Here is a 144,179-nt window from a genome sequence, read left to right on the forward strand (position 1 = left end):
TGGAGTGAGTGAGTTGTATTGATAATAATTTGGAGCAGTCATCATAATAATAGCAACAAATCTGAGGAGTTTATATTCTGAGAACACCTCTTATCTGCAAAGCGCTTTACCCATTATGGCACAGGGTCAACCATTGGGTAAAAAGAGGGGATGTGTCACCTTCCCCAATATTTGGCTATTCTGTTTGAACTCAAGCATTCTTAATCCTGTGCTTGCCCCCCCCCACACATTTAACATTTTTAATGTCACTGCATTATTGCATCTGGGAAACATTCTAGCCTGTCTTACACAGATGTTTAAAGAAGGTGTAGACATCGGTTGCCTCAGCACAGTAGCCACGGTAGTACAGAACTCATGCTTCCTTGATTGCTAGATGCAGGGGGTGTCATCAGCTGGCTGGGGGCATGGGGGCATTCCTCAAGTGTGCATGGAACAGAAGGTAACAGGTAACAGAGAGGAGTGCATTCTGGTCCCACTAGGAGCATCAGTAAGAAGCCCTGAAGATGATAGTAACCATAGTATCATGAGTATTGCCTTGCACAAACACCGAGGCCTTCATTTTTGCTGTTATTGCCATGCTCTTCATACTCCACTGAGTACATCCCAAACTTATAAGACTGACATCACTATATCTATATCACTTTACCAACCACTGAAGTGCAGCTGCCTCTGGGGTGGAACTGCTTAACAACTCACAGCAACACAACACATGAGTTTGGAGCACTGTGCATAATTTAAACTGAAAGGGGACTTGGGTTAGGCAGAAAGCCGGAGGTACTTACCTGAGTTGGAAATTGACCCGGTTAACATCATAATTCTTGCAGAAGTTGCCAGGGAGTCTTTAAAAACTACAGACCCTCAGTGCTGTAGTTTCCCTTCTCAATTGACAGCACCTCTGGAAGCACAGAGCCCTCGAGCACCATGCTGGGGAATTGTTTCAGAAATGACTTAGAAAGAATTTTACCTGGTGAATCTCCAACACCGCTGCCGTCAACACCTGAATTTTTCCAAGAGGTTTCACATCCAAGGACTGATCCTGCCCTATGCCTTCTGCCAAAGCAATCACAAACCCAAGGTGATGCAGCTATAGGAGACATACTGAGACTCTACCAGCTAGTTCATGCATGTGAACATTAAGATCTTTGTATGCAAAAAGTTCTATTCTCAGTCCACTAAAGAAGCAGCTTTCTTACTGGGTTATGGCTAGGACAAGAAAATGGTGTTCACGCTTAGATTAGGGTTTGCGTTGAGGGCAGAACCAGGTTTGGATTCAAAGGCACTGAACTGTGAGCTGTCATGGTGAGCATTCAGCCCAATTACTGTGTGATCCACGGACATTACGCATTTCTGGAAGGCCCCCTCTGGAAGAGCTAGGCTCCAACTGTTTGGATTCAGACAGACTGTGGATACAGGACATTCCCCAGGGTTTGAGGGTATTTCTGGTCTGGGCTTTGGTTCAGACTGTTCTCTCCTGGTTTAGTTTGACAACTGCCACCATCAGTAGTGCAAGTAGGGTGGTACTCTCCAGTATGCAGTACTGACAAGAGATTTTTAGGGAATACAGGGTACCGAAAAGACTTGGGGCTAGCTAGGGGGTGGGGGCTGCACTCTGCTCTTTAAAGGAGCGGAACACAGCTAGGGAGGGCATTCATTCTTTAGATGGCTTTAACAGCACAATGCATACACTAACAAACTTAAACGAAGGCTTTCAAATTTTTCATCAAAATTGTTTTTCAGTGGAAAACTAGGTTTTGACTCAAACATTTTCCGCTGAACACATTTTGGTTTTAATTTTTGTGATAAAATAAAGCACTTTCCAGCCAGCTCCACTTTTTTGTGAAATTGTCGGTAGCTCTTCCTTCTACTTGGGCAAAAAATCTACTAAAACCAGCTTTTCTCACCGTATTTCAGTTCTTCGCTACTCAGCTCCAGGAAGTGAAGAGAGACAAGAAAATGAAAAGTAAAGGCGTGGGGAGAAAGTTAGTCAAATACTTTTGTTTTTGAAACGAGTTTCAGTTCAAGCGTTGATCAAAGTTCCCGACGAGTTGTTGTTGGTTTTAACTCCTGCCTGAATAACAACAAGCTGGTAAGAAGGGAGGCCTCTTTGGTAATGGGAGCTACAAATGAGATGGTGAAAGGCACAACCTGTACTGAAACTATCTATATCTTTCCACTCTCAGTCTGCCGGTCTGTGACACTCTCTCTTTCCTCTTTGGTGAATATGATTTACAGTAAAAGCACAGGAAGCTGAATGATTTCCTCTGAGGAAAGCACCTGACAAAGAGGTAATATTGCAAGTAGTGAAGTAGTCTCTGTGAGTAAAGTCGTCAAATGGTTTGGCTTCATCACCACCTGCTACATCCTCCGAGGTTTCAGTAAAAGACCTGATCCCAGAATGAGAGGGCTTTGATGTGGTCATGAAAGTGCATGACATTCAGAAGGTATGAGAGTCCTGAGCTGCTCCTAGTGACAGCCCAAGTACAAGCAGCTTTGAGTTTTCCATTGTTTTTGTGACAAAGCATTTAATCAATACGTCACATGCTATACCACACCAGAATCTGCCACGATCACCCACCTTGAGTAGTACCTTACTGTGCAAATAGTGCATTGATGTCAGTGGGACTACTCATGGACCAAGACACTACTCACCGTGAGCAAGGGTAGCAGCGCCTCTCTCTTGGGAACTGTGGTGGGCCTGTCAGACAGATGGCTGGGTAATCTGCAGTGTCCTGTGGGTGTAACACTGCACAGCTGCCATTTTACATCCTCCCTCCTACCCCCACACCCCACCCCTGCCTCCTGTGAAGCGCGAATCCTCACACCAGCTTTGGCTGCGGGACCATCACTGCACGGGCGCCATTTTGGATCTCCCATCCTGTGAGGAGACAGTTCCTTTCAGAAGTTTAAAAATCTTTTTTTCAGATACCTAAAAACCGACAGCTGAAGTTTTCAGAGAGATTTGGCCACCTGGCTCACATAAAAATGTATGAGAGGTAGGCATCCAAATCCCTTAGTCAGCTTTGAAAAATCTCAACCAAAAACTTTGTGAAATTTCGAAAGCTGTCCTGACTCAAGAGCCAAGTTCCCCATCCAAGCAACTCCTCAACAGCAGCTGCAGAAGGTACGAGGTGTGGATCTCAGTGGGAGCAGGAGTCCTCTACACGGCAAAAGTGACGGCCTGGTAAGTGGGTTTATGTGTATGTTTGTGTGCAGGTATAGGTGTGTGTATCGTGGCATGAGGGATGGCAGATTAGGAAAAATGGGGATTTTATATTTTGTTAGGGATGAGCAGTTTGTCCATAAATGGAATAGAATGTTTTAACTTTTCTTTCTTTCATACCCAACCCCCTCTTCTTCGAAGAACACTCTATAAAATACACAGGCGTCATGATGGCAAAAGAGGATTAACTTTGGCTGTTCCTTTCTCCCCTGTGAATGCCATAAAGTTTCTAAAGCCAAATGAAATCATTGTGGAGTAAATGAGGCAGTCAAATGTGATGTGAGTGAAGTGTTACTTTGCAGGAGGAAAGTGACGGGGTGTAAACTGGATGGTGAACCATTCCAAACCCAATGAAAAATTCCTTAGCTGTGGAAGTGCCGGATGCCTTTCAGTTGAAATCAATGGGGTTGAGGTTCCCAAGCTGCTTTTGAGCTCCCAAAAAGCCAGGAGTGGTTTGTGAGAGAGGAGGATGGCCTAGAAAAGCAAAGCTATTCTCTCTTTTTCCATTTTTTTCCAGAGAGGCTCCCCCCACCTCTCATCTAACCCTTCCTTTTCTTCACCACAGGAGAGATTGCCCTGTTATCTTGATGAGATTCTACTTTAGCAGTCATTTGTTCATGGTGGGGCTGCCCGCTTTTCCAGGAATTAAGATAATTTGTATTGTTGTGTGGACGACGTCTACTTGCACTTCCTCTGCAACAATCAGACCTTGTTTATTAGGACTCATATGTGTCTTACCCACACACAGCTTCTCTGGCACTGTAGGCTGAGATTTCTTTACCTGTGGAGGCAGGCGGGGAAGTACCCTAGGGGAGGCTATACACACACAGACAGGCGTTATGAGAGTTCCTGATCAGACATTTTCAAAGAAATGTATTCCATGAGACATGGGTTGCACGGAGCGCTGATGGGGCTATCCCCACCAGCCACTGGAGCTGCTGAAGAGACTGGGATCAGCACAAATGAATAATTTTTTTTGTCTTTCCCCCAGTTTCTCTTTTACACACACAAAATTCTCCAAACCATAAAATGCTTGTGTACACCTCTCTACATTAGTTTAGCAGTAAAAGTTATAGTCTGGGGGAGATCTGTGAGTTTGAGATGGTGGTGTGAGAGGAAAGAGCTGAGCTTTATTTGTTTTGCTTTATTTTTAATCATCACCTGCATTCTCCATTTATCTTCCCACCAACCTTCTTTACAGAATCATTAGCAACCCTGCTAAATTTAATCTCAGGGGGTTACACAATCAACTACTATGGCAGGGAGCATGAACAGAGGAAGTATGGATGCATGGCTAAGGCAGTTGACTGGGACTCATTATCTGGGTTCATTTCCTGGCTCTGCAACAGATTCTTTGTGTGTCCTCAGGCATATCACTTCCTCTCTCTGTGTCTGACTCTCAGTTACGCAGACAAGCACAAAGCTTCTTTTCATTCAGGCACTCCCATGTCTCCCACTACACCCATCTCCCTGCTCAAATCTTCTTAAAGAAAGATACCCTGAGTTGAAAGTTGACGTTGTTTATCAGACAGTAATAATCCACTTCCCACCTCTGAGTGACTGAAGGACATATGGAAAAAACCCGCCCTGCTCAGGATATAGAAAGGTCCTGCAGCTGTAGACATCAATAACCGGCTGGACTATGCTTTCTATCCAGGAGAGAGTCCAAGAAGTAGGACTACCTTGTCTCAAGGCATGCTGGGAAGTAAACACTGCATGCAATCCCATGAATTTTCTCTGAAAAGCTCTTGCGTGGGGCGACTCTGAGGGGAGAAGCCTTTTGTGAGAAGACATATACTATATCGAGTTCAGTTTCTTATGTTTAAACATTTGGTCTGGCTCTTTGTTTTACTATTTAACTAGGCAACAACACAGGCAAAAATAAATTCTGTGAAAATTGATGAAGCGATAACAAAATAATCTTCCATTCTAACATAGAAGTGCAATCTTGTAATTATATAAGCCCTGTCCACACCCATCACCAATCTCTGAGCTATAGCTTGCAAGGGCTTTTCAGTAATGTTCACATCATGAAATCTACCACCACCACCAGTAAAGCCAGTTCCCAAACCCCTTCTGACTGTGCAGTTTCCACTGGAGGAGTTTCTCTGTGTTTCTTGAAAGAGGAAGCAGCTCCCATAAGTAAAATTACTCACGTGTTTATTTTCTGGATTGGACCAATCATACTGGTCCCCAGGGTCTGAGCAGTTCCTGCCATAGATATACTGCAAGCATTTCTTGGGCACTGTGGTAATGCAAATGTTCAAGCCAGATTCTCTTTCAAATTTCCTTCGAAACATCCTAAGGTCTTAATCAATTCAATCCAATTAATCAATTAAACATCTTAATCAAGACTTTCTTTTAAAAAGGGTTAAAAATTTAAAAACGAATAAAAAGAGGATAAAAATTTTAAAAGTGCTTAAATGTCCTAGTACAGGGATCGGCAACCTTTGGCCTGTGGCCCTTCAGGGAAAGCCCCTGGTGGGCTGGGCCAGTTTGTTTACCTGCAGCATCCGCAGGTTCGGCCGATCGCAGCTCCCACTGGCCGCGGTTTGCTGCTCCAGGCCAATGGGGGCTGCCGGAAGCGGTGACCAGCACATCCCTCAGCCCGCGCCGCTTCCCGCAGCCCCCCATTGGCCTGGAACTACGAACCGCGGCCAGTGGGAGCTGCGATCAGCCGAACCTGTGGATGCTGCAGGTAAACAAACCGTTCCGGCCCGCCATGGGCTTTCCCTGACTGGCCATGTGCCAAAGGTTGCCGATCCCTGCCCTAGTACCGTCAGGGAGTGTCCACACTTACTGTGTGTGGAGTACACACACTGCATGTCCAGCTAGAACAGGTATAAGTAGCAGTGTGGCTGGGGAGGCATGGTTGAGGCAGGTAGGATGCCTTACATGCCTGAACCCCCAGGATATATATATGGGCTCTCTACACTTCCCCCACCTCTCCGCCATAGCCTTTCCCCGTTGCTGGAGCCTTTCACACAGCCTTTAGCTACACGTGTTGTGCTTATCCTCTACACGCTGCCATAAGGGCAGAGCCGAAGTTCCATTTTCAAAAGGGACTTAGGCCCAGATGTTCCAGTGTATTTAGGGCCCAAATCTTCCAACTGATTTCAATAGGAATTAGGCACCTACATCGTTTTGGTGATCTGGGCCTCGGTGATTAAGCTGAGAAAGGCAGCTAGTGGGAGTCTCAAAAACACTTAAGCAGGTTAGGCGCTTATCTCCCAATGGGAGATGAACGTCAATAGGCATTAGGGTTGGATTTTTAGGCACCTCAAGATACAGATAGATGCTTAGTAGAATTTTCAAGTGCCTAAGCACCAAATTTCCGTCACTACCAATGGAAGTTAAGCACCTAGGTGTTTTTAAAAATCCCATTAGGCATCTAGCTGCATAGCTCAGCATTTAAATTCATTTAAATATATGGCTCATCTGCTCCTAAGTCACTTAGGAACTTTTAAGAATTTTATCCACAATGACTTAATTTGAAAGTGGCTTCTAATTTCTTATTTGGGGAAAAAAAATAACCTAGATGAGTCTCTAGATCAATCTTGGCAGGTTTTACATTAACTTAAAGCTGAAAGTGTTCTCATAATTTTTACAAAATGACTCTGTCAAATTAGAAGTAGGGATGGAGGAGGGACAGCAAGAAAGAGCATTCTATATCCTACAAAAGATGCTGCAGTGTGTTTTTTTATCCGGAATCAAAATTGCATTAGGTCAGTGGTTTTCTTTTGACATTCATTACTTTGAGGTTTTGCCAATTTCTTGCTAGTCAGTGGCCCTGAAAAAATATCCGGTAAGGTATCTGTCAGTGAATAATTACTGGAAATATCATCTCTTTCCCATTCAGCTTATTTGCATGACTTCTGTGACTAGGTGGAAACCTAAGCTGGTCTATACCAGCTGTGTTTGGATCTCCCCGATGAAATCTAAGCCGTTAGCATAACACCACAATGATTAGATAGAGGTTGTTTTGGGATGCTTCTAGTAATGAGGAAATCACTTCTATGCATTTCACCCAATTCTTTGCTGGCTGAATGTCTGCAAGCAAATTGTGAGTTTCTTAAATTTGCTTGTTATTCAAAATTATTCAGTGACATTTCACATTAATGCGAAGAACGGTCTGTGTAGTATTCAGCCATCTTTGTGTGACTTGAGAGGAGATGTGATCCAACAATGAATGCTTTGCTGTTCTTTTCTGGTACCTATCATTTGAAGGGCTCACTCTGTGCTTTGACAAATATCAATGAGAAGTGTAATCCAGCACCTTCCACCAATATCCCTGGAGGGATAACTCAGTGGTTTGAGATTGGCCTGCTAAACCCAGGGTTGTAAGTTCAATCCTTGAGGAGGCCATTTAGGGATCTGGGGCAAAAATTGGGGATTGGTCCTGCTTTGAGCTGGGGGTTGGACTAGATGACCTTCTGAGGACTCTTCCAACTCTGATATTCTATGACCTATGATTAAGTTTTATTTCAGTACTCTAGAACTGGCAAGATACCTAGATTGATTAGCCAAGTGGATCTCTGATTTAGAGATGTAAAGAGAGGCTAAACAGCTTTGAATTTTGGGCCAGGAGTACCTTCTTGTAACATGGGCATGGTGGGGATGATGCTAACAGATGAAGAATTTACAAGTGCAGTCAAACACAAGGCCTGGAACATTAATTGTGACTAGAGAGCGCTCAGCTATAATGCAAGATAGAACTAGCGTGCCATCTGCTGGTAAAAAGAGATAGAAATAATTCTAGCTGAAGCCTGAACAAATTAGCGTGGGAGAGAGAGTGTGACTCCCCATCAAATGTTGGGATGGGGGAAGATGTGAACAAAAAGATCCCTCAAAAAATCATTCGCTAGTATCAGCCAATACACTTAGCCACTTCCCCACAAAGGGGTTTGCTGTTATCAACCTTTAACTCATTTAACAGGCTCCCTGCATTTCACTCTCTGACCTTCCATGTGTAACATTTGTTTTGTGGTGAGTAACTTGTGAAACAGTCATGTGGAAGACTCATAAAAGTGTGTTGTATTGTCTTGGTTCTTGCAACACATCCTATTGTAGGCTGCTTCTGAAACGTGGGCACTGAAACCTGATAGCAAGGCAGATTATAGTGAGAGTTATTGCTCATGTCTGCTTTGCTTAGGTAGCCACATAGCAGTGGCTGACTACTCTCCACATTTATTCATTCGCAGCATAAAACCTTGGATGGATTCGCTAGTAGGCAGTCTCTTCTTTGGTTGCTCCAAAGTCCTGACCAGAAATCTGCAGGGGAATGCCCCCAGGACTTTACAGCTGTCAAGCAGCCAAAGCGCAAATGTAAGAAACCAATTGAAGGATGCAATTTAATGAAACAGCAAAGATGCAAGTGATGATGAAGGGGGACAAGAAGGGAGATGGGAGTTTTTCGAGTATCTTTGTTCACTTTTTTATACCGTTTCAATTCAGCAATTTCTGACCCAATCAAATGACTGCAGTAACCCTGGATTAACTGTACCTCTGTACGGGACAGAAGAAAACATGGGTCTAAAACAAGGCGTTGCTCATAGGTCTTTTCCTTCTTTATCAGACATGGTATGAAGATGTAGGCTGGGTTTGTTGTGTCCCAAGTGAATGGCAACCTTTCATTCACATGCTAAGAGTTAGGGTTAAAGGCAAAGGACTAACATCTTTCTCTCTAAGGCACTTATATGACTCCCCCCACCCATTACCATAGCATCAGACCACCTCCCAATCTTTCATGTATTTATCTTCTCAACACCCCCCTGTGAGGTAGGGCAGTGCCATTAGCCTCATTGTACAGATGGCAAACTGAGGCACAGAAACACTAAATCCCAGAACCTCTAAGGTAGTTAGGCACCAAACTCCTATTTCATATACTTTATCAAATACCTTTGAGGATCTAGGCCTTAGTGACTTGCCCAGGGTCACAAGGAAGTTTGTAGGGGAGCGGGAATTGAGCCCAGGTCTCCTAGTTACATGGTAGCACCATAACCACTGGGCTATCCTTCCACTTCATCTTTAGTGAATGCATCCAGCTGTTGGATGGATGTCAGCACAGCTCCGCCAAAGTGGGATATTTCTTAAATTTTCCAGGGCATTTAGGAGCATAAGTCCCATCAAAAGCCAATCCTTTAGGTGCTTTTGAAATTCCCCTAGAAAGTGAGCTGTCCAACCATGCATGAGGCTTTTATAAAGTCTGGTATGCTTTCTTCAGTGGGCTGTCTTTACCTTGATTCTTCCAAAATCTCAGTCCAGAACATCTGGGCTTTGAATCACACCCACAGAAGTGATTGTTTCATAGACATTATGAGTTGCCTCATGAGAAGTTTTCTGTTGAAGAGGACACTCTCCTGTTCCTTTTCAATCTCTAGTCTCTCCTGTAAAAGGTTAGGACTGAGGAGGCAGGGGAAAGTGCCTTCAATGATGCTAGCACTGCTGTGAGTGGCGAGAGCTTGCTGGCAAGGAGACTGCCGTACGTCTTCCACTGGTCTAGCAGAATCTCCACATCAGCTTAACATGCAGCTCCCCAACTGGATGAGCTGGCTGTACTCATCTGTGCTCGTACACTCAGCCACTGGCTCTGGGCCAGAGAAGGATCAACAACATTAGGGGAACGCTGTAATGGAAACAGGGTTTGATCTGTTTCAAAGGATTACACTATGGAAACACTCTTGAGGCTGGGAGAGGGGAGAATCTTGTAGTTGGGGGCCTTGAAAAGAACAGGGCTTGGTAAAAATGTTTGCAAGAGATGTTGTGGCATCGTTGAGGCCTTTAGGAAGAAATGTGGTGGAAGACAGATATATTTTATGTCATTAGCTAATCACACATGTATTTTTAACCTAACCATATTTTAGCTCCAATGTGATATCGAAACTTCAGGTATTCGGGGAGAAGAAAAAAGGCCCTCTTGGACAGAGTTTTGCAGGACGTTGTTGCAACAAGGCACACCCACCTTGGCCAGCAGCATGAAGTCCTTGTTAGAACAGATCTGCTCACATCTGTGCTCACAGAGCAAGCATTTTCTTTCCAAGCCACAATCCAGAGATGGCAGAGGAAGAGTCAGAAGCCCACAACCGAGGAGCACGGAGAGAGCAAGGTAAGGAAGAGAGACCAGGGCTTAAAACAAAAGGTTTTTTATTGTCTTTAATCAAAGAGTATGGTACAGAGGAACTACACAGAGGCTTCGTTCATTTTTTTTTTAAAAGGAGCCCTTTATTTACACAGGTGTCCCCCATCACCAACTGGTAGCTAATCCCACCTTTGCATTTTGCTGGTTTGGTTTTGTTAGTGATTCCCACCTAGTTGAACGTAAGAGTCAGTCAGTTCGATGGCACGGCGAATGTGCTTCTGGATAGGAAAAAAGGAACACCCTTTAAAAACCTCCCTGAGCATTCCACTGCAAGGAGTCCACCAGAATACTTACACCCAAACACTGACAAAAGGGAGCGTGCTTTCTGAATAAATTTAACATCCTGATCATTCTCAGCCTTCTTTACTCCCCTACTTAAGGAAATATACCCTGGACGTGCACAAAGTTGATGCATGAAGAAAATGTAGAGGTTTATTTAAAATTGTGCTTTATTTAAAAAAAAAATACAATCAGACACTGTCCTGCTGTGTTTCGGAAAGCATGACAAAAATGTAGCTTATTATTATCATTATTATTATTATTATTATTTTGTCATTATATTAATAAAATTAAGATTTTGCTTATGTTTTAAATTGCTTCCCCTCCCACATCTTTCTCTGCGATACATGATATATATATATATATTTAAAAAAAGCTTTCCAATGACCAACAGAAGTTTGACAAATAATAATAATAATGATAATCATACAAATTTGTGTGTGTAAAATATGGCTGGTTCTCAAACTATCAATGTACAGCCTTTCCCCCCGCCCTTCCCTTGAGCTGCCCAAGAGACCATGGAAGAATCTTGTCACGGAACCTCTCTGAGAAAAACCCCCCTCCCAAAATCTAAAATCAATATAGGACTCTTGAGATTGTTGTCTTTGGTGTGAAGGGCATTAACCATGGGCAGCGAAAGCTGGTCTGCAGAAGATGCTGTGGTTGCATAAGGCTGGTCACTCAGACTGTAGAAGGAGCCCCAGTTAGGCCAAGCGTCATCGATGCTTTGGTAAGATTACCAGCTGCCTTATCTCCCCCTCCCCCCTGTTATTCCAGAAAACCCTCCCACTACCCCCACTTGGCTTCCCAAACTTTCCTCCATCTCTGGGTTTTATGCTCTCTTTCGTCTCCCTTCTAGATTCCGGAAGCTGATGGGTCTCAACTTCATTTCTGCAAACTGGATGGAGTATTCATGGCCCTTCCAATGGAACCAGTTAACACCCTGCAAAAACACACAGGCAACATGACCTCATATTAGTACAATCTGCATCCCTGGCTCTTATACAGAGCTTTTCTGCCATAGATCACAAGAGCGGTGAAATGACTTTTTCAAGGTCAGCTCAAGTAGGCTAGCAACAGAGCCAAGAACGGAAGCCAGGTCTCCTGACTGCCAGTCTGGATCTCTATCAACTAGGCAATGCTGCCTGTACATGTATTATTCTATTCTAGAACCTCATAACAGAGAGGTTGCAGTATATATTATTCTCCAGGATTTCTGCATTATGAACTCAGACTGTAAAGCAGGAATGGACCATTATAATCATCTCATCTGACCCATGCAACCCAGACTAGAATTTCATGCAGTGATTCCTGCATCAATCCCAATAAACTGTGGTTGAATTAGAACATCTCCAAGAGATCTCCAACCTCAATTTAAAGGCTGGTGAAGAATTTACCATGTCCCCTGTTCCAACTCCAGCTACAACAATCTGTGACTAGAACAGCAGTGGGTTCCCCACAACTTTTGTCCCTGAGACCAACTCCTGGTGTGGGATTAAGGAGGCGGTAGTCGCTTTGAGATCCATCAAAGCCAGTGTTCCTATGCCATTCCTTTTACTGACCCCTGCTGGAGGAAGCAGCGGCTTGGGCTAGAGTAACAGTGAGCTCTCCCAAAACTGTCACTCCTTCACTGTTCTCTCCTAGGTTTACTTCATTTTCAACAGAATGTCTTTTCTTAAAACATGAGAACTTGTATTTGAAGTGATAAAAGCTCCAGCCCCAAACATTCCCGTGAACTTTCATGGGAGAACGAACAAAGAAGGTTGAGAACATATTTTGACCGAACCGCAATTCTCATTTGGTGAATGTGATTTAATATAACTCCCCACCCCACGATTCATTCAGTTTTAATGGTGGGGTTTCTCCTGTCTCTCTGAAGCACTATATATTGGCCACAACAAGGGACTGACTAACAGAATGAATGAACCAGTGACTTGATTTGGTATGGCCACTCCTACATTCCCATGCCTTGAAGATCGTTACGTAATGTTGCTTTCAAATGGCAAACTCACCTGACTGTGGCTGTTGTCCCCATATCTGCCCATCAGATTGACTCGGTGACAATTCTTGTACCAGAAAGCACCTTTGTAGGACAACGCACAGTTTGTGATGGCAGCGTCATTGTCCTTATCAAAGGTGGAGAAGGACCGTCCATTGTGATAGGTCATGGAGTCACCTATACAGGAGAAACCAAGAGAATGGTGTCAGAGTTTTCACCTGACTTCTATTCTGCATGTGCAAATGATTCAATGGGTAGGAGCAACTCTGAGTTTTTGGGCATAAAATATCTTGGTTGCTCCTGTAGAAAAACCTGGCGGTGCATATCACAAGTTTTGCAGAGACCACTTTGAAACCGTGGTCCTGACTTTCACTTGAAATGCTATTTGCCAATAAATAAAGGAGAGATGCGCCCACACTGTGAATTTTGCCTCTGTATCCAGATTCTGAACCCACCACAAGCTTCTTGGGCTTCAGATCTGGGGGTTTGGTTCAGGCCCATCTTGGCTAAAAATAAATACCAAAAGTAAATGAAGGCCAGTTAACGGAGCTATGCTGATCTATATCAGCTGAACACCTGACCTAAACATAATTGGTGTGTAGGCTTAAAAAAATGACAGATGTATACATTTTAAAACTCAGTAGTTTAAATGGATTTCCTGTTCACTCACTGCACTTGCTGAATCCAAGATTCAAACCCTCAAGGTGCAGCGTTTCTCTTGTTCGAATCAATGTTATATTGTTTAACAGCTGCAGCAGAGCAGGGCACTACATTCCTTATGCTACTTTAGATGTCAATAACGTTATCAGGAGAAACAAAGAACCCCTGAGACCTTTAACTTCAGCCTTGGCAGATGCTCAATTGCCTTTCCGCTTACCTCTCAAAAATGCACTCATCAAATTTAATTCTATGCAATGTGTCCTTTGGATCTGACAACTCCACAACTGGCTGAAGTGAATTTGATCTCCACGGTCACTTCTACGGCTCTGCGTAAAATTGCTTTGGGGCCAACTGTCTGCAGTTCGTGCACTCGGGGCTCAATTCCCTGGTCCCCTGTCCAAAGCCAGAGTGAACAGACAGTGCAGGGGGCTCTTTGTGTAGGACACTGATGGAACTGAGTCTCCCCTTCAGCTGATGGCATAGCAGTAATGCTGCTACTGTAACCCATGAGCTGAAGCAGCAGCCTCTACCTCAGTCTGTTTGCCCTATACTGGGGGAGTTTGACTGTTGGGGCTGCACAATTGCTAAGCCATTGGCCACACTCCTGTCCCTGCTACTCAACTATCCAGAGAGCCACCATGGACAGCTTCAAGGTGCATAGTCCCCAGAGAGTTCTTTCTGTGGCCATGCACAGCAGAATCACAGTATTTCTCTTTTGTTTAAGCCCTTACGCTCCCATGCCACAGAATTTAGCCCTTGGTCCTTACTCTGTCAACAATGAAGCCAGAGAGGGGGCTGGACATGATCTGCAGGCCTGGGCTTAATGGGATTGAAGGAGGCAAAGGCATTCTTCAGGAACATCATCAAGCACGTTATAACAAGGCATCAGCGGCACATTCTTCACAAACGGCACTGCAGCCAGCTATCCTAAGCCCTATTAATGACAGGTAGGCAGTGCTCGCATGAGACATGTGTCTGTTTAATATGTTTGTTTACATTTGGTCGTAAGCATGTTATGAAAAGTGGCACCTGAAGGAGCAGAGCATTGAGAATGGAATCAGAGAGGAAAGTGATCCTTTCATATTTTCAAATCTCCCCCCGCCCAAGAAAAGACTTACTTTCTGTGACAGCAATCCCCATAGTTTGCACACAGAAGTTGTTGCTCTGAACCAAGTGGAAGGAAATTGTAGCTCCAGCCAAATATGGAGAAATGCATAGCTCCTCCCTCCCCCACCCCTTTCTTGGCCTATTTCTGGCCTGAAAAAATATGAGTTTTAACCAACCTGCGGTTCCACTGTATCCATCCACTTTTAGCCGATAACGGGTCTTGGAGTCTCCCACGCTAAACCGGTCATAGAGAGCATAAGCTGTCTCGCCCTTGTCTCGCAGATCCACACGCAGCTCATACTGGCCCTGGGAAGTGATTTTGTGGAGGGTCTCCAGACCTGTTGTAATGAATGGATAAATGAGTAAAGAACCACTGTGTTGTCTCCCTCTCTCTTGATTTTCTGTCTTAATGTCTTATTACCACATATTACATCTTCCTGCCATGAGCCTCTTTAGAAAAGCCAATATTGTGGTCAGCAACATGGCTGTCATGCCTACAAGTGACTCGTTCTCTTTTGTTTCAGAAAGCTCTTGCCAATCACTTACCTATCCAGAATTCATCCTTGGGATCCCCAAACCCAGCAGCGTAAGTCCTCCAGTTCCTGTAGAAATCCTCCTTTCCATTGTGACGCCTCAGAAACACCTAAAACCCCAACATGCCAGTAGCTTTATATTTGCAACAGTTAGGACTTTTACACACTAAGGACTTCCATACACCAACCATCCCAAAGTAACATGGGCACTGACATATTTCAGCCCAAGCTAGTACAGATTTTAGCAGGCCCACTGAACATTTTTTTAAAGCAAGGCCCATGTTTCTTCTTGGGCGCCAAGCCACCTCTATAGTTTGCAGCCTGGTAGTCCCTGCCCTCTGCTTTCTTAGCACTCCCTCAAAGCTCAATATCACTCAGCCTTATTGCCAGGTCCTTCTGTATCCTTCAACCTGTTGTCCACGAAGCCTCAGTATTTCTCAAGCTCCTTGCCTTCACTCTGACACTTCTCAGACTCTCAGCCCCAACTGGCTTCTTTGAATTCCACAGATTCTCAGCACCATACTTTGCTGTTCCTCTTGCCTCTGTTTTTACTGCCCTGCTTACCCACCCTTCAGTGTGACGGTAGACCTAATGCATCCTTCTCAGGCCTCGTATCTCCTGCAAAGCTTTGGAACTGGCTGCACCTCTGCTTCAGTCTCCCACCCCGACTGCAGTCAGATTTAGAACGAAAAGTTAAATGTCCCATGTGTTTTGGCACGTTAATGCAACATCATTAATAATGAAGTAATTGATTGAGGCTGGGCCCTGTCTCATGTTCTTGACTCAGGCATAAGGGAAGAGTGACATAGAGGTTCTGGATACTCACAATCCATCCACCTCCATCAGAGGTCATGTCACAATACACCTCCACAGACTGGGACTTGTTTCCATTCATATATACGGTGTAAAGTCCAGAGGTACTTTCTCCATTCAGCAGAACTTGGGAGCAGTCTTTAGGGTAAGGATAGAGAAGTCCAGCTATACACAAAAGAAAAAAAGCAGAGAACAGTGCTTGTGAAATCGTTTATGAAAAGGGGATGCAGCTTCCTGTCATTTAGGTAATTAATTTGTGAGCTCTTTCTGGTGACAAGGCAAATGAATCTATTTCATTTAGAAGAGATACTGCTAAGAATGGCGTAATGTACTAGTGGTGCACAGACTTGAAAATTTGCAAGAGAAAAATCAACTTGACTGTCCACAAATCTGGATGAAAAAATACTGATATTTTGCAGTTATATAGTACGTTCCTTCTTCAACTTGCTCATTAACTAATTAATTCTTACAGCACACTAGGTGCATTAAACAGCAGTGTCCTTAGTATACAGTTGTAGAAATTAAATCAGAGAACTTAGGTGACATGGCCAAGAAGGTTTCTCATCTGGTCAATGGCCCAGCCAGGAATAGAGCCTAGGAGACCTGACTGTAAATTCTAGAAAATCCTTGATCCTGTATTCACACCCTAGACATTATTGTAATAATCTTTGTGCAAAATATGCCTTGTGAGAAGTCATTTAAAAACTAACACCACACTGATCATTAATAATCTTATGTAACATATGTACATAATGCCTATTAAGCATTATGAACACAAGCTGAAATTATGACTGCCATTTGTTTACAAGACAAGTTTGGGGAGTAGGTAAACTGGTTACTCAAAGACAAAGGACGAACTTATACCTCTAGCCAGTTGTCATCAAAGTTGATTGGTAGCCACCTGTCAAGTGGCCAGTCTTTGGCAATGAAGGGGGGTGGGGCAGGAACAGATCAATCTGCATTTTAGAAAACAACATTTTTCACCCCAAGCCTCCATGTCTCCTTCCTCACAGATGGAATAAACTTTATGTAGGGGTAACTCTCAAGAAAATGCATTTCAAAGGGTGACTGGACAATAAAAATGAGGGGCAAAATATCCCAGTTGATCTCTTGTTCACCTAAGAAGACAAAGGAACCAGCCATTTGACTCTGAGGGGAGATCCTGACCTGAGAATTTGGTCAACCATGTTGCTGGAAACGTGGTAAGGATTTTACCTTGAACCAAGTCTAGCTTGTTAAGTTTTAGCTACTAGAAAGTGTGTTCATCTTTATGTGTCTTGTAATCATTTCTGACTTTCATACCTGATACTTGAATTCACTTAAAATCGCATCTTCTTTTGTTAATAAACTTGTTTTGTTTTTTAAGCTAAACCAATCCAGTGTTTAATTTAAACAGCACTGTTTGGCAACTCCAGTTAAAGTAGAAAACTGTAGAATACTGACCCTTTACAGAGGCAATGGACCTGTAAAATCTGAACAGTCCAGGGAAGGGCTGGACAGTGCAGAACACACATTTCTGGGAAAATTCAGGACTGGGAATTTGTTGGGATCACTCTGGAAGTAGTAACCAAGACTGCTGGAAGCCAGAGTGTGACTGGAGTGCTGCTGACAGGCTGCTGGGGCCAGAGCTGCTGGACCAGGGCTGGAGCTATACACAGACACAGAGTGTGTGACTTGCATGCTGTAAGACTGTTAGTGAGCATCCCAGGTTGGGAGTTACAACAGCAAAGCATTGTGAAGCACCCAAGGTTGTGGACCAGGACTATATAGAGAGAGAAGTTCTGGGTTGCAATCCAGACCAGTGTGGGGTTGTGTATATATATATTAATTTTAAAAAATCAGATAATATGTGATAAAAGGAAATATTTAGGGACAGATTTCTAAAGCTAAGCCTCCTGTGTATGTCTGCAATTTTGAAGGCTCAATTAACTGTATTTATATGCCTACCTACCTACAATGTCGGCACAATCATGTAGTTAAATGTTTAAGTGACATCAGTTCTGTCTGCAACTACCTGCAGGACAAAACTGCACCTTTAATGATTTGCATGTATGGCACGTGAGACTATAACAGTGGAAGCATGGGTAAAGCCAAGACGAAAATTGGGACTTCTTCAACAACCAGTGTAATGCAAAGTATGTTATAAAACAAGGCGTGTGAAAAAGAAAAAAAAAACAATGGTGCATTTTTTTCTCATTACAACTTAATAGAGGTATAGGTGCAGTCAATACAATTTCGAACACAAAAAATCCCCAAAACTATTAAAATGTGAATGTTTTTGGCATTTTCTTGACATCTTTGAAATGACTGAAAATACTATTGATTTTAGCATATTCAGTGGAAATAACTGCAACAGGTGTAATTAAGGGATGTTCTGGAAATGTATATTAGGTGAATTTCTATTATTAACACTTTTATAGTCTCAAAGCCAGCTGTGTAAATGTAACTCAGGGTCCATTGTGTATTATGTGATGCACTCTGTGCCAGAGGATTTGAGTCTGTTACAGCTCTCTATGATAGGACTTAGGCCTCCAATTCAGGAAAACATCCCTACTCAGGGCAATTACTCAGTGGGGAAGTAAGCACACTTTCTCATGTGCTTGCCTCCCCACTGAGGTCAACAGGACTCAAGCATGTACTTAAAATTAAACATGGACTTAATTGTTTGCCTGAATAAGGTACTAGCTCTTTAGCTGAAGCTGTAGAGATTCATGCTTTAGCTTTGGAGGTCTCCAGTTACTGGTCATGAAGGTAGATGTCACTTAAACACATCAGGATCTGATTCTGCTCCCACTCGCTGGTGTAGATCCATTAACTTCAATGAGGTTACTCCTGATTTACATCAGAGTTGACTGGAAACAGATTCAGAGCCCTGTGACTTTACCTAGCATTTTATAAGCACTTGACCTGATGTCAGCATAGATGGCAGAAGTCAGAGGCAAACATTTGAAGACGCTGTTCAGTTTGGAAGGTTGAGAATTGTGAGAAGTGAGGAGAACGGCAGGTGGAATTTTGTAGCCATTTAATCCTTAAAAACGACATTGTATTTTCCCTGCCATCAAAAATGTGGCAACAGGAGAACTGACTGTCAGCTGTGATGAGGCTTTCAGAATACTTGATTGCATTCAGTTTACTGGAGAGCCTTCCCAGGTAGGATCAGAACAAACACTCTGGGGTAGCAGCATGAAAACTGAGTGAGCTCAGTGGGAAAGAGAGAAGGGAGAGGAGAAGCTAGTCCAGGGATTAAAGCTGTAAGGGCCAACCTGAGTGCAAGCCACTCCACCCACAGGCTGAATCAGGCTCTGTGTGGGTGGAGTGTGGAATGGTTGAACAGCTGAAATCCAACCTTCCAGTCTGAGGGCAGTGAATGGGGCTGCTGCCTCATACAGAGTTTAAGTGGTGCAGGGAGCCTCACGCTGGCTTTCTACACAGAGGCTAGCCACTCGAATAGATGCTCAGGTTCCTGGGTGGGGTTGTACGGTCCATGCTGCAGGGGCTTCACTGTTAGTGTTTTTCAAGCTAGCTAGATCAAAGCTAGCTCAGGCTGCATAAGCTATAGTCACACCTCTGACTGCAGTGTAGACATACTCACTGCCCTAAGCACACTGCAGGTATCCACTGCCCTTTGACTTCAATGGGAGCTGCATCTGCCTATTCCAGAGCTCATTCCTAAGAATGGACCAACCCCTCATACAAAGCAAAGGCCTTACTTGTGGTGAAAATAGTCTGGATTATCTTGCTCTTCAGGGCTCTGTTCAGTGCCTGCAGCTTCACTGTGTACTGGGTGGATGGGCTTAGCTCAGACAGGCTGTAGGAAGTTGCCTCAGGTCCCAGGATGACTTCCTGTTGGAAGAATAAATCCTACAGAAACTCTGAAATGAACAAACCCATGGACTGGAACTGTTGCATATTTTAGATTTTCAGATGCCTTTTTATGTAAATTATTGATGGTATTTTTAACCGTTTCAAAGATTTATTATGAAACTTTATTCCTACAAGATTTTTACCAGACTAACGTCCATTAGTAATATAAGAAAGGTTGCTTGGAAATGAATGTTTAATATTATAATGTTTAAGTAGTGTAGTTTAAAAGCAAGCATGGTAGAAGTTAACATGGCATATATATACACATCATATTCTGCCGCAGGGGCGAAATTCATCAAAAATTAAGCAGGATTGTCCTTTGTGGTATGTCCGTAGATGCCATGGAACTGAATTTCCAAACGTGACAATTTTGGACAACCATCTTGAAATATCTAGACAAGGCCTGATGTTCAGAAAGTGCTAAACATCCGCCCTCTGAAAATCGAGTCTTTAAAAGTGGCTCAAGTTGAGCACCCAAAATCACTAGTCACTTTTAGACACATATGCCTATTGCCTTTATGCCATAGACTTTGGATGGGAGAAGGCAGCTGCTTGCTGTCTTATTTTTTTCCCTATTGCGGAGAGAAGATAGACTATATGTTGTCTCAGCTGCAGCTAAGTTTTCATTATTGGCTCCGATTCAGGAAAGCACTTAGACATGTGCTTAATGTTAGACATGTGCTTCAGTCCCATTGACTGGCATTTTCTGAGCATCTCTACCAGCATGTCTCCCAACTCAGAATTTCTGGGTTAGATCCAAGTGCAGTACCTTGACTTTGCCATCGATAGACTCGTAGATAAGGAGATAGCCGGTGACAGAAGCCCGTGGAGGCCTCCATGACAATACTGCTGCTTCTGACTGGACCTCAATGGCATTCAAAGATCTTGGTGCATCCATGCCTAAAGGAGACAAGATACAGTGAGTGCAGTGCTGGCTTGATGGCAGCAGACAATGGAACCTTTGGCTGCAATGCTGGGGAAAGGCTTGACACTGCACCTGTAGTGAATTTGGTGAAGACCGTCTCACTCTTCTGAGGTCCCTTTACTGCATAGATCCTTAGCATATATTCAGTTGCAGGACGAAGGCCATTAAGGTCATATTCCACAGTGTTCCCAGACACCGTCTGAGTAACTTCTGGATCTACACAGCGAACACACAAAAGATGGGAACAGAGAACTTTAGTTTGGGGGCCACTAGAAGTCAGGGGGTCGGTTGTAAGTGGCGAGCACTCCTCAGAGGGAGGCTTAACACCAGCGCTCCGTTCAAATGTTCACATCCTGAGCTAAGGGCTGATAGTTCATTGGAAGGAAACCCATTTTTCGGAGGTGTTTCGGGACGAGGATGAAGTAAGGAGAAGCAGTGGCTCAGTGGAGTCATTGCCTCAACCCACACCAAAGCTGAATGCAAACTGTTAACTCTACAGTCAATTCCATACCCAAGTACTAGCGCCCCCTGCTGTATGTGTTGAAAATAACAGTGTGTTTTCTTTTCGCCTCAAGGATAACACAGATACAGCTCTGCTGCTGCTCACCACCGGGATTAGGGACTGACAATTTACTTAAATGAGGATGCTGTAACATGCTCCTAACCAGCCTTCACCTCTCAGAGTCAACCTTCCTCTCCCCCTTCCCAGTTGCTGAATTCAGTCCTGAGCACCACTCTCACCGACTGTGGTCGAGCTCAAAGACGCCCCCCACTGACCCTTCTTACCATCCTCAGCAATGTAGGAGATGACATAATTGTCCACTGTGGCAATCGCTGGCTGCCAGACTGCCAAGGCCTCAGAGTCTGTGATATTCACTGCTACCAGTCCTGATGGGCTGTCCAGAGCTGAAAGGACAGATAATACCATAATGAGGGAATTATACATATTAAGGGCTTCCCTGCTGCATATAATATGCTGTGCCAGGCACATAGTGAAAACTGAGCAGACACTGCTGCCCTTGCGTGGTCCTCTTTGGAATGGGAGGGTGAGGGAGGGGGGGTTACTGGAGAGATGTGCTTCACAGAACAGCACTGCTGCAGAGGGAGGTCATCATGGGAGAGGATTAAACTCATACCAAGAGGCTGGCAGTGAGAACTAATTATTTTCAAAGTCTCAGTTCCACAGGCTCTAAGATAATACTCTTGACATCATCCATCTTGGGGCCTCTTTCAGCCCTGATACCTTTCTCTCCTCAATGCTCTCAGTTCCAGACAGGTTCTTGGGGAAAACTCACACTACCGAGGGTGGGGAAAGGACTGAACGGATGGCAACTCATGGCCATTACAACCTTCTACAGACCTCTAGCCACAATTGTTTTGAATCACATAATCTGCTTTTCTACATTCTTTCTTGTGGGGATTGCATCTTCCCTCCTTTTCATGCCTTCCACCAGAGACCTTGCACTGGGACCATTAGCTGCTCCCAAGGGTGAGGGATATGAAGTATGACCTGGCCTCCAGTGCTGAGTGCATTGCCCCTTCCTCCCAGTGCTCTGTACCCCTATGAGCCCAGGAGCATTATGAATCAATTAGACTGCAGGTGGTTTCCAAAGGGATGTGGGGGAAACCCTGGTTTATTTAAAACTATGCTAGACAAAAGAGAGATGAGAGAGAGGATGGTTTTCTGGGACTCAGGAGACCCGAGTACAATTCCTTGTGCCACCCCAGACTCCCCGTCTGAGTGCGGCCAAGTGACTTAATCAATCTGTACCTCAGCTCCCCATCTATAAAAGTGGGCTAATAATGCTTTCTTTCTGTTTTGCCTGTTTAGACTAGAAGATATCTGAGGCAGGGGTCTGTCTCTCACTACAAGTTGGTATGTGCTTAGCAGAATGGGGTAGTTAAAACATCTAGACTCATCTGCAATACAAATACAAAGAATAAATAACCAGTAGGCAAAATACAAAAGAAAGAAATCCTCTCGTCAGTATCAGGGGATAGCTAAAATGTGACTTGGTTAGTGTTTTTCAATTCTGATTTTATGAGTCTTCTGTATGACACATGAACTTGAACAAACTTACTAGGACTTTATTTCTTTTGGGCATTACCTGTAGTCAGAATTCCAGAGATAGGCTCGCTTTCTTCAAATCCTTTGATGGAGATTATACTGACAGTGTAGTCTACACCTGGGATCAGTTTCACCAGCTTGGTCCTAGTCTTGGTTCCATCCACTGTCACAACATTGGGAGTACCTAGGAGCAAACCATATGTCAAGGCAATGATGAAATGATGTTCCAACTCGTGTTTAGGCTGTGGTGCTGTGCTCTAAACAAAGGACTTCATTTCCAGTACGGAAATAAGTTTCATGGAATCATAGAAATGTAACACTGGAAGGGATCTCAAGTCCAGCCCCCTGCACTGAGGCAGGACCAAGTAAACCTAGACCATCTCTGACAGGTGTTTGTCCAACCTGTTCTTAAAGACCTCTAGAGATGAGGATTCCTCAGCTTCCCTAGGAAACCTGTTACAGGGCATAACTATCCATATAGTTGGAAAGATTTTCCTAATAACTAACCAAAATCTCCTTTGCTGCAGAGTAAGCTCCTCATTTCTTGTCCTACTTTCTGTGGCACAGAGAACAATTGATCCCCATTCTCTTTATAATAGCCCTTAACATAACTGGAGACTATTATCAGGTGCCCCTTCAGTCTTCATTTTTTATGACTAAACATGCCCAGGTTTTTTTATTACTCTTTTCTCATAGGTCAGGTTTGTCATTTTTGGTGCTCTCCCCTAGAGACTGTTCAATTTGTTCAGAACTTTCTTAAAGTGTAGTGCCCAGAACTGGACACAATACTCCAGCTGAGGCCTCACCAGAGAACAAAATAGTTACCTCTCCTGTCTTACATACAACACTCCTTGTTAATATGCCCCACAATGATATTAGCCTTTTTTTATAACTGTATATTGTTGTTGACTTATATTCAATTTGTGCTCCAATATAACCCACGGTTTCTTTTCAGCAATACCGCTCCCTAGCCAGTTATTCCCCATTTTGTAATTGTGCATTTGATTTTTTTCCTTCCTAAATGAAATACTTTGCACTTGTCTTTATTGGATTTCATTTGGTTGATTTCAGACCAATTCTCCAATTTGTCAAGGATGTTTTGAATTCTAATTCTGTCCTTCAAAGTGCTTGCAACCCCTCCCCACATGGTGTCATCAGCAAGTTGAATGAGCATATTCTCCATTTTCCAAGTCATTAATGAAAATATTGAATAGTACCGGCCCCAGGACCCATCTCTGTGGGACTCCAGTGAATCGTTGATAACTACTCTTTGACTACTGTCTTTCAACCAGTTTTACACCTACTTTATAATAATTTAATCTAGGTCACATTTCCTTAGTTTGCTTATGCAAATGTCATGTGAGGCTGTGTCAAAAGCCTTACAAAAATAAAGATAAATCATGTTTACTGCTTCCCCCCCATCCACTAGGCTGGTAACCCTGTCAAAAAAAGGAAATTAGGTTGTTTTTTGCATTCTTGACAAATCTTTGTGGGCTGTTCCTTATCACCCTATAATCCTCTAGGTGCTTACAAATTGACTGGTTAACAATTTGTTCCAGTATTTCCCAGGTATTGAAGTTAGGCTGACCTATCATTCCCCAGGTCCTCTTTGTTTCCTTTTTAAGGATAGGTACTATGTTCATCCTTCTGGGACCTCTGCTATCCTCCATGAGTTCTCAAAGATAATTGATAACGGTTCCGAGATTGCTTCAGCTAGTTCTTTGAGTAACGTAGGATGAATTTTGTTAGGCTCTGCTGACTTGAATACATCTAACTAAGCTATATATTCATTAACCTCTTCTTTCCCTATTTTGACTTGTGTTCTTTCCCCCTTGTTGTTAATATTAATTGTGTAGAGTATCTAATCACCACTAACCTTTTTATTGAAGACTGGAGGAAGATAGGAATTAATCACTTCAAACTTCTTGATGTCATAAATTATTAGCTTTCCTTCTCCACTAAGTAAAGAACCTATACTTTCCTTCATCTTTCTCTTGCTCCACTGAATTTAAATAACCGTGTGTTATTACCTTCAATATCCCTTGCTAGGTGTAATTCATTTTGTGCCCTATCCTGAGTTTGTCCCTCCATGCTCGTGCTATGTACATCAGGGCCAAATTTCCCGCTTGGTTAAACCCACTGACGTCAATAAGATTGAATGGGTGAAAACAAGGGAAAATTTTGACAGTTGAGGATCAGTAAAAATAGTCTCCCTAAAACATAAATCAAAGGGGCTGGTTTATTCGTGTTTTTTCCCCCTAGTGGTCCGAGTGCCAACATTTGAATATGTGTAAGGAAAAACTAAAATCTTGTGCACGGGCACGGCCACATTTTCATGTGCAAAATGGATAACTGTCACGTGCAAATGTAGGTATTTGCACATGCAATTAAATACAAAGAAATCAAAGAGTCTTGTTGTATATTTGGACCGCTTTGGTTTGGTTTCTGATGGGAGGTGAAGAAAGGCCAGATATCTATTCAGAGTCTCTCTTTGGCCCACTTAATCTCAGACTAAGACACAGTGCATATTAGCCTGAGAGGTCCTACCTGCATAGACAGGGACTCAGGATATTTATTTATTCCAAATTCTGGTCCTACTCCAACAAAGCATTTAAGCACATGGTTAACTGTATGCTTTTGAGAAAGCCCAATGAGTTCAATGTGACAACTCATGTGCTTAAAAATTACATATGTGCTTTGCTGGATCAAGGCCTAAATCTTAGTGGAAAAACCAACTCCAGTTATCTGATGGTGGTGGTTTCCCATTTTGTAGTTTCCTATCTCCTTCCTGTTCTGTTCTGTAGCACTTCCAGGGTGTTTCTTTTAGTCCCTGGTAGGTGCTCTTCACATGCTGTTAGGTAATCTTTCCACCCAGGGGTCCTATGAGTTGTGCTAAAGTCTATTACTCATCACGGAAGTCTCATGAAAAAGACAAGCTTCCCATTTGCCAGTGAAGCACTAAAACAGAGAGATATGGTGGATGGAATGAAACATCCTTAAGGGATATTCAAAAAAGCGTTGACTTAGAAAGCACAGTTAAAGCCACAGATGACATTTTAAAAAACAAACTATTTTCAATCTTCAAGGGCCAGCTTTTCAAAGGTGCTCAGCATGATGCATGCAGGCTGAAGTGCCTAGGAGCCAAAATGGGAGCTGAACTCTTTGGAAAATCTGGCTCCAATTATGGGTGCTCCTGAGCACTCAGAAATCTGGCTTTTTTGCAAATCTGGTCCATGGCATACTAGATATGCCATTCATACAGTACGTCCACCCACTGGAACTGGTTAAGTGCACAGTAATTGTGCCTGCCAGCTGCCGGCTAGCCAGAGAATTGAACCTCTGTGTCCTTCTGATATGGAGGCTAGACTGCTATGTACCGAGTGACTGACACCAGCATCACCGTAGTCCCTTCCACTTGCTCTCTACTCTCTTTTACCAGTGCACCCTTATTCCTTTCACTACCCCACCACTTCCTCACCTCCTGTTATGGGGATGTATGAAATCCGGAAGCTCTCTACTCGGGTCCTTGGAGGTGACCAGCTGACTGTGGCTGAGTTTTCAGTAATGTCAGAGAACGTGAGTGCCTTGGGTGATCCCACAGCTGCCGGTGGAGTCAGAGGGAGAGGGAAAAACACACCACACAGACACAGAGAAAGAGTTAAAGCATGTGCTTATCAATCATTTTTTGCTGGAATAACAATTGACCTCAGCCTCCTGTCCCAGGATCTGAAGCTATAACTATCTAGTTCAACGTAACGCGAGAGAAAGTTCCATACTGCTAAGGGTTTTATTACCCGCTCAGAACAATCAGTCCTGATTTTGTTTTCCAATAAAGTTACAGCCATGTCCAGCCTCATAAAAAAGCTATTAAATGTATTCATATTATCTATTACTTTATTAATAGTATATTGCAGGGAATAATGGCAATTGCAGGGGTTATGGAACAGATCCATTTTTTGGTTTGCACTCTATATTGTACAGAATTTGTTCTAGCCATTATTTTCTCTACCCAATTGCGCTTGGTCTATTTTTAGTTTTTTATTGAACATCAGAGGCAGCCCATCCTTACACCCTGAAAGCATTTGTGCACAGCAGTCTTCAGAAATGGAGAAAGCCCTCTTTCATGGTGCCAAGTCCCAAGCAGGCAAGAAGCCCACAAAAGGTCTTGAATCTACAGTCTAGGTGCATCAAGGGCTCCATCCTGCGAGAGGTTGAGTGCCCTCAACTCCTGTTGATACCAAAGGGAGTGGAGGACGCTGAGAAACTTGCAGGATCAAGCCCCAGATAAGATCACAAACTCCAAGTGACTCCTAGCCCAAGTCAAAATCACTGAAGGTTCAGAATGCAGAGAGAACACAGTACCCCCCTCCCCAGCACCAGGGGGAGTCCCAGCTGTGCAGTGTGTAGAAGAAACCATTCACTCCCTGTGGTGCAGCACCGTTTTGGACTTTATTTCTCTCTCTGTAATGGCATGCAGAAGGGAATCAGGGAGAGTCAGTGGGACCACAACTACATGGATCCACTAGGACAGGAGGCAGTATCCCCTGTGGTGTGGCTGTGCAGCCAGCCTGCACCCTGCTTATGAAAAGGGGAGGATTCCATCACCTCGACCCCAGAGTAGAGCCCTCGGCTGAAAGCCACTTTAACTTGAGCTTTGCATATGAAAGCAGCATTTTACCCAGGGAGCAGGAGGGGAAAAACACATTCCCTGGCTGGGAAGTGACTGGATATTTAGAGCCAGAGAACAAATCATTTTGAGGGAGGAGGACAGGGAAGGAATTCTTTTGGCTTTCATTCCTATGGATAAAACCACTGCTTCTTCTTCTCTCTCTCTCTCTTTCCAAAGCAGGGGCCATCACTAAGCAGAATTTAAAGGGGCCTAGGCGAGGTATGTACTTGTTGAGAGCAATGCAGCCGATGTTTCAACTGCAAACTCATTTGGGTCGGAAGCCGTCTTGTTCTGTACAGCAGTGAACGCATTGTAGGCACTTAACAATAAGTAAGAATAAGAATATTCACTGGTTGGTGTGTACACAGCCGTAAATGCAACCAGTTGACCTGGGTTTATGGCTGATTTGCATTGCCAGAACAACACAAAGCAGCCAGAGCATAACAGTGAATATGGCCCCATATATATTTTTGCATAAGTGAAACCACTGGGGGTAGATAGGTCTTATGAGAAATGGGGAAACAGTGAACCTTTGAGGCTTTGGTTTCTCTCTCTCTCTCTCACACACACAATCATGTACACACAGAGGCTCTTTTGTTAAAAGCCTGCTGCCCTTCCAACCCTGTCTCCTAATACCTTTGTATACGCATTGGCTGGAATCAGACATGTAAATCGGACTGCATGCACCACTTGGATAAGTAGAAAAACATGTGTCAAAGAGATTCAGTCTGAAGATGTGTTCTAAATTTTTGCCAGTCTGCGCAGTGTTTTAACCAATTAGATCTTAAGTGTGATCTGATTGCGATGAGGGCTCCCAGCACTGTGGGGTGATAACACCTGGCTCTTGAAAGTTCACGTTCAGCGTTTCAGTCCTAATCTGCCCTTTTGTCTAATAAAAACAACCCTGATCATTGTTAACAAAAATAAATAGCCCACACAAGAGAAGTCCATTAGCAGAAGAGTGACAAATACCAAACACGAGCTATATGAAGAGGATTAGTGGAGACAAGCCAGGGTATATGGTGAGAGGGAAAAAGAAAGAGCCTGTGGGTGAAATGGCTTGCAAAGAAAGAGTTTGCAGGAAAAGGAGTCATAGGGGGTTGTGACTTCCAGGTGCTCCTGGGAGCTCCAGCAGCAGGGCACTAAATCAACAGAAGGGAAAGGAAAAGAAAACAACCTGCACTCCACTGAGAACTGTAAATTATCTCCACAGCTTGCTGTCCACCTTGGGCTGCTGGGTTTGTTCAAAAACAAGAGCGGGGCGGGGGGCTTAAAGACAAAGCAAATTGGGTTTGGTAAACCAGCACTGCACCAAAAGCTGCTGCTGATTTAGCCATCAATCCACAATCTGAGGGAAACAGTGAAGAAGAAAAAACATGGATGAGACAGAGCTGGAAATAATATCGATTTAGTTTTGCAATTCCAGTGAATTTAGTAGCTGCTGAAAGCTGATGGATTGATAGCCCTGGAGACTGAGAGCCTCTAGTGGGACCAGATCCTGACATTCTTACGCATGGGTGAAATTCATCCCCGCAAGGAGTGCCTGAGTACCACTCCAGCCCCATCTATGCCCTATTCTGAGCAGTTATGTGATGTTTGGCCTGGATGGTGCCTCTCTGCATGGGGTGAATTGCACCCTCTTTGAATAATCCCACTGTCGTCAATACCGGACTAGACCCTTGAACCACAGCATAGGTACAGCATGGGCAGGGACAGTGCAAAGCATTTCAGGTTCACTTCTACTGCCAGTGAGACTCTGTGCCATGCTAGAGGGGCCACCTCTTGGTGTGAAGGAGGAGTTCACTTTCCAAACGGACACTTTATTTTTGGCCTTTCCAGCTTTTGTTTCAAAACAAAATGTAAAGATCTTTTTTATACCTCAAATTATTTCTTTTTGATCATTTTCCATCAAATCTTTTTGAAATGTTTCATTTCATGACATTTTTTGATATTTTGACTTTTGCTTCCTATTTGGAAGGGAAAATAATGGTGAAATGTCAAAATTCCTCCAAATATTTCTTTACCATCATCGCAGAAATGCTATGAAAGTCTAACAGACAGAAGCTACTAACTCAAAAAGCTAATTAGTTTTCTTGATGGCATTGGCTACTGTTGCTGGAAGTGGCATAAGTGGCAGCCTAAATCATCTAACTGGGATTCTGTGGGCCAGGCTCTATTATCAATTATCCATGGGCTATTTATGGGGGTCTGTCTTCTGGACTATTAGCTTCAATAGCTGACATGCTCCTAAATCTTTCTGCCAGGACCGAATCAGAATGTAGGCATGAGGAAATTTATAACTGCCTGTGTTTTACCATAAATATTCTGTGAGTCAGTGAAAATAGGGACATGCTGCTAAAACCTACAGTTGACTTTAAACAGCACCCTTTCTCAAGAGTCAAACCCGTGGGTTGACAAAAGGCTGTCTGTGATGGATTGATGTTCTGCGTATTGCAAATGTCTTGGACTGTAAGTACATTTGCTTGCTGTTTGTTTAAGGAACATGGTTGTGATCAGTTAGAAGCTGGTCACAAGTGTGCATTGCCCCTCAACCATGGGGGACCAGTTAGATGAATCATGGTGCATGTGGTCTCAGTAGATGCTTTCCAACACTGATCTACCATTGGCTCTTTTCTTCTCCAAACACTGGCTAAAGGTTATCAAGCCAGATTTAGGGTCTGATTCACATTTTCATCAAGACCCCTTTATACCACTCTGGCAGTTTAAAATGGCCTGGAAGTGAGAGTTTATTCCAGGGGAGATTTGAAAGGCACCCACGGGAGTTAGGCACCCAGGAATCAAGCTTCAGGATCATGGCATTGGCATTACTCCATTTCTGCGCCAGGTTAATGGAATTCTGCCTGGGTAAAGTTGGCATGATACAGTGTAGAATCCAGCCCTGTTTTTTTTAAGCAAAATGGCACTAATAAACTCTTGTGTCTGCCTCTTTCCTTGGGGATCCCATTAACTGTAAGACTCAGCTAAATAAGCACTGACACATGGATACTGTACTCACAGTCAAGCAGATCTACAGCGTCCTCTATTTGAGGACTTCAGCGCACTCCCCAGACACTGAAGGGCTTGATCCTGCAAAATGCTGAAGACTCCTGTGAACTGCTGAGCATCTTTAGCGCCCATTAAAACCAGTGTGAGTTGAGGGTGCTCAGCACCTGGCAACCTTGCAAATCAAGCCCTAATTGAGTAGCCTCTCAATAACCCCGTGAGTTAGGTAAGTTTTATCATCCATCCTTCAGAGGTGGGAAACTGAGGGAAAGTGAAGACAACTGACTGTCGAAAATTACGGACAGTGCCTGCAATAGAAGGCAAATCTCCTGTCTCCCAAACCCCGTGCTCTAACCACTAGACCATGCTGCTTGTCTTCAGATAACAAGTATGAAATAACCCTCCTTTTGTTTTATTAAATATGGTGAACAAGACCAAGCAGAAGAGTATGCTCCATCAGATGGAGCAGATTGCAAAGAAAAGAAATCTTGGTGAGAGTTGTTGGGGCAAACGGCTTTTAAAAACTTTGTGAGAAGTCAAACTGGATGTGAGAGGGACAGAAATGAAAGAGACAGACATGCACGTCATGCTTTTCTCCCTCCATTGCAGAGGCAATACCTGTGGTAGCTACTACATTTATGGGCTGGGAACGTCGTCCACTGATAAGTCCATAGAGTTCAATGTCATACTTAGTACCCTCTTTCAGCCCTGTTATATCTTGGGTGCGTTCATGGCCTGGCACTATTAGTTCCCGTGGGTCAGACTGCCTGTCGGTATCCCTGATTTTAAGAACAAAGCTGTCGAAGACCCCATCATCTGCGGTCCAAGACAGACGGAAGCCAGCTGGGGTAGCATCTGAAACCAGAAGGTTGTCGACCTCGGGTTCTGCTTCTAAAAAAAGGGAGAAAATAGCAGTAGGAAGAAGAAATTAGATTCCCCCCCCCCACACACACACACCAGTTCATAGTGACCAGCTCTAGGTCGGGTCAGAGCACGCTGCAAAAATCCAGCCACAGTTTAAAGAAATTGGAACAATCTGCTAGCTATAAAAAAGAAAAAAGAAACCTTTGGATATTCAAGAGTTATACAGGTACTGTACATGATATATGTGTGTGTGCGTATAGGCGTGCCCAACTTTTACAATACCCCAAAGCAGAACAAATATCTGGATACAGGCCATTTGCCCCGGTCATGCAATATTGAAGATGCTAACAGTAAAAGTGATGTTTATTTGTTCTCTGGCTTCCACTAGAGTTACCCATCCTTTGCGAGCCCTTTATGACAAATAAAAACAAGCCATTGTTAATAATCTGCAGCTGTGCTTATATCGTTGCTTGCTTCTCCCGCTTTGATAGGAGCACTGTAGAGGAGTCACTGAAAAGTTCCTTCATTCCTAACAATTATTGCATGTGGTTCTGGGCTTCTTGATGCTTCTGATCTAGCCTACAGTGTCCACTTTTCCTTTGGAATCAATGCTGAAGCAGCAAGGGGAAATCAAGAAAATCTATATCCACAATGCTGCACGCTTAAGTCCAAAGAGGTTTATCTAACACCCCTAGTAGAGGAATCCACCTAAGAGGATTCCAGCAGTTACCTAAGATGGTTTCTCACTATTATTATGGTTATCTGCCTCATAGGGTACTCTAGGCATCACTAACTGTAGCAATGTTACCAGAATAATAACTGTTTAACAGTATCTCCAATGCGTTGTATTTTTCACAATAAAAGGTCCATATTTATTTTCTCACCAACGTTCAGCCATATAAACTCTGGCTTTGCTGGTGCATGGAATGAGCAAATCCTGTGGCTGAGACTTGGTGAAAAGAAGCAATAATTGTTCAATAAGGCCAAAATGCAGCTGGAAAAACTCAGCTACGATGAGAATGAGAACACGGGCAATGCTTTGTTAAGAGATGCCCAACGCTATTGGTTGTAATGATCCTCTTGTTTATTTGGCATGGAGAATGAAGGGGAGGAGTCCATGGGCGGGAAGCCCAGCATGACTCTCCTGAATGGTCTTGTTGCATAGACAATTGAAGAATATCGAGGTACCTGGTGGCTTATAACATGGTGAATTCGTCTGGTCTCCTTTCTCCAGCTAAGGGTTCTTTCAGGGAGCAATTTACCCCTCCACCCTGTTCCACTCTTCTCCACTGGACCCCACAGAGACAGAACATAAAGAGAATACCAAGAAACGTAAAAATGGGATCACATTAGTGAACCTCTCAATCATGATGAGGTATGTGTAGCCATGATGAAAAAGGATATGCAAAAGCCATGGTTTGTTTTGCAAATGGATTGCACACAACATCTTCCAGGTGAGAAGAGAAGCATGAAAGAGAGGACGGAAAAGAACAATTTGCCCACGATAATATACCTGTAACAGCCACAGTGCTTAGGGGCTTTGTTTGGTGCCCCTGGGCAAAACCATAAAGCATAACCTCATAGCCAATGCCAGTAATAAGGCCTTTAAGTTCCAGTTGCCGCTGGGCTCCTGTAAGGAGGAACTCCTGTGGGTCCAGCAGCTTGCCAGAATCCACCACGATTACTAGAAAGTTGTCAAAGGCATTCTCCGATGCCATCCAGGACACCGTGAACCCATAAGGATTAATGTCAGAGACAGTTAGGTTTTCCAGTGGGGGCATGGACTCTAAAAGAAGGGAAGGTGCAAAAAAACAAAAAAGAAAAGAAGCATAAAAACATTGCAAGTTAGATAGTGTCACAGCTTCCAGCAAACATCAATCACAAGTTTTCCCCAAAAACCATAAGATTTAATGGAAATGCATGGCCACTACAGCAAGGCTGAGATATTCAAAGGAGCCTAAAGAAATTAGGTGTTCAATTCTCACTGCATGCCAATGGGATTTGGGTGCCTACTTCCTGTAGGTCCCTTTGAAAATCCCCAACCCTGATACTTAAACAAGTTTCTTCAATTTCACATGCACACAGAATCAGTTGTGAATAATAGAGGTTTACGCTGCTTTGAATAACACATCTATTTCCATCCTCCCCTCTCCATCACCATTGCTTTAGGGACAAGCCTCAATTTTCACATATCTCACAACTTCACACCAGTATCGCCTGCTTTTCTTTCCAATGGTTGACCCAGTGGAACCAGGGCTTAAACCAACATGGGTCACTGCAAACGTAAGATCTAAACAACTGAAGGATTTTTTACTTGGAGAGATTGTGCTAACAACAGCTAATGACTGCAGGTAGTGGCTGAAGATCAGACTGGCTAAAAATCTTAATAGCCAACAGTTCCTCCCCTCTCTCCCCTTTAACTGATATGTTGACAACTTAAAGAGATTCCAATACAGAATGCTTATTCCGGTAGTTTTCAGACCAAAAGGGCACTAGTTTAAGTTCAGAGGCATAGGGCCATGGGTTCAAAAAAGGTCAGTTTCCATTTCGGCACTAAAATTAAGTGGCCAGGCTATTAAAAGAGCCCAATCTGTTGAGCTCATCTGAATATCTGGTCCTAGGTGTCACAGGTCTAGCCCGGATTGTGGGTGCCCAGCCCTTGGCAATCCAATCCTAAGCTTTTTAAAAATCTGGCTTTGCTCTCCCATATGGCCCACTCATGGAATCTTGCAATCCTTCCTCAACATGATCACTTACTACAGTGGAAGTTTATCCCTAGTAAGAGTTGAGTGGATTTGGTCCTTGACTTCCTTCTTTCCTTCCTTCCTTCCCACCCCCCACAAAATAACCCCGCCTGCATTTCAGTATGTGTGACTACAGAAAGAGCATTGAACAGTAGAGATGGACCCAAACCAGAAGCATGGATCTGAAACACGCAACTCAGGCATCTGAGAAAGTTTTTGAGCTGAATTCTACAGCGTAGGCCATGTCTACGCTTGGAGGTCGGAGTGCGATTCCCAGCTCGCACAGACATACTTGTGCGATTTTGCACCGAGCAAGCACGCTAAAAATAGTACCGTGGCTGTGGTAACGCGGGCGTGGTAATGCGAGTAGCAGCAAATGGTGGTGCAGGCTTTCCTCCGAGTACAAACCTACCTGTAGCCCACAGGCAGGAACTAGAGGTGGCCAGGCCATACTGCTGCTCGCTGCTACCCATGCTATCATGGCTACACTACTATTTCTAGCGTGCTGACTTGATGAGAGTGAGAGCAAGTATGTCTGTATTAACTGGGAACCACATCCCTAGCTCCAACTGTAGACATAGCCTTAGTCTGATCCAGGAGCTCAGATACGGACCCCCAACTTCCAAACTTTGGGAAAATTCGGGGTTTTGATCAGAATCAGAACTTCTAGGCTTGAGCCAATCTCTACACAAAAGCCACATGGCTCTTCAAAAACTAGGCATGAACAGTGAAGTATTTCTTACTATTATTAAGGGAAGGACCCGAGAACCAACTTTGGGGCGCCCCGTGGCCTTCTTGTAGGAACTGAGACATTGTTTCCCTCATTCTCCCATCCATAGTATTAAGCCATTTAAAATAATGTATAAGTCCTCGAGCTTTGATGGCTGCATAGCAATGTACCAAAGGCTTTGTTAGAATTTGATGCATGTGGAGTGCATGACGTGGGCAGATCAGGTGCCAGCTCTTAGCAAGGCTTTAGGCTTCAGCCGAGCACTGACAAATTCAATGCTGGAAACTAGTCTGTTTTACCTGTGCGTTAATATGGTTTAGATGGGTACTGGAATGATAACAATGTGTTTAGACTTTATGAAATGCTTGTAAGTTGCTGCATGCACTAATCTCACTTAGAATTTCTTTATCACATGATATAAGTTAATATTTAAGTTTTTGCTGTGTAACTGTAAAAAATGTTTGCTCTGAAACTGTGAACCCAACCAGGAGGGTTCATTTCCTGTCCATCAAAAAGGCCTAAATGGGATGATTTAGTTGGGGATTGGTCCTGCTTTGAGCAGGGGGTTGGACTAGATGACATTCCTGAGGTCCCTTCCAACCCTGATATTCTATGATTCTATCAAAACTAAATGGGCCATCGTAGGACATCACAATACAAAGACTTTGCTAATTACTCCCCTACACCCATAAAGAGGCTACCTGCAAAAGGGCTAGTTCCATTCTGGAAGAAGGAACTAAAAATAGCTGACAAGAAAAAATTTCATCTCTTTTGTTGTTTGGACTCTCACAGGACACAAAAGAGAAGCAGAGGTCCCCAGGGTCAAACTGGGTTAGTCCTAAAAGATATTCAGAGCTGACAGATTACTACAACTGTGTCACCTTCTGAAACCATAGACTGTAACTCATTTGTGTGCACGTTTGCCTGCTTTAACCTTGCATAATGACAGGTTTCAGAGTAGCAGCCGTGTTAGTCTGTATCTGCAAAAAGAAAAGGAGGACTTGTGGCACCTTAGAGACTAAAATTTATTTGAGCATAAGCTTTCGTGAGCCACAGCTCACTTCATGTATCCGATGAAGTGAGCTGTAGCTCACGAAAGCTTATGCTCAAATAAATTTTAGTCTCTAAGGTGCCACAAGTCCTCCTTTTCTTTTTGCTTTAACCTTGTAATAACTCTTTCATTTCTTTTCTTAGTTAATAAATCCTTAGATAGCTGACTATAGGATTGGCTACAAGTGTTGTCTTTGGTGTTAGATCTAAGGTACAAATTGACCTTGGATAAGTGACTGGTCCTTTGGGAATGGGAGTAACGTGAATATTTTGTGATCTAAGGTGTATAGCAACCAACTATCACCCAGTCCAGCTTGCCTGTGTGGCAAAATAGACTGGAATGCCCAAGGGGACTGTCTGTGACTCCATGGTAAGACTGTTACTGTAGTTAGGAGTTCAGTGAAATCTAAGCGTAGAACATACAAGCAGTTCGGGGTCTCTGCCCTGCTTCTTGACACTCTGGCACTCATGGTCATGATGCAGACAGCATGACAGAGTGGTTTAAGGGAATTACACTAATCTCCTACTGAGCATCCCCAAGATATACTGGATCCAACCCCTCATGGGTTTGCTTTGCTGGAGCCTTGATAAATAAATAAAGGACCTGAAACATTGAAATTATTTTCTAGAAACAGGTTTACATGAACTACAGGCAGACAAGAATTTGTTTGCTTGCAGGAAGCATAGCATGCTTACCGAGATCTGAGAAACTTGCCTTCAAATATAGCAATGCCACATTTGCTATAGGGAAGCATCTGTACTTTGGAGAAGCAAAGAACAGGACTGGAGAAGGCAAACGCTGGTTCATTTGTAACGCGCTACCATCAGGGAGGGAGGTCAGTCAGCATCCTTGGGACTTCAGTGAAGCGCTTGCGCAGACTGCCTTATGTAAGGGAGGCTACCCTGGCATAGTGCCTTTGCAGATGGTGTTACCTCTGTGTATTACTTGAGTGAGGAGGAAAAGGAAAGCTAATGAGACATGAGCTTCTGGATGCAAGCGCATGCAGGACGGCTGTTTGGTCGAGGCAAAGTATACAAAGAACGGAGAGAAGCTGTAGTGACAGCCTCTGTTACTGTGATATGATGTGCAAGGAATGCTTAGTCTTCAAGGAGTATAAATGGACTGCAGGCAGCATGATCATTCATGCATGAGTGTCAGATTATTATATTAGATCTGATCTGAGTAAAGAGTGAAACAGCAACAGAAATGGGCTGAATCTTGACGTCCTCTCTTACTGCCACATGTAGAGGTTCAAATAGGCACAAGGGTGTCTGAAGTCCTGGCCCTTTCAATTGCCACGTGTCGTGCAGAAAGGAGATGCCCATCTCACAGATGATTGGAGTTAATCAGTGGAACTGACCCAGAAGGACAGGTGGAATTTTAAAGGCCAGGGCTGCTCTAAATATCCAAGAGCTGAAATGAGGCCTAGAAGGCATTCAGGTTAGATAAATGAGCCCATGAAGTTAACCTTATTTTTTCAAAGCCTGGTGAGGGAGGTTAATTGCAGCTGAAGTTAGGAGTAAAGATTTGGATGGGTTCTTAATTCACCTGAAACTGTTCTCCCCTCCCTCGCCCTAAAAATGGATGATCTCTTTAAGTGTCAACATTACTCAGTTTCACAGAGAAACAACCGCCACACTTCTCTCCTTTCCTGCACATTAATCAATGTTATTTTTTTTTTTAACAAAAAACAAACACACAAAGCAGCAGCCTTTAAACGGGTACCTGTCATGACAAAAGCAGTGAGGGGCTCTGTGTGGACCCCTGCATTGGTGGTGCCCTGAATGTTAATATCATAGCCAGTGTAATCTGCCAGGCCTGAGATGCGAGCGCTGCGGGCCCCTCCTGACACCGTAAGCTCCTGCGGCGCGTGGGCTGCATAGGAATCTCTAACATTTATAACAAACTTTGCAAAAGGCCCATCTCTCGCGGTCCATGAGAGGTTGAAGCTGTCGGGGGTAACGTTTGTGAGTGTGAGCGTGCCCAGCTGTGGCTTGGCCTCTGAAGGAAAAGGAACACAGGTGAAGAGAAAGCATTACTTAGAGCAGGGCAGTGCTTAGAAGCAGGAAAGAGTTATGGCTATTTAAGGGTATAGAGCAACAGAGCCAGCCTTTACCATCTGCTGAGCAATGGCTGAAGAAATAAGGAGCTGGGCATTACAAATAGCCATTGACAAGGGCTTTCAATTTAACCTCTTGCAGGTGTTTATTAGTTTTAATTTTTTCTTGCTCTTTTTTGTTTACTGGTAAATAGATTCAATTGTCTCGCCTAACCGTGGGCCTGATTTGCAGGGGTGCTAAGCACACACAACGCCTCATGAAGTTCAAGGGAACTGCAGATGCTAAGCACCTCTGAAAATTAGGCTCTCAACGACTGCACAGATCTGAACCAAGACTTTACTTTTGCAGAAGGCCACAGAAGGTATGGCACACTTCAGGTTAAAGTGCTTTACCAACAAGATCAGGATCATTATCTTCGCTGTCCAGATGGGGAAACTGAGGCACAAATGAGTGAAGTGATTTGCCCAAGCTCATACAGCAGGCCAGTGGCAGCACCCTATCCACTAGGTCACACTGTGGACCACTGAATGGAGGACACAAGATCACTGCAACCCCCTTTTTCAGGACTTTAGGGGAGTCTTAGGGAAAAATTCTTCTTAGGGAAAAATATTCCCTTTGGGGATAAATTTCATTCTCATCCTCAAAGGAATAACTTTGGAAATTGGAGCCAAATCCATCCAGCTTTCACATAATTCAACAATGAGGAGTCTATTTAAACCCCATGTGTTAAAATGTTTTGGGGACATGAAAGTGTTGGTTAAATGGAGTCAGTGATATTCAGGGGGAGTTTATTGGTTAAGTGACTCACTCTGGGGGACGTAATCATAACAACAGAACAATTAAAGAACAGAGAGAGACCTATAATTAATTGACATATGAACTGACGCAAGTTACCGCAATTTACCCACCCAAGACTTAGATTAAATGGGCCAGAAGAGTTTGTTCCCAATCCACGCTGCCGCCTTGGTCTAGTCCAGGAGCAGGGACATCTCAGTGACCCCAATTAAGGATGCATGCTGGGACTGTCATCATGCTGCCATCTAGTGACCAGCAGAGCCAGCATGGTCAGTAATGAGGTTGTCATGGCGTGAGCTCGGTGCCTGGGGAGATGGCGGAGGAGATCAAAAAGTATTCAAGATGCAAACATACGTAAGGGAGAATGTGGTGAAACCAGGCACGGTGCTGTCAGTCCTGCATGCAGGTTGTAGAGAACAGTCCTTTCCACCCTGAACCCGAAACGGGCACATTCCTTCACATGCCATTCCCACCGAGCTCAGGCAGGCCCACGACATGGCATCCAGATTTCAAAGGTTACGACATGCAACACAAGTTGAAAATCTCTCTCCAGGCCAGGCTTAGTGAGTTCCCAACGTCCTGTAGTCTCCACCAGTGCTGGAAAGGCTCTGGCATCCACCGGAAGGCACTGTGGTGCCCATTCCCCTACAAGACTCACTGGCAACAGTGCAAGTGAGAGGGTACAGGGCCGAACATCAAGAAGGGATGGACTTCCTTTTCAATCCCAGCTCACTGCTGAGGGGATGTGGAAAGATGCCAGGCAGAAAAAACTCTTGGTACCAGCACTGAATAACTGGACCACATCATGCAGTTCCTGTTGGTCATTGAACATGCTACCCAAAGCACCAGTAAAAGATACAAATGCCATGAGAGACATTTGACTTTTACAAACAAAGAACCAAAATGGCATGCAGTTGCCTTTCTGGTATGACACAGACACAGTGCCCGTTCCCGTGATAAGAAAGATCACAGGCAAATGAAGAGAGAGGGTGTGGAATGAACACAAAGAGTGTTCAAAGTCAAATGCAAAGATGTTCCAGAGAATCATCTGGAGCAATTTAGTTATATATACAGAGAGTTTGCAGATAAGTGTATATATAAATAAACCAAAGGTTTAGCATTGTGCTTCCTTAATTCTGGGGACACTTTTCAGCCATTTCCAGGGTCCCAGATCCGCTTCTTTCAAAGCAGTCTCGGATTCAGCTTATTCCAACCTGTCCCCATAGTGACCCTTCCTGTAATTTACTAACAAGGGCCATCTAGATGAGGAAAAGTGAGGTCTCTTTGGAGCCACGTTCTAAAGCAGTTTGGTGGATAAGAAAAGAAAGAATAGAAAAAGTAAATCTGGAAGGTGAAATACCTGTGGTAACCAGTGCTGTCAAAGTCTGAGCACCTTGGCCATCAACTAGACCATGCAGTTGGACAGTGTAATTAGTGGTGGCTCTTAGGTTGGTGATTACAAAACTCCGTGAGGCCCCTGGCACTGTGTACACCAGGGAATCCAAAGGCAAGTCAGAGTTTATAACTTCTAAAACAAAGCGATCAAAGGCAGCATCCTGAGCTTCCCATGTGAGGGACACACTGTCTGAGGTAGCGTTTGAGACAGTTAGTTTGCTAAGGAGAGGTTCGTCTACTAGAGGAAGAAAAACAAATGGAAATGTGTCGGAATTATTAGAACCAAAAATAAAATCAAATAAAATCAATGTCAGAAATGGAAAAGACCTATTTAATCACATTTTCTGCACCATGACCCCTCTCATCTTAGCCAAAAGCTCACCAGGATCCCCCTCCCATTTAGCAGAATGAGATGGGCAGCATGATTTTGACTCACTGACACCTGTTTGCAATCCTGCTGGGGGTCTTGATCCCCAGGCTGAGAAACCCTAATTCATCCCTCTGCCAGGATACCACTCCCCACCTACAAATGTATCTGCTATTGACTTGATCACAGATACTTCATATTACGCTGAACTGCGACTGGCATCCTAAAGTTCCATAGAACTCTCTGTCAATCATGTCAGCAGCAGCATCCCCTTGTTACAATTCCTCCTACTTATACGGATTTTAAGATAAAGCACGGTCTAGTCCTTGCAATCTGTGAGGAGATATAACCTGCATTACTTGTATAATCTCTCACCAAATTAATGTAGGCACCTTGTTTTGAGATAACTTTGTGACCAGTGGTCCCGATTTTACAGGGACAGTCACGATTTTGGGGGCTTTTTCTTATATAGGTGTCTATTGCCCCCCACCCCCATCCTGCTTTTTCACACTTGCGCTCTGGTCACCCTAGCAGAGAACCATTTGCATATGAGGTCATATGAATGGAGTCACTATGGGTAATAAAAGATTACTGCATGTGATACAGAACCCTCCCTTGAGTAATCCATCTACTTTTGTAATTTGCTGGTTTTCTACTTCTAATTCAATTTTGCGTACATACAACAATAGGATTCCTTCTTTCCTTGGAATGGCTGTGCTACAGAGATCCAGATGTGAAACTTCAGGCTGTTCTAGGTGCTTAGAGTAAAATCCATACCAGTGCAGCCAGCCAGCCCAGGGCCGTGAACCACTTCAGTCCCATGTAAAACCTAATCTGAGGTCTTAAATGGGATTAAATCTTAAATGGGATTAAAATAGGGCATCGGCCTTATATAATTCCTCTGCTGTGGAGTCAGTTTCACCCACACCCCATTCAAAAAGAAGAAAAAGCTTTGCCTATACATCTGCCTATTCAAGAGAAATAACCCCCCTAAATGCAACGTAACAGGTACGAACACATGTTGCCACACTGAGGTGTGCCTAGAGAAGTGTTGGCTCCATGCTCAGCCCCTAAGCAAACTTGTTGGGGTTCTCTACCAGAAGCTGCCCCTGCTTGGATGGAGCCGAGAGGAAAGAAAGCTGATTATTTCTGTTGTGAATAAGAACATCCCTCATCGCCGTGATGTCCTTTCCCTGCACTGGACAGGCGGGTTAAACATAATTGTACAGGTTAAAATAACGCCTGCAGCTCTTCATCAGAAGGCGTTGTAGGGGGAGGTAAAGGATTTGGTACCGGGGGGGTTGGCTGGGGAAGGTAAGGGTGAGGGAAAGGTAAGGTCCTGTAAAGAAGAGTTCGGAGAAAGCGGAGTGAGTATGCGAGGTAGGTTTATATACCTGTAGTAGCTGCAACACTTATTGCCTTTGTGCGGAAACCACGCGTGCTCCCAGAGAGGTAGACAATAAAATCAGTTTTGGGGGAAAGCCCTGAGATATGAGCAGTCCTTAAGTTGCCTGAAATGTTGTACTCCATGGGCTCCTGTAACCTGCTAGAATCAATAATTTCAATGGTAAAGGTCTTGAAGGCCTCATCCGTGGCTGTCCAGGAAAGGTTGAAGCTTTCGGGGGTAATGCTGGAAACCGTTAGTTCACCAACTTCAGGTTCTGCTGCTGAAGAGGAAAACAAAAGGAGTGAGAATTAGATGCCCCCTCTGAAGCCATATGTTCAGAAATGCTGTGCTTGCATCTACAGCTACCACTGTTCTACGTTGAAAAGAGGAATGGAGGGTTCGAATAACAGGTTGCTGCAAGCGGACATGAGCTAAGGGAAAGAATGTCAAAAAGAGAAAGCGTCTAACAGTGCTGCATAAATGAAAGCTGTAAGACTGCAATGGTTGTCCATGCTTCTGAGCGCAGCCAAGCATCCTTGCGTATGTCTTCACTGCAGCTGGGACCATGCTCCCCAGCGCAGGTAGACAGACACACACTACCTCTACTCAATCTAGTGTGCTAAAAATAGCAGTGTAGCCGGGGTAGCATCGGCAGCTGTCCAGGCTAGCCACCTGAATACCAATCCACCTGGACCCTCTGGGTACCTACTTGGATGGCTAGCCCAAGCCTTCACCTATGCTACCCCCTGCCACTCTGCTATTTTTAGTGTGCTACCTCACACCAAGCTAGTACATGTCTGTTTACCAATACTGGGAATCACATTCCCAGCTGCAGTGTCGATGTACCCGTTGAGGTCTGAGCATGAAAGCAGATGTGTAAGAACACACCAAGGGCCTTAAAGACCTGGAGAATACACTTCACTGATTCAAATTCGCTGAAACTAGATCCATGGCTTAGTCAAGGAAAAAGGGACGAGTTTCATTTGAGCTGTTCCTCTCTCCCTTCCCGATTAAAACACACAAAAGTTGGCATCTAGTCCTAGAGCTTGACCCAAAGTACAAAGCTGTGGTAGCTCCCTGGGGCTTCCTTCCCTTCTGCAGACATCCCTGACAGGCCTCCAAAAGGCATGAAACATTCTGACAATGGAAAATCCCCTGGAAAGAAAAGTCTTGAAAAGCCAAGTGGTGAGTGTGACTGAAATAGAAGGGAAAACCCCAGTAGGGTGTCATCTGCTGTTTCCAATAAACTAACAGAGACTGAGCAATGGCTAAGCCACACTTCGGCAGGACACTGTTGGTATGTCTACATGGCAAGCAGAAATCCGTGGCAGCGAGTCTCAGAGCCCAAGTCTACAGATTTGGGTTTGCTCTACAGTGCTAAAAATAGCAGTGTAGCTGTCCAGGCTTGAGTTGGGGTCTGTTTTCTTTTTAACCCCCTAAAGATTACTTTCTCCACCTCAAGGAGATTTATGTCCACTGTGACTAGACTATAATCCGATATCAACCCATACTCAGAACTCCTAATGGAAGCTTTTAGTGAAAAGTCAATGGCAGTATATAGTGCAAAGCAAGCAATTCATGTCATAAAAACCACTCTAGCCAAGCCAAGCCACGTAACGCACCACAGCAAAAAGCAAACAGTACATCCTCATTTCTGTAATTCAGTTATAAATTTTCCTAGTTCCTTCTAGCTGCTGGATAAAATGTGCTCTGAGAGAGCAAACAAGAGTAAGTCTGAGCCATCCTCCAAGCTAGAGAGAAGTTGCAGCAGGTTACAAAGGACTTTAAGGAAGGGTCCTGTGAATACTGCCTGAAACAGATTGTTAGTGCATCTGAAGGAAGAGCCACTGTGTCCCAGCCATTGTCACTGAGTAAATGAGATATAGAAAGCCCCATTAATTATAGTCTTTCTGAGTATCTAAAAGTGGCAGTGGCATGGAACAATCCAAGGAAGGATATGTTTGACTTGTTACAGTAGAAGTGCACTGGGTTGCAGGAGATATACTCCTAAGGCATAGACAAATGAGAGTGGCTGCAATCCATTGCAAGTACAGAACAGGTAGTGCAAATAAAAAAAAATCTGCAAGGTGAAGATGAGGGACAAAATCCAAATTGGAAGGGAAAGAAAATCAAATATCTGACTGGGCAGATGGAACACATGGTCTAGGTTCTCTATATCTGAGGGTTAATTATTTAGAGTTTTGTAGATCATTAAAACAGTGTTATTTTTTATTTATGAGAGATAGGCCTGAACCAAAACCATGGAACATCTTTGAGGGATGCAAGATCTGGTTATGAATGTGGAGACTAGTGCCCATCTCTACTTTTCATCAACCCAGATACCATATTTACATCAGTGAAAGGTGAATGCATATCAATGAAAGGTGTAGAGATGAGTCATACAAATTACTTTCATTATTATTGATAATTTTACGCAATTTTTGGTTGTGTAGGACCTGAGTCTTCTCTCAGCTACACCAGCTTTACACCGGTGTAATTCTGTTGACTTTAGTGGAGTTACTCCTGATTTACACATTGTGAGAGCAGTAACAGATTCATACTGATTAACAGCCCAATAGATGAGATCACCTATTAGCAGTAATTCCATATTGTTTTTTGTGCTTTGTTTTGAACATAACTTTTGGAATCCAAGAAACACAAGTGCTCATGGCCTTGAATATCTGGGCTATAAAGTCAGGTTTTCACAGGTTTCACAGGACAACGTCTGCTCTTTCTGATCATGTGCAATGGACATTTGGGTCTTGCAATTAGTTCCAACCAGAGAAGTGAGTAAAATAAGCAAAAATAAGTTGTTCTAAGGACAAATGGGAGCTCCTGAAAGCAAATGACAGCATGGTGGCCCTGAGACTCTCATTAGAAAATCTGATCATCACGAGACATTTCCAGGCATGATATGTTCAGCCAAGCTTTGATAAGCCTTGAGGATTAAGGGTGGTCATGCAAAAGAGTGCAGACATCCAAGCTCTCACTGGACACTGCAATAGCGCTGGCCTATATGCCTCTCTGCAAAGAAAGAAGTAGCATGGAAACCGATGAATAAATTAGAAAGGGTACCTGTTGTGGTGTTAACAGAAAGGGGTTTGGTCCTGTAGCCCTGAATCACACCATAAAGTGTGACAGTGTAGGGCATGTTAGCCTTGAGGCCAGTAACATTCACAAAGCGTAGGCTGCCTGGGACTGTGAGATTCTGAGCTTCTTCTGGATTGTTAGGCTCCTGCACCTGAATGACAAAAGTCTCATAGGCCCCTTCTGCGGCTGTCCAGTTGAGTTGGAAACCATCCCAGCTAACCTTCGATACTGTAAACTTTCCGAGCTCAGGTTCCTCCTCTGAATATGGACAGAGAGTCAATTAGTTACTCAAATTACAGATTAAAGTAACAAATAATTGGGGTGCTGCCTGATGACTTTCCACGCTAATGAATTTCAGTTATAATTAGTGTTCCTATAGATGCACTATATCACACACTTCTAGATTGATGACAGGTTTCAGAGTAGCAGCCGTATTAGTCTGTATCCCATGAAGTGAGCAGTAGCTCACGAAAGCTCATGCTCAAATAAATTTCTTAGTCTCTAAGGTGCCACAAGTCCTCCTTTTCTTTTTTCTAGATTTATCTCTGCCCTTGATAACTCAGTGGAAAGCTTCCTTGAGACTTGGCAATGCAGAGCTGTACAATAAGCAGAGAGCAACAATAATAAATAATCATTTTAATACTATAATATTTCATGTAGGAAGCAGCTTTGGAGCTTAGAGCATTTTACAAACATTAATTAAACCTCCTTGTGAGGCAAGTCAGTATTTCTAGAACCATCTTACAGCTGCCATTAACAATTCAATGTTTGCTACTCTAAAGTGATTGTGATACTGCTGTATTTCCTGTTCCAAGGTTAGACAGATACAGAAGTTCCTGTAAGTACCAGGGCTGTGAAGTTTATGTTTTTAATGGGGTCCACTTGAAGCAAGGTTGGTTTCGTTTGTTTTCAAATAATCAATTCCTAATTCAAAATGACAAAGAATGAATAGTGGTTTCTTTGCCCGTACATGCCCATCTTTAGAGATTTGCCCTAATTGTGGTTAACACAAGTTTAATGAGGGCAGATAACAATAACTTCTTTAAAAAGACAAGCTTATTATTTCAAAAGAAGAATCTCAGTGACATGCTATAGAAAGCCCTCCTGTGGTGAGGGAAGACAAGTGACAGACATTACGTTTTTCAAAGTCACGCTGGAAAATAGCATCTTCTTATCTGTTGGTTATGCATGGGGAATCTCCTCTTTTAATCTGTGGCTAACTTTCGGACTGGGCTCATTCCATAGCTCTCTTCTCTCTTATTTGCAATGGCTGAAATCAAGGTAGAGCAGCCCTAATAATGATGACAGGGCCTGATTGTGCAACCCTTACACACGTTGCTGAGCACTTACTCGTGAGAGATGTTCCACTAGGACCTGATTTTCAGTTATACTCAAGGTTCCTTTAAGCCACATTGATGTAAGGTGCTTTAAAGGTGTGCACCCATTTTAAGGCAGGTTGGTGTAAAGGGGCCTTAGTGTAAATGAGAACCAGGCCCAATGAGATTACTTGTGTAGTTGCTTATCATGTAAAGTAAGGGTTGCACATAGTGTATGTGTGCTTGCATGTATTGCATGCCCTAATGCATACAGTATGGGCCTAATTTTCAGAAATGCTGAGCCATCAATGGGAGCTCCCATTGACTTAACTGGATTTCTGAATACTCAGGCCCTATATCTCTGTATAGGAAAGTGGTATCACTCAGGTCCACTGAAGCACCAACTAGCTGCCTCCCATCTCCCTTTGACCCTCAAGAGATGACACTGTACAGAGTAACTTTTCAAATCAGTGCTGCTCAAGAACTTTGCATGAGCTGTTTTAACAAAAATAGGGATCAGACACTCGTTATGATATAATGCAAAAGGGAGAATGCAGGCTGGAAAAGAAATCAGTGATCATTTGATGGCAGTAGAGATAAAATAAGACATTAATTTAAAATCAAAATACACCCCCCTCCCCCCAAAAAAAGAAGTCAAGTCACAGCGAAGTCTTTCAAGGAAAAACATTATCTATTTTGCAAATGCCATAACAACTTAAAAGCCATTCAGATTTCCCTGGACATAAAATTCAATTTCCATTCTCTTCCAAGACGCAGGCTCACAAAAACACTTTTCCTTTCAGTTTCCTGTTCAGGGACATGCATGTCTGATCTGGAAATGCATCCAACTCCCATCATGCTTTCCTGTTCTCATACACAAATCATGCAATGCACCAATTCCAATTGCTGGGGAGCTCGGCCAGCCTCACCAGTAAAGCCTTGACCATACATGACAACAGAGATGACAACAACATGGGGAGTGAGATGAAGAGATGATGTTTCTTAGGTTAAAAAAAAAAAAGATATAGCACGTCGTAGAAAAAGATGAGACTGTTCTAGCCATTTCCATACCAGTGATTTTGTTACTGGCACGTGGACAGGGAGTATTACTAGTCTATTGTCTGTTTCTCCAACTCTACATTTGCATCTCGGTACCTAATCATTAGTGAATTGCACTCAGAGTTTATACGGTTGTTTCCTTTTACTGTTGTATTGCTCAAGGAGAAATGAATATGCAAAAGGAAAATAAGAGGCTGTTTAAAAACTCTGAAAATCCCCACTCACAATGTGTTACAATCTTTTTTTTTCCCCCTTTCAGACATCACCACTTCCATGGAAACACTGCCAGATACTACCTCCTTGCAATCTTCCTTTTGTTTGGATCACAATCCAAACAAAACCCAGTCACATATCCTGCTATTTCCATGTGTCTTATAAATAGCTGATGCATCGAATCCCGTCTTTGCATGCAATCTGTAAAGGGAGAATCAATGCTATGCCCCTTCAAAAGCTGGATGGGGAACTGTCCATGCTACATAACTCATTCCAAAGCAACAGGAGTTTTGTCCCATGCAGAAAATAATTTCAGAAGGAAGCCATCTCTCATGAAGCCTGGCATTTCTGCAATGGAACTGCAGTACAAGATGAAACCCAGAATGTCAAAGCAGAAATGAGAACATATGGATAACAAAATCCATAGAAAATACCTGTGGCAGCTAGAGCATCCAGTGACTGAGAGAGCTGACCTTGAGTGCTTCCACGGAGATTAATCAGGTATTGTGTGCCAGCTGTGAGATTGATAAATTCTGTTTCTCGTAGGTTTCCGGGCACAGAGATTTCCTGGGTCCTGTTTAAACTGGGCAGGCTTTTCAGGGTGATAAAGAACTGATCAAATAACGCATCTTGTGCTGCCCAGGATACTGTGAAACTATTGAAAGTCCTGCCCGTTATTTTAAGGTCATGAAGTTGGGCAGTGAATTCCAGGGTGGAAAAATCAGTGGGTACTGAAAGCAGAGTGTGAGAATCAGTGCTTGGGTTTGTTAAGTAACTTAGCTCAGTAGGTGCTGGGCTGGTAGGATTAAGTGTTGTTTCGCTGTCTGATTCTCCAGGTGCTGTGACTAGATGTGCTAAACAGAGGTAAATCACAAGTTAAGTTTTCCTTATTAAAAAAAAATAAAATAAAAGGCAAAGAAACCAAATGATGCCTAACATCTGAGAATGGTTAGTTTCTGCAGTTTGCATTAAAGATCACTAGACACAGAGAAAGCAGATGGGGTAGCTGATTGTTTGGAGACTGAATCCAGGTCATAAGCAGAGGAAGCATTACAAAGCATAATGTCAGTCTCATACCAGCCACACTCAATGGTAGCTCTCGAGCATCAATCACAATAGCTAGCAATTTAAGGACACTAGTTTTCAGTAGAGATACAGTGTAAATCAGCCTAGCTTCATTGACTTCCACGGAGCTATGCTGATTTACACTGGCTAAGAATTTGGCCCTCAATCTCTTAAACATGCCTTCTATCCACACAATATGACGGGTAAAACTGCTGATGGAAACGGGAAATGGAATGCATGCTAGGACTGCAAACATATCTGAGACAGACTGAGAATTCAGCTATAGCAGTAGCATTGCTAACTTTCTTCCTACCCGAAGAAAAACAAACGTGGAGCTGTTTCTGTCTGTACACATGCCTCATTCTTAAAAAAAATAAAATGTGAGCCTTCTTTCTTTAAGAGCTCCACAAGACAAAGAGATGAGCCAGCACTTGCTCTGTGCATGGGTTTCCATGCTACCCAAGAGTAACATGCCTTAGACCACAATCAGCCTTTGGGATTCTGAGCATTGCACCGATAAGAGAGAACGCCCATCGCAGTTGGAGAGCAACAGGCAGAGAACTTTTCTGAGACTTCAATTAGCCATGCAGCATTATCTCTTCATTCGTGGACTAGCCACATCATTCCACACTGAAAGGGCTCCCCTGCTTTCTTGTCTCAGTAGCATTCATTTAAAAGACAGTGAGCAGCCTTCCACCACCAGGCAGATCAGCATGGGTACATAGCCTCGATTCAATATCTGTCTCCAAACTGACAAAATACTAGCATAGCACAAAAATGTTTGCAGAGAGAAAGAACAATTAAAACATCTTGAAACAAAAGCAAAAAAAGAAAAGAAAAGAAAAGAAAAGAAAAGAAAAGAAAAAGCGATATCTAGAAAATACATTTCCAGCACTCATGTAAAGTACTTTTCTGCTGATCTTCAAGAAATCTGAAAGCCTATGGAAACCATTCACTCATACTGGTCATGGATCTGTGTAACTCTATTATTGACTTAGATAGAGTTCCACCTGATTTACTCCAGTCTGAGACCAGAATCTATATACTGTATAAATGAAAGACAGTATCTTTATTACCATGATAGTGCATTACCTACCATGAGCATTACTATACTAATTCCCATTTTGCCAGTGAGGATACTGAGTTAGCCTATAGTTGTTAACTGGCTTTTATCAGAGTCATTATGTTCATGTGATAGCCATAGGGGAGAAAAATTGAGGAAAGCATGCAACATCTAAGTATTAACCTCCTACAAGTCTGTGAACTGCTGTTACACTGGCTGCATTTTGCCAAGACTTGCCACCCGTTCTTTTCTAAGTATTTGTGGCAACAGCAGAATCTGAGGTGTGTGTTAGTTGAAGGCAAATGCTGCCTAAATGTTGACTACTCTACATGCATTCTACTAGCTAACATATATTGTAGAGTACATCCAACTATATAGACATGCACTGGATACATACACAGAACATGAGAATTAGGGGGAACAGCAAAATTATCATAGAGATATGGGGTCCGTTATACAAATTGAAATGGAGATCGTGGAGACGTGCAGAAAAGAACGCACAGCATGGAAAGATGTGAGCGGAAAAGGCAGACTGATTTTATACATCCTTTTGCACTTGCTGCAGAGATAAACGCATAACTAAGGGGACAGGGTGAACATTAGAGCTAGTTAACCATTTCTGAATTTCAGAAATGTGACAAAATTTCACAATTTCAGAAAAGAAGGGGAAAGATTTCAGTGATATTTCCACAAAATTCTAGCCCTCCCCCTATTGGTTTTGAGAAGCTTCAAAGTTGATCAAAGGTTTTCAATTGCCCAAATATAATTTTTTTGTAATTCCAAAATAAAAAGGGGAATTTTTGGAAAAAAGTCACAATTTTCTTCCTTTTTTTCTGTCCAGCCCTACAGAAAATGACTCCATTTTAATTATTTATTCTATTATTTGCAGGCAAGGACTTAATTTGTCATGCAGTCTGCTAATAGCAAAAAAGGATGGTGGAGTATATGATAACTCCAGTGAGTAACTCACATGAAGGGGACACCCTTGCAACTAGTATTGAATTCTGGATCTAACTATTACCAGTAGGTTAAACGTACTGGGCCAAATGCTGCCCTTAGTTTTGCCCATGGGATTCCACTGACTTCAGTTGGAGTTGCAGGGCATAAATTGGCCCATGACATGCAGGTAAAGTTACACTGTCATATTATTTACAATCATTTTGTTGCAAAACTAGCTAGGGATACTGTTTGAGGGTTTAATAACAAGACCCACAAAGGGGAAATGAATGGATGATAAGTAGAGAGAAAACCAGATTAGCTCAAAACTAACCCATAATAGAAAAATGAATGGCTTAGTGTACAGACATAGAACGGAGACATAGAAAATAGCTGGATACATGGAAAACATCCAGGTAATGTAGCTAGTGATAGCTATCAATGTGTAAGAGATTGTTAACTAGATGAATGGACAACAGAAAATGTAACAGTTTGATTGTTGAATAACAAAGTGGGTGTGTGGCAGAGACACGTGAAGATAACAACAGTTAGATAACTGGACAAAAGAGAGACAAACTAGAAACTCTGGATGGATGGGTGAGAGCCAGACAGAATGTCACCTAGTAGAACGATGAGTGAATAGCAAACGCACAGGAATTAAACACATGAAAGGGCATTTGGATGGACAACAGATAAATTGCTATGAGAATTCCTTGTCAAAGTGAAATACCTATATTTATTATCCTGAGGGTAAAAAATTCAAACGGAGGTGTCCCTTTTATACATATAGCCTATTCTTTCCTATATGGATGTTCTTGGACTTTCTAAAGGAATTCCATTTTAATTCCTCACTAGTACTTTCACTATGAAGAACGTTAATGTTCTGCCTGGAAGTCAGATTTCTCTGGGTGCTTGGTACAGAGCTGGGAGTGTTACTTTCTACTATTTCTTGTTTCTGTCTTTTGCTTTATTTATTGGAAAGAGGTGGCCACAATCAATTCAGTGCCAGGTCTTCCATCAACCCAAGTTCTATGCCTCAGGGCTCTCACCCTCCCCAGATAGGATTTTGGCATCAGGGTCAACCATGAAACCTCCATCGTATTTTGGGCCCTCCATTTAAATATCCCTCTCTTCTGTCTCAGCTAGATGGTTACGCTAGCTTTGTACCATTGGAGAACAACAAAGGGGAAGTAATTGGTGGCCAGGATCTGATTTAAGGTCTTACTTGTGGTGGATTAATATACCACAATGGCTACCATTAAAAATTCTGTATTGCCAGTAGTCACTAGATACTGATATCTGCAATACCCATTTATGCCTCTGTTTTAAACAGGAATCCGATGTGGTAACTGTGTAGCATCTGTTGGCAAATTACTTTTCAGTGATAACCACTGCAGGTTCCTGTCAGGCTGACTCACCTATTCATTGTTGATAATATTACTTTGAGCTTGGGAAAACAGGGACAAAACTTCAGACAAGCAGAAGCCATAAGAGAAAGAAGGACTGACACAGAATATTGTCAAGGGTCCTCAGCAGATAGAAAGAATCTTCTTTAGTCATTCAACAGAGTAGGAAGCTGCCTTCTCCAAGCCATGCTCCCATTCAGCTCTTGACCTGTAACTCACTTCCATAGACAAGAAAGCATCTCATCCAAGACATGCCAGTAGTCACTGAACAATCTGTGCACTGTTGCAGAGGAATGTTAAGCAGGCACTCAGCTATTATAAAGTCCATTCATTTATTTCCACATGCCACTCATGCGTAACATACTACTGTCCCTCCTTCTCCAGCATCCACATTATGCTGCTCAGGCATCGCTCCAGAACTGGAGCAGGGAGAAACAAAGATGCAATCTGATTGCTCAGTTTCCTCAAAGCTGGGCTATGTGGTTACACTACAAATTGACTCTCTGCCTCCATAAATGTATTTGGAAAGATATGCTGGAGAAATGGCCTTTCCAGCTAATACATGGCTTGTTCCTCTTTGCTTCTCATGTCATTCTAAACTGCAAATATACCATGATCCTGGGTGGAACAACTAACAAAGTGGACCATGATTAGGGACCCCTTAGTTAACAACTGAAAAGATGTACCTGTTGTAGCCACAGCTTCAAGAGGATGGGAGCGCTGTCCTCCAATCATTCCGTACACCTTGATTTTATAGGATGTGTTAGCCTGGAGGCCATCAATCACAGTGCCTAAGGAGTCTCCAGGCATGAAGACTTCTGCAAGAGGCCCAGCTGCCAATGCCACCTCCTTGTACTCCACCACAAAACTAGTGTAGGCTCCTGAGTCCACCTTCCACGAGAGACTAAAGCCATGCGCTGTCACATTGGAGACCACAACATCCCTCAGCGTATCCTCCCCCATCCCAGAAGCCTCTGAGCTCCAAGATCCAGAGTACTCATCTGGGCCAGGAGTTGCCTCCCACTTTAGATCTAGACTACGTGTGGCTATAAAGAAATAAACAAGCAAAGGGTAGAATATGAAATACTTAATTCCTTCCTTTTTTTCAAAAGAACAAAAGTCAATGAACTGTGCACTTCATACTTATTACCGTCTAAGCAGATTTTGAAACCAGGACCTTCAGCACCAAAGCACAAACCTCTACCACATGAGCTAAAGGATCCATTCCGTTACTTGGTAGCCGTAGTTGACTGTTATCCACTAATGGGCTGGCCACTGAAGGAGATTGTGACACACACTCTTTGCCAGCGTGCTACACAATTTGCAAAGATTCTTAAGTTGTGTGTGCGTGCTTGCGTGCAAAGGGGGTGGATGTTGTTTATATTCTCAGAGGGAGATTGAAGAAAGTATGAGGGAGAACCAGCCAGACATACAACACATAAGAAAATAATGTCTTCAGCTCAACAGGAGCAATGCCTATCTTACAGGATTTCAGTAGGAGATAATTGGCAGATACAAACAAAAAAATCCTGCAAACCAAACCAAAGGCTCCCTGACCTCTGCAGGCCTGACTGAACAAACAGAAGTCAGGGAGGATTAAGGAGAAAGACTAAAATACACAACATGGGTAAAAGAAGGGAACTTTGAAAGCAAATACTCCCTGCCCTAAAGCAGGTTGTGCTCTATAAGCTGCATGTGAATCAGTTTCCTTTTTTTTTTTTTTTTCCAGTGCGGAGGACAAATCTCTCTTTTAATGAACGAGTGTTTCCAAGCTGCGCCCCTGGGTTCCTCCGCTGCATCCTTCCTAGAATACAAAGAGCTAGTTCGGTCCTACTCATGCTCCTGGTGCCTTCCACTTGAATCAGATACTCTCTGCTCCCTGCTGCTCAGAGCAAGCACTCCCCCGCCGCCCCATGGTGAAGCGGCGCAAAAGCCATCTCTCGCCGTAGGCAGAGTGTGAGAGCTAACAAGATTTGTTTTGCTTGGCCTGAGGACTGGAGGATCTCACACACGCTGGAACATGGACGGAATCATGAAAGCAGCAAGCCCCCAGTTCACACATCCACAAGATCTTATTTTACAGCCCCTGATTCTTATGCATTTGGGATGCATCCATCCCCAGTCAAGGGACAGATCCCAGAGATAGGTTACATCAACGAGTGCTGCTGCCTCTCTGGTGCTTCAGGAGCCTCTCGGTTTATTCACGGCCCAGAGCAAATGCTTAAAAAATTACACTGCTTTCATGCATTTTTTAAGATATCACAAGAAGATACAGAATAAGGTTTGAGGGGATTTGATTCTGATGCTAGACATGACTAGCTTGTGAAACTCCACATCAAGGTCCTTCTGATGTATGTTGTTTAAGCCTTTTCACCTTCTATGTGCATTTCTTGTGAGGGTCTGAAGATTCTTCAAAGAGAAGGAGGAGAAACAACCCTGGAAAGATCAAAGGTTTGCTCATCCCTGCAGTGTAGACCCTTGGCTTTGTTCTGTGTATCGGGGCCTGCTGAGTTTTCTCCCACTCGGCTACTGGCCTTATTTATTTATCATACAATTTACTTAATGTGGATGTTTACAGCATATGAACTCTCAGCTGTCTTGAATTATCCAACTCTGTATAGCATTTATAGGTACAGCTGGCATGAAAAATACTATGGAAAATAAAGTTGGGTTGGATTGGATTGACTGTGTGGCAGCAGAATAAGGTGCCTACTTCAATTTTCAGACTTTGCAATACCAGGCAATGTTCTCTTGTCTACAGCTGCTAATTTGTAAGATCTGAGATTTCTTGCATGGGTTTGTACTCTAGATGGAATTGAAGGAAAGAAAATGAAACTCCGAGGCCCAGATCTTCAGCTGGTGCCAACTGTTGTAACCTCACTGTTTTCAGTGTAGCTCTGCTGATTTATACCAGGTGAATGCTAGCCCACAATATTTAAACATAAAACACCCTGAAAACATATAGGAGCTGATTATCTTTTACCCTAAGGCCATAGCCTGATATAGTCCCATCTCTGGGCCCCATTTACACACTGAACAGTTCCTTACTCAACAAGAAGTCCCTCTGACTTCAGTAGAAACTCCTTGAGGAATAGGGTACTGCTCAAGGTGAATACTGGTGGACCAATGGCCTCTCTTTTATCGAGAAGTGTAGCAGTTGTGGTATCCAATGGACTCAAGGGACTGAGACTAACATTAGGACATCAGCTTTCCTCTCCTATTGAAAGAGAAAAATGGTGACAGGCAAAAGCGGAATTGTGAGGGCTCCAACCATGTTTTGATGCTTCCAGTGTCAAGAAAGGCTGCAATGAAAATTCATTAAGGTGGTGGGGGGGAATGTTAAAGGGGTGTGCTGTTAACATCTTTGTCCCCCTTCTTTGATTGCTAGAGTGCAGGGAAACAAAATAAACCATTAGACCGACACACACAAAATCGTCCAATTTAAAGCAAAGAACGAGGTTGTACATTCTCTGCTGGAGAATAAGTGTATTGTGGGGGTCACCTTAAGGGATAAGCAAGCACACAACAGAGGAGATGGAGAAAAACAAAGGGATAAGGAAAAGGCATGGCTACACCTCAGTTAGGCTTTCACACACTAGACAGAGAGAAACCAGGTTTTTACAGCCAGCTGACGTATTCAAAGCTGCTCCCCAGCAGCATCTTGGAAAGCCGGTGACATTTTGTTTGGACCATCTCACATGCTCTTTAAGAGGATCGGACACAGTGCACCCATTCAGATGCTGTTACTTACCAGTAGACTCCTTCACCATTGTGGGTTTGCTCTTGTGTCTGCCCTTCTCTGCCACTAGGGTGATGGTATATTCTGTACTAGCCTCCAGCCCTCGCAAGAGGTAAGAGGTGCTATCTGCTGGTATCTCAATTTCATTCTTCATCCCAGAGGGGATAATGTAAGTGAGGCGGTAGCGGTCGAACTTGGCCAGTGGTCTTCTCCAGTGGAGGGAGAGGGTCGTTTCAGTGTTATCAGTGACCTCCAAGTCCTTGGGGTTATCCAGATCTGCACATTAAACCACAGAGGTTATTTATACATCAGAATTTTTTCTGTTCCTCAGGGCAGGAGCTGTGTACTGCCATGTAGGTATTCTCTCAGCTAACTGCAGAAAAAGCCATAATTACTCTTGCTGCCTTAATAGATTCACTGTATAATGATAGCCTGATTTCCCTTTCTATGTCTTTCAGACCCTATTCCTTGGTCTAAATAGTAGCAGGTGAAGTTCCGTTTATGTGCAAACCAAACTGAATCCAGATCTCCCTCACTAACATTCATTTCAACAGGGCTGCATGGAGGAGAGGCAGAATCTGACCCCCTCATTTATTCATTTTTAAAAGGCATTCAGTTTCAGCTGTAATTCCAGCACTGAGCCCGTGTGATGAAACTAGAGCACAGGTGCTCAGCCTGGCAGTCATGGGGAGAGTGGGTGCCACAGACAGGTAGCAGGGGGTTGCAATTGCACGGCCCTTCCCACAGCAGTAATGGAAAGGGGGATGCCAGTACGGAAACAGGTCTGGGTACAAAAAGGGTTGAGATCCATTGAACTAGAGCAAGTTTTTAAGAAGACCTCCAATCCCGGGGAAAAGACTCCCAGGGATGGAGAATTTGCCACATCCCTCACTAAGCTGTCCCAATGGTTAATTGAACCCACTATTAACATTTTATATGTTTAGAACTGGACTATACCGTATTTTGTGGGCTTCTCTCTTTTTCCCAGCAACAACATTCACTTTTAGTGGAAGAGACCACAAGGACTGCACAATTTACCAGACTTCTACACTTGGCCCCTAACTGGGGCTCTTGAACAGCTCCAGCTTTCTTTGCTCTTTCCCCCTAGGTGGCCAAGAAAAAGGATCATCTCACCGGTTGCAGCATTCATAGTAGCAGGAGCGCTTTCTCTGTCCTGCTTCACTGCTGTCACTCCAATGCCATATTCAGTTCCAGGTCTCAGACCTACGGTGAATGTGTAGAGATGTGTCACTGTTTAGGGATGGTGCTAGATAAATAGTTTCTTGGTTTTTTTAAATAAGAAAACTATAGTGGCGCCAGATCTTTCCTGTTCTATGAACATTAAGAGCCAAATTTTCAGACACTCTCTGGTGGGCCTCCAATGTGGAAGAAAAACCGGTTGCATTCACAGTCAACTTGGTGATTTATTATCATCATTGCATTACCTCGAGACTTCAACCAAGATCAGGGTCCCTGTGTGCTAGGCACTGTACAAACACATAAAAAGTGACAATTCCCACCTCAAAGAGATTATGATTGAAATAAATGTAACCTGCACGAGTGTGCAGACTTCGTGTTGAATGTGAAAATCCCAACTGCCTAACTTGCAGGCAAGAGGTCAACCTGCAAGCATAAAAAAGTGTGTGCTCACTTCTGCAAGCACGTGCAAAAGTGGCATGGGGAGCCGGAGCCTTGGTGTCAGATTTTTAAAGGTATTTAGGTGCCTGGAGAGTCAGATTTCAGAGTAACATCTGTGTTAGTTGGTTAGTCTTTAAGGTGCCACAAGTACTCCTTTTTTTTTTTGAGATTCAGAGAGGCACCTAGAGAGATTTCAAAGTTACCCAAAATCAACTGCCAGTGATTTCAAAATTGATTTGAAAATTCCACTAGGTGCCTATCCGCATCTTTAAATACCTTTAAAAATCTGGCCCTCAGGCTGACAACGTGGCTCCTGACAGGAACAAAGACACAATGTACCCAAGTTGGTAAAAAATGAGAGTCTCCTGGTATGTAAATCATCTTCAAAGTCTTTTACATCCTGAATATCTTCTCTACCATAAAAGATTCAAATACACTTATTATCCCAATCTGCATGGATTTTGGTGTGGTTTTAAAGTCTCTTTCATAGATTCACATTTCTCTTCTCATCTCTCCAATATGACTCTTTATAGTGCTACATTTTTGTAAATTCTTTGTAATCCATTCAGAAGATACAGTCCTTTACACTAAGTGGGTCTCCTGTTCCTCTGTTGTGCAGATATAATTCTTAGAGTTGGGGAAAGTTCCATTCATAGCAAAGGAAGATCAGATCTCTCTAGATAGCTTATGAGACCCTAATGAAAACAATGCTCTTATTGAATATTGATGCAATTATGTTGTGATTATATAAATATTATGGTGGGCTGAGGCACCAGCTGGAGACATAAAATAAAGCCCAAACTCTGGTTCAATTCAAGATCCCTTTATTCATGGCTAGTTTTATTAACCTAAGATTTCAAAACAGTCAACAGCTGTGAGGGGAGAGGACAAGGCATTATCCATGCAGTAGATTCCTCTTTGTTTTTAGAGACCTGCCCCAGATCAGCCATGTGGCAAGCAGGTACCCGGCTTCTATTTGTAACCCGTTACATGCCTTTACACCTTGCCACAGTGCATCGTGATGATAGGAGGTCAGATCTCCAGATGGTTACTGGTGCCAGTTACATTAACAACAATCTCACTTTGATCCTACCTGTGAGTGTAGCCTTGGTCGTGACCTGGTTACTCCTTGGCACAGTTATTTCAGCATGGTCTCCACCTGAGATGGGAGCAAACTTGATTCTGTAGTTATCGATGCTGGCTTGGCTGTTCTTCCACTCCAAGGTGATACTGTTGTCTGTCTGAGACAGGCGCTTCAGGTTCTTCGGTGCATCCAAGTCTGAGGAGGGAAAAAAGGTTTTCTCTCTCAGGACAGAAGGAAAGAATGATTCATACGCCTGGCATATGGTACCATCTACAAGATAAGATCAATTTTCCCACAGAAGTTGCCACTTCAAGGAAAGCAGACACTTCCTGTGAAATTTTTTCATTTTGTTTAATCGAAAACCCAATTTTCCATCACATTAAAGGTGTGACGGGAAATGGTTGACCAGCCCTGGAATTCAGTATTCAGAAGATACACTCCAACCCTGGCCTAAAGGAGTCTCATCTCTTGGAGTGAAATAGGGATTTTATCTAAAAATTCCAGGAGCTGTCATAATTCACTCCCATAACGGACTCAAATCCTGCTTTGGTGAAACAACTCCACCCTGGGGCAAAAGAAGATTTCATTCTCCTTGTTCCATTTATTCCCCAGCATTGTCATATGGCTCCATTAACAGATCCAAACCATGACTGCATGCTAAAATGCACACCTTTTACCAAAGCATTCCCAACATAACCAAAGGTGAAACTGAATTAAAAATCAAAGCAGGCAGAGATTCCCAGGACCCAGGAAGGGAAAAAAAAAAGAGTTCTCTTCTAATCCACAATGGATGTAGGCAGAATAATGCATCTGTTCAGAACTAGGCACTGTGGTAATGGCGGTTATAGGAAAACTTTAGATCAGTAAACACACAGGCAGGCAGATAAGGTAGGAGGAACACTGTTTGGTGGTGGTGATGGTGTGGGAAATGGGAGATTCAAGGTAAAGGTATCTAAAGGTCCTAAAGAATCTGGGAACCTAATTTCAATTTTCAAAAGAGATACAGGCACTTAGGAGCCTAAGTCTCTTGGAAAAGCAATGGGAGCTAAGTTCCTAAGTCACTTTTGAAAAGTTTACTCGACTTCCATAAACCTCTATGACTGGTACAGTGCTGTGCTGGCATAACAACTGTGAAGTGAAGCAACATGATACAGCTAATTCGCATGGATGTGTTGATGGTGATTGGAGTAGAGCAGAAGACAAGAAGCTATGACCGTTTCTGAACAAGCTCTTTACCTGTGACAAAGATTTCCTTCACAGGGTCGCTGGCCATGTCCCCACGCCGAGAGATCAGCGTCACCTCATACTCTGTGTGTGGCTTCAGATTCCCAATGGAGTACTGGCTTTCATCCTCAAAGAGGTCGATGGTCGTCCTGTCCCTTGGAACATCCTTTGGTCCGTAGGTGAGTTCCATGTCATCAATTTCAGCCAAAGGTTTGAACCATGTGATTAAAGCTGTGGTGTCTGTCACATCTCTTGCCTCAATCTGGCTTGGGCCATCAAGCTCTGTTAAGGAAAGAGGAAAAACATGAATTTTCTGATCCCATCATAGAGAGATCAAACATAGTCTGGACATTGACCCTTAATAGTTGAATCAAAGCAAAGTTCAAATACGTGGCTCCTATTAGCTGAAACTCATCTTCATGTCGACTTCCTTATGGCCCTTAACGTTCTACCGATGCAGATGGAAAGTGCTGTGTTACACAGGAAGGAAAAGGGACGTATACTGAGCCGGTTCTGCATCGGCACAGCAAGGATAAGCAGCAGTCCAAGCAAGTTCTTCAGCTGCACGAGGACACCTGCTGGTGCCAAATAGTTTCCATGTGGTGGGTTAAGGATGCAGAGCCTGTTTCACTTTGTTGCACTCTCTGAATGGGAATAAAATGTATGCTGGCCCACGGCCAGCTGGAAGAAACATCTCCTTTCCTCCCCAGACAGGTAACCCACTCATTCCTTGTGTCAGCTACTTCAGTTCTTCCCGGCTATGTGTTTTCAAAAGCAGAAACTTTTGAAAGTGTGGCTTGGTTTGCCTCTAGTTTAGCATCTCCACAGAGTACACCAAATAACAGAACAGTACTTACTTGTGGTAAACACTCTAAACAACCCAGGTCCTCTGGTTTTGTTTTTCACTACATGCAGGGACACGTTATACTGTTGTCCTGGTGCCAGACCTGGCTGCATATACGATGTGTCTGGTCTCTTCAAACTGTTGGTTATGTCCCCATTATCTTCCTTTTTCTGTAACACACAAGGCACTTGGTTAAAATTCAAGTTGGACTAACTGCTTTTTTATTCATCCAAACTCTAACGTTTCCTGAAGACAAACTGATTTTAATGAAGTTTTTGATGGGAAGGTTTCCGAGGTCCATGGAGGGACTCTCCGGTCATTTCCAGGGAGACAGCACTGAATCCAAAAACAGACCTTTTGGAACAATTCCATTTTGTGGAAACATTGGAAAAGTTTGGTTTTCATTCCAATGAGGAACAAAAACGAATTTTAAACCCTCAAAAGTTATTGTGAAATAAAATGGGCATTCTCTGGCCAGCTCTAGTTTGAATGCAGCATAAAAGGAGCCCAACACTCTGCACTTGTACTCGGAGGCATCACGGGATGAGCTTTTTCCTTACCATATTTCGGAAGACGAGCTCCCAGCCATCAAATGAAATGTTCAGAGGATCCCACTCCACCTGCACAGATGTCTCCCTGATGGATTTGAATGTCAGACCTTCAGGAGCAGGCAGATCTATGAGGAGAAACAGCAAGAGGGTAGCTACATGGATCATAGTGTTCCCACAGATCAGAAAACTAGGTCTTCACAAACGAGTACCGTGGTGAAAATCACTGGGGATGTTTTGAGATACTCCAAGATGCTTACATGGTACTGTGACGGGTGCTATAGATAGATAGATAGGCAACTAGTACAATGAACAAACACACGGTGGACCGATAGCAAAGGTGGGTTCTGTAGACGGATGGATGACTTTTTTTCGTCCCCAAAGATGCCAGAGTTAATTTGGGACCCAAACGATAGGAAAATCTATCCACCATCCTGACTCCTCCCTCCCACCTCTCCAGCCACAAGGGCTTTTTAATCATCCTTGATTTCCAGACCCACCCCCCCAAAATGTCCGCCACACCCACAGATATGTTGGTGCCTTTTAAGAGACATGCATAGCTATGTACTTGCCAGTTTAGCAGTTCTGTGATACACTGCAGCACTACATGTTAAAGCAGAGATCAGACTTTAGCCCCTTCTACTTACAGGTGATAGTTCCCTTCCATAGAACCTTTCCAAGCACAGTAATTAGCACATGCATGCAATAAGTTAAATATATTATATATACCCACAATGCCTTTGCTTTCTCAGGTGGGCCAACTGGAAATATATGAGCTCATTTGGGTGGCAAGACTGAAACATGAGGATAATGAAGAGTGAATGCACTTATTTAATCTGGCTTTGATGGTGCACATTACTCTTAAAAATAAAGCATAATATTCTACAGCAACAGCTTATAATAGTGTTATTATAGGGCTAGAGGGCCACGGGTATAGAATAGTATGGTACGGCATGGCATGCCTTACAAGAGGCTGAACCTTGCAGTAGTGAAAGGCATTGAGATATCGTAGAGAAAGGTGAGACAGATGTGCAATGAAAGTGATTTGTACTTGGAAGCATTGAAAATCCAATTACAATAGTACTGAGCCAAATGCTTTTACGTGGATGCATGAAAACGATTTTACAGGTGGAGTCCCAAAGCCTTAAACTGTAGCCTGTCATGACAGTAGACAGAGTTTTGGTTTACAGGAACCCAATGATATTCAATGGAAGGCTTCATGCAGAGCAGGAAAGTTCCAGTACTGTAATTCTATCGTTCTGAAGGCATACCATTGCAAGAAGAGATTGGAAAAGAAAACTGAGGAGACTCTGGCTTGGTCCAGACTTCAAGTGGAATACAAAAGAGAAAGAACAATAAAAAAAGAAAAGTCCCAAAGAAAAGAAAAGAGACAAGTAAATGTATATTAGGGAGCAGAGAGATGGTCAAATATAGAGATTTGTATTTATTTTAAACTCACAGGTTGCCACCCTGGCACTGATTGGAATACTCTTCTTGTTCTTTAGGATGGCAAACACACGGATAAAGTATTCCACACCAGGCTCCAGTTCACGGATGGTAGCAGATGTCTTGTTTCCAGGCACCCTGAACTGCAGTTCTAGGCCACCAACACTGGTAGGAACATAGGTGATGAGATACTCATTGACTAGATTCTCATTCTTCCATTCCAGATTGACCGTCTGATCTGTCACTTCTGTCACTGTCAAGTCGCTTGGAGAGGACACTGCCAGGGGGAGAAAAAAAAATCAATGGAGACATTAAGACAGTGGGCCAATTTCTGCTGTCACACCCATATGCAACTCCTGTTCATAGTAATACACGCCCCCCTCTAATGGCTGATGCACAGAGGTTTATAAGGCCACCAGAGCTGCCTGTTAGGGGACTTAGTGACTTATCTCAAGTGCTAATGGCCCATGAGTTTAGCTGAAGATCCTGGGTTCAAATCCTATTGTCAGCTTGGGTGAGGCCAGCTATCTGGAATTACTTCAACAATTTCAGAGGAATTATTCCAGATTTTCATGGGTGGGAGATCAAACTAAGACTCAGGATTCTTCTGCTGGGAGGAAACTGGAGGAGATAAAGAATTGGAAATGTCACCACAGGGACAGCAAAAGGAACACAGCAGGGTTTCATAGCCCAAGAGTTACAACTCCTATTGGAAAAACAACAAGGAGGCCTTGTGGCACCTGAGAGACTAACAAATTTATTTGGACATAAGCTTTCGTGGGCTAAAACCCACTTCATCAGATGCATGGAGAGGAAAATAGGTGGGTTTTAGCCCAGGAAAGCTTATGCCCAAATAAATTTGTTAGTCTCTAAGGTGCCACAAGGACTCCTCTTTGTTTTTGCTGATACAGACTAACACGGCTGCCCCTCTGAAACTCCTACAGGAGTGACTGCAAGTTGTCTTAAGGGCCATAGGTTGTGCTAACAGCAAATGACAAAACTCCCAGTGCTGACTCAGCTTTGCTGACCAGCAAGTCAGAGAGGATGGGAGCCAAGACTGTCCATTCCACAGGTTGATTTACTCCCAAGGAGCAGTCAACCAACTGAGCTCCTTGGTCTCTCCTTGCATGGTGCCACAGCGTGGCACGCACTCTGTTCTGTACACCTGAAACAGTTGCTATGCTGCAGATGCAAACCCCCCACTTTCCCAGTTCAGCATGAACAAGCGGTATCAGACATAGGAAACTTATCTTTAATCTGCAACCTGGCTATCAGAAATACACAGAACTCAGGCTGTCAACCTTTGAAGTCTTTAGCCTATACTCCAGTATTCCTGGAGGGCCACAAGTCTTATTTTCGAGTCAAAGCTCCCTCTACACTTTAAAAAGCTACTTCCCTTAGCAAATCCAGCTGACTCCCTAGTTCTAGGACTCTTTGCTTTCCCCTTGGCTGAGCAGATGTATTTTAGCTACAGCCAGTACAGAAGAATACAACAGAAGAAGTGTCATGGGAAAGTAAAAGTGCAGGAGGCCATATTGCCAGCTACTTGTAAATCGCTGCATAGCCACTGACGTCCATGGGAATTGTACAGATTTATACCAGGTGAGAAACATAGCTACAGTGTTAGCCTCACTGGCCTCTTGGTCATCAAACTATTAGACCCAAGAACAGTAGAAATAACAAGAATTCTGGTCACCTTGGCCAAATGCTGCCTTAACCCCAGTGACTTCACTGGGGTCATTCCTGGTTTATACCATCGTAAACAAGATCCGAATCAGACCCCGGCTTTCTAAAAAATACCCTTAAATCTCCATTCGCTGACGGACAAATAGAGGGTAATTTAAGGGTGGTTGGCTGGCTGAGACCAACACTAAAACCTACCATTGGCGCAGTCATCCCCTTCGTATCCGTCATCACAAATGCAATGCCCATCAACGCAGCGGCCCATGTCATTGCAGTTGTTGGGGCAGGATCGCTCACCGCAGTCCACTCCTTGAAAGCCCTCGTCGCACTGGCACAGCCCGTTGACGCAGAGCCCCCGGTTGTTGCAGTCACTGGGACACCGCTGTTGGCTACAGTCGATCTCAGTGAACCCATTGTCACACTGGCACAGCCCGTTGACGCAGAGCCCCCGGTTGTTGCAGTCATTGGGGCACCTCAGCTCAGCACAGTCCTCCCCCATGTACCCCTCGTCGCACACGCACTGCCCATTGACGCAGCGCCCGTGGTCATTACAGTTGTTGGGACACCTCAGCTCTCCGCAGTCCTCGCCCACGAAGCCCTCTTCACACACACACTGCCCGTTGACGCAGAGCCCCCGGTTGTTACAGTCGTTGAGGCACCTCAGCTCTCCGCAGTCCTCGCCCACAAAGCCCTCTTCACACACACACTGCCCGTTGACGCAGCGCCCCCGGTTGTTACAGTCATTGGGGCACTTCAGCTGGCTGCAATGCTCGCCTGTGAAGCCCTCGTCACACTCACACTGCCCATTGACACAGCGGCCCCGGTTGCTACAGTCGCTAGGACACCGCAACTCACTGCAGTCTTCGCCCATGAAGCCCTCCTGGCACACACACTGCCCATTGATGCAGCGGCCCCGGTTGTTACAATCTTTGGGGCACTTCACTTGGCCACAGGCGGCGCCAGCAAAGCCCTCGTTGCACACGCACTTCCCGTTGACGCAGCGCCCCCGCTTGTTGCAGTCCTTGGGGCACCGCCGCTCGCTACAGTCGTCGCCCACAAAGTCCTCATTGCAGATGCACAGCCCATTACTGCAGCGGCCATTGTTGTTGCAGTTGTTGGGGCAGGTAAGCTCCCCACAGTCCTCCCTGGTGAAGCCCTCCTCACAGTAGCAGGTCCCGTTGACACAGCGGCCACGGTCGTAGCAGTCATTGGGGCAGATAAGCTCGCCGCAGTCTTCACCTGTGTAGCCTTCGTCGCACACACACTCTTTCTCCACGCAGCGCCCACGGTTATTGCAGTTGTTCGGGCAGAGCGGCTCACTGCAGTCCTCACCAGTGAAGCCTTCAACACACACACACCGACCGTTCACACACTTTCCATGCTCCCTGCATGCCACCGGGCAAAGCTCTTCACTGCAGTCCTCACCGGTGTACTCCTCAAAGCACAGACAGACACCATTGATGCATTTGCCTTGGTCACTGCAGTCATTGGGGCAGGTGAGCTGGCTGCAGTCCTCCCCAGTGAAGCCCTCATCACAGATACATTTTCCATTGACACAGTGGCCTTTGTTGTTGCAATTGTTCGGGCATTCTGGTTCTGAGCAGTTGGGTCCTTTCCAGCCAGGTTCACAAATGCAGCCACAGTGCTCAGTGCTGTAGTTCCCTCGTCCACTGCAATATGGCGTGGTGTCCACTTGTCCTGTATCAATGAATCAGAAAACTCATTACACCTAAGAGATTGTGGTGTGCGTCACAGAAGTTAGACACACAAGATTGTTACTAAGACCACTCTGGTACTGCTCGTAGGGCACGGGTCAGGGTTACAAAATTTTATAATCTTGTATAAAATGGCAGGGGTAAGCATCCACTGAACCCAAGGACAACTGTTACCTCTTCTCTTAAAAAATAGTAATGGTGGCAGAAGTGGGATGATGCCAATGTGGACAGTGAGCTTGGATTCGTGGCCTGCTCACACAAATATCACATAGTGATTAAGGGATGGGTGAATCTCAAAAAATTTGGCGTGGATAAATATCCAAAAGTTTTGTGTAAGATTAAACCCTTCAGGTTTGGGTTGTGCCAAATATACTCTGAAAATGGCTTCTCACACTTCATTCTGCTGCTCTGACAGCCCCGACCAAACCCAACAAGAGCAGAGGTATGTTGAAATTTTAAAAAAGAGATAATGGTAAGAATTTTAAAATGTATTATTTATTATTAATCATGTTTATTACAGTAATACCTAACAGCCAGCCAAGAATGGGGACCCATTGTGCTAGGTGCTGTACAAACACACTGGCTGTGCTGCCTTGGGCATATATAGTCTCAGGGACTCATTTACCCCATCTGTAACATGGGGATAAGATGGAGTGGGGAGGCAGTGAAGAGGAATTAGAGTCTGTGCAGCACTTTGAAGTCGACAGGCACGACCCGCTGATGGATTTCTGGCCAGGCCAGTGGATAATACTTTCTGTCCTTACAAAATGATAATCATAAGAATATAGGGCCTGATTCTCAGCTGCTGTTATAAAGGATGGCTTTGTTGAAAGCCCAGATGCACAAAGGTACTTGGGCACCTAAGCCCCAGTTTTGGCTGCACTGCGATCCACAAAACTCCCACCAAACCCTAATCCAGACACCTACGTGTTCAGGATAAGAGCTCCCAAAGTGCCCATGTTTCAGCCTCTGGCCTCACCTGCTGCTGTCTCCCTCTAGGCCTGTGGCTGCTTATCTGCAGCCTAAGCCCCACAGGGATCCATGAACCGGGTGATTCATGAACCAAAGGGATTCATGAATAACAGTTGTCTGGCTATGGCCTGTGGATAAATCCAAGTCTTGCAAATGTATCTTAACATTTCACAAGCTGGTCAAAAATATTTCCAATTTTGATGGCACTTCAGAACGAATGGGGTTCATTTTCCCCGGTTTTTCAACAAGCTCTCATTTATTCGCAGCCAGGAGCCAGACTCTGCTACGCAGCAGCTTCGCCCACCCGCCTTACCCTCTGCTGTTAGGCCGCTGTGGCAGCAGCCAGCGCTGCTGGAGCACTGATCTCGTAGAGAGGATACCAGCCCCTCCAGCTCTTCCAGTCTGCTCAGCAGATCCTTGATGTCAGGGGCAGCTGCACAGCCACAAGCCCGGCGGGGGATGTTGATGCGGTGTGTGAAGACAATCTGGTTCCCCTCGTTCACCGTGTGCTCCTGGTAGGTCTTGCTTGGCTCAACCTGGGGCTTCAGGTCTGCGTCCTCATTAGCTGAGTCCAAGTCCACAGAGCAGAGGGAGCCCATGGGTACATTAATGTTGTAGACGTGGTTAAAGACCACAGACTGGTTATCCTCCGGCAAGGTCACGTTTAACCCGGTCTCCCGCTTCTGCCGGATAATTCTCTTGATGAGCCCACCGTTGACATGGTGGTGTAGCAAAGCTATGATGGCACAGGTCAAAACCTGCAAGGGAAGCCCCATGGTGATATTCGGCTCCTTTGGGACACTGCTGGTTCCTTAATGCCGTTTTGCTTTCTCAGTCCGGAGAAGAATTTGGAGAGCCAGCTCCAAACAAAATTCTATTTCTCTTCTCTTCCTGCTGTGCTTTCCCCCTATAACAACAATGAAAGTTGCACAGAATGAGTTACCACTGCACCTCCCAATTAAAGATCCGCAATACTGAAAGCCGGGAGGCCTGATAAAGAGGTCAGGTGCACCACCGCTGACATCAAGAGCCAGTCAGCTTCAAGTCACTGAGCCTGCATTTAAACACCACCACAATCCATCCCCTTCCATCCAAGACCCTGGTGCACTTGCAAATGAGTCCCCATTTTACAAGTGAACATACTGAGCCACAGAGAGTTTAAGTGATTCACAGGGCCAAGAACGGAAACCAAGACTGCTGACAAAAATTCTACCCACCCGGTGCACACATGTAAATTCCATTGCTGACAATGGGCACTGTCCATGTGCACTCGAGGTAAGAATCCGGCCCCCTGAAAGAAGTATTGTGAGCAGTAAGTTTGGGGGCTATTACTGAAGGATACTCTGTTTTTATAAGGGTAAGAAGCAGAACTAGTCAAAACACAAAAATCAAGATAAAAGAAAAGGAGGACTTGTGGCACCTTAGAGACTAACCAATTTATTTGAGCATGAGCTTTCGTGAGCTTCGGTGAAGTGAGCTGTAGCTCACGAAAGCTCATGCTCAAATAAATTGGTTAGTCTCTAAGGTGCCACAAGTACTCCTTTTCTTTTTGTGCATACAGACTAACACGGCTGTTACTCTGAAAAAAATCAAGATGATTTCCTTTAAAAACAAATGGAAATTCTACATTTTGATGTCATTCTAGTAAGAAACTAAGAATCCCTCCCTCCTCTCACCCAACAACCAAGTGGTCTCAGCCTAACAAGCATCAGGCCATTTGAGACCTAAATCATGTGTCATCTAGCACGTCACAGCCACTAAGCCCATTTCAACTGTTTCCCTTTATTTACAATTGACTTGGGGGGTAGAAAGGGGATCAATGTCAAGACTTAATGTGTTTCTTATATAGACCCCCGCAAAGGAATTGGTTTATGGCAGTGAAGTAAATGTGTTCTCAGACGAAGAGTCAAGCTTATGGACTTTGATATCTTCTTCACAGCCACACTGATTTACATCTGCTAAGGATCCAGGCCATCGTATATACTGGGAGAAACAGATATTAGTTCAAGTGTAGCAGGTATCTTGCACTGTGCTGAGCTACATCAATCTCTCGGAAGGGTAGGAGACCAGACAGGTGTGTGGGGGAATAACTGGGAAAAGAAAAGAAAAGAAAAGAAAAGAAAAGAAAAGAAAAGAAAAGAAAAGAAAAGAAAACCCCTTTGATATACCTGAGCCCTTCAAGAGAAAGAGAAAGCTTCACATTGACACAGGTGTGAACAGGTCTTTTCAGCAACAGGTGACTCCTTTCACCAGGCACCATTTTCCAATATCTGATCTTTCATCAGCTATCCATAAAGTACCTACTTTTAGCCACGGCCACCTGGCTGGGCCAGAACAGCCCTTCCTGCATGTCATTCTTTTTTAATTCGGGAGGGGAAAAAAAAAGATGTTGAGGTGAATTTCAAGTGGACTGAACTGGAGAGCAGATAAAAAAAAAATAACCGCCCCCTTCCCCCCAATCTTCGTCCATTCAGAATTAGCCCTTCTTCTCTCAGACTGACATACTCAAAGAGCCTGCTCGGCAGGCTATCCAACCACTCCCTAATAAATACCTTAATTTTTGTGTTGCTTTCCACTCCCAGAAAAGTCTTGTTAAATGGATAGATCAGTTGTTGGCCCATGACTGGATGTGGCCTCTCTTTCTTTGTGTTGGTAATTCCCCAAACAGCAATAAAGACTCTGATACCCAAGGCTCTGATGGCAATAGATATCAGCTGGGTAACCAGCTTCCATGGCCCTTTGCCTCCCATGAAGTGTAGAGATCAATTTTGTTTCCCCATGCAATTCCGCTGGCTTTTACAACAGGAGGACAAGAATACCCCAGCCTCCTTTATCCAGGTCCATTTTCTGCATAGACAAAGCAGGGCTCCCAAAGAGTGAACTTTATATTTTTTAATTAGGAAATAAATCAGAACCATACAAGGTGCAACCGCATCTTGTTCTCTGTCTAGGAAACCATTCAGCTTTGAATCATTCTCCAGCACTTTCCCTGTTTGTTCAAAAGTGTTTGAACCCAGCTTCTGTGCTGGAAAAAGTCACCAGGTAAATAATAATAGAGGTGGTCCTGAGCCAGACACTCCCAATGGTTGGTGAAGTTCAGATCTAGATCTATATCTCAATTTGTGACCTAGGCCCATCTGTAAATGGGGCTCTGAGTCATGCAAGTATCCCTACTCAGGATAGTACTTAAAAACAGGCTTACTTCATACTTGTCCTTGAATTCCAGTGAAGTCAGGATTTATGTAGGTGCTTAAGGCCTTTCCTGATTTACACAGCAGTTTCCACTTGAGGATCTCAAAGTGGATCTCAAATGATGAAGCGGAGATCCCAGGTACGCTATGTATTTTACCCCAAGACCTCGATTGTCTCACAAGTTATCTGTAGGTGTTTACAGTTTCTTGCGAGATGTCTGTGTCAGATGTTAGCCATGTCTTGCTCAGTGTATAAGCAAAATTATTGTCCAAATTGACAACAAGATACTGATGGACAAAAATCTAGCTACATTTAGGAACTAGTTGGTGAAAGGATCAACAACAGACTGAAGGCTGGGATGTAGAAAGGGGTCTTAGGCATATTGATCTACCGTCTTTCCTGATGTCTTCTGACTAACCTTCAGCTCGCCAGAAAGAAGATGACATTATAGGGATATATTGACCTGTGTGTATTAGTTTGGAACACGCAGGGAGGCAAGTAGGTGGACATAAGTAACTGGGTTATTAAGCTTGCTGTGATTAGAGCTAAAATCCAACCTTTAGTATAATTCCTCCCACAAGGCCTCAAACTAATATAACAGGCACCTAATCATAGCAAATAGCCCAGTTCCTTATGTTTCTCTACTTGCTCCCATCCATGTTCCAAACTAGTAAACAATACTCACCGGTCAATATTATACCCCTATAATGTCATCCTAATTCTCGTGAGTTTAAGGCTAGTCAGAAGACATCTGGAAAGTTAGGCATCCAGCTCCTAACAGATTTCAAAAGGTTTGAGCACCTAACTCCCTTAGGCCTCTTGCAAAATCCCAGCCTAAAGGGATATGGATGCAGTCCAATGCCCATTGACCTCAATGGGAGTTGAATATGGCTCTGTGACTGTATTAATTGTGTCTTTGGAATGTGGCTGGAAACTGAAAAACCTGTTTTCTTAGTGGGCCACTGTCACTCCACTGTTGAAGAGTCACAAGATCATATGCAGATTTATTGTAGGTGCGCCAGACCGAATCAATTAAGTCTCCCAGCTGGAGGATGACTCTGGAAGACTTCATCCCTACTGACATCTTTTTGACATTCTTCAGGGGTGGTCTGGAAGAAGCACTCCACGCTGCCTGAGTCATGGTCGTTGTGCTTTGAAGCAGAGCGCAGGATTCCAGTGTATCTCGGCTGATTCAGATCAGGTGTTTCTTGTCTGATCTGACAAGGATCCGGCTTGGGGAGCCGAGTTCCCCACTTGGATCTGAGATCTTTCCTAATCTACCAGGCAATTTCCACACAGTACTTTATAAATTATCTATTCTTTGGCTGGAACAACAAAGGCAACACTCCTTCCTGCAACTCCCACCCTTCAAGCATGTTTACCCAACAGTTCTGGCCACTAGTGACCACCCAGGAACAGACATTTAAAAAGGGAAAGATGTAAGCCAAGCAACCTGCAGTATTTGCTCTTTATTTTCCTCCCTCAGCCCCCCTCTGTGATGTTTCTTGTTGCTATGCAAGTCAGCATCCAAAAGTTACAGACATATAATCCAATGTAGATATCTCTTAAATATTTCTCACTATAGACCTCAAGGGTTGAGATATTTTAATGTACGGCAGGTTATAAAGCTCAAAAGAGTTTGCAAAAGAGGGCCCAGATGCAACAGCCCTTATTCACCAAGTGCTCAATCCTGCCCTAATGCCAACAAAAAAACTCGACAATGATTAAGTACCTGATGGGTTGACCCCCACAGCCCATCATGCTGACTAATACTGTTTCATTGTTTCTTTATGCTCCCTCATCTGTCTTTCTGTCTCCACTTGCTGTCTCTGCTTGGGTATGTCTACTCGAGCTGCAGTCACACCTTGTGATTGCAGCGTAGCCATACCCTGAATCTTATGAGTACAGGTTAGCAATCAAGCCCTTGATCGGTAACCTTTAGAAGAACCATCTGTCATAAATATTCTAAGTGTATTATTTTTGTCACTCGTTACCTTAGCTCTAGACACAGTACATCTGAAAAAAACAACCACCAGGAATGCAGTTTGCATTTTTACATGTTTTTATTAAAGATAATAATTAGGCTTCTTAGCTAAAATGTAATGAAATAGGACAAACATTTTGTTTCTGATTGGGAAAATAATCCCATCTGGATTGCAGGGTTATTTTTTCTTTTCTCTTTCTTCCCATTCTTCACTAGTCCGTATACTTTGCTGCAGACTTCATCCAGCTAACATACAGTAGAATCATGAAAAATAGCCACCACAATACAAAATGCATTATAGGCATAATTCTCTTTTGTGGTCTACACTGTGGGCTAGACTAATGCCTAGTCTACACTTGTTTTGCATACAGAAATCCCATTGATGTAATTTAGGATTTCTGCATGGAACCAATGTGATGTGTAAGGACCAGGATTTTGGCCTAAAGCAATTGGTGGGGGAGGGGAAAAGGGAAGAAAAATATACTGCATAGGAAATACAAGGCAGAATATTTTCTAACAAGACCATCTTCTTAGAGACGAGCTCTTTAGGGTTAGGTATGAATAAACCTGAGCCAGTATCTTAGCCTCTGGTTAGGTTGGAAATACCAGTCTAGAGATCTTGGAGTAGCTTGACAAACAGGCATCGGCTTATAGCACCCAGCCTGAGTCAAAGACTAATGTCAGATAAACACACACTGGGCCTGATTCTCCTCTGACACGATTTTCACAGTAGTATTACTGCACTGACTTCAGTGCTCAGTCCAGCCCATTGCTCATAAAGCTGACAACATTGCTGAACGGATCAAAGCCATTCTCTTTACTTCATACTGAGCCAGATTTTCCTGGCCTGGGGTCAAATTTCCAAAAGCACTTAAGTGACTTCGAGACTAATTCTCATTTACTTAAATGCCTAAGCCGAAGGAGCTTTTGAAAATGTTACTCCTAACGTCCATGACTGGCAACTAAGCCACCAGGATTGAAGGTGCAGGAGAAGTTAAAACAGAATCCTCTATTTCAGACCCTCTCTACTGGTAGGCTGAAGATATTGCATAAAGATTTAACAAGAGAGTTGCCGTGGCAGTAACGTTGTGCAGAAGATGGCAGAGAGTCACTGCGGACCGTTTTGTTTTTCAAGGAAGCCATAAGATTAAGTGTGACGGTACCGGACCCAGAAGTTACAACAGCCTAAGCTATTGCCTCAACATCACACTGTTAGAGCCTTCAACATATGCTTTAGGAATTAAGTGAATTGCAGCCAGGCATTCAGAATACAGAGCAGAGGCCATGACCAGAGTCCTGGTTTTTAACTTAGGCGGAGGGAACGCTAAAGCAACTATTAACATGCAACTGGACCAGCTGACGCAATGAAGCACGGTAGAGGCAGCAGAGTTACCCTCTGGTGGAGGATGAAGAAGCTTCCATCAGTTTCAAACTAACCCCTTTGGCTGACTTGGAATTCCTATTGATCGGGTTCAGAAGAAAATACGCACACTTCCCATGAAAGAATGACTTGTTGACATTTGATGATTATGAGAAAACAAATGGGGGAAATGCCTGAAGAAACACTCCATAAAATATTGATCGCCATCAATGAATAATAAATAATATATTATGGAAGGGAGATGGACTCTCCATAATACCAAGAAAAACAGCACTTTTCTTTTACACAGCAGCACCTTACCTCTGAGGACCTCAAAGCATCGTATTTTTTTGGTTGTTGAAAGCTGAATTTTTTTCACTTTTTTAAACATAGCAAACCTATGTTTTTAAGTGAAAATGGAAAACAATATTTACAATGATTGCAGAACCCAGGAGTCCTGGCTCCCAGTGGCTGCTAAGGAAACACAATCTATTAATATTTTCCAAAAAAGAAATTAGTTGGAAGCTACCAGGTTTGAAGAGAAATTTATGGTCGCATAGCTTATCATTCTAGAGTATCTTTTGGTTCATTTTGTAAATTCAGAAGGAGTGGCAGGACCGTCAGAGGATTTCTGGACACATGGCGATAGAAGTATGCGAAAAAGAACATTGTGTGGTTTTAATCAAGGCAGATTGCGGCGGGTGAGGAACTGTAGGAGGTAACAAATCCCTCTGCAGAGCCTGCCCTGAAGAAGGCAAAACCTGAGACCATTTCTTCAGACACCTGCCACATGTCACAACAGGGAAATTAAATTCACAGATGTGCACACTTACATTTAGACCCATGCTGACGCTGTCACCATCCCGAGAGGATGGGAACAAATAGTGTCAACATATTTTATATTTCTGCATGTTTTGTTAAAATCTAGAGTGAAAACATGGGGCTAGATCATCAGCTGGCATAGAGCTGGTTACACATATTCTGTGGCACCCCTTGGCATAGGAAGCATAAAATGGTGCACTTTGTACTCTGCTAACCGCTGACTCCATAGCAGCCCTCTGAGGCTTATCAGGACTCAGGGCTTCTCAAATGTGCACCAGGGGCTAATTTGGTCCCCAGTTACCCCAAGGATTGGGGTGCATAGAAATGGTCAGCTGTCAGCATTGGTGTCCCTGTTTTGTGGTGTCCTTGTCTCTGTCTCTTTCCACCAGACAGGCACAGAAGACTCATACTAGGAATTGCCCTGCTCTGGAATATTTTCCCTTTCGGGACTTGGGGAAATGGTAAAGCTCAGGCACTTTCTAATGTGGTGCGAGTGACCTCATTCCCAAGGATTAGCAACTGAAAAGCGGCTACCAGGGTGGATTTTCACAAGGAAGAGCTTCAAAAGCCTCAACCCAACTAAAGGAAATCTGCTAATATTACTGCTGTGCCAGGGCCCTTGACCTTGCATCATCTTCTCGAGCACAGGTAGGCCAGGGAGTAGAGGGTATTGAAATGTTTTAAAGAGTGTAAGATGCAGCCAGGCAACAAGTGAACAGTTCTGAACTAATCACGTCTCCTCATTGCTGCTGTACATTTAAGCCTAGAAAAATACTCTCTCTTTCCACCGGAGATGCCAAAAGGCCTAAGAACCTAGTGGGAAATCCTCAGTGAAAAGCAGACTAATGAAATCACTCCAGGGAGCAGAAATGATCATTTGTAACAACAGTCCTTGACTACTTCTGTACTGCAGCCTCCCAAGAGCGTGGGAGGAGTACTACCAATGCAAAACCATTGCATCTTTTCCTTTGGCTGCCATCTGATTTGTTCTGAAGGGGAAGGTTTTTAAGAAGGATGATTCAAGCCACTTCAGAAAGTCTTAGTGAGTTATGGACCTTAAGGGTGTAGTGAAATTGTGTGCAGTCACATAGCTCAGCATCCAGCAGCTCTCAGTGTTCTCACTGGGAATCTCTGGCTGCTGAGTTATTTACAATATCCAGTAATTAGTCCTTCTACCCTATGGAAAACTCTTACACTGTGTTGAATCTCCAGAGTCCAGAGAGGAAAAAGGGAAAGAAACAGTGTGTGTGTGTGAGAGAGAGAAATAGTGATTCCCACACTCAGAAAAGTTCTATCTATCTATTGATCAGTACGTGATGTTACACCCCATATTCTTCACAGAAATATGGTTATGATACGAATATGGCCTAACTAAGATATATTTTTACAACTGTGTGTGTAGTTGGGGGAGGCACACCAGACAACGGGCCATCACAGCCTTGATGAGCCATTAGGAGGGAATGATAAGACTGCAAAGATACTAATCTCCCGCCTTTGTCAGAGGCATCCTGGGACATAGCCGTGACACCACCCGGTGAGGTGGTCCTGTCACCTGATAACAAAATACCACTTTGGACGTTGCTGGTATTTTTCCTCTGTAGGGGAATGGGAATCAAACAAAGGATTCCCGCTTTAGGTAAATTCTTTTTTAAGGGCTGGGGAGGAAGTTGATAGGAACTCTCCTCCATTGCGTACCCAAGAAGCACTGCTGAAAGAACCTGAATGGACAAAGGAACTAACCTGAAGGGAAAGGCAGGGGTGAGTCTAGACTGAGACAGGGATCAAGTCTGCAAGAAAAAATAACTGGAACTCTAAGCTACTGAAACCCTGCAACTTACCTAAAACAACATTTAGGGTAAGAAATTACTTCTTGAAACCAGTCTCTTTAAGATCTTAAGCTTAGTGTGTGTGTTTTGTTTTATTTACTCAGTAATCTGCTTTGTTCTGTTTGCTATCCCTTTTAAGTACTTAAATTCTGCCTTTTATAGTTAATAAATTTGGTTTGTTTATTATTAAACTAGGTTTGTGCAATTTCTAATGGGGGGGCAATAAGTTGTGCATATCTCTCTTCACATTGAGGGAAAGGGTAAATTTTTATTAGCTTTTGCTGTGAAAATCTTTCCATACAGCACAAGACAGTATTATTTTGGGTTTATTCCCCAAAAGGGGTGTGGCCGTGAGTGCTGGGTGAATCCTCTCACACAGAGCTGTCTTCAGTCTGTGTCTGCAGCTGGGTATGGCCCTACCTGTGTGTGTGTGTGTGCTACAAGAGGCCGGAGAGCCTAATTCAGCAAAACCAGGAGAGGGAATCCAGACTGGTGGAGCAGAAGGGGCTCAGTGAAACCCCAGTACATCAGGTGGCACCTTAAAGGGGGGCAACTCGTCACAAGGTCCATCAATTCCTATTAGCCAGGATAGGCAGGGATGGTGTTGCTAGCCTCTGTTTGCCAGAAGCTGGGAATGGGCGACAGGGGATGGATCACTTGAGGATTCCCTGTTCTGTTCATGCCCTCTGGGGCTCCTGACATTGGTCACTGTTGGAAGACAGGATACTGGCTAGACGGACCTTTGGTCTGACCCACTATGGCCGTTCTTATGTTCTTAACCTATATTTAACCAAGGGTAGTTCTTTGTTCGCCATACAGCAACTGGACCACACAAAAAAGGTTTGGTTTTCCACTTCCTACAACCTGATGGGCCTAGTTCTTTAGATCAAGCAATACAGACGGATGCTTTGGAGCTAGACAGTTTGAGTTCTATCTCTGTGGACATCATCATCAAGTAACTCTCTTAGGGTTGTCCATCACGCCCACCAAATACTCCAGACAGGTATTTGGTCCACTATTTGTAAATAAAAGAGAGAAACCTGATTGGAAATCCCAGAACCAAAGAATCCAAGATTGTGGATCCAGATTCAATGGCCCCCTTCCTTCTAATGGACAGGAAGCGAAAGGCTAGATCTGAAGGCCCTCACAACGCAGCTCCAAATGTGTAGATTGAATCCATCTCTAGAAATTCAGTGTAAGAAATACATTTGCAGAAGGGTTCTTACTTTGAAGAGAAATCCATAAGGAACGAAAAAGCGGGAGAGAACGCCCTCCAGTTTTCTGCTTATCAGAACACCAGATCAGGCGCTGTCACATTGAAATGCAGGCGGCAGCCAGTTGGAAGGAAATTATATTTTCTCAGTTTAGGCAAGGATGTCACATGCCGTTATGTTATCAAGTATCATCTTGGATTAAGCCCCAAATCAGCCAACACTCTCTCAGATGTGGTGACCCATTTGTGGGGTAATGAGTCAAAAAGCATTGCCGTATGAGGTGATTTTCATGAAGTGGCACACAGTGGATTCAGCTGCATCAGACAGGACGCAAGAAAAGCTTGGCCTCACATCTTCATGGTTACACAAGCTAAAAAGCAGGACATGCTAAGTCCAAGAAACATAGCTCTGAGATTGCCCTGGGCACTAACATGGGGCAGAAACACAGGGACATGAGGAAAGTAGTTGGGAAAAAAAGAAGAATGGATGAAAAATTCATTCACTTAACTAAAGCGATGGGGGGCTGAAACTGCAAGGCCCCCTGTGGGCCCTTAATTCCTGTTATTCCTAGAATATTTCAATGATGCCCAGAGACCCCATAGAAGAGACACTTCCTGTTCCAAAGAGCTTGCAGTCACAACGGATAAGGAAAGTATTATTACTCCCATTTGAAAGATGGAAAACTGAGGCACACAGAGACCTAGAGCATGTCTACACTGCCCTGCAGTTTGGACTCTGGGAGTGTGAACTGCAGCATGCACCAAAAAGCTGTGCTGTAACTCCTCAGTGTGGATGCTGCAGGTAAAAACTTAAAGGTCCTGAGTTTGCGCTGACATAGTCCTCTACAAACAGAAGTATGAGTGTGAACAAGGGACCTCTAAAAGTTTGTGCCCACAGCCTCCACATGGGGGAGTAAGAGCGCAGCACTTTGATGCACGCTGCAGTTCACGCCCCTGTAGTAAGTACAAACTGCGGGGCAGTGTAGAAATGCCCTAAGTGAATTACCCAAGGCAATGCAAGTCTCTGACAAAGCTGGAAATAGACCCAGGTGTCTTCAGTCTTACTCCAGTACATTAAAACACAAGACCACCCTTTCTGTCTTGCAGCTGAGGTCTCAGCCTCCTGCAGGAGGCACTCAGAACCTCTCAGTATCAAGCCCAAGTTCTAGGACCTCATTTTCATGTTCCTGCCTTTACAGCTTAAATAGCTCTTATTTGAAGGACAAATTGAGGCTTTTGTTTGATGTGGATAAACGTCTGCAATGAAGGGCTTTGGCTACATCCTGCAGTCATCTGTTTCACATCTCGCTTTGGCACAGCTCTTACTGACCCACATGGTCACATTTACAAAGGTCCTCCTTAACAACTCCCAGATCTTGTCCATTTTCCATGGACAGCATGGAAAATGATTTGCACCCTCAATTTGTGATTAATTTTTGTGCAGCAAAGGAGGTGTTTTATGTGCAAAATGCATGCCCCGTAAACATTGGTGGTGCAATTATGGAAACCCCATTCCTTCCAAAATGACTTTGAGGACCTCCTATATGAGCAGTCTTTCTCAACGACCAGTCCCGGGGCTGGCACCGGTCCCTGAGATCTCCCTGACACAGTTTAGGAAGGAAGCAACCGTGTCCCTGGTATGGAAAATGTTGAGAAACTCTGTGTTAGTGCACTTCAGATAAACAAAGGAAGCTGTGGGAGGCTATAAATAGGCCCTGAGGTTTATGTTTATTGCTCCAAGGGTCTAGGGTGACCAGATGTCCCGATTTTATAGGGACAGTCCCAAATTTTGGGGTCTTTTTCTTATATAAGTTCCTATTACCCCCCACCCCCGTCCTGATTTTTCACACTTGCTGTCTGCTCACCCTACCAGGGTCCAAACCCAGCCTCCATATCAGAGAGTAGCAATATGATAGTAGTAAACAAACTTGTTTTGACCAATCAACTGCCTGGGATCTTGTTCTAAGTGCAGCTCAGCTGGACCTGAGGATTAAGCTCCTAAACTCTGGGCACCGGATAATATTTGTCCTTCCTCACACTGGGCTGTACTTATGCTCCCAGCCCTCCACCACTGGATTCTATTCATCCCCCTCTCCTAAGGCAAAAGGCACAGAAGGCTTTAGGCACACAACTCGGGCTTTCTATGGGAGTTGGGCAGTTAGCTGCTCTTTCTGCAGCTGAAAATCTCCCCGCTATTTATCAGCTTGGGTTTTTACCCTTTATCTCATTTGGTAGCCACGGGCTTTGGAAACTCATTCCTATCACTTATGGCTGTTCTTGTTCTACCACTCACTTTTTTTCAAATAGTTCTTGGCCGTTTTCTTTCCCCTTGAGTAATTTCTTGTGATTTCAACAAGGGAATAGCTGTACAGTTTCTGCTTTATAGCTCCTACTGTGTATCATCCTGGAATTAAACCATTAAGATTAATATTCGCCTCCATCCCTCCCATCTTGGATGAAAAGCAGCATGCAGAGGAAATTTTGCCTAGGGTGTTTTGGAAGGAGTTTAAATTAATTGCTTTGTGTACAATTTTGAATTTAGAAGAGTCTTGTATTACAAAGGCATCAGCGTGACATTACCACGAAGGGAAAGAAAAAACTAAAGCCAACGACCGTAAACCATGTGAAAGGAGCTATAGTAAATTCTGAGTGATAAAGCACACACGGATCCCCTTGAGAGACCAAACCTACTGTGGTACAATAGCAATTTCTAATGAAACTAGAATCTATTATTGCATTCTAAACCACTGGTTTCAGGAGGTTTGTACTCTCAACTATAGAAACTCATCCTTGGCTTACCCTTGTCATTCAAGATCCCAGACAGAGAACATATATTTCCAAATTAAACAGTCGGTTCGGCATTTTGTCAAATAGAGGCAGTTTGTGGATCAGACATGGGTTTTTTTCCAACATCAACAGCACAGAAATCATATTCAAATCTATAAAATATTAGATTTGATGAGCAATTACTTGCAACTTAAATAGCAAATAAAGCTAACTGGCCAAGATACAAGTTGGGAAAAAATGACAGTAGAAAATGTGCATTAAATAGATTTCATAAAGGCTTTTAGTGCATGCTTCTTTGGGACTCCATGATGCTGATGAGCATCTCAGGTAAATTCAGCCTGACACCTTAGCAGTCCATCAATTTCACTGAATTCAGAGGAAGGTTGGTTTTGGGGATAAGGCACTAACCTGGGACTCAGGAATTTTGGGTTACTTCCCGATTTCTGGCATAACCTTGGGCAAGTCAGTTAAGCTCCTTTGAAAATCCAAGCCTAAGGGAGTTAGGCACCCAAATCCCATTGAAAATGAATGAAAGTCGGTTGCCAAACTCCCTAGCACCCTTTGAAATGTTCAATCTTTGATATCTCCATGGCTCAGTTCCTGATCTGCACAAGAAGAATGAAGCTGTTTGGTTCAGGGACTGTCTCTTACTGTATGTATGTACAGTGCCTAGCACAATCGGACCTTGATCTTAATTGAGGGGCCACTAGATGCTACTGTAATACGAAGAAAACTAACAATGAGCCTTGGGGTGACTACAGATAGTGACAAAAGGGTTAATAATATTCAGGGTACACCACCTAAAGAGGTAGCTAATACAGAAGATAAGAACAGTGGTGCAGAGGGCAGATGAGATGTCTTTGGAAAATATACACTCTGATAGTTCTTTCAACACTGAAATTGACTACCACGGTGGTTACGGCTGCTGGGTATAAGATACTCTTGTTAAAGCCTCGCCTATGTAATTATTTATAGAATAGGTTGAAATGCTTCCTTTGGAGCCATTCCAGAATCTGGACACTCTTGGAGGAAATTAAACAGATCTGTGTTTAACATTATTAAATTGAGATTAGTGTAGCGGTAGGGCTTCATGCTGCCATGTGGGAGATCTTGGTTTGAATACTGTTCTGAATCCACCGCAATGCCCCAGTGCCAGAGTATTGGAGGAGCACAGATCCACTCCCCAAAGAGAGGGGGATGCTGAGCAGGGTTTCCTTCCCCTTTCCAACAACTCTGGCTGACTGAGGAGTAGCATTCTGCCAGCATGAGCACCAAAAAGAGCCCATATGGAGTCTGTAGTGGGCAGGATATTAATCCTTGCCTGTCCTTTGCAGCCTTAAGGATAGCAGGTGTGATGTGGTGTCCAGACCACGAGGGAATCCAGATTGGATGTTGATAATCCATTGTCTGTGTGCGCGCCTATATATGAAAACTCCAAGAGCAGCAGCACTGTCTCCCCTTCATAGTTCAAACCATCGGAACTATGACGGCTTTTGCTCTTTGACGTGGACTGCAGGATTCCGGCCTGTCTGGATTCATCCATCAGGAATTTTCTCTGATCCGGAGAGGACCAAATTTGGGGAGATAAATTTCCTATTTAAATTTCAGGTCTTTCTTGCCCTCTCTTGCCCAGGTGAGCACAGAGCAGAAAGGATATGTGCAAGGAGACACTTGCTGGGCACACTCCCAATCCTTGTGATCAGGGAGCACAAGAAACATTCCTGTCTTGTGCCTACAGCAGCCCTAGCTTTCTCGGAGCTGGGGAGAGGACAGAGAGGGTGGAAACTATGGCCCCCAGCCCTTCTTTGCACCAGCCAGCAAATGCAGTGGAATGGATGTTTCACCCTTCCAAAGGATGTAGCTGGAGTCAATCAGACACAGATCCTCCTGGACTGGCAGCTGGGCAGTGTGACTCTGCAGTGCCCCCTGTGGAGGACTGTCATTTAAAGCTACACTTTGGCCCCTAAGATTTTTGGAACTCCCCTTCCCCCTAAAAGAAATTCACAGGCATGCCTTGATTTGTTGTAACTTATCGTCAACTCTCACTCTTAGGGCTGATTCTGTGGGCCCTCACTTAGGCAACACTATCACTGAAATCAATAGGAAAGTTGACAGAGCAGGGACCTGCAGAGCAACAGCATGCATTAGGGGCCCAATGCAACATCCATCAAAGACCTCCTGGGCCTGATCAACTCAATGGGAAAGAGCTTTAGATGTATCCTTGAATCTCCAGCCTGCTTTTGGTTTGCATCAGACCCGTAAGGTTATTTAAACACAGTTGTTTTGCATCTAAGGTTTATGTTAAGAAGCATCGGATGTGGCATTATGTAATAGTTATGTTTAGCCATCCGCATTGTGGTCCATTTCTAAACACAGAAATGAACAAGCTTCCAATAACTCCTCTCTGATGCCACTAGAATTAAAGACAATTAATTAAGCTCTGGATAAATAGAGATAATCCTTAACGGACGTGGCTCCATAATTCAGAATTAGCTCATGACTTTGTCTTTGATCTCGCATGTAATGCATTGCTAATGGTGTATAATTAGAGTGAAATAAATGATGTGTCTCAGTCTGTGTTACTTCATTAACAGGAGATGGCAGATCCATTGCTTTCCAGTGGTTCCCTGGGTTCCTTGCTATGCAGAGACCGGCTTACACCAAATATGCTTCCAGCTCGCAACACAGTGGGATACTGCCATGCCACTTCATTGTGCAGTCTCTGTCCAAGCACTGAGGTATGTTCAATAACAGTAAAAGACCTTTGTCCCTATTCTTAATGACACACTTGTACAGTCAAGGCTCTATGGAGCCTTGCCGAGCCTAGGAGCTTGGTGCTCCGTACCTCTCTCACTCATGCCCAAGTGTCAAGCAACATCTGGATCCTCATACCCAAAGGCTGGGATTTGCAAAGCCCCTGGGCAATTCAAATACCCGGTTGGCATCCAAATCCCCTAAGCCGCTCCTTCAAAAAAATCTCAGCCACGTTGTACGAGAGCCAGGGGACACTAATGCTGACAGCAGCCCACACAGGCAGTCAGGCAGGACCCTGGCTTCGCATCTCTCCCCGTGCGTGCGGGAGGAACACATGCTGCACCCTGGTAAAAGGGTAACTGCTGCTGCGTGAACTCCCCCAAGAATCCACAGAGGCACTGCACCTGAGGTTTCAATATTCCAAGCACCGACGACAACCAACAAAGTCAACAGGGCCTGACGTGCTCTAGGAACTGTCGCTGGTCCTCAGCCCCTTCAGCGAGGGCAGTGGCTGTAAGCGAAGGTCCCTGGAGAAGCCTGTGAATGCATGGCAGGGAACCTAACTAGGGACATCTGCCTTGCTTTGCATTTCCATATGTTTGATCTCAGCACCCAGGGAAGAGATTCGTAAAGCCTTTTCCCTGCTGGGGAGGATTGGGGAGAGGGGAGTGGGAGGGGATAATGAGCGTCCTTGCAAAGCAAGCCTACCATTAATTTTAGGTGAGCAACCAAGTCTGAATTCATGTAAGCAAGTAATCCTGTCGATGAGGTCATGTGTTCCTCTGAAGGGGCTTCTTTGTGCCTCCGTGCTAGTTAGCAACGCTTTGTCTGTTATCAAGCATTCGATTCAACTCACAAAAGCAGGGTCTTTTTAAAAAGTCGCAGGAAGAAGCGAATAAATACACTGGATTTTCTTTTGCTTTGTGTTATTCAATGTAGGCAAAGAGCAATCAGATGGGAAAGGGGACACAAGAAAGGGGTGCGTTGTTCACAGACGAACAGCAATGCTCAAAATCCTAATCTATTTTAGGGGTTTCTATAGCGCCCATCACTGTAGCAGATCATGATACACATTTATATAGCACATTCCAGCCTGAAGGATCTTTCCTTTCCACATTGTACATACTTTACAGGAGTCATTTCACACCACCACTGAAAAAAGGTCACCTCGCGGTTGGAGCGTAGCATTCTGTCTGCACTCGCGGAATCCGAATTCAAACTAAGGATTTGGGGAGGAGGGGCGGTTTGAGGTAGATCAATTGCAATTTGCCCAACTTGTACTTTGACCTGCACACTAAAGTTAACACCTCTCCTCTCAGACTGGAACGCGAACTGGGTGAATAAAGGATTTTTTCAGGTCTGAAGTAAAAAAATATTGTTTTTGAAAATGAAAATTTCCAAACATTTCAGCAAATTGGGGGGAAAAAAGATTTGGATCAAATGAAACATTCAATTTCAATCATTTAAAATATTTTTGGAATTTTTAAAACAAATCAAAGGAACTTTTTATTTCAAAAGTCATTTAAAACCAAAAAAATCAGAATGTTTTGAAACTTTCAGAATTGTTTGGTTTTCCCTAAACAATTTGGCAAAAGCAGCACAAACTTGCAAAATGTTTTGGTGTTGCCAAATCTGAATTTTTCATCAAAAAAAAAAGTTTCACAAGAAAATCTGCACCCAGCTGTAATTGAAACACTGTGATGTACATCTCAGATGGCTTTTTCAGAGGCACAGTGCCCTTTAACACCAGGCTGGGAACGTGGCTCATTCTTAAGAAGGAAGAGAGAACCATACTGAATTGCTGTCAGCACTTCCTACCACATCTCGCTTTTCTTCCAAAGAGTTGTAACGTCTAAGTCTTTACTCGGGTCCAGCCGTGCTTAGCTAATGAGGTCTAACAGGATCAGAGTCCCAAGCAGTGCGGAAAGTAGTTTTACTATATTTTACCTAAAAGGATTCAGGACAAAGATGCAGGGAGGTTGTAAAACACCTGCTGTTAAACATCTGTACCTAATCGAATTGTACCACTTCACATCAGTAATTTGCTGTTACTCTTGGTCTTTATTGGAAAAACAGAATTCACTTGCCTAACTGCTGTATTAATTTACGGGTTTTTCCTGTCCTCATCACAGTGGTATCAGAGCACCTCATTAGGAAGTGAGTGGCTTACCAGGAGCTCCATGTACAACTAGTGCCTGGCGGTGATCAGTCTACTACAGAGTTATGGACTCCACATGATCTCACCGTGTCACTTTGCTGTCACCACACTGTGCTACTGTACTTTGCCATTACCACTTGTCTTATTGGAGGGAAAGGTCCAGCTCAATCATGATGGAGCACTGACAGATTCAAAACAGTGTTGTCAATCCACAATTTTATTGTGTGTCTCATAACGTCCGGAGTTCTCTAAAAGCCCCTGCTCCTGGAGCCATGTGGTTATTTGGACATCTCAGCTTTCATTTAAACAGAAAAGGAAGTTCCAACCTCATGGCTATAGAGGAAAAGCCTAAAAACGTGAATACCAGCGGCTCAAAAGCCAGAAGGCAAAAAAGAACCACATTTTAAAAAAATTCTCCTGATTTAAGCCAATCTCACAATTGGGGGACTGGAGGGGCCAGGGGAAGGAGGGAGAGACAACTTGTGATTTTTTGAATGCTAGGGGTTTGACAGTACTGAAATCAGTCCAGAAGAGGTAATCCAGTAAGGGGAGAGGATGAAGGAACCACCAAGAGTTCCTAGGCAGGAGATGGCCCATCCACCTTAGAGAAGTTCAAGGTATTAGTCCTTATCTTCAAGATGCTCAGTAGCCAGGGTCCAGCATATCTAATGCACCAAGATAAAGACCATGGTTGAAAGCTCTGCTCCTCTGGTACAGTGGAACTCTCTGCTATATGGGTAAAGTTCATGGTGTGGAGAAAGCGAAGAGGGAATAATTATTTAGCCCTTCACATAACAGAAGAACAAGGGATCTCTCCCCCAAAATTAATAGGCAACATGTTTAAAATAAACATAAGGAAGTACTTCTTCACACAACACAGTCAACCTGTGGAACTTATCACCAGGGTACGTTGTGAAGGCCAAAATTATAGATGGGCTCAAAAAAGAATTAGATACATTCATGGAGGATAGGTCTGTCAATAGCGCTTAGCCAAGGTGGTCAGGGATGCAACCCCATATTCTGGGTGTCCCTAAACCTCCAACTGAAAGAAGCTGGGACTGGACAACAGGGGGTGGATCACTCAATCTTGCCCTGTTCTGTTCATACCCTCTGAAGCCTCTGACACCAGCCACTGGCAGAAGGCAGGATACTGGGTTAAACAGACCATTGGTCTGACTAAGTATGCCTGGTCTTATGTTCATCTCTGCAGAATCATAGACTCATAGAATATCAGGGTTGGAAGGGACCTCAGGAGGTCATCTAGTCCAACCCCCTGCTCAAAGCAGGACCAATCCCCAATTAAATCATCCCAGCCAGGGCTTTGTCAAGCCTGACCTTAAAAACTTCTAAGGAAGGAGATTCCACCACCTCCCTAGGTAACGCATTCCAGTGTTTCACCACCCTCCTAGTGAAAAAGGTTTTCCTAATATCCAACCTAAACCTCCCCCACTGCAACTTGAGACCATTACTCCTTGTTCTGTCATCAGCTACCATTGAGAACAGTCTAGATCCATCCTCTTTGGAACCCCCTTTCAGGTAGTTGAAAGCAGCTATCAAATCCCCCCTCATTCTTCTCTTCCGTAGACTAAACATCCCCAGTTCCCTCAGCCTCTCCTCATAACTTATGTGTTCCAGTCCCCTAATCATTTTTGTTGCCCTTCGCTGGACTCTCTCCAATTTATCCACATCCTTCTTGTACTGTGGGGCCCAAAACTGGACACAGTACTCCAGATGAGGCCTCACCAATGTCGAATAGAGGGGAATGTTCACGTCCCTCGATCTGCTGGCAATGCCCCTACTTATACATCCCAAGATGCCATTGGCCTTCTTGGCAACAAGGGCACACTGTTGACTCATATCCAGCTTCTCATACAAGTGCTTCAGTGACTTAAGAGCCTAAGGTCATTTTCAGAAGCAACCTCCAGCCAGATTTTCAAAGGTATTTAGGCACCAAGAGATGCAGATAGGTGCTTAAAAGGCTTTTCAAAGTGGCAGGGCAACTAACGTCTATATTTAGAGGCTTCAGAAAATTCCACTAGGCAACTATCTGCATCTCTAGGTGCCTAAAGACCTTTAAGAATCTGGCCCTAGATCAGAGGACGTTCTCTCTCTCTCTCTCTCCAGTTGGCTCATTGTCTAGTCCTAGTTCTGTTTCTCATCACACTTTGGAGCACCAGTTCCTATGGCACCAAGGCAAGTTTGGCCATTTGGCAATAAACCATCATGACGACTGGTAAATAAACTGTGTGTGTGTGTGTGTGTGTGTGTGTGTGTGTGAGAGAGAGAGAGAGAAAGTGTTTTTGATACTAGATATGAAGCAAGCAGTTTGAAATGCTTGAAGGAGGGGTCCCGTGTATCAATATTTCTAATTCCATTGCATTGTTTTGGAGTGTTAAAAATGTCCTTCTCTTTTCTTACCAAATGCTTTGGGCAAGCTGGTGAAAATCAGCACAGCTGAGGGCCAGTGACTTACCCAAGCTTAGAATCTGTCCCTATATTAACAACAACAACAACAACAAAATAAAAAAACTCCCCACAATTTCTATATGAGGCAAAATATGGAGTAGATCCTCAATTGGTGTAAATGGGCATAGCTCCACTGAAGTCAATGGGATGATGCTGATTTATTCCCAGTGAAGGGATGGCCCTGATTGTTTAAACTGCTTGCTGCTCCTTGCTGGCTTAAGTTTTATAAATCAGGATGTTAAAATGCAGTTTCAATAAAAAATACAAATTTTGCAAATCGGGGATTACTTCCAAACTGGCAACACAGAGACATGGATCTTTGTTTGAACTCTGAGTGGAGCATTAAGAATTAATGTTCTTTTTGGAGTGGTTTTTTTTTCTCCTTATATCTTAAATGAAATTTATAACATCAGCTCAGAGTGGTTTGTGTTCTGTTAAACAGGCTACGTGTGCAGGGGAGAAAACATGCTCCACACTTGAGCCTATGGTGTCCATATATCTGCTGTTACACATGGAACAGAGTGCAGGGCAGGGCAAGGCATTCAGCTCACGTCTGTTGTACAGCGGATTTTGGGTTTTGCAATGTACTAGAGACAGTTCTTTCTCCCAGCTCCTCTTCTGAGGTTAGAGGACGAAACACTTCAACTCATCAGGCTAGGCAATCTGTTTAGAAAATTAAAATGCAAGGGAAATTGGAGTTGAACTGACATGTACTGCAGCTGAAGCAAAATGGAAAGACTAGAGTTAAAGTTAGATTGCAGGGTGATGCAGAGACCCCTTATGTCATTGTAAAGCTAAAACATGAACTGAACTCACAGGTGGATTGAGTTCTCCAGTTTCAGACAAGCTACCACTGGTCAATAGTCTAGATGAGAGCTTCCCAACTAGAGGCCTGCTCAACTGTAACCAGAGAAATAAAGCTGGCTCAATATGCTGGATGGCTGGAGTCCCCAGACAACCATTTAGTGTCAGCAGGAAACATTTATAAGCCCTGGTTTAGTAGCAGCATGATCTAGTGGTTAGAACAGGGGATTAGGATTCAGGATTCCTTGCTTCTATATTATTGTCTCTCATAGCACTGTGTAACTTAACCAGTGCGCCTCAGTTTGCGCATTTACAAATTCTCAAAGGGGAAGCATGGCTGAATGAATGAATGTTCGTAAAGTGCACTAACAACCTCAGATGAAAGGCACTGAAGAATCCCTTAGCTCACAGTTAGATACAATATTCAGGAGCGCCACAGCCATGCCAGTAATTAAATACATTAGAATAATTGAAGTCTGATTTCCCTGATAAGGAAACTTCTTTCATTCCCACATGCTATCTATAGGATGGGTTATCTTTTGCATCAGGGAGGAAGTCCTCATGAGAAAATAAATGGGCAGAACACCATGAAGCTGCCTGGATTTAGAATTTCTGGTGGAACAATACTAGATTGAAGACTTTGTTTGGAGCCAACATGTGGTCAGCAGACTAGGAAAACAAGATGAACGTATGGAAATAAGCGATAATACTAACAAAACCCTACAGCCTTTGGGGACAATGTGTAGCTGGAATAAAATCCAAACTTTGCATTTGGAGCTAATATTTTACATTTACCCAATGCCTTTGATCTCAAAGAATCCCCAAGGTCTTTACGAGCTGAGCATAAGAATAACTTCATATGCATGTGCACACGCAAAATGCACCCTCACTCTATGGTGAAACATATCAGCTATTTAACAGCATCACTGTTGTGTAGTGATGACATACACTGTTAAACAGCTGACATGTTTCTTGCTTTAGGACAGAAGTGAAGAACACAATACTCGGCTGAAACTGTGGAGGGATTTTCATCCAAGCCATGACAGACAATCTGGATGTTTTAGGGGACAGAATATGATCAGAGTGACTAATATTTCTGATAGATGGAAAATTGGGAGGGAGCAATGGAAGAGCCAACCCCATCCTTCTCTTGCAACCCAATTCTCACTGCCTCAAAAGAGGCACAGGCTAGCAGGAAATCCAGTCCGTGCACAAAGCTTGTTTCTGCAGAGAGCTTGGTTATTTGAGCATAATTTTCTGGAAACAGGAATTCGCAAAAGAGAAACAAAACAAGCAGGTCAGTGGGGTGCTTTCAAGCTACATTCAGAATCCCGGCAGGGTGCAAAGCACTCAGCCAAGTAGAGCAATTTGCTACAAACTTGAGAGAAAATAAAATAAAAAGAGGGGACTATGCATCTACTAAATACTACCTCCCCACACTCCTCTCCCGAAACTGCAAAGCAATCTCCATTCTTACTGTAGTTTCCAGGGCTGGAATTAAAATGCCTCTGGCAGATACAACATAGACAAAGAATATAGATTAGAAACAGCAGTATACATCAGCAATGTGAACAGCAACAAGGGGATGAAATCAGGGGGAAAAAGAAGGCTCTGTTCTAAAAACGGAAGCAGAACTATAGAAATATGCCTTCTCAAAATGACTGGAAACAGAAGGTCTGGGTTTGCACTTTCCTTTTGTTTTGTCTCCTGTTGTAAACTCCCCTGCCCTGCTCCCCACCCCCGGCATTTGCGGCACAGAAATCAGTCTTACCCATTAGTTTCTGCAGACCCATATGGAGCTGCTGGACTCTTAAATATGGAAACAGGTCCATAAGCAGCACTCAAGGAAGCTAAAGACCAGATTAGTGCCTTTTCCAGTAAAAAGCCTTCCACAGCCAAAGCAATATTTGTGCTTAATCATACAGCAAAACCAATCCTACAATCTGTACCTTTTAATAAAACTGTGCCTAATGGTAAAAGTATTTGCTTACTCTTGCTCTTCCTGCCTTTAGCAAAGATGTGCGCATGGCTGGAAAAGATCAACAGATTTCTAAACTTGTCTTTGGAAAGTTTCTTTGCCAATTTACACTTTCTCGAGAGCTCATTACTTTTTGGGTAGACATAAGTGACTTCACTCTGAATTATTCCAAGTGTTTCACAGACACAGTTTCAAACTATGAAGTTTGTATTCTTCTCCCTATTAATCATAGCAACATATGTTAATTTCATATACAAAGCTCTGTTTCATTTCCAGAACCCCCACTGTTTCTTCCACAACCATCCATAGGCTTTCAACAGCCCATTTCACATAGCCCCGAAGGGTTAGTTTCCATTAGGTCACAATGGTCGGAAGCTGGGAACCAGAACTTCTGGGTTTTGTTCCTGGTTCTTCTGCTGACTTGCTGCCTGATGCTGGGCAAGCCACTTGGCATCAATTCTGAATTGGGTCCAGAGAAGCTAAGACTAACTGCACAATTTCGTTCTCATTTACAGTTTCATGGAGTTACTCTGAATTTATACTGAGGTACATGAGAGCAATATTTGGCCCACTAATTCCAAGTAGGAGGAGTCTAAATTGCTGTTCATCTGACCCTGCACCCTCCAATATGTAATTTACACCATCTTACAGTGACTGACTTACTTTGTTAGACATGAGTGAGGCTCTCTTCTATTAACTTGTAACTTACACGTTCCTAAGCATCAGTTCGCCTCTAGATTGGTGTATCTCACATAGAGATGGGCCAGAATATGGAAGTGTGACAAGAAATACAACCAACAGGAGTCCATAAGTTAAAATGCCCTTTGCTTTACTCTAATTTACAGCTTCTTAAATATGAAAGGGTTGGAAAAAAGTGTAAGTTACATAAATTTAGACTTTTTTTCATTCAGATTTACACACTAGCAAGTGGAATAAAGTATTTCTGAGGCTGTTTTCTTTAACATAACCTTACAGATCTACTCTCAATTTGTCCACTGGACTCTGCCTCAGCTGTGCCATCTGTAAAATACACATAATGCCTCATAGGGGTGTCTCCAAACTCAGCTTACTCACATTTCTGCCACACTTTGAGATCATTGGATGAAGGTGCTATACAGTATGTTATTGTTACTAAGCCAAAACCAAAATACATATAAAAGAAGTCAAGAAGAGTGAAAGTACATTAGTGCCCACTCACCTGCCTCTAATCACAGTATGGTGTCCACTCAATCCAAAGAAAGTTTTTCCTTTAGTGATGCTGTTCAACAGGTTCATAGAATCTGAGTAGCTTACTTCCACATAGCCCATAGAGATGTGGTGGTCACAAAATGCAATTGTGGTCCTGCCTGCCATCATTTGAATCAGTTCTGAAGCATCTGATGAAGTGAGCTGCAGCTCATGAAAACTTATGCTCAAATAAATTTGTTAGTCTCTAAGGTGCCACAAGTCCTCCTTTTCTTTTTGCGGATACAGACTAACATGGCTGCTACTCTGAGTTCTGAAGCAGCATCTCCGTTATATACCTGTTTGGGTTGCGAGGCCGACATGAAAGACTGCAATTAAGTCTCCTTCATGGGTGTTTCTTTGGTGTAAATTCAATCATGGTCAAGTTTGCAGATGAAAAACACAGTTTGAGAGAGTTCGCCAACAGAACTAACTGGCAAAGAGGGTGACAGTGGGGGCTACAGATCAGAAGAGATGTTGGACAACACAGAGAGAAGGAAAGAAGCACAGCTACAGAATAAGGGACATAAACAGCCCAACTCATTGTATTAAAGTGATTTGATTTTCCTCATGTCTCCAGTTCTGCCATAATATTGCTTTTCCATGTTCCTTTGCACTATAGCGACCACAGAGAACGTGTGGGATTGGGAGGGGAGTCTCCTTGACCTGTTGTAAGTAGTCCACAATAAAGAACAAATTGACTATCACTGCTCCTGAAGAAAGCAATAAAACCTCCAGTACACACACACACCCCCCCGCCCATGTGCTCTGGGGGTGGATTTCTTCCCCACCCAACTTTGATGATTAATTTATCCCACCAGTGTGAGCGAGAATTACTATAACCAAACATCCAAACGTGTTTAGGCTGAGAAACCACTGCACCTAGAAACACAGAGCAGCAGTATTCATGGAAAGACCTTCAGACCTAGTGCTTCGCCCTCTTTCCCATCACCACCTCTCTGAAGAGGATGCTTCACTAGATGGCCAGTTTTTCTGCTTCTTTCAAAACAATCTTTGCAGTTTCTTCCATTCTACTCTCTATGAGCAGTCCTTTCAGAGCTGTCTACAAGACCACCACCCTGACTGCATTCAAATCTCTCCTCAAATCCACCATTGACACCCCTACAATAAATTTGCCAACTAATATCAACAAAGTAGAGGGGCAACTAAGAGTAGTTCACCGTTGCCAGCTCTCATATTAGGAGTCTTGTGATATTTGGTATTTCTCTTAAAAACCCAGCTCCTGGAATCATGTTATCCAAAAAAGAAAAACCACCCTCAGGCTCTCTTTGTTTTAAGTAAGTTTCTAACCTTCTAGTTGCAGGAAAAAGCTTAAAAGCAGGAAGACAGTGTGACCTATAGGCTCAGAAAACGTAAGAGAAATAAAATGAGCCCCCTCTTCCCTCCCCCCCCAATGTCATAATTTTCAGGCCAGGTTCATGATTTTTGAAGGCTCGGGGTCAGCAATACTGAGAAGGATGTGTAAAAACAAAATGGAGCTTTCAAGATCTGACCAATAACCATGAACCCATTCCACACACGCTGAACCCCTTACGCGTACTTTGGGGGTCTGATTCCTTTTTCTATATTCTAAGATTTTCATTGCCCCTTTTTTCCTCAGAGACACTGATTTAAATCCAGAGTGACTCCACGCTAGTCAAATGTGATACACTAGAATGACAATGGTGAAAAGGAGAGCGTAATTTGACTAATAGCATCTCTTCACTTTCGAGTTCGCTTTCCATCACAGTGAAAACATAAGTTATATTTTTAAAAATAGTTTTGTAATTATGCTGAAGCTTGCAGTTAGGGAGCAAAGCACTTATGTTATCAGCACATAATATTCATTCATATTTAAATGACTGTTCATTTTGCACAAAGGTGAGGTTATGATCACGCATAGCCTATAGAAATAGCAAGCCAAATCCATCCTTCCCTGGAGTTACCCAATCATAGAATCATAGAATATCAGGGTTGGAAGGGACCTCAGGAGGTCATCTAGTCCAACCCCCTGCTCAAAGCAGGACCAATCTCCAACTAAATCATCCCAGCCAGGACTTTGTCAAGCCTGACCTTAAAAACCTCAAAGGAAGGAGATTCCATCACCTCCCTAGGTAACACATTCCAGTGTTTCACCATCCTCCTCGTGAAAAAGGTTTTCCTAATATCCAACCTAAACCTTCCCCACTGCAACTTGAGACCATTACTCCTTGTTCTGTCATCAGCTACCACTGAGAACAGTCTAGAGCCATCCTCTTTGGAACCCCCTTTCAGGTAATTGAAAGCAGCTATCAAATCCCCCTCATTCTTCTCTTCCACAGACTAAACAATCCCAGTTCCCTCAGCCTCTCCTCATAAGTCATGTGTTCTAGTTCCCTAATCATTTTTGTTGCCCTCCACTGGACGCTTTCCAATTTTTCCACATCCTTCTTGTACTGTGGGGCCCAAAACTGGACACAGTTCTCCAGATGAGGCATCAATGTTGAAGAGAGGGGAATGATCACGTCACTCGATCTGCTGGCAATGCCCCTACTTATACATCCCAAAATGCCATTGACCTTCTTGGCCAATCAAAGGATTTGTGTTGTAATTTTGTTTGTTATTTCATAGAACGTGGGCTCTTATGAAAATAAAGATTTATACTGGGGTTATAAAGTCAGCATGCAATTATCCCGTGTCCCATTCCATAAGCCAAATATAACACAGTCCCTTCTTTTAAGTTAATGTTGTAGAGGGATCTGTGCATATAGAGGCAAATGAAGTGGTCGTCTTCTTTCTTTATGACTTAGCTTAACTAGAGAACACACTTGGCACACTTGTGCATTGGCCTGGAAAAAGACAAAGTGTTTAAAAGATATGAATGGCTAAGATGGCAATTGGTTGGGAAGTGGAAAGATATTTTAAGTAAAGGTTGTGGTTCTTTGCACTGCAGTTTGTAATTTTGCTTTGCTTTAACCACATAATTATTCCAGCTCTGTGGATTACACATTGGGATGATGTGTCCCTCAGACCTCACCATAAACAGACACTGCTCTCAGCTATGTGAAATATTACTGCTTCCCTCCCAACCCCAGGGGGCTTATGACTTCCTCTTACTAGGTGCTGAGGGAGCGAGCTGGCAACACTCCTTTGAGATAACCCTAATTTTTTAAAGAATTCATGGTTTACTTGGCCTGCATTCCATCCCAGCTGAGAACTCCTCTGTCCTTGGTACTAACATTTTAAATTTGCAGGAACATGCACATTTTACCAACACATGAGATCACAGAAATAATTCCTAGAAGTCGGTCTCCCTCAAGGCTAGATAGTTGCTTGGCCTAATTCTGTCAGATATAATGAAATCAAGAACTTGCTTCTTTGGAGACCAGCAGTGGAGTTGTAGATCCTTCCTTAGACCCTCTATTTTATGAGCAAAAAATATTGTTGAGAGGCAGAGATGGGATGGAGTCCGCTCCAGAGGGCGCAAAAAACCCCGCCAACAGATCAAATCCACAAACCATGAGGGAAATGGGGGCAAAACACTTGAAACAAGAAGTAGATCTTTCCTCCTTAACTCAGCCTGAAATGCTCCTTGGTACTTTGATGTAAAGCATAAGCTTTCATCGTGTAGGGGAACAGAAAATCTAGACACACGGGCAGCTCTGAGCAAATGGTGCATTGAATCAATGACTGCACTTGTGCAAGAAGTCTGCACAGAGACACCTTGCACATTGTTCGGACTGTCAACAAACTGAGGCTCTGCTGAGCTGACAGGACATTTGAGAATCCTCCAAGAATATCCTGACCCATTCTCTCAAACATATTCGCTTGGGATCTATCCACTCAAGAGCCATGTCTGACTGCAACTTGAGCTGTGGAACCTGAGGAGGCAGGCAGGGCCCAATTTTATGCGAGCAGATCTCCGCTGAAGTCAACACACTGACATCAACAGAGAATTTGGCCTGCAGTCTCTAAGCTCATCTGATTGCACAGAGGAAAACCGATCCCTTTAATTGCATGCAGAAATTAAATGAATTTCAAACAATGACATTGGTGAAGCACAGGTGTAATACGTTCTATCCACTGAAAAGCATTCAACAGACCCAGCTCTCCTCTCACCTGTACTGGTTTTACATTGCTGTAATTCCACGAGAGGTTACTCCTGACTTACATGGATGCAAGTCAGATCAGAATCAGGTCAACACACATTTCTGCATCCTGGGCAAGCTGAAGTTTCTTTACAATACAACTAGCTCGGTGTTCTGCGTGGAGCGTTATGCATTAGGTCTCACTCAACTTTCCAACTCTGAGTGCAATGCTAACAGCTCCCTGATTAATAGGATAAGCTCTGTCCATATATAAAGCAATTGAAGATAAATTAGACACTTCAGGACTAATTCTCATTTACACTAAGCCCTTTGCACCCATCTAGCAGTGTGCACCCATCTGGTAGTGTACAAGGACTTTAGAGTTTACACCAATTGCAAGTTATATTTACACTCAATGTAAGGCTCCTTCATACTTTCAGAGTACTGTAAGGTGGCCTTAGAGTAATTGAGAATCAGGCCCTGCCCCTTTAAAACAACACTGTTAATTTGGAGCCAGATTGTAAATGCCTTACTCATGATGATGAGCCATTACTCAGGGTAGTGCCAATGAGGGTATTTGTGTAAGTAATTGACCACCAATTGAATAAAGGGTTCATAATCCACCCTTAAGAGATCCCAAACAAACAAATCACAAGAATAAACTGACTTTCCCAAAATGTCGGTGGCAGTACCATATCAAAGATGATATAATCAGTAAAATAAGACTAGTAGAACAGTGAAATAGCTCCAGAAGTGTGACCAGATCAGAGTCAGATTGAGAGAGACCAGGCAAGTGGAAATCCATTTCTGTCCCCTTTTGGCATGTCACACTCTTTGGATCTTGTACTCTTTATAACAGACTTGGCAATGCAGTAATTGGGTGATCATTGGGTCACTGTAATTGTGAGCCCATGGGGGGAATGGAAAATTTGATCGCTTTTCTGAAAAGCAATCTGGTGTAGTGATGCCTAAGTACCACAGTTTTGGGCACCTTAGAGATGCCAATAACCATAATGACACATGAGTGCGTGTGTGTTTAAGTAAAAGCAACCCCACAGGCCTAAGGATTGAGAGGCCTGAGCATCAGAGTGAAAAACATTGCACCCACTCTAAGACTATTTTACACAGTGGTGTCAAGAGGCATAAGGGTAAATAAGAATCAGGCCCACAGAGTTAAACTTTAACATTAACTCCCCGGTTCAGCAAGGATCTTAATCACATGCTTCACTTTAAGCGTGTGCTTAAACTGTTCTGATGATTCAGGATAGATTATAATATGTTTTGCTGAATCAGGGCCATCACACCAGTGATTTTCAAAGGAAAATAAGTGAGTTCAGCACCCCTCCACGGGCCATCTTGAAAACCTCAGTCTAAAACTATACCCAGTTCATCTCTTGCTAGATCATCTACAGCTCAGCACGAGGATGGACAAGATATCTAAGAGATATCCTAACTGATCTTTTTCATTTCTAAGATTTGATTTTTTGTTTGTGTCTGTATTAAAACTAATTCGTTTCCATCACCATGTTCTTCTTAGTCAATTACTAAAAAGAATAGGTTTTCTAGCCATGAAACAATATCATTTTTGTTAGGGGTTTGGAAAACAAACAGCTATATGAATTGAAGAAAGCTTCCTTTCTGCTCCTCATGCAGTTCTGGTTAAAAGGAAAGCATTTTCTGTGTGAGTAATCTTTATAAGTAGGCACCAGAGCTCCCCTCTTGCTGAGGAAGAATGGCTAATATGTGATGGGTGACTGAATGAAACCTTGGCAAGGCTACCCTCCATTTTCTGAAGAATACAAAATGCCCACAGGCTATTTGCAGACAGGGATTTTCTGGTTAGAAATTCTTAAAACTTGGCAACAGCCAAGGTTAGTTTAATTGAAACTACAGTGGTAACACCATTAAGGATGTGAATTTGAGGAGATTTCTAATGTCCGAGTCAGCTCGGAATGAATTTGTCTTTTGAATCCAACTTACAAATAAGCCTTTCATATATATGGGGGAGGGAGGTAAATGGGACATCATTTCCATTGGCTCCATAGCCCAAGGAGCAATATCTTACTTGCGTTTTATTATGGACAGTTTGTGAGCTATGTCCTCAGCTGGTGTACGTTAGCCTAGTTCTTCTGAAGTCAATGCAGCTACATTGATTTTAACCAGCTGAGGATATGGCCCTATATTGCTGTGTGTACTAGCAATGGAATTTGGGGTGTGCGAATGACACAGAGAGAAATCCTAATAAGATATTTTTTTCTCATCTAAGTCTGAAGAAAGATATATAATCTAAATCACATTTACGTTGTAACAGCTTTTCTCCTATTTAAGAAGGCTAGAAAAAGACCATAGGTAACGTTTTTTTCTGCACTGCACTATGGACTTCATAATATTCCTTCGTCCTGCATCCAAACGTCTGGCTAGGCCCACAGGTACCCCTTGTCCCAAAGAATCCTCTCCCATTCCTGTCCCAACCATTTTGTGCAGCTTAGTTCCATCACACTTTGGGGGATTTTATTTACTGGAAGAATGCCCAGTTTTTAAACTTTCCCCACATGCAGAAGGCATTTAACTTCAACTTGGATTGGCTGGAGTGGGGAATGCACAAGTAAATAGCGGGGCCATCTACAGGCATGGTACACACCCCACAGCCCAGTGGAAACTGAAATAGCTCAACAAGGTATCTGAGAATTGTTCATTTTGCTTCTTTCTGACATTTTTCTTCTTTAAAGAACTGTCATTTCATTTCTTCCCTTTGAATCACACAAAGAGCTTTTACAGCCATCAGTAATAATCTTTTTATCTTGTCTATTTGTAAGGTTCTGGGGACAGGGACTGTCTCTAAGTGTATATACAGCACCTAGCACAACTAATGTGGTCATAACAACAACAGCTTAAGAGGTCTGATCCAAAATCCACTGAAGGCAATGGTCATAGGTGCTGGAACTAGGGGTGCTGCAGCACTCCCAGGCTTGAAGTAGTAATAACAACCCAAATACATGGTTTCTGCCTTCAGCACCCCCACTATAAAAATTGTTCAAGCATCACTGGTCATGATAGTTGATTTCAATGGACTTTGGATCAGGCCCTTGGAAGTCCTTTCCATCCATAGATCTCAAAGCACTTTACCAATGAGAGTAAGTCTCATAGCTCAGTATTGACCTGCAACTGTCCCCTGTTCTTCCATTCCTTGGCCCAGGGACTCAAGTGTATTTTCAGGCACAAATCTAGGACCAAACTTTACCGATCCTAAAATAATTTGTATTGTCTGCCATAATATTTCTACCCCTGGAAGATCATGTGAGACTGGTCCGTAAAATCATGTCATTCTGATTCCCATCTTTGTTAGCTTCCCCCCCGCCCCCCTTCAGTTGTAACATGCTTTCTGTGATCATATTGCAGCTATTATCTTGAAAACTGCCAGGATGAGGTATTAATGCTTTATGATATTTTCAGACTTATATATTTTATAAATTGTTTTTTTTTAAATGAAAGTCTCAATTCCTGAGACAGTGCTGCTTGGAAAAAAAGCCATTTAAGAATTTAAGTTAGGTAAAGTTAAGTTAGGTGGGGGGAAAACAAGATGGTAAATTAGAACATATTTTTACAGACCAATGTCTTGCAGCCTGCTAGAGTTCAAAACAAATGCTTTCTACCATTGGAAAGATGAAAGTCTTAACTTTCCAGCAGTATAAATCATGCATTTCTAACTCTGGAGGTTTATGAGATATTGGACCTTAAAACTGTCATTGGCCCTTTACCTAGCAATGACTTTATGGCATGTGTCCAGGGCTGAATATATCAAGTCCCAGACTTCAAACTGGAGTAATTTTCAACCTCCCTGTGTCTCTTATATTTAATTATGTGTGGAGTTTGTAAGGTAGACAAATGGCTAGTTGGTAACTACGCAGAGACCACCCAACTCTTTTTCACTTGTGTCCAAGTTCAAATCTGAACCCAGATCTTATGCAGTAAGAGGTTTATTATACTCTAATTAAAGTTAACTCACTATGTCAACTTACAGAGTAACAGCCGTGTTAGTCTGTCTTTGCAAAAAGAAAAGGAGTACTTGTGGCACCTTAGAGACTAACCAATTTATCTGAGCATGAGCTTTCGTGAGCTACAGCTCACTTCATCCGATGAAGTGAGCTGTAGCTCATGAAAGCTCATGCTCAAATAAATTGGTTAGTCTCTAAGGTGCCACAAGTACTCCTTTTCCTTATGTCAACTTAGCAGCTCTGCAAGGGTGAGGTTATATAGTTCACCAGAGGACTGGTATAAATTCTCATTCTCCATTGTCAATTCATGCAATCCAAAAAACCAAATTATTAATACTTAGCATTTTCCATGATGGCTTTGCATCCAAAATGCCTTACATGTCAAAGTCATACAAGCCTAGGCAAACATTAGATGAGATGTGTATTATCAGAAGAGTAGCAAACAGCTGTAAGTGGGTGGCCATTATTTCACATGATGATACCCCTTGAGGTTATGAAGCTGCTAAACTTTAGACTCACAACCAAACCCATTTTCAGTTCTGTATTTTGACAGCAGAGAAGGAAGGGGAGTATAGAACCTACCCAGAGAAATATAGACTCTGCAGCTATCTAATCTGGTCTTGCTTATCCCTAAGTGAAAGAATATCTTTAATCAAGAGAGCTTTGACAGTCTTGGTAAAGCATCCCAGGACATCTGCACCTATGAAAGAGTCCTTTAGTGTATTATAGGGATTTTATAAACGGCAGGTTTATGATCAATAAGCCACCACTATCCAACTCCAAACACCTTTTGAAATTCCAGGCTGGTAACATGATAGTTAAGAGTAATTGCAATTATTCTGGGGGAGAGGGAGGGCAGACAGTCTATCCCGAGCGTGGCGAGGCTAGCAAAAGAGGGGATTTCCCTATAAAAGTTATGCAGTCTGGACAGTGTTACAGTAACTTTGGGAAGTGCTGCGGAGTCAAATTTTATGGGGCACCCAGCAGCACTAATTCAATGGAAGGGCGGGGTTTTTTTAGGTCCCCCTTTATTGGGGCTGGTTCAGCAATATGTACTGTCTGACACCTCTTGCTATGTGACACCAGCTTTGCTGTCAGACAAGCCTCAGCACTCTAATCTGCAAGATGCATGCTTTTCTGTGGATCATAGGGCTCCTCCAAGGGCACGGATAGCATCAATACTAGAAAAGTAACTAGAAAAGCCTCTTCTCTGGGATGAAAGGAGACATAGGATGACATTAATGAAGAGAAAATCTGGCACATGAATAGTAATTTGTTGCAGACAATGAGTGCAATGGGGCCAGTGGGGGTGTGGGCAGGATGGAGTCTTTTGACTAGTCCCTTTTTACTCAGCTGTTTTACAGCTGCTAATCTCCATGTTCATTAAGATGCAAACTCTTTGCTGGGCTGATAGTGGAGAGGGGGAACACCTGCAGCATGAGGCTGAGCATGAACTCCCCAATAACTGGTGTGAAAACCCAGTGGCATTACTGGTTCAGCTTGATTTTAATTGCGCATGTTGATTTGATAAAAAAACAATCCAATTTTTCAGATTTATTGCTTAGAAATGTAAAATGAAAAAAGACACAAAAGAGAAAACTCCCATACCATATCTAGGTCTCTCTCTAGCTCTCTGTTATAAAAGAGTTAATACTTGCTAAGTCATCAAACAGTACATACCATTTACAGGCTCTTGCTTTAAAGAATTTCAGGGCACATACAGACACTCTGATACATGTTAGATAGACCATGTTTTCTAACTAATTGAATGTGTGTAGTTGTAAGTTTTCCTCTCTGCTACTTTATTCCAGCATATGGAGGGGAAGTTTGAAAATGAACATTCACTAAAGGAAGACATTTGCTAAATGAACTGGTGGGAAAACAAGATACTAATCAGACTTTCTGCCCTAGTCACTGAATAACTGCAGTGTACTGCCTTTTGTTCCAGCTTCTGTATAAATGAAGTATTGGTAAAGAATACCTGTCTTGTGCCTCTGGACTATGGGTGTCTCTACTGTATACTAGAGACATTTCGTGGTTTTCCATTTATGCCAGACAGCATAAACGTAACATTTTATCTGCCCAGTGCAACGAAAGTTTTGTAAAGGTGAAAATACTAGCCCAAACCCAGTTCTTCTCATTAACCAGATATTAAGTTGTAAAACACAAAGGGAGAACACTTAAAAATGATGTAACTACAGAAAGTTCTGAAGTAGGACTTAACCATTAAACAAAGCCGAGGATTACAGTCTTCTCTATCAGCTGAAGCAATTTAAGCCAATAGGATCACTAGTAATGCCAAAAATTGTAATGCACAGGGAAATAATTGGCTAATCATGAGAAAGTAACTCTCGTTAGTACAGAAAGTGGCTCGTTTTTACCTATCATGATGGCAGAATTTCAACCCTCTACCCTGGAGTCCTCTTGTCCTGCCATTTAAATACTTAGTAATAAAATACCAGCTGTGTGTGCCTTTGTCTTTTGTCCCCCAATACAGAGTCAGATGTCACTGTACTTGTGGAAGAAAATGGAGCCCAGTGCGGGGAAAAAAGGTGAGGGGAAAAAAAAAACTGTAGCGCAAGGGAAGTGGCCAATTAAAAATTAAAACCTTCCAACTCTTTTCAATTCATACCTAACAGTCTAGAGATGAGAATTATTTGAAGTGCCTAAGAATTAGAAGTGGGCTTGATCTGATAGGGGGCCACCTTCTTTAGTTACTTGAGTAGCAAAGTGAACCTCAAGAATTCCACTCCACCCAGACATTCATTTTGTACCCACCTTCTCATCCACATTTCATCTGGATTTCCCCACATCTAGAGCTCAGCAATCCCCACACTCATTCATTCATTGATTGGTTCATTCATTTGTTCAGGCCAATGCCACTGAGACACTCATCTGATTATATCAGACCTCAGAAAATAAAAACAGACTGAACGCATGCACACTTCATGAAAAACTGTTCCCAGATGAGATCCTCTGGCAGCTCAGACTGAATAAAAGCAGTGACTGTAAAGTTCACTAGGGCACAGTCTATTATTGCAAGCTTAAAAAAAGAAAAAGCTCCGGAGAGTTTTTGTCGCTGTTCTTGTTTAGGGGGTTTTTAGATTTAGCAATTTGTGATGAAGCAGACTTACCTTACAAGCTTTGATATGAATTAGATCCCACCACAAGCAGCCTCCATGAAATAAATAGGATGTAAAAATCAGCAACCGGCTTTCCACTTTGTTGCTGTCCTGTCAAAACGGAGAAAAAGTTGTCTTGTCTTATAGTCTGTGTGTGTTTGAGAGAGAGAAAGAGAGAGAGAGAAAGAGAGAGAGATGTTTGACAGTAAGGCAAACTATGGTCAGAGCAGCCAGCTTCTGCCTGGTTTTTATAGCTGAGCTAGAAGCCCTGATCCTTGTCTCATTCCACTGTAATGGGATGCCTCAAGGCAAGCTTTCCACTTTTTTTTTTCCAGTTGGCTTATTAAAGGAACAGCCTCCCGAGTCCCTTTGGAGCGTGGGTTAGCTTGTCAAACTGAAACACACCACACACAAAGGTATTTGCATGCAGTTTATGGCTAAAGAAGGAAACCCATGAGGAAAAAAAAAAAAAGTGAGCTCAAGGCAAGTGACTCAGAGGAGAATATTTTCCTTACAGCATCAGCAAAGTATATTATCAGAGTTTTTAGTCTTTCCCCCTCTTTTTAATGCTGTGAAATAAAATCCAGTAAGAGCAGGAGGGTGGCAAGCAGGATTCCAGTTCCAAAGATGCTTCTTACACATCACAGCCCCCTCAGTTGGTGTAAATCAGCCAAACTTCACTTGGTTTATGCCAGTTTACACCAGCTGAGGTGGAGGCCCATGTAACTGCAACTTTGCATTAATTAACTAATGTCTCTGAGCTGCTGCAAACGCAAAAGCTGTGTGGAGGGGGGAAAGAAGAAAAGTCTGAGCTGAGCTCCAGCCTGACGCCTTGAAAAGGAGAGAGAAAAGAGAAGCCTCGTCTTTCTTCTTGGGATTTGATAAAAGGGGATTGTGTGTCTCGGGTGCATGTGTGTTTGGAGAGATAATCTGTTCTCTTGTGTGATGCTTGTGTTTCATCCAGCTGGGGACAAAGCCCCCTCACCTTCATCCCTTTTTCTCACCCAAAGCTATCAATAATCTACAGACCACACCCTTTAGTATATTTCGAGGGCATCTTTTTTGTTCTCTCTATTCTTCCCTTGAACCTCAGGTTTGTGACTGAGGGTTAAATGTGTCCTGGCTTCAGTATGTACGTAACCTGTATGTTCTTCCTATCGGGCAGCATAAACTAGCCCATTCAGCCCACCCCAATTACTTACCTTTTAAAAACCTTCAGAGTTTCAGCTCTGCCCTCACCTAGCTACTGTCCTGACCACACATCTCTGATGCTCTTCCAGTAAGCAAGCACTGCCGTCTGATGCACTCCCTTTGGCCTGATCCAAAGCCCATTGGAGTCAGTGTAAACACACCGGTTGGCTTGAACAAGCGATGAATATGGCTCCTAAAAAGGAGTGGGATCCTTTTGAGCTGCAATCCGAGGGCACCACCTGGACGCTGGCTGGAATTAAAATTGGTTGACTGGCTCCTTCCAGCTACTTAACCCCTCTGACTGCATCTCCTGTCAGCTGGCTGTTCCTAGGAACTCAGGATTTGCCACACAGGATTAGACCACTTGTCCATCAAATCCAGTATGTTGCCTCCAGCAGCAACCAATCCTTGCCGTGTTAAGGGAATTACACTACAGGGAATATCCTGCCCACCCGTACATATCTAAGGCAGACATAATAGATATGGTCAACTGTGCTCTACTGCACATGGAGGAGGGAAAGAATTTCTGACCTAGGGCAGTCATCTTAAACTTTGAATCCTGTGACTCTCATCATAATTACTTCAGATAAAAAGACTGGATAATGCTCTGACCATTTGTAAGAAAATAATATTTGATTCTATTGTTTGACCCTCTAATGGACAAACTGGAGGGACTGACTCAAGAGCTGATCAGAAAGAGTGGGAAAATTTAATATTTTATTGGATAGGTCCTCGCATTTTAAAAATAAAGGAAAGTGTCAAAATTCAGATAATTCCACCCACCTCCACAATCAGTCCAAAAAAAAAAAGAAAAATGGGAAGAAATCAAAAGACTGTTGAAAATTTTCCTTGATTAGCCTCCCACCCAATTTCAAAATTTTCAACAAAATTTCAAATTTTGAATTTTTTTGACCAGATCTAGTGTTTGCAACTCTGCATCTGCTACTTCAGGAAAGAATCCTGATCCAGGAAACACTGATGCACAGGCTTAAAGTTAAACATGATTTATGGGCTTCACAGATAAAGGATAGGTTTCAGAGTAGCAGCCGTGTTAGTCTGTATCCGCAAAAAGAAAAGGCGGACTTGTGGCACCTTAGAGACTAACAAATTTATTTGAGCATAAGCTTTCATGAGCTACAGCATCCGATGAAGTGAGCTGTAGCTCACGAAAGCTTATGCTCAAATAAATTTGTTAGTCTCTAAGGCCTGGTCTACACGGGGGGTGGGGAATCGATCTAAGATACGAGAATAGCGTAGCTGAAGTCAACATATCTTAGATTGATTTAGAATCACTTACTTGACGTCCTCGGGCGCGGGATCGACGGCCGCTGCTCCCACGTTGACTCCACTTCTGCCTCTCACCATGGTGGAGTTCCGGAGTCGACAGCAGAGCAATCGGGGATCGATTTATCGCGTCTACACTAGACGCGATAAATCGATCCCCTATAGATCAATCGCGACCCACCGATCCAGCGGGTAGTGTAGACATGGCCAAAGGTGCCACAAGTACTCCTTTTCTTTTTACAGATAAAGGATGTATTTAAACAAAGTGTTTCCTGAATGGGGGCCTATCATTGCTCTTTAAGAATCTCCATGTTAGGAGTTGTCTCTCATCTGTTCTTTATATTCTGGTCATTTCAAATATCCTCCAAAATTTTTTACAGTGGTCGTTGCTAGTTCTGTGTTAGCAGAGGCATCTATTTTCCCCAGGCAGCTCAGGAGCAGCAGCCACATTAAATAAAGCTGGTGAAGCTTCCGAATTTTGATTTTCTGTGAAAACACGGAATGAATTTTTTCACAAAAATTTTTTATGGGGGGTGGGGGGGCACAAAACATTTGTCCTGTTTTTCAATTAGCTATAGAGTTTGTCAAGAAGAGGAAGAGAAGGATTTCTTCCTCCCCTCCCCCCATTCCAATTAGTGACAAATCCTCTGTTCCAATTGTTTGGAACCAGTTCTGTTTCCAAGAAGTTGTCCCCCACTACTGGCAGTTGAAGCTAGACAAATTCAGATTGGAAATAAGACACACATTTTTAACAGTCAGAGTAATTAACCATTGGATAAAAATTTCCCAGGATCACGGTCGATTTTCCATCATTGACAGTTTTTAAAAATCAAGATTGGATGCTCTTCTAAAAGGTCTGCGAGGATGATCTAAAAGATTTTGGAGAAGTTCTGGGGTTTGTGTGATACAAGAGGTCTGGCTAGATGATCACAATGGTCCCTTCCGGCCTCGGAATCTATGAATAATCACCAATAGGACCTGGGAGAGAAGCTGAGGGTGGTCCACTGTCTTCTAAAAATACCACATCCCCATTGTTCTGGGCAGGTTGTACTGGAACTGATGTTCTCTCAAGCTGCATTGACAATGTTATGCAAATAGATAGGGCACCCGCATGTTTCCTACTTTGCTGTCTAACCCTTTTCAGGGTACAGCTACTCTAGTACAGATCTCCCACGACGGCTGGCTCTTGTGAAGAGCAAATGTTGAATACTGGGTGAAGTGTGATCTATTTGGCAGTTAAGTGTGATGGGGGCTCAGGCAAGGTTTCCCCCCCAGATATAACCATTGCCCAGTTGGCTAAGAGTATTATGGGAATTCACAGTGTCATGGGGTCATAAATTAAGACCAGAAGGGACCATTATGATACTAGTCTGACCTCCTGTGTAACCCAGGCCACAGAACCTCCCATTCCTCAGGTAAATTTCAGCTATTAACTACTGCTGGAAGCATGATCCTGGATTTAATGTACCAATGCTCAGTTCTGACAGAAGAAATCCTCTGTTCCTATGGTTCTTATATTAACAATGCATTCAGGGTTATCCCTTCCAGTCCCTAACTCTAGCATATGCTAGGAAAACATTTTATTTCATTGTCCAAATCCATGAGACTGTCATAGAAAGCTAAAAATGTTGGATTGTTCAAAGTCCTTTGCTGTGTTTGTCTCAGTAACTGTTAATACCAGCCTTTTGCCTTCACTTGTTAAAACCTGTTCACCATAATTTTCCTCTTTGTTTTCTCCACCCACTACTCTATGCAAATTTCAAGCCAGGTTCCCTATGAGATTAATGTTTTAGGCAAAAGTTCAGACCTGTTCTTGTTTCTTCTTATTTGGCTCACCCCAGGCCTGTTCTTGTTTCATCCTATATACTCACCCCTCCCTAATCACATACTGGTGTTTTAATTTAGGTATCACCATGAAATGATTCCCTGAATCAGAAGCAAAACAAAAACTGAATCAGTGGGGGTGAGGGGGATTCTCTTTAAAAGAATTCTGGATCAGAGATACACATTTAGGCACTGCGGTCCATACCAAGCAGGACAGGAGCCCAGGTCTCACTGCTGATGCGTCCTCTCTTGAGAAATAAACTTTGATGGCGAGATTTGTTTGAGAGAGAGGAGGGAGGGAGCGAATTTCATCCTATGTGACAGTGAAAGAACATTAGACTAGAGAAGGCTGATTTTTAGCATTCATAAGACTTATAGAACCTCAAGACATATGTAGAGAAGGACATAATGGATAGATAGGCCCAGGGATGACTGGACTCTAATGGCAGGATACCACAGTTCAAACTTCTCATGTTCACAGACTGGGATTCTGGAAAACACTGGTCAGATGTACATTGAATCACATCATATTCTGTGAAAATTGATTACTGGATCTCAGGTAGTCAGTGGTGGTTAGGATTTCTGACTTAAACTCGACTATCCTATTCTAGAATAATTTAGCCTAGAACAGACCGATATTGACAATAGGATTTGAATGCAGCTTGCCCGTAGTGCTGAGAATTCATGTGGTTTTGGTGGATCCTGATGTGTCACTAATAGTGTACACAACCCTAGGTAGCATCATACAGATGGGAAAGCAGCAACTCAAATGAATCTGCCTCATTAAACATAAATGATCAGGTGATCATGCTTTTATTCAGTGGAATAGATACCTGGATTGAATGGCTTTAGGCCGCAGGAAATATTCAAGCACAGGCATTTGGGAAGAGATGTGTTTCCAGTTAGAGACAAATGATCAAATGAGAGAGTGATAACATTTGCAAGTAATTCAAAGTTGGGAGGTAGAACAAAAACAGAGAGATATAGATCATATGTACAGATGGATTAGTGGTATGGAACAACTTACATATGAGAAGAGGTTAAGAAGACTGGGAGTTTTCAGTTTGGAAAAGAAATGACTAAGGGAGGGATATGATAGAAGTCTATAAAATCATGACCGGTGTGGAGAAAGTGAATAAAAAAGTGTTATTTACTCCTTTACATAATACAAGAACCTGGGGTCACCCAATGGAATTAATAGGCAGGTGGTTTAAAATGAACAAAAGGTAGTACTTTTTCACATAACACACAGTCGATCTGTGGAACTCATTGCCAAGGGATGTTGTGAAGGCCAAAACTATAACTGCGTTTAAAAAAAGAATTAGACAAGTTCATGGAAGATAGACCATTTGTCTTAAGCTTAAGACTGGAACTTATTTGTGCTTTACCTGCTTTAACCTGGCAAATAACTCTGATTCCTTTTTCCTAGTTAATAAAATCTTTAGGTAGTTTATTACAGGATTGGCTACAAGTGTTGTCAAGTATGAGATCTAAGGTGCAACTGACCTAAGGCAAATGACTGGCCCTTTGGGACTGGGAGTAAACACTATTGTCAAGATCTTTGGTGTAAGGAATCATCTATAAGTTTACCCGGATGGCAAGATAGAAAGTACCCAAGGGGACTGTCTGAGAGTCCATATTAGGCTGTTTTAGTACTTGAGGAGCTCACACTTGGTAACTGGTTGATGAAATCTAAGTATAGAACTCATAACCAATTTGTGCCCTGCTTCTTAACAGTCTGCCTTGAGCTTCAGATTCATGCCCTTGAGACACTGCAGGACAGCTTGGCAGGCTGTAACAGTGTTTTGTACTGGTTAGAGCAGGACTTTAGGAATCCTGACTGCCCTGCTTTCTGTATTATTACTTCCAATCATTTTCCACACCCATAAAACAGGGATGAAAATACACTGAAATTCTCAGATGGAAGGCACAGTATTTTTTTTAGAACTGCAAACAAATTAGAGAGGTACCTCAGCTCTAACGTTCCAATGTGAATCCAGATGAAAGACTGAGATTTTACAAAAGTGATACAGTAAAGAGGAAAATGAACTAGTCACATTGGATACCAAGGAGGAATAATGACCTAAAAATAATATTTAGATAATGGACCTTGGTGGAAGAAAGCTTTCTAAAGGTGGATCAATCAGGGGAATAGGTCTTTGTGTTATATGAAAGGTTTATGGAAAAAATAGTATATAATAGCGTTGGTTCTTTCTACTTGACTAAATGGACACCAGATCTGAAAGGTCCCTGCCAGATCCCAGTCCCCTTACTGATGACTTTAGGACAAGTAATTGCCCAGGGACATTTGTGATCCTAGCCCATTTAATCTCCTTTTGTTATATTGTCTCATCTTTGAGCCAATGTTCAGAAAAGCTTAGCAGAATAAAAAAAATATGTCAGGCTAGCGTTTAGACCTTTGTGTCTTCCCTTGCCCCATATCTTGAAAGTATTGAGCTTCTAAAACATTAAAGTCTTGACTTCTACATGCCTCTAACCTGTAGGTGGCTCATGTTAAATCTGACTGTGTTATTCTTCTAACCTTGCTATCATCTTCTCTTTCAATATTCTCATTTGATTTCTTACTAGAGAAAGTTCCACTTTTTGTAAGAAGCCATTTGTTCAACGCATTCAGTATTTTCTTCTGTCAGCAGATGATTGACGCATACTTGATTGTTACGAATTTGTTCATTTGAAGTTATTCAGCAAGTGGTTTACGTGAACATAGTTCCACTTAGAGTTTACCAGGGACCCATAAATTATCCTGGCTCTGTTGCTTGGAGTGTTTGGTATTTGTAACTTGCTGTTCATGTAGCCTGTTTAGCAGTTAATTTTCCTCCCTGCCTTGATTACTTCCAAACCAATCAAGAGCTCTCAGGATGGCTGCATGGATGGTTCCTGTATGAATGCTTGAACCGATACCTATAATAGTGGTTAATGGAGTGCAAATAGGGATTTGTTAGAAACTTTTCCAAAGGATTCTTAACTTTTATGGATGGCTACAGTTGTGTTCTGGCTCCCACCTTATTAATGAAGTTCCTGCTTTAGATTTGGCTACATCCTAACAGCAGCAGCACAAAGGGGCTGTTATGATCCATTAATGAGAAGCCAGAGAACTGAAAGGCCCATTCTTGATGTCAATGGGAGTCCAACGTGAGCAAGGACTTCAGGACAGAATGCTATAAACATAACACTTATGGCGTATCTATACAATCCGCAGCAGCAAGCCTTCCAACCCAGGAAAGCAGGACATGAGCAGCGATTGCAGGATCAGATGAGCAGTCCTGGGGATTTCAAAGGAATTGATCACACTTGTAAGGAGAAGAACTGTACCCCAATAATCTAATTAAATATAATTGGCCAGCAATTCCAGTACAAAATACACTGGAATTACCCACACTTTTTTCTCCGTGAAATGCTTCTCAAGAAGAACAGAAAGTCCTTTCTTGTTTAGAATGTGTCTATCGGCAGGATGTTGTCTTAAGTGTTCTGTTTATGCCCCGAGAAGAAGTGGGGTGCAGCTGTTTGAAAGTAAAACCACTGGGCTTATGCAATGTGTCTGCACAGGAAGCAGGTTGCAAGGGTCTCTTCCTGTATCCCCTTCTTTAACTCTTCCTTTGGAGGCTGAGGCGTTCTGTTCTGAACAGCCTCCACTTAACCTGGGAAGGCTTCAACCCCAAAGCAGGAGAAGATAACTGAGGAAGCTGCAGTCTCTATCAAAGAGATTTCAAGTCCCCTTATCAGGAGAGAAAAAAAAATCAGGAAAGCTGGTGTTGCCTAGTGGCTAGAGCAGTGGACTGGGACTCAGGATAAATGGGTTCTATCCCTGGCTCTGCTGCTGACCTGCTGGGTGGCCTTGGGCAAGTCACTGTGCCTCAGTTTCCCCATCTGAGAAATAGGAACACATACACTGACCTTTGTAGAGTGCTTTGAGATCTACTGATCGTAATATCAACCTCTCATATCACTTTCTATTTTTAGAATGAGGAGTCCTTGTGCACCTTAGAGACTAACAAATTAATTTGGGCATAAGCTTTCATGGGCTAAAACCCACTTCATCAGATGCATGGAGTGAACAGTACAGTAGGAAAATAGATATATAGAGAGAGGACATGAAAAAATAGGTGTTGCCATACCAGCTATAATGAGACTAATCGATTAAGATGAGCTACTATCAGCAGGAGAAAAAAAACCCTTTTGTAGTGATAATCAGGACAGTCCATTTCCAACAGTTGACAAGAAGGTGTGAGTAATGGGAAAAATAGTTTTTACTTTGTGTAATGACCCATCCACTCCCACTCTTTTTCTCCTGCTGAGAATAGCCCACCTTAATTGATTAGTCTCATTATAGTTGGTATGGCAACATCCATTTTTTCATGTTCTCTCTCTATATATATATCTTCCTACTCTATTTTCCACATCACGTGCATCTGATGAAGTGGGTTTTAGCCCACGAAAGCTTATGCCCAAATAAATTTGTTAGTCTGTAAGGTGCCACAAGGACTCCTTTTCTTTTTGCTGATACAGACTAACATGGCTACCACTCTGAAACCTATTATTAGAGATACTTCCAAGGATAGAACATACAACACCCTTTAAGTTCACCACATCGAACCAGCGCTCTGGCACAAGGAGTAATGCGAGAGTCAAGAACTGGTGGCAATTAAAGTGTATCAACTTCCTTCAGTCCCAGTGACTGTGTCAGAATTAAGAGCAAGATTCAGACCCACTTTTATCATGTCTTATATTTGTGGCAGACTCCCCTGCAAGCTGATGAGACTAAATACAGTTTGAGGCCTCTAGTTAGCTAGAGAGAAGACAGAGCATATTCCAAGTGGTTGTATGAGAGGGAGTATAAATAAGGATGTGGAGCAGCAGAAAGCTTTTGTCAGCATGATTGCATTGCTTTTGGCTAGTGAAGCCATGCATAGCTCATGCAGAGTATTCAAATGAATGCCAGCAATGACTTTATACCACAACCCACCACCTTGCACTCACTATGGCCCAAACTCAGGGAAGCACATAAGCAAGTGCTTAACTTGAACTATGTGTTTAAGTCCCTGTAACATAGCGTACTCCCCATCCATACTACCCCCCCGCCCCCTTGTTTAAGTAGTTCCTTCTGATTCCCTGAAGCTGGGGTCACTAAGTATCATTAAGATGCCATATCACCATCATCAGCTGGGAGCTAGTTGCTAGGTCACAGACAAGGCTGAGCCTGGCTTGTCTTAAAAGCCCAGCCAGCCTGTCACAGTCCCATTGACCTTACTGTTAAAGTTATGCATGTTAACCATGTGCTTACAATGTTTGCTGAAGATGTGTAGTTTCCTAAATTGGGATATTAATAACAAATACATAAAATAATAATAATTATTATTAATAAACAAAATAATATCTGCTAGGGACTTCACCATTGATACCTATTTTATGTGGAAGTTCGCTCAGATACTATGGGGATGGGTCTTAGTATAAAACCCCAAGATTATTAATTATTATTAATAATAATAATAATAAGAAGAAGCTCTTATATAAGTTAGGATGAGCATTATTTTGTGTAAACACACACACACACACACACCCTTTTGAGACAGGTTGCCTTCTGTAACTGAATGAGACTTAATTCAATCCCATATGTCACCCATTACAGGAAGGTCGTGTAAGTTCCACACGTGGCTGGCGCTGTCGATCCTGAGCATCCCATGCTAGCAGAGGAGAAGATGTAAAATGGAGTCGATGGCGCCGAGCAAAGGATCCACTTTCGACATGGGAAGGGACGAGTTACATGCTTTACTGATTACTGCGTAACTCTCCATGTAGTGTGGGGAAAATGTGCTACTTTTATGAGTCCTCTACATGTCTAGCCCAGATTGCTCACTAGGAAGCCCTCTTCTCCTAGTTCTGAGTTTGATGAGGCCTGTCTGAAGTGCTTCTATTGACACTGCTTTAGGCAGTGTCAGGGCTAGTCATTCAGCATAGGATTAGCCCATCTTCATCTTTTTTTTCCAAATAAAAATGGTATAGACACTGCATAGCTTCCCCTGGTACCCTGGAATAAGCAACAGCCCTGCAGGGCTGGGTGTTAAAATATGCCTGAAGTAAGTACCTGCTGAGCTAACAGAAGCTGTGCTTAGAAAATACATTCATTCATAAAGAAAGCTGCAGAGTGGTTACAACAAATGGACCACCCATGAAGTGTCAGTTTGAGAATATGAGTCTGCAAAGGCATAATACCTGTTGCCCATGGATTTACCACCTCATCTGCCATTACTGACACTAAACACTACCCTCCCAGGACAGAGGAAAATGACGTCTTCTGAGCCTTACAGCTAAATATTACAATTCATTATTATTATTCCTACTAATGTTTCTTATTTGGGTTAGCAACATTCTTTACAAAGCAATACTGTGACTGCAATGTGTTAGGTGTAGTGAGTTTGTCAGGCCTGATAGGAGTTGCGGACACAGAGAAGTGAACCACCAATGGGCCTCCATGTCACACAAGGCTTCTTTCTGAAGAAAACAGTGAGTGCGGAATTCCAGACTAACGAGTAGAAATTACAACGCAGTCGGATGACTCGTACCCCGGGGAACTATGTCTACCCACCTTCAAGCTGCAAGTGACTTGGCTAGAAAGGTCACTAGTTTAACAGGTAGCATTCACCAACCCGACAGGTATAGAAAGATCCAAATAAAACAGGAGACGAGGATGTATGGGAGCATTCTGGTCCCATGGGCCGATTGTAATTAGGGTGGTGGGAAGTGGATAGGACACCACTACTCTCCAGTAATTACTTTTTGCTGATGTAAGGCTCAACATTGATTGGCTGTAGAGAGAACCACATCCAACCTGGAAGGATGGTCAGGATGGCTGTCCGAATGCCAAAGGGGAGAATGGACAGAAGAAATGGGATAGGGGAATCTTGTAGCGTCCATTGTGATGGAAGAGACCAGGTTCCGAGGTTATTAATTATACAGTTATTAATTATATGTATTACCGTAGCTCCAAGATGCACTGACTCGGATCAAGCTCCGATTGTGCTTGGCAGTGTGAAGACACCACAGTCTCTGCTCCAAAGAATATACAATCTAAATCGACAAGACAGACAAAGGTTAGAAGAAAGGACTTTTATCTCCATTTTACAGGTGGGAAAACTGAGGCATTGAGCAATTAAGTCACTTACCCAAGGCAACATAGAGCGTCAGTGGCACGGCTGGGTGTTGAATGCAGATCTCCTGAATCCTAATCCAGCACCTTAACCCACAAGAGCATTCTTCCTACCAGAGGAATCTTGCTCCAGGATGCAAGAAAGACTACAGCAGTCATTTGTGAAAGGCTGTTGACTTAGGCTATGTGTACACTAGAAATGCTACTGCAGTACAGTTGAAGCACTGTAGCGCTTCAGTGTAGCCATTTACTACAGCGACAGAAGAATTCCTCCACTGACCTACAGCTGTCTACACAGGGACTTAAGTCTCCTTAACGAGGTCACTCAGGAATGTGAATTTTTCACACCTTTGAGCAACGTAGCTGAGTTCACCTAACTTTCTAGTGTAGTCCACCCCTTACGCTCCATAGTCTTGATTCTTCTCACATACCGGCATAACTGTGTTGACTTGCGGGGAGTTAATCTTGATTTACACTGGTACGAGAGAAAAGTTAGATCCTACGCCATTCCCCTTCATAGGAAACACCCCAACAAGAGGATCTGTCCTTAAAGTCATGAACAATTTTCAAGGGGTAGGACAATGTCTGTCAGAAATCTCAGGCGGTGATGGAGAAAGTCTCACTGCTGAGTTTATGAGAGCTCTGGAGGGCTGGAATCTCCCTGGGTTCATACCTATGGAATACGGGAATATTTCACTGCCTGGATCTTACAGAGTTCAGACTTCTGTACATACCTCAGTGGAAACGAAACTGTAAAATGTAACTAAAATGTAAATGTCTGCAGGAAGCAGACACATACCAGACTACCTCTCCCCTTTGTGCCTCTGTTAACAATTAACAAGCTCTTGGTTTCCATTTTATTCTGTGATCTCATTCATGGATTCATTAGCAGGGGACATAATAAGCCCAGTAGTGAAACACAAAGCAAGCTTTAAAAAAAAAAAATCAGCTCCCTTCACAAGTTGCAGGTGGAAGTACTTTGTGGCAGTTAAGACACTTGTCACAGACAGCTACTTACTCTGACATGCAATATTACCTGGGGACTAATATTACCATGACAATATAGGAAGGGTAGCACATGGGGCTAGACCAAACCATTGGCACTGATGCAGATTGGTGATGCAGTAAGGAGCTATGGCCTTAGCAAAGTTTGTTGACATTTCTGATGTAAATTTAAAGCCAAACCCTCAGCTGGTATAAAGTCATATAGTTGCAGTGGAGTGAATGGATTTGCACCGTCTTATAATTTGACTCTCACATTTTAAAATAACCCTCTACTTTACAAACCACAGAATGACACACACTCTCAGGTGAAGCTGAGAATAAATACTTCCCTTTGCAAAAAAGTTTTGCAGTAATAATTCAAAACTCTATTGCTTACAGTAGTAAAACAGGTGTTTGGGGCCAATATTGCTGTGTATAGTAGGAGAGTATAGGGGCATAAACTGGTGTAACTCCCTTGATGTTGATAGAGTTATTCTGATTTACACCAGAACGTAACTATTCCTGATTTACCTGGGGGGCGAGAGAAGAATCAAGTCTGTCCTATCTATCTACCTATCTACCTACCTAGCTCACAGTGATCATCATCTGAGTACTGGAGAAAGTACAGAGTACATGAAAGTGAACAAATAATGAGAAACAAAGTCAATGGAGCATTTTAAACTATTCCAAAATTTTGGTTTGGGCTGAGTTCTAGGAAGGGACCAAGGTTTGCAAGGGCTATGAAGACCTCCGTTTTTTGGCAGAATCTTGACTTCTCTAGTTCAGAGCTTCCAGTTGCTATACTGCCAGGATACACAATTCACTGCCTTAACTGGTCCATGACACCCACGTGGCTGCTGCGTTTCAAAGCTCAGCTGTTGCCACGCTTTGATCATAAATCACAGTTGAATCATAAATCACTGAGCTGCAGATTTTTAGCAACTCTGCAGGGTGTTTTCGGGGATATGTGGCAGGAAAGGCCATTATGGAAGGGCAATATTATTGGCTGATGGAGGACAGATCATTTTAGTTCATAATTCTCCCTCCTAGCTATCAACCCAACCTGTGAAATGTACACTGTTGCTATAAACATACAGATATGTTGGGTAACAGAAGTGGCTCACCTGCACGGCCTTTGCAGCTTGTTCTGGCCTTGTCCAGGGTACACTGGTGGCATGGCATGAGTAGAACTGGGAAAAAAGTCTCTGTTTTCAAAGAGGGACATAGTTAGGTGAGGGACCTGAAATTCACGAACATAAACCTGTGGGCAGGGAGACAAACAGATCACTGGCCTCTCAGCATTATTGATAAAGCTGTTTCTCATGGCTCCTCCTACTTGCCTCCAGCTGCATTCCTTATTGCTAATGAAACAGGGAGCAGGGTCAAGCGGACACTGCTGTGTTGGAGAATCCACCAGACACCCAGGCTCCAATGGTGTGGATCTCCAGCCAGAAGCACTAAGGCCTTTGTGGGTGTTCTCCTTGCAGAGCTGCCTCTCCTGCCAGCTGTGTCAGTAGAATCATGTTTCCGAGGGCTGGCAAAAAACCCCTGGTGCTGTGTGACTGCTCTCATGAGGTTCATGAGAGCTCTAGGGAATATTTATTGCTGCAATCAGTTAATTCCCAATTTGTATCCTGCCATGTAGCAGAGGGAAAGTATTGTGTACACTGCTTCTTCCTAGGCACCTCCCCCTGCTCCTTGGCCCCACTGCTTTTCCCTTCTAGGCCTATGGACTGTGTTATGGGGAGGATGGAAGTGGGGATGCAGAGGGCGGGGATTCTCTTCCTGCTGTCTTTCTCCAGTCTGGCCCTTCCAGAAGTTTTAATCCAATTTGCTGGGGGTGGAGGAGAGGGTAAAATCGCTAGTCTGCTCTTTCTTCGTTCATTGCTTTGCTATGTAATGTGTTGTACTGTAGCCTGCATCAGTAGATGAGGTTGTTAGTGATGAGGTCACATCATAAAAACAGACGAAAGGTGCACAGGGAGGCATTTTTCCTTGCCTTTCTCTCAGTGTTTCCGGAAAAAGCCTATACACCTCTCCTCATATCCTGCCTTTGGCGTCTTCTGGGACCAAAGGGAAACCTCAAAGCAGATGAGATTTAACTTACTTATGTTCTCTGTGGCTAACTTGGATTTCATTAAAGACAGCTGTAATCCCAGACTCCTTTGACTGGGTTAGCTCTATTCTTGTTTTGCCTTTGTGTTCTTAGAGACCTAATATCAGCAATAATCTTAAACTGCAGAGAGAAGGAGTTTGGCATCTGTCACTAGTGTCTAACATAGTCATAAATTCAATATATAGCAATGCAACTGCCTGTAATTAAGTCCTGACCACCAGCTCCCACCTACCTCTTCTCTCCCCTTTGCTCAGAAAAGTATGGTCCTCTCTAGGCTTAAACTAGAGACCATCATATCGCACAGTAATGAGCAGGTATAAATACCAAGACAGGGGGGTAGGTAGATAGAAGAGTACAGAAGCCCAGAACTGAGTGAACATGGTGCAAACAGGTGCTTTTCCCATGTTATATAAACTCCAAACTCACCCCTGGACTCATTACTGAGTTTTGGTTCTGTTAACATAGAGATTAATAACAATAGAACACATTCAGTTTAAGCCATCTTCCTTGGCTTACTGCTCATCTGGTTCCTCCCTCAGGATTGCTCAGCCCACATCCTAGGTCTTCTCCCTCTCAAGAGCCATTCGCACCTTCCTTATGTCCTGCATAACCCTCTGAACACTTTCCCAGAAGGATCACCACCTACTCATAGGGATGGCAATCACAGATAGCTTGTTACAGATAGGAATCGAATCCCCCTTACCCCAGGGGCTATGTCTACACTACAGATGCTAGAGTGGCACAACTGCAGTGCTGCAACTGTGCTGCAGTAGCACCATAGTGTAGACAGTAGCTACAGCAGCAGAAGGGATTTTTCCATCGCTGTAGTTAATCCACTCCTTCAAGAAGCGGTGACTAGGTTGATGAAAGAATTCTTCTTTCAGCCTAGCAGTGTCTATACCAGGGCTTAGGTCAGCTTTACTACATCTCTCAGGGGTGTGAATGCAAACCTTTAAGTCACCTAGCTAGGTCGACCTAAATTTTAGGTGTAGACCAGGCCATGATAATGTGTGCCCCTCCAGCTTCAGGTTACGTTGCTTGACATCTGTTTGTGTGGCGGAGCAGGGGAAGCCTGTGTTTCAGGGAACATTGAAATTGAGTTTTCCCCATTGCCGAGTGGACGATGGTCCTCTCAAGGCAAAAAGGTGTGTGGGGTGGGGTGGGGTGGGGTGGCATGTCAACAAATGAGACACCACTGCAGAAGCAGACACTCATCAAATGAACATAGAAACTCACTTTTTGTGCAGGAGAAGGTGGCTCCTTTAAATATTTATCTATTAAGGTCTACTAACACAAGGTTAATAAAATGGGATAGTGTGGAGAACTTTCTGCTCTACCATGCCTATTCCTCGGCCTGTGAGATGGAAGGTCTCCACAAAGGCCAAGATGCTTTCACGGGTATAAATTTACAAGTATTGCTACTATTGTATTTGTTATTTGCATTACAGAAGCACTGAAGGGCCCCGTGCAGGATCATGGCCCCATTATTTTAGGCACTGTTAAAAAACAGTCCCTGCCTGCACAAGCACACGGAACTAGACTAGCAGAAGAAAGAGACACATAAATGAGGTTGTGGTGGAGGATGGAGTAAGGGTAAAATAAGTATATTGTAGCACAATGGGAATCAGTCACGCTCACCTATTTCTACTTTTTTATACATAAAATCATCTCTCCTCCCCCCAGTTTGTGTACAAACATTTGCCCCAAACTTCCTTTACAGAACTTCAGCTGGGGACCTCTTTTATTACACAGGAAAACATTTGATATCAAAAAATAGTAACCGAAATGAGCCTGTTTTCCTTGGCCTTCAGCATCAATATGAAATACAAGATTTAACGTTCCCAAAATGGATAGAATACATTAGTGTAGGCTTATCACCAATGCCAAGGCCAGTTCCTACTCTTGGTTTCACCTGGTTGGATTTCATTGTCTCAAGTGAGACATGCATGGGAGTATCTAAGGCTCTGTAAGACATTTAAGCAGGGGCCTAACTTAAAGCACATGAATGGTCCCATAACAGGATAGTGGAGATCCAAGTTCACATCTCTGCTCCACATCAGGCAGGGTGGGATTTGAACAAGGATCTCCTATATTGAATGGGAGTTCCCTAACTACTGGACTGTTGGATACAAAGGAGAGAGGGTCACCAGCTCTTTCACAAGAACTAAGGGTCACCAAATTAAATTAAGAGATAGCAGGTTTAAAACAAACAAAAGGAAGTATTTCTTCACAGTACACACACAGTCAACCTATGGAACTCTTTGCCAGAGTATGTTGTAAAGACCAAGACTATAACGAGATTCAAAAAAGAACTAGATAAATTCATGGAGGATAGGTCCATCAATGGCTATTAGGCAGGATGGGCAGGGATGGTGTCCCTAGCCTCTGTTTGCCAGAAGCTGGGAATGGGCAACAGGGGCTGGACCACTTGATGATTACCTATTCTGTTCATTCCTTTTGGGGCACCTGGCATTGGCCACTGTCCGAAGGCAGGATACAGGGCTAGATGGACCTTTGGTCTGACCCAGTATGACTGTTCTTATGTTCCTATGTTCTCTGTCTAAGTATCATAACACCCAAGTCCCCCTTGTGCGTCGAGCCCTGGAAGCATTCTCGCTGGCTCTCAGTGATGTAACAGGTGTACCCCCAATGCTCCATAATGGATCAGGTCTGAGATTGCTCAGTACAGTGCTATAGCAATTCCATTTCATAATGCCATCAAGATACCCCCCGCTTTGCCTTGAGAATGGTGACTGTATTGCTTGAAGAGTTGAACGCACGCAGCTGCTGGCCTCACGCCACAGTTATTACCCCACGTGCATGCAGCAATAACCACTCAGGAATGCTCCGCCTCTCATTGTCCTATTGTTAAAGTACAATGGAAATTGCTGCTTAGGGGAAAACATATGGTCTGATGCGTCAAGCAATCTTTGGTGATTGGCCATATGGCACGGGACATTTATGGCCTTTACACACATTCCTTTGATGTTATCATTGAAATCACGTCTTCCCCCCCCCCCCGCCTTTTAGGGTCCGTTTTACAAGGTGTTGTTCCCGGTTTGCTGCACAACAAAGTGAGCGGGACTTAGGAGTGCCCACTGGAACACAGCTGCCAGCTCCTCCGCCCCCTTCGACGTGGCTCCGACTTGACACCCGGGAGGTGCAAGCACACCATAGCTACTGCTGAAGCCCTGGCAGGACTAAAAAGTCAGACAGACTCCCTACGTCTGCTCCAGGGCTGCAGGGGGAAATGAGTGAGGAGAGATTTTCCACTCTATAGCCAGAGGCCCGTCTTACGGGAAATTTCAGTCAGTAAAAGCAAAATGTTACTGGAATGCCGCCTTCCCTGGGCTTGAATGGAATTATTTTATTATTATTAGATTTGGAGAAACAGGTGTGACAAATTCATCACTTCCCCCGGGGGCTTGTTCAGACGCTGTGGACTGTGCAGATTGTGTCAGATGCGAATGGGCTTCTGTCTGGCAACGTTACCTGCAGACGGTACCTGTTTCTAATTAGCTGCGTGTGATTTCCCCACCCCAGGCTGGGAATTAGCAGCCCAGAGGGAAACCGTTTGATACTCTCCGCTAGATAATCCCTCCTTTGCTCAAAGGTCTTGGCTCAGTAGTTGAGTGAGTGAGACTCCTCTCCGTCATAAACGGGATAGTGATGAAGGGCGGGGGGGACCCCAATGCTTTGTGAGTGGCACTGTGCAGCCTACTCTCCCCCTCCAGTGTGGGAGGCTAACAATAGGTCCTCTCCTGCCCTGCGGGGTGAATTCCATTGAATGGCATTGAGCACCTGTAAAAACAAAACGACCTGTGTTCCTTTAGGTGATGTGGTCACACACGTTTCGTTCAGCACTACACCTCAGCTAGCAGACTTCCTCCCTCTCTGCTCCAGTTCCCGCCACATTCCCCCAGATCCCAGCCACTCAGGCTGAGTACCATGGGATGGATTTTAACCCTGACTGTATTGACATTGTGTTCTCATTGGGACAAGGAGCTTATACTGATATGTGACTGCAGCACAATTAATTTCACTACTAGCTTGTATGTGACTCAGTGGGCATTTCTGGGAGTAGGAGCTGGTTTAAATGAACCCCTGTCTTGCTTAGTCCTGTAGCAGCAGGTCGTTTTCTGAATAATAAGCTCCTGACTACTAGGGAAGCATGTTAAGGCTGATGGTCCTTGACTTAAGAAGCAAGGTGGACTAAGGCAAGGTGTCTCTCCTGTTAAGAATTGCTTGTTTAAAGGGACAGGGTCAGGTTACACAGCTATGGGATAATGAGTAGGGTATGGTGGTTTGGGTTTGACTCCCTTACACTTGGTGGGTCAAATTCAGAGGTAAGCCAGAGGGCAAAGGGATAAGTTACACAGTGGTAAGCAGGTGTGAGTCTAAGGGTGACTAGAGGGAGTCTAGCTGGTATAACATCCTAACATGCTAAGAGCAGCAGAAGAAGGTGTAGACTTACCCACGTTTGAATGTAGCCCGATGTATTAAACCCTCTCTTCCTCTGTTGTTGTTGCTCACAAAGGTCATGAAAACTGACAGCATGAATTTTCTGAGCTTTGAACATCATGGCGCTCCCTCTGACTACAACCCTCATGCCTGACTGTGGACAGACACTGCCTGTGAACCAGCAAGATTCCCCTCATGTTGGGGTGGAGGGAAGGATTCAGGGAGCCAAGCAAAGGGTTTACAAACTCTGCAAGCCACAGCCCCCCTCATCCCTGCACACAGGCAGGTTTGGGGAGGGTTTCAGACCGGCTGGACCTACTGACCCATCATGCTGCCACCGACAATGGGGACAACGCAGCACGTTGCAGAGGTAGCTGCAGAATGGCTATGCTGCCATTTCACTGTCTGCAGGAATGCTCTTGGCTTCTCTCTGCAAGAGCCCTGCAGAACTCCCTTGTGCACGGCTTATTGGCTTGTGCTGTATGCAGGGTCCTGGATAGGGCCCTTCCTGTCTTACACAGACATATATTTTGTCTCTACTTGCTTTTTCCAAGTTGCTCGATGAAAAGAGAAACTCTACTTCCATTTTTATTTATAATCTGTTTCAAGCCGCTTTCTGCTTCCCATGCACAAAGCACCAGCAAAAGGCCAGGCTGTCTGAGTTGCAGTTGGTATAGGGGAAATTTTCTGTCCCAGCAAGAGACTGTTTTATTGAAAATAAGGTTTAAACAAAAATCATACAATGTTGCCGTTAACATTACATCTTGTCAAATGTAAACTTGGCACCTAAACTACCCTGATGGCATTATACCCATAACTTTCCCAATGTGTTCGTTAGGCTAGAATGACCATTTTAGGGTTCTTTGTACCTCCCTCTGGAGCAGCTGATACCAGACACTTTTACAGACAGGATATTGAACTAGATGGATCATTGGCTTGATCCAGTCTGGCAAAATTTGCATTTTCCTATTGATACTGGTGGGAGTTATCACAGTGGGGGACTATATCGGGTCTCTTTATTTTAACCTTTTCATGCTTTACCCTGCAGCTGTGCTCCTTTGCTCACTCAAGAGGAATCTGATTAATTCAGTATATTGAGCGCAATGTCATGGGAGCCTCAAACCTACAGTACAAACTGGATTTAAGCAGAACCTGGAAGTCGACATAAAAGGTCAGGGGTATTTTTTAGATTTGGGGGGGCTGAGATGAACATTGAGGGCCAGAGGCTGATCTTCGTTATGATGATGTAAATCCAGAACAGCTTTATTGACATCAGTGAGTTATGCAGATTTAGACTGCTGCAAATGAGATCAGGGCCTGGCACGCTGTCAGGTCAAAAGGTTGGTACTCCAGACCCTACGAAAGGAAGTGGTTAACATTAAAGCCAACTGTGTCAACAGACTATATTCCACCTGGAGGAAGAAGCATTCTACATGTGGCTGAGTTTGACATCAGAAATGTGAAGGTGCAGTCTCCTGACGTATTACCAGGAAACATGAGGTGAGATGTAACACGTCAGTGGAATATTATTTTTTCCTTAAGACCACAAATAAGCTGATCATTGAAACACTGGCTCGGAGACTGGGGTTTAAGGAGTATCTCTAATTACAAATGGGCAAAAGACAGCAAGAAACTAGATCTACTAGGAGAAAACCTGTACAATCTGGATGCTTTTCCTAAGCTTTACCAAATTTACCCTAGTCCTCATCATCGTGGAAATCAAGCTGAAAATTGCATGAGATCTGGCTTGCCTCAGAGCTTTCCAGGGCTTCCTGCATCACGTTTGAGTTGCTTCCTTTCCTGGCTAAATCCAAGAGGCACAGTAGTGTTGATGACTGAAAATCTGTACCAAGAACATATTAAATACTTGGATAAAGGGGCCTAATTAAGATTTCTGCAGGTACAGGCAGACGGATATCAGCGTCATACAGGCAGGATGCTATTCTTCAAACACAGGACTCAGCGGATATGCAATGGTATAATCTGAATAATGAGATCAGCTGAGATCTTTTTTACCTCATGCACCATTAAATTAGAAAAATACGGTGCTTAGCACATGTTTCTAGTCCTGGCCAGTCACAAGATGCCATATCTTGAAATGATTAATGGTCCCTTTGAGCAGGTCAAAAATAAACACAGCCCATGACAAGCCATTTACTCGAGAGGCCAAGATGTTTCTCCATCACAAACATCCGCACTAGTTTGCCCAGGCTGGGTGTGGCTGCACACACCCTCGAATGGTGGCGTAAAGAGGTGTTGCCCTTTTTGACCTGAGTGGCTAGTGAAAGTCTGGGCCCCTTAGGATGTTCCAACTGGAAGAAGAAATTGGTGATAGTCAGGTATTTCTTTGATGCAGTTTTGTTTATTTATAAAGAAAGTACAAAGTCCTGCTTCTCCAAATGCAGCAGGACCCAAGAACAAAAGGAACAGTTTCTTAGCTTACAATCCCAAGCCTCTTTAGCTGATCGACCCAAATGCTCTCTAGTTTTTTCCAGGATCACACTGTATTCAACAGCTACTGCTTGGGTTTCTTGCTTTTTGCGTCCGCTTCTCTCTCTGTTGTGTGTGTTCTGCCCCCTACCCTACTCCCAGTCTCTGTCTCTCACTATTTAGCAAAAGCCCTCCTCTCATTCAGTCCAAATCCCATGGCAGCTTCACAATCCCCTTTTGTCTCAGGTGGGGGGCTTCTGATTAACATCTCATTACAGTTATGCTAATTGAAGGATGCTTCTCCACCCAATCTTGAAGAGGTTTCTGATTGATGCAATCACCGGTACCTCTCAACATTACAAGGTAGTATGCCTCTGGAGGCCAACAGGAATGATCCTTCGACTTGTCCTGGGGGAGCACATTCATCAACAGTCCCATTTAAAAGTCACACGCCCATCCCAATCTGGGCACCAGATGCTCCCCGTTGTGTGGGAAAGTTGCAGTGCAGTAGAATCCTGGCCAAGTCCCTTCCGTGCCAGACACATATGGGTCATGAAGTATTGCTGGCAACACTAGCATCCTTCTACCCTCATGTGCTTGGACTGCAGCTACCCATGTGATGGTGGCCTTCTGCCTAGAAATCCAAGGCAGGAAAGACGCTCCCTGTACCTTCTGGGCTTCCACCTATGCATGGACAGCTGTCCTTTTGGCCTCACATTCAGAATGGATTCAAGCTCTGATTGAAGGCTCAGAAACATAGCTTGAGAACAGGCTTCCTCTTGCTCCATAAACTATCCATTGACCACAGCTGACTCCTGCACCCAGCTGCAGCCACTTCAGATTGTCTCCTCTGAAACAAGGCGCAATATCTCACCTGACGTAACCCTTCATCCTGAAGGGAGAGAGAAACTGTGGTTTACTGTGTGTTCTGGCTTTTCAGCTGAGACTTTCAAAAGTGAGGTCCTGGCAGTTCTGCATGGAATTTAAAGACTGTAGGGCACTGTGGCAGGCGTGGCACTCTGCCCCACCCCTTTGTGGCAGCGGTGGGATGGGGTGTCGGAACCTCACCACTTCGAAGTTCACGCACCTGTCTCTCTGTGGGCAGCCGGTTGTGGCCTAATGGCCTCCTTCCACACAATCCACTTCACAAGCAGGGTAGTACGGACTAGCCACCTGAGTCCAGGTAACTCGCCCCAAGTGTCAGGGCAGTGTGGCCCAATGGCCAGGGTCCACATAAATCGCTCCCCGCATTGGAGCAATGTGGCCCAATGGCCAGAGTTCACACAATCCCCCTCGCAAGTGGGGTAGTACAGCCTAGCAGACAGAGTCCATAGGATTCCCACGGTGCGAGGGGTGGTAGGGGGACCCGGGCCCGCCCTCTCCACTGGGTCCTGACCCAGGGCCCTGGTAGTGGCAAGCTCCCCTTGCCACCAGCTCGCTGGGGATCCACCAAGTGTCTATGCGGCTCTAACAGTGTTTGCCTCTAAAGTTCCCCTGGGTCACTTCCTACCATAAACACCAGGTTCTCCGCTTCGTGGGATCCTCCGGTCTGTTCCCCTCCTGTGACGTCCTCTGTCTGGGCATGAGGGTGCATCCCGGCTCGGCTGGCCCCCCGGATCCTGGCACGCAGGCTGTCCCTCCTTGGGAGCTGGTGGCATGCCTACTTCCCCTCCAGCGGTCAGTCCAGACTGAGCAGCTCTGTAGGCTTTTATACCTGTTCTTCAGTTAGAGCATGCCCAGCAGAGCTTCCGGGTGGAGCTTCCTCTGCTAGGAAGGAAGGGTTAACCCCTGCGGTACCAGTGTGAGGCCGATGTTCCCCGTCACAGGCACTTTTAATTGAAATGTTGATCATGCTAGTGCGTGTAAGCAGTTTGCATATTCCCGGACAGGAGTTCCTTCCACACAGCTGTCTGCGTCTCCTGTCTGGGAGCATGCGAGTCGCTTGCACACTGTAGCACAACCAGGGACAGCTGTCATTGAGCCTGGTGCCTGCCCCAAGGGGCTGGGCTCAGGGCAGTACAGCCATACCGGAGGAGCTATCTGGGCTGGGCGCTGGCTCCTGCGAGCAGTGGCCCAACATATTGCTGATTTTGCCACTGTGGTTCCTGGTAGAGCCCTGCAGCTCCGCAAATATCTGCTTTATATCCATGGATATAAATTTTGCATCTGCTCAGGGCTCTACACCCATGACTCGATCATCAGTACAAAGGAAGGCAGGGGCTGATTTAGGAATTGAGCTCCAAAGTCCCAATCCACTGCTGTAGCTACTAAGCTCTTCTTCCTACTGTCTCAGCTAATTTTCATGTTAATTAAAAAAAAAAGTTTTGACTAATGAAATGAAAAAGCAGGATATTTGAGAACAATGATAAAGCTGATGCGTGGGCAGGAAACAATACTTTGAAATTTTCTAAAAAGTCTTACAAAATATTTTGTTGCTTTCCATAGCTGTTGGTTGGGGTGCCTGGGATTTCTTTGGACAGGATGTCCAGGAAGGCTCTCTCAAAGTGGAGAGCTGGCCTGCCTGGGAAAGACGAAACAAAAGGGAAAAAATATTGGAAAGTACCAGAAACTAATTAAAAAAAAAGTCTTATGGAGGAGCTTTTGGCAAGCGGTTTCCCAGGTTGCTGGGTTTTTGGCCTGTGATTTCCCAGGTTGCTGGGTTTTTGGCCTGCACCTGAACCAGATATTACAGTGTTGCATTTCTCCCTGCATAAAAAGAACAGCATGGCATTTCCCGTATTACACAGCCTTGTCTGTTTTCTCTATAGGGCAGAGTGGGATTTTTCCATTCCACATTATCATTCCTAACTGGCTCCAGTGATTTCCCCTGAGCTGCTGAATATACATTCAAGGACATTCCAAAAGCAAAGGAAAGGTGCATAACCTGGATTTGGGGGCTGCCTGCCAATATTTTAAAAGCTGGGTATATGGGTACAGTTCTTGGCCCCTTGCAAGTGGGCGAGGAGGAGTCCCAGCGCAGCTTGGCTGCATGCTTTCATAAAGTTGGAATTTGGGAATTTTGTGCTTGGATAGCTACAAAGTTCTTTCAAGGTCTCTAGCACTTCAGACACTGATCTACATTTCACACTTATCTACAGCTTAATGAAGTTCTTTGACCTGTGCTTAGAAATGCCACTGTTTATTGAACGGAGTGCTAGGGGATAGAAAAGAGCACTCTGGTCTGTGACACCATCTGAGGAGGAAAACAGGGCTAAGGATAGGTCTCCACAGCAGCTAGGAACAAGTTTCCCAGCCCAGGTAGCAGAGGCACCGACTTGCCCAGTTCCCGGGGGGTGCTCGACCCCCGCTCTGCCCCATGCCCCGCCCCCTCCCCACTCCTGCCCTGCCTCTTCCCTCTCCCACCCCACCCCATCCCCGCCCACCCCGTTCCGCCTCATCCCCTCACTTCTTCCTGCCCCTGCTCCTTCTCCTCCCCGCCAGCACCGCCTGTACACCACTGAATAGCTAATCGCAGTGAGCAGGAGGTGCTGGGAGGGAACGGGAGGAGCTGATCCGCGGGGCTACCAGTGGATGCTGAGCACCCACCCTTTTTTCCCCATGGGTGCTCCAGCCCCGGAGCACCCAAGGAGTCGGTGCCTATGCCAGGTAGATAGACATGTACTAGTTCTGTTTGACTTGCTAAAAATAGCAGTGTGGAAGCAATGGCATGGGCCCAGCTTGGGATAGCCACCTGAATATGTGCCCAGTAGGGCTGGGCAGGCTTATACTTGGGTGGTTTACCCAAGTCACCCCCTAGGGTGCTGAAGCCACCCTGCTATTTTCAGTGCACTAGCTCTTCAAACTTAGAACAGGAGACAGTGGGGATACTGCAATCATGCTGGAACGGCCAAGGCTGTCTTTTTAATGAGCCTCCCACAATCCTGCTAATCTCAAATGTATTTAATAATAATTGTTTTGGCCCCCATCCACACAGTCTGAACAGCATGTGCTGGATGGGGGCTGCAGACACATTTGAATCATCTTTAAACATGGTTCTTTGGGGATGGGAGAAAGGGGGACCTTAGAGCCTTCTGAATCAGTCTCATAAATCTCTGAGAGGATCTCATATGGGAACAGACCCACAGGCATATGGCCGCAGTGAGCAAGGTGATATCATCTTGTAACCCAACGCACACTCTTACTTCCTCTTGGATCTAACTGCCATGTGGGGGGACTGATCTCACCCTGCAAGAATCCCAGTTCCAAATAGATTTGCACAATGTTGTGACAGACAGTAAGTCATCTCTGAGAATGTTTACCACTGAATTCCACAGGCCAGAATTAGTTCAGCTCCCTTCAGGCATAACTGACCACTTCCCAAAACCCCACATTGCTAAGGAAGATGCTGGCAGCCCATATTATGGGGCAAGAAGAGGGACTCACTCTTTCTTGAGCATCACTCCAGGGATCAGCCTGGAGGGCCAGAGGACAGCTGAAGAGCTTAATACATCTGACTGTAAGGACCTGTGAGCAAGATCCAACAGCCAGAGCTGCAGCTTCGAAGCAGCGTTCCATCCCCAAAACTGATCCTCTAAGGGGTCTGGCAAACACAGTGGGTAGAGGATGGATGCATTTGAGAAGAGATGATATTCGGCTTTGCCTATGTTACAAAGTTGTGCCACTTTAACTATAGTGGGATAGTTAAAGTGGCACAATCCCCTAATATGGGAACGGTTCAATTTAGATTGTAAGCTCTTTGGCACAGGGATTGTCTTTTTGGTCTGTGTACAGCACCTAAAACAGTGGGGTGCTTTTTTCATGACTGCAGCTCCTAAGCACTACGGTAATGCTAGTAATAATATTGGTATATTGCTACGGATATTCTCACATCGGAAGGGGAATAATTATAGTGGTATAAGGAACTTTTTAACTGATATAACTGTGTTCACACTAAGGCTTTTTCCAGTATAAATGTCAGTAAAAGAAAAAAAAAACCGGAACAAGCCCCTTCACAGCCAAGAACAGAATTGAGTTCTATCAGCACCCAAGATTGTGTCTCTGCTACAAGACCATCCTTCCTTGCCTGGAGACCCTTAGATTTAAATGTGCTGGGTTAAGCGCAAAGTAGAGATGCTGGTAGGAAAATGTCTGTCAAAACAAAATTGTCATTGAAAAAAGGAAACAGTTTCTGACAAAAATATTTGTAGATTTCACCCCCTTCCCGTTTTCCAGTCTGCTCTAATGCAAACGATTATTCTTACTAGTGACCAACAATCAAGTGTAGGTCCCAAACACTCAGACATGGGGTTAACTTTAAGCATGTGAGCAGTTCCAACAGGAAATCCAATTGGCTCCGGGCTGCCACAGGAACCAAGGGGAGCTCAGAAACAAGGGAGAATTGAGCTTATAGTTTTCAAAGGGACCATTATGATCGTCAAGTCTGACCTCCTTCATAACACATGCCATGGAATTTCACTCAGTAACTGTTGCATAGGAGACAACAACCTGTGGCTGAAAATACGACTCTGTACCTTTGTAGTCTTTGCATCTTTGTAATCTGGTTTACCACATTCATCATCATGGTATCTGAGAGCCATGGAAGAATAAAACATTATGGATCTGACAGACTCTTAGTCTGGTGTCCCTGGTGCTTTTTAAACTAACCCTCCCTCTCTCTCCCTGCAACTCATTCTAAGGAAACAGTATCAGGCAACCATGGTGTTTGGGCTTTTCTCAAGTCTCAGATACATTTATCACTTCTTTTTTTGCTGTCGTTAATGCTGAACTAATTTCTTTGGAAAAAGATGTTGTCATTCCAAGGATAACCATCTCCGTAAATATTTACAGTGAGTGAAAAATATGCCAAAGGTACCAGGAATCTGGCCAGTTGGCAAACGGGGCTTTCCTTGGTCCATCTGGAAGACAAGTATAAACAGATGGAATGCAGATAACAAAACCTATAGTTAAGGTTGCCATTAAAAGACATCATTTTCAGTTGCATGTAACTTTGCCAAAGTGTAACTGTATGGGCTGAAATTTTCCATGTCGGGTGTCTGTCTGCAGCGGAATTTTTGGGGAAAGTCTGAAATAAAACAGTTCAGCTGTTTCTGAGAATGAGATTTGAGGGGGAAAAATAACACTGTTTTGCCCATGCTAAAAATATTCTTTCAATTGTTCCAGGGTTTAGATGCAGTGCAGTAAAAAATGCATGGGGCCACACATTGACTGATGAATCATAAAATCATAGAATCATAGAATATCAGGGTTGGAAGGGACCTCAGGAGGTCATCTAGTCCAACCCCCTGCTCAAAGCAGGACCGATCCCCAATTAAATCATCCCAGCCAGGAATTTGTCAAGCCTGACCTTAAAAACTTCTAAGGAAGGAGATTCCACCACCTCCCTAGGTAACGCATTCCAGTGTCTCACCACCCTCCTAGTCAAAAAGTTTTTCCTAATATCCAACCTAAACCTCCCCCACTGCAACTTGAGACCATTACTCCTTGTTCTGTCATCAGCTACCACTGAGAACAGTCTAGAGCCATCTTCTTTGGATAAAGAGAAATACTCAATAGATACCTGAATGAGGCAGGGGTCTTGTGGTGGGGGAGAACAACTGGATGTGATCACATAAGTAAAGTATTGTAATTTATACGCACAAAGAGGATGCATTGAGGCTGCGTGGGCAACGTTACTTGATTCTGTAGTGCTAAATTCACTTTTTAAAAATAGTGTTCCCGATTCACGAGGATGGTGTGGTGATACAAAGTACTCATATGCCTTATTTTACTGGCCACCTAAGCTAAGTTTAAATTTTTGTTATATCAGAGTGGTACAAAGCAACAAAAGTATACCAGTGGAACTGACTAAGTGAGCTGTAGCTCCCAAAAGCTTATGATCAAATAAATTTGTTAGTCTCTAAGGTGCCACAAGTCCTCCTTTTCTTTGTACGTATTGCCAGTTATGAGCCAGATGCTCAACTGATGTAAATGGGCCTAGTTCCATTGACTTCAGTGGAGTTAGGCCAATTTACATCAGTTGAGGATCTGGTCCTATTTATTGTTTCCTTCTTGGGCCTGATACAGAACTGCGTTATTCGGATGACATGGCGAATCAGATCCCTAACACCTCTACCCTGGTTGTCACAGTTTCTGCCGTCCCTCAGTCCTTGCCTGTCTGAGTTGAAGAAAACCCATGCTGAACTCAAGAATGAAAATACATTTAATTTTACACTACTTCAAACCACTCCCAGGTGGCTTCAGGCTCCCAGTACTTTGTGAAAGATTGAGGCTGATCTTTATTGCTCTGTCATATGCTGTGGAATGGATCTCTTCTGTCTGAAATGGTTCTGCCTTTCTTGGCTGCTGTGAATGCTACCAATGAGATGTAGCAAACAGAGCTGTCTGAAGCAAACAGAATAGATTCATGTTTACCCCAAATAGACAGTTCAACTGCACAAGCCACCAACACTGGCTTTGGTTTTGGTCCAGTTTTTTCCATCTTGTTTACTGAGTGAAGGCAGCTTGAGGGTCAACTAATTCCACTCTGGTTTCATCTTCACAGCAGAGCTTTGCTCCTAGCCAAAAGCTGACTAATCTCCTGTAATCAGCAGCACAATCAGCCTGAGGGAAGCATGCATGTACATCAGGATTTCCCTGGCTCCCCATCTCCTCTTACTGCATTTGTTTAGCAATAACACCGTGGGGTCCCCTTCTTGGCTTTGTCCAGCGTTTCTAATAACTGGAAGAGGTTGGATAGTCTCTCGTAGAGGAGATATTTGATATAAATGGATTTATGTCATTTAGACAGCTGTGTAGTGAATTCATTATCCCTAGATGTCACTTCCTTGCAGTTCAGACTACTGGACACTTGAGCTAAATTGCCTTTTAATGAAGATTTTGGCTTGTTACATTTAACCCCATTGACACCGAAAACAAACACAGTTCCAGCGGGTTGGGCTCTCTTTTTGGATGTGACATCATTTTTAATTCTCTATTTCAGTCCATGCAGAGAAAAATTAAGAGAGAAATGGGGAAGGGGCCTCAGTTCTGAAAAACAAGATCCCAGTTGGGAGGGTTTAAGTGGGACATAAGAAATACATGGGCCTTGTTCTGGTCCTCTGCACAAAGGTGAATTTCACCCAGTGTTGACAATGTTTGAACAATTTGGGACGTACAGTTCAGGTTCCTTTCTTAAATATGTGTATTCTTCTCCTCTTTTTCCGTTCCTTCTCTTTCTGTATGGTTAGTTGGTGGTTTCTCCCTCTGAAAGTTCTCCCGTTTTCAGCCCTTTAAGTCACCATGAAGATCATCATCCTGTTGATTTCACGGTCAATCCATTTTATTTAGCAATGCTTCCTATACAGATAAACACAGATGGCTGGGAGCCAGGTGAAATATCCTTCAGACACACACATGCCATCTTCTGTCTTCTGGAGATTTTACATTTGTTCTTTCTTTCTTGTTGCTTTTTTGCCTATTAACCTAAAATAAAAATCATGAAAACTGAAAATATGGAAATACACAAGGCTCAGGAGGGTGAGAGAAAGGTGTTCCCACAGTTAAAGCATTAGACTTTGAGTTCCTCCTGATTCGTGGCTTCAGTTACTCCTGCACACTTTTTGTACAACCTTAGCTAACTCACTTCATTTTTCTATGCCTTCGTTCCTTACCTGTAAAGCAGGGATATTAATGCTTTCTTTAACCCTTCTCTATTAAATTCTAAGCCGTTGTGGCAGGGACTGTTCCTATATGTATGCAAAGCATCTAACAGTGATTTCAGGCAGGGCCCCTAGTAATACAAATAATGCCAACATAAACGAGGGCAGAATTTGGGTGAGGATGTTCCGTGCAGTATGCCTGATTCTGTTCTCACTCACCCTGGTGTGAATCAGGAATAATTCCAGCAAGGTCAATGGAGTTTCAGGCAACATGAATGGACAATGAGGAGCAGCTGAGTCTGAATAAATGAGTAGACTGAATAAATGTAATCAGGAGGGAGGATCTGGCTCACTAAGCTTGCATGGTCAGTGTAATTTCTCAGAGATTTTTATTCTTGAATAGCTCCTCAGACCTGCTACTGTAACAAAATATATATTTGAAACATGCTGGGTGTTTTTTGTTCTTTTTTAAAGGAGGCGAGTACTAGTTTGCTGACCTCTTACATCCACCTTAGTACTTTCCTATCCCTATTTGGATGGGATAGGAGCTTTCCAAATATCTTCATACAGTGGTGGCTGTAGGTCTGAAATCTACGCAAGCAATCAGTGATCTCATCCATTGCTCCGTCAGACACAAGTGCTGGCTGGCTGGGTCTCACTGGCTGTTGGACATGCTGTGTGATGTTTAAAACTGTCCGCAAGGAAACCCAGGGGATGTTAAGCAGAGCCATTCCTTCACTGTCAGAACATATAAACATGAACAAATATGGGGTCTGTATGGAGAACATCAAAGTCAGGTAACACTCAGCTCAGTGCAACACCCCGTTGGAGGGAGAGGGCTGAAGTGTAAAAGAGTCCTTGTTTTACATAGCTGCTGTGATACGTCACACAGCCTGGGGTTAGTTCAAGTGCTGGCTGCATTGCCACACCCTGCACCCAAATCCTTCTTCCAAGTGCTCGCTGGAATCAGAGCATTTCAACTTTTTGTTTGCTTTAAAATGCCCTTCTGTCCTGGGTTTCTGGAAACAACATACGGGCTTCATGCCAGATGCTACTAGTCCAGAGACACTGAATTACTGTTTGTGTTGGAGGAAATATGGTCATTTCTTTAATGCAATGGGCCTGGGCTTGTATTCGCAGCACCCAGAATTGTGTACATGGAGTGGATATATTTAATCATTTCACCACTGTGTGTGTATCTTCATAGTAACAGCTGCTGATGTCGGAGCCAGGAATACTTCAGCCTCCAAAATGTTACCTCCTTTTGACCCTGAGAAGTGCTTTGAGATCTACGGATGAAAAGCACTATATAAGAGCTAGTTTTTATTAATATTATTATACAGAAAGCTGTCTGATTATGGTCCAGGTCCTAAAGCTCTTAGTCACATGAGTAATCCCATTGGCAGCTTGCATCGATAAGCACTCCTTGCACAAGTGAGGGCTGAAAATTGGGCTTTCTGCTTGTGTATGTGTGTACACGCACACACCCACACACACTCCATAATGATGTAAAGTGATCAGAATACACAAGTTACCTACTTCTATTCTGGGCCATATCTGCAGCCAGGTGTAAATGGATGCAGCTCTAGTGACTTCAGTGGAGTTGTGCTGATTAGCACCCACTGAGAGTCTGGCCCTCTCTCTTGATTAACTGCTGTGGAGTTTTCTACAGGATATGGACTGACTTGCGGCCAGGATCTCTCACAGTCTTCATTGCTTGTGTGTCATGATATATTCCTGAATATATTGACTGCATTGCTTACCACTAAAGTACAAGTATTTGATGGTCTCTCCGGACTTCATTGCCTAGAGGCATAGAGTGGGATTGTCTAACATGCTCAGCATTGGCCTAACTCTGCTGCCGTTGAAGTCAATACTAAAACTCCCAGTGAATTCAATGGGAGTAGCATTAAAACAACCCTGATAGCTGCTGAAAATCTCTCCCCAAGATTCTTTCCTTTCTCACGGATAAGTTTTCATCCCCGCACAATGAACATGATCTCTAAACTCTTCCTTTCCTGTGATACCAGGATAATCTTACTCACGCCTATTTAATTATAAGCCCTCAAGAAGCATCTAGGAGACCAAAATGGGGTATCAGACAGACTTGCTCTTCTGACCATTTGAAGTTCTCAGAGTTTCAATTACAAGATCGGTCATTAGAATACATAGTTTTTATAGCCCTGGAAATCTTAGATTTAAACTCTGCGTCAGTGGTTCTCAACCTCTTTGCCATTGTGGGCTGCATATGCAGCTCTCTGTGTTTTGTGGGCTGCCTCCACACAACATATATACTGCCTGCATGGCCCTGTGGATGTCCCATGGGCCACAGCTGTGTGCTGATTGGGCCACAAGTGAGCCACTACTCTATATCCTCCCTCTAAGTGGGGAGTCCTTTTTGTTTAAAACACTGGTTAATGGCTGGACTATGGTTTAGATAGTAAGTAAATAAAGAGATTTTGGAGTCCGTTCAAAAGCATCTAGCGGTCCGGATTTGGCCCCCGGTCTGCCTATTAACTACCCCTGGTTTAGATGTTTTCTAAGGTAAACAGAAAAGCTTCCCTCTTCATACCTTTCTAGACATCCAGTTCTGTACTCTCTTCACAGTGAATCCTTCAGGTTTTGCATCTGGCTTGTACGACTCTGAAATCCTATAATAATCCAAACTCTTTGCATTGGTCCAGGTTCAAAGCAAATCCCAGAGGTATTGCATGGATGTGATATACAGAGTTATCACTTATTTTGGAAACTTTAACTGAACTGTTATAAAATCCAGATCTGTTCCTGCCTTATCCCAGCCCCAGCAATAAAACTGAGCTGTATTGCCTTTAGTTCTTACTCTTCCAGTGATGACAAATGCTCACATCAGGGCCAGAGGGGGTGAAGGCTTCTCTTACTCCTTGTGCATACCATTTACTGGAGAATTTAAAATGACAGAAAAATCAATAATATGTAACTGATGATGTAGACAGTTTCCTGCATGTAGAAATCCCAAGATCCACCTTCTCCTGGGGTGGAGTTCTCTTTAGCAGAGCTTGTTCACTACAATCTGGTCTGACCACTGATAGAACTCATACAAGCTGTGTTTCCACCAGTGTGTGTATTCTCATGGCCCCACCCAGTCACTGTCTGCAAAGAATTGGGATTCACATCCTCCTACTCCTTTCTTGACATAGCAAGACACACAAATATTCAGCAGGCCCTCTGTAGGTGGGACCATACCTACAGAAAGATGCAGTAGATTTCAGGGAAGCTCTGCCACACCTCACATTTCATTACCCTTAGCCAAGACTATTGCGTTTATCAGTGCAGCTGGCAAAAGGAGCCAAAAGCATATCTTCCCAGGAAGTGTTTTCTCAAGGCTAAATCCCTAGATGTCACCACCAGCACATTAATAGCATGAAACCCGTGATATTTGGTTTTGGCTTGTACGCATTCCTTATTGTCATCTCACCTACCTTCATCGTCTTTCTTTCCTTCCCTCCTTCACCCTGACCTCAGCTATTCAGCAGCAAAGGGAAACAAAAGCACTGGACCTCCGACAGGCTGATGCATTGATGACCTCTTCAAGGTCATTCTTCTCTCCCCACTGCACAGTTACTCATTGTGCAGCTCATCTGTGATGACATAACGAGTTCCCCAGCTTCAGGAGAGTGATCATTAAAATAGCACCCGCCTGTGCAAAATCGTGTCCCATTGGAAACGATGGAGGGATTGGAATCAGTCTGGAAAATTAATTCCAGTGGGCTTGAATCTCCAGGGAAATATATTTCTGAATGCAACCACAAGGAAAGCCACATTTTATGGAGTAGAAATGGGCAAGGACTTCAAAGGTATTGTTCAGATCAAAGAGGCTGGGGGAAAATGTTTTACAGCAGATAAATATTGCAAACACTTGTTATGCCATGTACAATGTCTGCATGGAAACATTCCTCTCTAAGGAATCCTTGGAGGAGAGAACGTTGATCCAAGATGCAAACTTGCCTGTAGCAAGTGTCTAAAGAGAACGTATCCATCAGGGTTTAATGCTGCAGGAAGTTTATGCACATCAACTGAAAAGACAAACCAGCACTGCTCATGTGACACACTTGACGCAAGTATGCAGGCATTACCCCAGCAGCAGTAATGAGGAATGCGGATTGTAACCGAGGAGAGAGACAGCAGCCAGTACTGGGGAAAATGACAGAGGTGGTACTTATTACTGTATATCAAGGAGGTGGTACTTATTACTTTATATCAAAGACTATTTGAGACAAAATATGCTGAACACAATACTAATTAACATGAAACTTAAAGGCCTAGGAATGAAATAGGGCACTAACAATCAAGACAGATTAGTTCTATTCCCACTAGAACTGGGCATAATTTTTCAGCTGAAACTTTTTATTTTTTTGGATGAAAAATGCAAATTTGGCAACATCGAAGTGTTTTGCAAACTTGCGTCCGTTTCACCAAATTGTTCGTTTCAGAAAAAATAAATTAAATCACAAAAAAATGTCTGTTTCAACATTTTCTAAATGAAATGTGGTGGGTCTTTGTTTTTTGTTTTTGTTTGTTTTTTTCTTTTGGGAGGGGCTTGAAAAAATTATTTAATTTAATCATTATAATGAGTTTAATTTTCTATTCAATTTTAAAATGGGTAAAAATGGTCAAAAATGAAAAAAATAAGTTTTAACTTTAATTTATTTTTTTTAACTTTCCAGTTCACAGAAGAGTTCAAACATTTTCATTTTTGTTCTGACTGGAAATGATTTTTTGCTTTGTTTTGATTTTTCAAAAATTGCTGATGAGCCAAAAAAAATTCCATTCTTCACCCAGCTAATTCCCACCACTGCCAACACTTCACTCTGTGCCCTTGAACAACCCATTTTATATCCCTGCACTTCAGTTTCCCTATCTTTAAGGGCTGGATTCAGCAAAACACTCAAACGCATGCTTAATTTTAGGTGTGTGCTTAAATCCATCCCCATTCAGTGTAAGCACATGCTTAAATTCCATTGAACTCACTGGGAGTTTAAAAACATGCTTAAAACTAAGAATATACTTAAATGCTTTGCTGAACCAGGGCCTAAGATGGGTATAACACTGTCTGATACATAAACAGGGGTATTGTGAAGCACAGTTATTGTATCTTCGTAAAGCACTTTGAGATTATTAGGCAACAGGTGCTATAGAAGTGCTAAGAATTGTTATAACGGGTATAATATAATGAGTACAATATCTCATGGCTTCTAATATCAGTCTGTGTATGTGTCTCTCTTGATGTCAGTCTGTGAATTCCCTAACACAGTAAAGAAATTAACTTTCAGGTCTTTCTGCTATATTTTAGAGTACGTGGGGAGAACTAAGATGGCTTTACGACCAACAAATCCCCTCTCCTGCACAGTAGAGAGAATAAACCATCATCACTATAAACTATGGACCTGATTCTAATTTATACCTCCAGCTTTAAAATGAGTGGAAATGTAATTTATGTCCATTGCAAGGGCTCTTTATGCTGCCAGAGTGGTGTAAAGGGGCTTTAGTGTAAATGAGACTCAGGCCCTATGTCTTTGCCAGATGCTGTGTGTTACACTTGCAATTGTAAAAACATCATTCACAGATGCATCATTCACCAAAATAAAATAAACCACAATAAATAAATCTGAAAGCAAATGATTGGACTGCTCTGTCTTTGCTCATTATCTGTGGAGCTGATCTGTTTCAGATGCAAACTGGATGCACATTTCTAGTCTTTCCCTAATAAAGTGATTTTGTGTTTTCACAGGAACAAAGGGATCCTTGGAACTGCCCTGGATGGAGTAGCTAATTAGTTGGCTTGTCTGTTTTGCAGAATCATTGTAATTGATCACTATACGTGGGGGCAGAAAAGAATTTACTCCAGGCCAGATTGGCTGTGGCACTGGGGTTTTCATTGCTTTCCTCTGCAGCGTGGGGATGCGGGTCACTTGCCAGGATTAACTGGGTCTGTCTCATTTGGTCATTTCCCTTTCATTGTGGGGGCCTTGAGCACTAATACACGTCGGATCCTCCTGTTCTCTGCCTGTGGCACAAAACAGTCTAGTCTCCTGTGGACTATGATACTTAGGTCTCATTTCCATTGCTGGGTTAGTGAGTGGGTGCTGTGTGGTGCTGGTGGTTTGTGACATACAGGAGGTCAGATTTGATTACCTGTTGGTCCCTCCTGGCCTTCAACTCTAAAACTAAATTAATAAGAGAAAGATCCTGCCACCCTGAATCATCTAAGTAGTACTTAATTCTTCACATAGTCCCATTGACTGCAAAGGGATTACTTACCCAGGGCTAGACCACCACAGCTCTTCTTTGGCAAGACAGGGGAGTAAGTGAGGGATAGGACCCATGCTCGTCCTTGCTCAGGTTGTGACTCTAGCTACAGGGGGTAGAGCAGGGGCTACTCACCAGTTACTGCCCAGAGTGAGCGAATGGGCCCGTGGTTCTGCTGCCCCACTAACACAATGGGGGAGTGAGCTGCTCCATGAAAAGCTGTGAAGTAAGTTATTCGCCTACTCAGAGCAAAAGGGGAAGGGGGATAGACCAGGAGGAAATGTGACTCTGAGGGTATGCTTACACTGCAGTCACACCCAGGCTAGCTTTGATCTAGCCAGCTGGGGTCCCAGCACCAGTGAAACCAGGGCAGCATGGGCTGGACAAGCATGCCAAGACCCCTGGGTAGCTACTCAGACAGCTAACCCATGATGAAGCCTCTGCTACCAGGGTTCACCAGCTACCAGCTCCCGAACTAGTAAGACCAGAGGTTCTCAAACTTCTTTGCACCACGATCCCCTTCTGACAACAAAAATCACTACACGGCCCCAGAAGGGGGGACTGAAGCCTGAGCTTGCCCGAGCCCCGCTGCCCCAGGTGAAGGGGCCAAAACCAAAGCCCCACTGCCCTATTTGGCGGGGGGGGGGGGGAAGGGCCAAAGCCGAAGCCCAAGGGCTTCAGCCCCAGACGGAGGGCCTGTAACCTGACCCTCATTGCCCAGGGCTGAAGCCCTTGGGCTTCGGCTTTGGCCCTGGGCCCCAGCAAGTCGAACACCCGCCCTGGTGACCCTATTAAAACAGGGTCGCGACCCACTTTGGGGTCCTGACCCACTGTCTGAGAACCGCTGAGCTAGACTGCAGCTCGCTTGGGGGCATCTGCACAAGCTGCAGTCTCACCTCGTGTTTGCAGGCGGTGCACACCTTGAGTCAGTTCACTCTGCGGTCTGGCTTCGGACTGGGAAGCTGGTGCTGCCCCTCACTCAGGGCAGATGGAAAGATTGAAGCCTAACTCGCCCTGGGAAGCTCTCTTTGCTGTAGGTTGGACAGAATCAGGCGTAAGTACATTCAGCTCTCGTGGTTTTTGCTCTGTGCAGTGCTTTCCCCCTCCTCACCCCCCAACACACAGATCCGTGACCTAATTCAGTCTTCAACAGTGCAGCGGCAGAACACAAAGAGAGGTGACAGGTGAACAATCTGGAATTACGGCACCGTGTCTCACCCATAAGACTTAAATCATTTAATCCTTTAGACATTACTGCTGCTCCTGACAGCTCCTCGCCCATGATCTGCGGCATGCCGCGATGACACAGGGCACGGTTGTTGCAAAAGTTGTAGGAACAACTTAACAAATTCCTGTAAAAGGGGATCAAGGCAGCACTAAATATTCAGAGCAGGATTAAGTAGCTTTTGTGTGGTCTTCCAGAGGGCTTAGAGGCTCTTGACATCCCTTTGGAAATGAGGGGTAAATTTTCCAGTAAGAGATATTTAAGGAAGCTTATAGGGAAACTAGTCTTGCTACAAAAGTACAGGTCCTAATGCAACCTCGGCCAGTGTAGATTTTAGCAGAAGGCTTTGACTATAGAAAATTCTCCAGGGTGCAGAGAATGATGGCAGGAAGTGGCTGCACATTCCTTAGGTATGATATGGTTGTAAGAAGCCAGTACAGTATGTTGCCGACACCGTGAGAGCTAGGGGCTACGAAGTCCAAACTCACTTGCTGATTGTCAGAGCCCTGGATGCATGGGACCCCAGTTACGAGACAGTGCTGAAAGAATGTGGAGTCGGTCAACGCTACGCTCGGCTGATGCGGCAACTCATGGTGTCGGATGCCATCAGGTGGTCAAGGTACATCTACATAGAATATCTCACCAGACATCAAGAAGATGAGCTGGAGTGCTGATGAGAAATGCAGTTGGGAAGGTAACTCAAATACTTTCCTGATGGACTGTTTTTTCTCTAAATGGACAACCTATCCGAAATTCTCAAATACTGAGGGACAATCTTCACTCATTGATTTATTTTGCTTTCCGCCACCAACTCTCTGTATAACTTTTTTCATGAGTAATGTACCCAGATGCATGGATGCTAGATACCTAAACTGCATTCTTCAATTCATTCACCTAAATTTAGGTTATTGCTGATTATGCAGTACATGTAACTTATGGCTTTAACAACAAGCTTGTATTTGTGGGTAATCTAAACACGATACCCAGATGTACAAACACTCTTTTCTCAACCTGTGTATTATGTAATTTTAATATGAGCACACTTTAAGATTGCCTCAACCCCTATCTCAAGGCAAGGTCAAGCAACCAGTCGGGAGGGGCAAAGGAGGGATGGGGGGGGGGAGATTTAAAACACTAAAAAAACAAAGAAATGCCTGTCTCTGACGGTAGTACAACCTCACTCCTTGCCCTTCCCATGGGGTGCATGGGTACACTCCCTGTGGGCATGCATTGCAGGTGTATTTGGGCCTGCTTAGAAGGAGGTGGGAATGGGGAATAGGCTAATGGGGACACAGGCAAGGTTTTCACCGTCAGAGCTGGGAAGGGGAACACTGGGAAACAGACTCTGCCAGCATGTAGAGCTATGGATATGCTTGCTTGGCACTAACCCCAATAAACATCGCATTCCCTGCACTTCGGACTTCTGGTCTCCTGCTTTCTGTGTGCGTGACAAGAACCAGGGGAGGGGGTGAAGGGAAAGCCCTCTAACAGTTAATCCGAACCGAAGCCAACAATTGGGTTTGATTACAAGTTCATAACTGTCTGGGATTCAGAACTACAGTAGCCACGAATGGCTCAGTCTTTCTTTATACAGCCTGGGCCTTTGATCTTGGTCTCACGGAAGAAGTGATCAGTAGACAAAAGGCTGGGTTTCTGCATAATCGGAGATGGGAAATTTTCATTCATCCCCCCCTCGATATTTTCCAGGAAAACCATATAACACTTTTTGTTCTAGAAGTCAGTTGTCGTCTGGTACAAAGTACTATAGTGAAAAACAAACTCCCAGGTCTCACATCGGTCACATCTTCCCCTGAAGAGCTTCCATACAATCCCGGCCTACAATAATACGTAAACCATTCATGTCATACAATGAACCCCAAAGATACTGAACTTAATTCAATAAGCTCTCCCCAGGTAATTTTCTGCAATATCCAGATCTGTCGTAGTCTCCATCACTGTACTATCCACAGATCTTACAGTCTTCAGTGTAGTTATCCTTACACAGCTCTGTGAAGTAGGGAAGTGCTATTATCCCCATTTTACAGATGGAACACTGTCTTCAATGTAGTTATCCTTACACAGCTCTGTGAGATAGGGAAGTGCTATTATCCCCATTTTACAGATGGAACACTGAGGCACAGGAAGACTAAGTGATTTGCCTACTGTCATACAGGAAGTCTGTGGTGGAGCAGGGAATTGACCACCCAGGGCTCATAAGTCACAAACTAGTACCCTAACCGGTAGACCATTTTGCCTCTTTAGAGGAAAGAGATGGCCAGAGGGTTTCCACGCATGTGTGGGGAAAAGTAACACCAGCACAGTGAAAGAGAAACAGGAATTAAAAAATCCCTTCTGGTACTACTCAGAGTTTGTAATAACGAAAGTGAAGAGAGTCCAGAAGTAAAGTAATAATGACCAAGGAAGAAGGAAGGTTTTCTTAGAAATGGGCTGAGAGTCAGGTCAACTCATGGTGTCCTTTCTACTTTCCCTATCAATACCCAGGAAGTCTTTAAAAGTGCTTGTGTAAATCAGGAGTGAAGTCAATGGAATTACACCAGTGTAAAACCACTAAGCCAGAGCACAATCAGCTCCCTACCAGAGCTGGCACTAGCAAATGAGATGTGAGAGCGTAGCATGCAGAGCCAACCCTTAGGAAAACAGATTAATAGATTTTAAGGTCAGCAGAAACCATTATGATCATCTAGTCTGATCTCCTGAAGAAGAGGAAAATTTCACCCAATAATTTCCATATCAAACCCATAACATCTGTTGGAGCTATTGCATATGTGTTAAAAAGGTGTTCTATAGAATTTAATAGGGATGAAATCAATAGGCTTCTAAGAAATTAAATAAGGGACTACAGAAACGACTCTGTAGCCTTACAGAATTTGTCTTCTTTTTCAAGTTTTCTTTTTTTTAAACCACACTACAGGATTCAATAACAGGGATATCATTCTCTAGCCCATTAAATTCTATAAAATAATTTGTAAAACCTATCAAAAGGATCTCATTTGGTATTAAACTATATGGGACATTTTTTGTAAGGCAAGAAATCTTGTGAGAAAACACATCCAACCAAGGTTTGTGCCAGGGTAAGCAGACCACCAACTGACCTGTTTAACACATGCCAGGAACGGCATGATGCCAAGTTGGCCAGTGGGTTTCTCTCCCAGATGAACTGTTTGTCCCAGTAAGGGAAACAAGTCCAAGCACAAGACAAAGGGGTATTTCTTTTCTCCTGCTTCTTTGTTACACTTGTTTACGTTTGTCTGCCGATGAGTCTTTATTGCTAGCAGCAAATTATTAATTGCATCTGGGGGCTCAGTTAGTGTTTTTACCAATGGACTCTTGTCAGCTGGGATGCAAAGTGGCTAAATGTATTTCCACTTTTGCTTGAGATTTCTTTCATTTAGGTGCATTTTTTTAAAAAGACTTTTTATGGAGTAGTTTGCATTTATTGTGGTGGATGGGTGGACAGTGAGCCCTGCAATGAGTCAAGAGAAGGTCTAGGACCACATTTGCTCTCTTACATTCACTCCTGTGGGGCTGCTCTAGAGTCACATTGGTATAACAGAGAACAAAATATAGCCCCCTGACAAGGACCAAACACCTCTGTCAGTTGCCATAGTAGGCAACCCTGCCAACCACGTCTGTGGTGATCTACCTCTTCCTGTGAGTCAGCCCTCTGGCAAGGTGATTTTCATTCCTTCCCCTTCCAGGGTAAACCAAGCCCAACCAACCAGTGGTCTGACCGCATCACACTGGATCTTTGGCCCAATTTCAGACTTTATGGGGGAACCCAGGCTCTCCCTCTACTCTAGGTTCCAGCCCAGGGGCTCTGTATGAAGTAGATAAGGTCTGTTCAGACCATCTGTTGTACCTCTGGACTGCTTCCTACCATGGCCCATGGCTAGACCTTTCTCATAGTCTTTTCCCAAGCTGACTCTTCTACAGAGCCCTAAAAAGGGGAACCAAACAAGTTATGGGGAACAAAACCCTCCAAAATGTCTGGCACAAGGTCTGTTCTGTACCAAAGAGGCTCTGAAACTTAGGAGTCTCTGGTTAGACTCTGTCCCCAACTAGGTATTCCTTTACAGGGCTCCTCTCCCAGTCAGCCACTGCTGAGCTGGGCTTTTCCTCTTTTAACTCTTCC

General features: G+C 43.6%; 1 protein-coding gene across 6 annotated transcripts; it reads right to left on the minus strand.

Moving 5' to 3' along the window:
• Positions 1-10,346: 10,346 nt before the first annotated feature.
• Positions 10,347-102,694, minus strand: TNC (tenascin C). Of its 6 annotated transcripts, XM_078849028.1 has the most exons (29): positions 102,477-102,694; positions 67,026-67,619; positions 64,224-65,723; positions 62,356-62,619; positions 60,909-61,024; positions 60,362-60,518; positions 59,517-59,786; positions 58,290-58,475; positions 56,693-56,782; positions 55,571-55,834; positions 52,506-52,865; positions 47,784-48,203; positions 44,747-45,019; positions 41,679-41,951; positions 39,883-40,155; positions 37,393-37,668; positions 32,656-32,928; positions 30,897-31,169; positions 26,085-26,207; positions 22,647-22,790; positions 21,325-21,444; positions 20,611-20,754; positions 20,383-20,513; positions 19,460-19,592; positions 15,763-15,914; positions 14,950-15,046; positions 14,580-14,741; positions 12,650-12,813; positions 10,347-11,580 (listed from the first exon to the last, which is right to left on the minus strand). In XM_078849028.1, the coding sequence occupies exons 2-29, from the start codon at positions 67,486-67,488 to the stop codon at positions 11,470-11,472; spliced, it is 7,212 nt and encodes a 2,403-aa protein (XP_078705154.1). In that variant the 5' UTR covers positions 67,489-67,619; positions 102,477-102,694; the 3' UTR covers positions 10,347-11,469. The 6 variants fall into 6 exon arrangements, with proteins under 6 accessions (XP_078705154.1, XP_073170214.2, XP_078705153.1 ...); XM_073314113.2 differs by lacking the exons at positions 32,656-32,928; positions 37,393-37,668; positions 39,883-40,155; positions 47,784-48,203; positions 52,506-52,865 and having other exon boundaries at positions 102,477-102,686; XM_078849027.1 differs by lacking the exons at positions 32,656-32,928; positions 37,393-37,668; positions 39,883-40,155; ... (1 more) ...; positions 47,784-48,203; positions 52,506-52,865 and having other exon boundaries at positions 41,679-41,948; positions 102,477-102,685.
• Between the last annotated feature and the right edge of the window lie 41,485 nt (positions 102,695-144,179).

This window comes from Lepidochelys kempii, chromosome 16, assembly GCF_965140285.1.
Source record: "Lepidochelys kempii isolate rLepKem1 chromosome 16, rLepKem1.hap1, whole genome shotgun sequence".
NCBI classification, from domain to species: Eukaryota; Metazoa; Chordata; order Testudines; family Cheloniidae; genus Lepidochelys; species Lepidochelys kempii.

Excerpts from the sequence above, each read along its gene's own strand:
- TNC (XM_078849028.1), bottom strand. The coding sequence starts at position 67,488 with ATGGGGCTTCCCTTGCAGGTTTTGACCTGTGCCATCATAGCTTTGCTA. Across the intron at positions 65,724-67,025 it reads CAGCGGCCTAACAGCAGAGG|GACAAGTGGACACCACGCCA; the intron begins GTAAGGCGGGTG and ends TCATTGATACAG. Across the intron at positions 20,514-20,610 it reads CTTCACCAAATTCACTACAG|GCATGGATGCACCAAGATCT; the intron begins GTGCAGTGTCAA and ends TGTCTCCTTTAG.